The sequence below is a fragment of the Abramis brama genome (genome assembly GCF_963993115.1).
Source record: "Abramis brama genome assembly, chromosome: 14".
Classification (NCBI taxonomy): domain Eukaryota; kingdom Metazoa; phylum Chordata; class Actinopteri; order Cypriniformes; family Leuciscidae; genus Abramis; species Abramis brama.
This window is the reverse complement of record NC_139976.1, coordinates 12375682-12504427: the sequence shown is the minus strand read 5'-3', so window position 1 is coordinate 12504427 and position 128746 is coordinate 12375682. Positions and strand designations below refer to the sequence as shown.

The following is a 128746-nucleotide window of genomic DNA, read 5'->3' as shown; positions in this document are numbered from 1 at the left end:
AATAATCAAGCCGTTTGGATTTTCTGGGCAATATGATGTCATATTGCTCATGCTCCGCCCACGACCGCTGATGGACTGTCCTGTATTAGCATATTTCCGCCCTCAGCCATTTGTATACTGTCTGCCAAGGCAGCACTTTACATGTCTTGTGTCGACACATGCCCCATGGAAGAGAGGGGTGGGGTGAGCAGTTGCTCATTATTATTTAAAGAGACATGCACCGAAACGGGTCGCTGTGAACAGAGCTGTTTTTGAGGAGGTAAAAAGGGTGTTGTTTTACACAACCATTGAAGAATTTTAACCAAAGTATGTTACAAACTTTACATGAAGACCCTAAAGAATCATACCAACTTGTGGAAAATGGGCATCCGATGACCCCTTTAAAAACCATTTCAAGCCATCTCTTTGACTCATCTTACTACTGACAGTGCAGCGGCGATGCTCATTCAAGCTTCATACATGTCTTAAAACGTTAAAGTAATGTCCATTTTCAGAGGTTGTTTGCTTATGTGTCAGAGTGTATTGTGTGTCATTGCATCTTTCAACAGACATATTCTCATACACTATTAATGACATTTTAAATCGCTGAGATGGGCTGCTGTACAGTAAAAACCCTTCATCACACACTGTCTCTTTGACTGTTTGGGAAGTGTTGTCATGGCAGTTGTTTTCACCATCTGATCTGACACGAAACCTTAACGTATCACTTTTGAACTTTGTTGACCCCTGACCTTACTTGACCTTGTTTCCATAGTAACAAAGATGTGTGCTGATCCATAGAAAATGAACTGTGATTCACTCTCCCAGGTGACATTGCCTGTCACTTAGCCATATCATCACCTCTCAGTCATCCTGTTGCCTTGCTGTTTTACTTTGACAGGACATGCTTTAGTAGAAAAAAATATGTACTATGGAAGTCAATGGCGCTCCGCAACTGTTTGGTTACCAACATTCTTTAAAATATCTTCTTTTGTGTTCAACAGAAGAAAGAAACTTTTGGAAGGTTTGGAACAACAGGAGGGTGTATAAATGATGATAGAATTTTCAGTTTTGGGTAAACTAACCCTTTAAGTCCTGACTTTGGTTCTGTACTTAGTCTGGTACTGCCTTGTTTATTTATACAAGCTGCCTTTGTTTACTCCTTTGATTCCTGGATAAGTTTCATTTGATTAAAGCACTATAGCGAATCCCTTCTTCTGCTCATCCTTGCCGAAGACGTTGCAATGATATTAAGAATCAATGTTTGGCACCTATAGAAGTTTAACAAAAACCACATACATTAAATACACTACCTATAACACTACTATTTTTTTGAAGATTGCATTATTTGATCAAAAATACAATAAAACAGCAATACTGTGATGTGATATAATATTATTACAATTTATAATAACTGTTGGCTGGTTTAATATATTTTACGCATGTAATTTAGTCCTGTGATGGAAAAGCTGAATTTTCAGCAGTCTTCAGTGTCAAATGATCTTTCAGATATCATCCTAATATGCTGATTTTGTGCTCAAAAACACATTTATATTATTATGTTATATTATATTATATATTATATTATCAATGTTGAAAACTGTTGTGCTGCTTAATATTTTTTGTGGAAACCTATTTTTTCAGGATTATTTGATGAATAGGAAATTCTCTCCCATACACTCATGGTGCTGCCACCGGGTAGTTATTGTACATTCATTACTTTGGCTTACTGCCCAACATTTAGCACTTTCTCCAGCCAAAATCCTAAAATAACAACGCATCTACAATACTGCTATGATACTAATAATGATGAACAAAACACCAACTATCTCTCATGCTTAACATATAGGCCTAATGGCATTTTCATTATTAGGCGAGTCAGTTTGCATTTGGGTTTTGTTGGTGCGTTTACTTTCAACTTGCACCCCTTTGTTGAAGCTTGCACAGTGATCCATATCCACAGAATGATTTCATTCTGGGAGGCGACACCCACAGAGCTATGCTGAGTGGTTGATGCCCCATCCAGCCTGTCATCTCAGCAGTCACCAGCTTATTGTATTTTAACAGAAGCACAATGCATGTTTCTAGACAATAGGGATGGGTTCAGGCAGACTCTCCAAAATATTTAGCCTGCCTGTAAATCACATGTGACAGTTGACAGGCACTTCCTGTCCGAGACAATGCTGTCACTGATTCACAGCCTCATCTGGAGGAGCCGGGCCACAGAATATCAAATTTATATTTTTTGACTTTTATGCATTTCCTACAGTCAAGACCATCAGTATGAGCCAAGTTAAGCCAAGGAAATTAGTTCTTAAAACATGCATCAACAAAGTCAACAAATGATTTATAAAATGTGCTTGGTATGTGCAGACATTGGCATTTCAGTTTTACTGACATGCATGCATCAAGACCTGACCCAAGTCGAACATTTTGTTTTTAGTGTCTGGCATAAAGATTGTTTAGTCAGTGTATTTAATATCTATTCACACAATCCAATACATTGGAATTGCCAAGATTTTTCCTAGAAGCAATTATTTCATCTAGTCTTAAATTGAAAACAGTCAAGGGGGATGTAGTCTTGTTGGCATAGAAACCAAGTTACATGGTTTAATTACGCTTTGGCTAGTTATGCTTTTAACACAACAACAACTGGATCAGGGACCTTTCAGCATTCTCTAGGGCAATTGCTTTATACATTTCCATTAGCATGCTAATATAACCTTATTGAATATTGTAGTGTAACTGCATAATGAGTCCCAGAGAAAACAATAACAACAACAAAATACTAGGAACACTTGTGAAAAAAACATGAGGGCATTGCATGAAAGCTAGCAGCTGTTCCACTGCTGATAAAACAGGTAAGTCTTTAGTTGGGGACTGTTTTCATTTAGCGACGTGGGTGACAGGGTGAAAGTGTGCCCTACGGCATTGCAATACTGAGACCTAACATGGTACAGAACAAGTGGGTGGTCATAGTTTTAAGAGGAATTTAAAAAAAAGATGACAGACTTACCACTTCAGGGGGGAAAAACACATGTGGAGTATATATAGATGTATATCTTTGTAGTAGGCATATCTGTGTTCTGCTTCTAACCTTAAACCAGATATAAAATTTCACTATGGAATGACATAGCCTATCTTCTGGCATCTCTGTTCAACTTCATAAATTTTTTTGAGCAACCAAGTAGCTTATAGATAATTGGAAGATGCGTTTACTCACTTGAATGTAACTATGGACCAGAAAAGGCTACAACTCTGAATTTAAATTCTTTGATAACTTTTCCCCCAAGCATATAAGCTTATTTTTATTGCTGATTTTCTATGACTTTATAGGTGTTAGTTTATATAAAGGTACATTATATATTTAATACTCTGTTTTTTTCATGTTATTGGTGGATTGGTGACATGGGAACTGTGGGTAGCCGTGGGAAATTGGATATTACGGTTGTAATCAAAATTATTCAACCCCCATTGCAAATCAGGTTTATTGGCAAAATGTACAGACAGCTGTTTGCAATGAACAAATCAAACAAAAGTAATTGAAATAGCTCAACACAACAAATGTTTCAAGTGGTTTCCCCAAATTCAACTGAAAGTGCAACTTTTAATGACTTCTGCAGTCTCAAAATTATTCTACCCCTTCATGGCAAGCATATTTAGTACTTATAGAACAACCTTTTGCTGGTATAACCTTCTGCAAACGAGATGTATGACCAGACAATAGCTTCTGGCAGCCCATTCCTCTTAGCCCATTCTTTATGAGCAATGGCCTTCAGTAATATTCTTGGGTTTGCGTGCTGCAACCGCCTTCTTCAAAACCCACCAGAGATTTTCTGTGGGGTTCAACTGATGGCCACTGTAGAATCTTCCAGGACTTATTCTGCAACCAAGCCTTGGTGGAATTTGAGGTATGCTTGGGATCACTGTCCTGTTGGAAGGTCCAATGACACCCAAGCTTCAGCGTCCTCAATGACGGCATGACGTTTTCTCCTAGGATTTTCTGATACTTCAATGAATCCATCTTGCCTTCCACATGCAAAGCAGCCCCAGAGCATCACCGAGCCCCCACCATGCTTAACTGTAGACAGTGTTCTTTTCAGCAAATGCTTCTTTCTTCTTCCTCTAGACATACCGCTGATCCATAGGGCCGGAAAGTTCTGTTTTGCTCCATAGAACAGATTTTTTTTGTGTGTTTTTGGGTCAGTAGTGGTGTCTTGGAGTTCTGGCATGAAAACTGCATGCGTTTAGTATGCGCCGTACTGTGCAAGCTGAAACCTCAGTGCCTGTTGCCACCAAGTCTTGCTGCAGGGTTTTTGCAGTCACTCAAGGGTTTTTCTGAACCTGCCTTCTCAGAAATCTGTTTGCAGCCATTGATAGCTTCTTTTTCTGCCAACAAATGATTTATAAAATGTGCTTGGTATGTGCAGACATTGGCATTTCAGTTTTACTGACATGCATGCATCAAGACCTGACCCAAGTCGAACATTTTGTTTTAAGTGTCTGGCATAAAGATTGTTTAGTCAGTGTATTTAATATCTATTCACACAATCCAATACATTGGAATTGCCAAGATTTTTCCTAATCTTGGCAATTAGGAAAAATCTAGAACAGATTTTTTTTGTGTGTTTTTGGGTCAGTAGTGGTGTCTTGGAGTTCTGGCATGAAAACTGCATGCGTTTAGTATGCGCCGTACTGTGCAAGCTGAAACCTCAGTGCCTGTTGCCACCAAGTCTTGCTGCAGGGTTTTTGCAGTCACTCAAGGGTTTTTCTGAACCTGCCTTCTCAGAAATCTGTTTGCAGCCATTGATAGCTTCTTTTTCTGCCCTGTCAGCAGAATCAACATATTTTAAGTTTATAAAACATGTCTTCAGAAGATATGTCACTGCTGTCACGGTGGGTTGCAGGAAGGCAGATGAAGACGATCATTTCAAATACAAAGTTTTAATTACAATCTAGAAGACAGGAAGACAGGTTGATCCAAACATAACATAACAGTGATTGGACAGAGAATGGATGTGAGGGGCCAACTTATATAGCAAACACAAATGAGGATGATTAATGAAACACAGCTGAACCAAATGAACTCATAATGATGATGACCATGGTAACAAAGGAGTGGTGGGAAAACTGAACAAGGGGAAACATGTGACTAATGAAAACAAACTGTGACATAATGCCCCCTCTGAGTAGGTGCGATCTTGCGCCGTAAGAAGAACATAAACAGATGAAGGGAGGAGGTTTTGGAGGAGGGCGAGGAGCTGGAGAAGGGCAGGCGATGGCAGGGCAACGGTCCCGTGGCGGTGACGGTGGAGATGAGCTCCCCAGTGCCGACAGACCATGGCGGAGTCGAGAGAGAGAGGAGTCCAGATGGTGACGAGGCCGACGGTAACTGGGGGACGACCGACGGAGACAGAGCCGGTGGATCTGCAGGCGCAGACCGAGGGTTGAGGGAGCTGAGCGACATCACTGGTGCAGGAGACCCAGGCGATGTCACGGCAACGAGCGTCGTAGGTGGAGCCAGAGTTCCCGAGGGCTGGGGCGGCGACGGTGTGCGTGAGGACAGAGGCGATGCTGACGGGAAGGAGGAACCTGCTGCAGCTGAAGGGGTGGAAGGATGGACCGCAGTGGATAGCCCGAAAGTCCGTGGTGGAAGTGGTGAGACGACTGACCAAGGGGGAGCCGGTGGGACGAAGAACCCGAAGGAGCCACTCTGGTGGAGCCGACAGGTTGGCGGGCCGAGATGGAGCGAAGAGATCCGAGGCCGGAAGTGGAGCCGAAGGATCCTCCTGGATAGGCACTGCTAGTGGTTGCTCGACCTGTGGCTCAACGTCAATGCAGGGACTCCCCAGAGACGGCGCAGGGCTGCAAGCAACCAGAAGCGATGGGACTGGAGAACTGGCTGAACTCTGTAGTGGTGGTGATGAAATGAGACTTGAGATGACAAAGATGGTAATCATGACACGGTTCACACAGGATTGAACAAAAAAAAGTTCCCAGTTCTCAACGCTCTCTTTGAGTAAATATAGATGATTCAGATAGCGGGTGGGATAGGGTGGGACTTGACAATACCCCATCAAAGTCTATCTAGCTTGGTGTCTCGGGCACTACTTCCGGGGCGATGGCAAGCTCTGTCCTCTTATCCTCAGGCTCTGGCTCGTTCGTCGCGGCGGGTGGTGCCGCTCGGTCTGCGGGGGGCTCACGTGACTTCTCCATGGTCGATGGTGGTGAAACGAGCTCTGGGTCTGGCAGTGGGTGGGGCGCAACGCTCTCCAGACACCTCATGACAGCTTCCCTCCAACTCAGTCCAGTGGTGTCTGGAAGGTTGATGGTGTTGTGGAAGTTCACCCCGATCCAGAACAGGTTCTTTAGGGTCTCGTCATCCAGGGAGCTGGTGACGGCCAAACAAACAAAATCTTTGAAAAAAGAAAAGAAATTATGGCTCTCCTGACTCAATAGACTTTGCCCGTTCGTCCATATTGGGCGGTCCGATCATCTGTTACGGTGGGTTGCAGGAAGGCAGACGAATATATATATATAAATATATATATATATATAATTTTTTTTTTTTTTTTTTTTTTTATAATAATCATGTGCATGGATAAATAATTTATTATAAATACTGCAATAATCCATAAAAAAATTATTTTGATTTCATGGTGACATTAACTCATGGTGTCATTTGCATGGCACAGCTGGTGATGTCAACATGGCAGCACCCGCTCCTTGTAGAAAAAAAAGTTTTTTGTGACTTTTGTGTCATAAGTATTTATCTCATGTGAGTGAGATTTTAATCTCAGTTGTTTTGAGAAATATCATAAAGTGTTGTTAATTTATTTATGTAGGCTAAACTTTTTTAATTAGCCAAAAATTACTACGAGTACATCTTTAACACCTTCGAGTACACCTTTAACAATTTTTACTGAAAACCTCTCTCTCACACATGTTTTATAGGGTCTTTCCATAGACATAATTATTTTATACTGTACAAACTGTATATTCTATCCCCCTAACCCTACCCCTAAACCTACCCATCACAGAAAATGTAATGCATTTTTTACATTTTCAAAGCTGTTTTCCTCATGTGGACCAAAAAATGGGCCATTCTACTAGAAAGACTTCACTGCCACGTCATTAATTCATAATTCCGCGTTACCAATCACAGCTTGACATCAAATATAAAAGACTGATCTTACCATCCCATTTTGTTACCCGTAAGTGTCGTAGCAAAGTTTTCCCCCATCCTCCCCACCACCACCAGGATGGCTCCCGTCCACTCGTCGGGGGGGTAGACTCCGCCCCTGCCTCTATCATCAGGCAGAACCTACCAGCTAACTTTCAGACCCGGACGGAAGACGGGGCCTACGCCAAAGAACTCTGAGACGGAGCTTGTCGAGCATCTACTTTTATTTTCATCTGTAAAATCCTTTCACAAAATAAAATCTATTTCTTTCGAGAATCCTCCTGAGTCTTTTTGGTAGAACTGGTGCAAACTGATGTCCCACAAACAAAAAACACATTTAAAAATAATTTAAGTATTCAAATTTTAGATTTTTACAAATATCCTTCTATTATCTATTGAATCCCACAATAATATTTTAAATATCAGTAAGCTTAATATATAAAATCATGATTTATTGGGTACTTTCAATTGGGAGGGGGCTGTCCCAAACCCTAACCCCTAAATTTCAACTTGTGAAAATGATATTGAAATGTTTTTTTTTTTTTTTTTTTCATTGTTGTTTTTAAAAAATATCTTGTTTTTTTTAAAAAAAAGTGAAGTACAAACAACAACATTTATTTTATATTTTATTTTTAAATCATGAAACTATGTAAAAAAATGTTTCCTGCATTTTCATGTCAATACCGAAACAGTGTGTGTTTTAGTCCATTGGCTGAGACTGATTTTAACCACACCCCTAGATTTTTGATCAAGAAATATTCCTGTGTCCCTATCTCCCATAGTCTCTTTTTCATTGTAGATAGGTACCATCATGTTGAGGGAAATGTTTTCAAAAGTTTGAAAATCTGTGTGTAACTTTAAGGAACGTCACTACCAAACACCTTTTTTTTTCTGCAATTAAGCAAAATTTTTGGGTGTTATTCCATAAAATTTTGTTTTTATGTGTGTACAACTGTTCAGAACTGTGCTAGTTAATCATGTGCTGATTAGCATCTTTGAGTTAGGCTCAAAAGTATCTAAAATTGTCACTACCAAAACATGTCATCATTGTTTTAGTATAGTGACAAAAGGGAACACATAATCATTTATTTGGGGGAAATAAACAAAATTTTAGTACAGTTTTAGTATCTTAGTATGTTTTAGTAATGTTTTAGTATACGAGTTAAAATTCTGTAATGTGATGAGGTTGCTACCAAAACATTACTGTCACTATAGCAAATATGTGCCGTCACGACCGAAACATGCATGTTTTGTCTAAAATAAAGCATATTGAATTATCAACTAAGATGTTATTGTAGTGTTTGGTTCAATGTATATTCAAACTAATGAATCCTTAACTTTGAAATCAGTATGATTAACTTAATGCTTTTTACAAAGAAAGATTGGATTCAAAACAACAAATATGATAAATTACATTTAAAATATTGTTAAAATTGTCATTGTTATTGATTTACCTGTGAAAACTTTTTTTTAAAATAGCAAAAAATATATTTACAAGGTAGATGTAAACAAAATATGAATAGTCCAATATAAGCCTTATTAAATGATTTATTATTGTGTTTTGGTAGTGACAAATTTGAGGAGAGGAAAAATATTCCAAAATTTTCTGAAAATACAATATGATAATTAACTGCACAATTACAAGAAATGTGTACCTTGGATATTATACAATTTGCATGTATACAAAATTTGTGAAAAAATAAAAAAATTTAAGACGTTTCCATCTCTGACTTTGAACCAGTTCTGTAGAATGGCCCATACAAATAGGCTTGGCTACGCAGACAAACACAAATAGAAATCTTAAGGATGATTAAGAAACGCTTTTAAGAAATAACAGGGTGAAACCTCCCGATGTGATTCTCCAAAACGCGCTACATGCGAAGGGTAAAACCTGGTAGGTTGTCTCTTTAAATCAGCGCTGCAGCGCTGATGTGCCCGCGAGCTCAGATGGTTACAACCATTTCCACCTCTGCAGTGGGTAACTGTAATCGCGCGCTCAACAGCGCCGCTCACGCGACCGACGACATTGCATTGTTTCCACACGAATTCTCTCTCTCCTTCAGATTGGTATCCCACGCTAAAGTGAAAACTTATCAGACGCCTTTTTGGAGGTGGGAAGAATAAATTTTACCTAGGCTAGAATTCATCCCAAGATATTTCTGAGAGAAACTTTTATTTTTCTCCCCCTCATTATTATTACTAATAGTCCATCATCTCACGTGTTTCCGTTAACGGTGGTGAGAAAAGAACTCTGACCACCTACTGACCATCACTTTTGAGGAGTAAAGTTAAGTTGGGCCTGTTGCTAATGATGGGATCTTTTCAGATTTCAACAGAACAGATCGCTTAACAAATCAGACTAAATCCAAAAGGTCTGTTTACGACTTCAAACGCCTTCTTCAAAATTAGTACATTTCACAGGCTTATAGAGGTGACAAATTAAGACTAAATAGGCTATATAATATTTTGTCACGTGTTCATTTTATTATTATTATTATTATTATTATTATTTTTTTTTTTGTAAAATAGGCCTATAGGCTCCTGATTACAACAAAATACATCATGTGAACAAGTCACCACTGGTTTAATTTCCACGAGACTTAAGTTATAGCCAAACATTTCTTGGTTCATTTCGAGTCGGACATGAGGAAAGCATTACCTTGGGGTTCAGTAGCCTAAGTGAGTCGCAAATTTCAGTAACAGCTCTCCCAATGAGCAAAAGTGTATTGATTAAATATAAAGAACCGGCTCATAAGAGTCATTTGTTCGAGAATCGGACGAGCTTGTTGTGGTAGCCTATATATTTTTGAATCACTAAAAGAACCGGCTCATAAGAGGCTCATTAAACATTGTTCGCGCTGTATCATGTCTCCTACTGATTCAGTGGCGGTGTTGCAGTGGATGGTAGTACGGGAAACACTCAAGAGTATTTCACCACGGTGTTCCTTTTGCATCGGCGGAACAATGCAGATTCGAGAATCGTTACCGGAACCGAACGTCATGAAAATAATTTGGTTCTGCAATTTTTTTTGAAAAATGGAACCGGTTGATCGGTTCTCGGTTCGCAACCCAAGATCTGATATTTGTCTTCCTTAGAGATGCATGGAGTAGCCTATATTACGCGCTCACGCTCGTCAAGCCTTTCAGATAACGGGACGTAAAGATGGGGTACGACACCAGTTGCTCTCTTTAAAATAGGTAAGGATATTTGCAGTAGGCTAAACGTTACGTTTTAGATAGTAGCCGCTTGGCAATCTCGTTCTGATACTGCAAGTGATATTCACAAAATAGGGTAGCTCATGAATTCACGCACCTACGTTCATTTAAAAAACATTTTTCTGATGAAAGTCTTGAGTGTGCCATTTTGGGAAGGTAAGGTAAGGGGTGTTGGCTATGTTTTCTCGTCATAAGGTTACGATTTTGGAGACACTAGAGAGTGTTACGTTCCTAGGGCTTTGAAATAGCAGCAAGGCTATTTTAAAACCTTTATTACACTGCATACGCTGTGAAGTGGTCGTCTTGCTCTTTTTCTCGGATGCTTGTGCTTTAACATTTGCACGAGTGATATTTACAAAGACTTACGTCACGGCGAATGCGCACGTGCCCAACGGAAATCGCCGCAAATGACTTAAGTTCAATAATTCTGAGCCGACTTTTAACAAGGATTGGTTAGTGTTGATGTTCGCTTTGTTTTTTTTTTGCTTATTTTATCGGATGTTCTGCAGCCTCTCCTGTCGGAGAATGACCCTCCCTCAGCGCCTGTCGGAATGCCGTTTCTCTCCGCGTGCACAAGGGCCACGCGCCAGATGGCCACATCATAACCGACTGTGATACTTGATACTATTGCATTAAAGCTGGACCTTAACTTTGCGGATCTGATGGTGAGTGATTCCAAGTACCTAATTTATATTTTTAGTTTAGTTTAAGGCTGTTCATGTTACGAGATAAAACTTTGCTGTCTCTTCATCTCTTAACCACACACAAAACAACTTTAGATGATGACCTACTGTTTCTCTTTTTAGCTAGGCTACTAATGGCAGTGAATTGAGAGGGGTTTTTTTCACCAAACAAACGGGCGTTTGCGGTGGGCAGCAGCATTGATCTCCGATGTGATGTACGAAATTAAAGCGATGCCTCACAATGGCATCGCATCATAGATTAACGTTGCATTTTCTCAGGGGCAGAGAAAGAGGATCCATTTGTTACTAGTGCCAGACGCTTGCTCAATATCGCCGCACTGTTAAATTAACTTTATTCAATTACGTATAGTCGATGCACTGTCTTTGAATCTCTGAAAATGGTAGAGATTGTGTAGAAGGGATTTAGTCAGAGGGTAACCGCACTGGTGGCTCTGGAAGCTGGAGTGCGCGTGTGATGAATATCAATTGTCATTGTCAGCTAATCATCACAAGGGGCTGTGGCGTGTCTGTGGCATTGGTTATCCCTGAGGCAAAGGCGATTTTACTTTGTTTTTTTTTATCTGTGCCAGCACCAAAGTATAGAGGCTACTCGCGGTTGTATGACGTGAATAGGTTTTAATTGTGTGCGTTATGACGTCTAAATTGGCTGTTTGACGTCGGCTGTCGCCGCTTCCTCTTTTCAGACATCTAGCCAATCAGGTCACTGGTATCAGCCAACGTTTTCTTTTTCACCGTACAGAAAGCACAGCAGATCACGGCAGCACCACGGAGAGTGCCTTTAGCGCTTTATCGGGTTTAAGCACCAAGGACAGAGACCCGAACTAACTAGGCCTACAGTCAATGACAAGACGTGTTAAAAATGGCCTTGATCTAATAATTTAACAACCTCGATCTCAGCAAGGGCGTAGGTTTGGTTTGGAAATAGGGTCATATTGCAGGGAGGCAGGGTAAAAGATTAGATTATAATCTTTTTAAACAAACCACAGTTTAAAACAGCGAGTCACACAGGAACCTGATTAGAGTGTTGATGTTGAGAAATGCCACTGCGTGGGTGTACTTCATGTTAAAAATAATATTTATTCTATCATATCACAAGGCTCATTTGTATACTTTTCTCAAGCCTCACAATTTTATATATTACAGCTGACCTATTCTGTCAGTTTTATTTATTTATTATTATTATTATTATTATTTTAAATGAACCAGTCATTACATTACATTACATTAAGCATTATCCTTCTGTCTGGTCAGTGGTGAACCTGATCTTAGGCAATAGAGGGTGCATGTTTGGCACACAGTATACTGACCAATTTTTTTTGAAACAAAGTAGTTTGGGCCCAAATATCAGGGCATTTTCCTACTATCCCTATCTAAATGTATGTCTATAGATCTCAAAATGCATTTGTAAATAAATGTAGTCAGCAGCAGGTTTCCCAGTGCTGCTTTTATTTATTCAGTCTTCTATGTAGTGTTCAGTGTGCTATGTAGTGCCTTATGAGTATGATATTTTATTGTAATTAATATCCCATCTTCTACTGTTTTCTAGATATTAGGTGATCAGGATCACCCTGAATATATTTAAATGATATTAATAGATATAAATAAATAAATTAACATTAAATATTGATTATTTCATTAGCATTCTTGTAGAGGCAGTGGTGAGACAGAACACAGGTTAAATAGGAAACCAATATCCTGGATGAGCGGTCAGTTGTACAGCATTGTCCGTATCCAAAAATATCTGATTGCTGAATGCTGCGATTTGACCAATCAGAAACGAGTTTTTCAGAGAGCTGTGTAAAAATGTGAAGTATGTTCTCCCGAGCACCACATTATCCATTAGACCTTGCAAAAGAGCTTTTTCAGATTACAGAGGACATGAAAGTGCAAGGGATGTGCAGAGCAGCTCTCTTAAACAGCACACTCGTGCATACTTTCCACAAGGATTACAGTGAAGATCATAACTCCCTACCACCAACATTGCAGATGAAAATTGAATTGCATACTAAAGTTAGTTTAATTATAGATCATATGGTAATTAATTTTAGTTGTTTATACGGTAGGGAAATCTGGAATATTAAACAGTATTTGTAGAAAGAATACAAAGACGGTTGTTATATAATGGGTGTTTTACTGCTTTTTGTTTTGTGCTGTGTGTGAGAGAGAGAGAGAAGGAGAGAGAGCGTGTGTGTGTGCGTGCATGCAAGCCTATGGGCCTTGTGGATGCATCTGCATGTGACTTTTATATGTTAAGCCATGCATGTTTGCAACATTTGTACTCATGTGTACATATGAGTGTGCACAGTTGGTATATGTTTATGAATATATCTGTAAACGCCTGCAACAAGCCCAAACCGTCATATTCTGTTGGAAAGATGAGTCTGTGCACTGGAGCAGACTGATTGACCAAGTTTTGTCTCTAAGATAAGCATGCTCACTGAGGCACACAGAAGGAGAGGCCAAGAACACTCTTAATGCTCAATATGCATCAGAGACCTAAATATGGAGGAGTCACACCAATGTTTATAACATCATATTAGTATGAACATATTAGTATGAACAGCTTTGTAGCATGCTGTAAAGACGCTGTATTGATCAATCAATTTCAGTGCCTCATTAAATATCACTTTACTCATACATCTGTGAGAAAAGTGTCAATCACTTTGGCCCCTGAACGTACAATATACCCTAATCAATTTAAGAGCTATAGGCTGAAGCTATTCCGCTAATCATATTGAATCCAAGCACAGTCTGTCTGAGTGAGAAAGCATGGTGTCTTAGTGACAGCAGCCGGTCCTTTCCCATTGTTTCACTGCCTCCATTTGCTTTAGAATTGGATCTGTCAGTTTTCATATGATCGCCCTCTCAAAACTCCCGACAATTTGTCTCTCAATGGCACATATTTTAAAACTGATTTTAGATGTCATGTTTTATCAGTTCTTGCATCCACATAGTATATTTAGTTTTCTTTTTCCAGGTCTGTGATACTGTGATTGCATTTACACTTCTGCCACCAAATGTGCTATCGACAGGTCTGGAATGTCACTGCTTGAAGAAAGAGGGTCAGTTCACAGAAAGTTAGCAGTTCTACTGAGTCCTCTTTTAAAGGGTCATAAAACCCCAAAACACATTTTTTGAGATGTTAACAGATACGTACAGGTTGCACGTCAATAGCAACAATAGCACTCATTATGTTTATTAAGAGAAAGATGGTTATTTTTTCGTTTTTCTGAGCCATTTGGCTCTTCTGGTTTAAAATGCAAAGAGTGGTGATTGGCTGCCGTGGCATCACTGCGCTGTATTACGCATGCGATCGCATTACAGCTGAGAATTAAAATGTGACAAGACCGGCTTGACCGGCCTCTGCCTGTTCAGCATTGCGTTCGGTCACAAATTTCAGAAGTGTATGTTTCCTCAGTACAGTAGCTCAAAAGTGTTGTTTGCATTTTCTCCGTGATGAGGTCAGAACTGGAGTTTGACTACCAACATACAGAAAATATGTCTCTAACAATATTTAATCTTTAACAATAAGTTACCGAACCGGAGCAAGTGTGTTTCAAGTTTTTACGTTCATAATACACATACTCTCCAACTTTTCCACAGCTTTACACACCCATTTTTTTGTCTATTTCAAAGCTGAGGTGTGAATGACCAGGCTAAAACAGGGGGGGTGGGGGTGGGGGGGGTGGGGGGGGGGGGTCAGTATAGAGAGATATCAAATAAATATCCTAAAGGAGTGTTCTGTGAAATTCCTAGAATTTCCTGTAGTGAGGTGACCCTGATTAGATCTTTATTTAGAGCAAACTCGGACTGTAGCGTACCCCAAAGCCTTGATAAACGTTTTATGGGCAAACTGTTTGAAATGACTTTCTCTCAAATGCTTTGGGGCACTAAAGGAGTTGATATTAATCAGCATTAACTTTCTGTGCAACAGTGGTTTGATGTCTTAGGGCATTAAAGGTACGGTATCTTTGCTGAAGAACGCTCCGGTTACGACTGTAACCTCGGTTCCCTGAAGAGGGAACGAGCGTTGCGTCGAGTTTGACGCTATGGGAACGCTTTGCGTGATGACGTCTTGAAGCACATGTAAAATCAGTCCAATGGTGTAGCGGGACGTCAGAGGCGGGTGACGTCACGTACCAGGAAGCTATAAAAGCCGGCCTGAAGCAGGAAACAACAGCTTAGTAAAGTCTGAAGTCGTGCTGACAGGCATGAAGGAGATATGGCAAGGTGACGCAACGCTCGTTCCCTCTTCAGGGAACCGAGGTTACAGTCGTAACCGGAGCGTTCCCTTTCAAGGGAACTCGCGTTGCGTCGAGTTTGACGCTATGGGAACGTCTATACCAACGCCTCCATAGCTACAAATGTCTGTCCTGTGTGAAATCATAAAGAGCAGCACTAGGATGACAAAACATGAGACCCTGGAGCAGAGTCTAGATCCAGAGAGTAGAACCTGACGAAAGTGTGCGGTGAGGACCAGCCTGCCGCATCACAACCGTCCTGTAACGAAACTCCTGATATAAGGGCCTTAGAGGCCGCCATACTCCTCGTAGAGTGCGACCGGACAGCCAAAGGAGAAGGCTGTCCAGCCGCCTCATAAGCAAGTGAGATAGTCTCAACCACCCACTGCTCATCCTTTGCTTAGACACTGGACCTCCCTTGTTAGGGGAGCAAAAGTAACTTTTACGCCACAGGGCAGCTCTGTGGACATACGCGTCTAACACCCGAACAGGGCAAAGCAAATTATTAGCCTCCTGGTCCGATTTCGAAAGGGAGGAGGACCTCCAAGTGCCACGAGGGAAACGAGATACCAAAGGGGTCTTTCCCCACAGACATTCCACCCAAAGGAATGTGGTAAGCACCTATGGCCGCCACATAAACCTTTAAGGTGGACGGGGTCAGACCTGCAGTGAACCGGTCCTGCAGGAACTCCAGAACTGTACCAATTGGGCAGTTGACTGGATCCAACCGACGGTCACTACACAAAGAGGTGAATACTCTCCAGTTCAGGGCATAAAGTTTCCTCGTGGAGGGAGCTCTGGACTGTAGAATGGTCTCAACAACCTCAGTTGAGAGACCTGACTCTATGAGCTGGGCCCCCTCAGAGGCCAAGCCCACAGGTTCCACAGTTCTGGGCGGGGGTGAAATATCGAGCCCTCCGCCTGGGACAGAAGGTCCCTCCTGACGGGTAGCTCCAGAGGAGGCCCGTCGAGGAGTGACACAAAATCGGGAAACCATACTCTGCCCGGCCAGCGCGGGGCTATAAGAAGCAGGCAAACCCGGTCCCTGCGAACTCTCTCCAGAACTCCCGGGAGCAGAGCAACTAGGGGAAAAGCGTACAGACGTAGCCTCGGCCACGTCTGCACCATAGCATCCAGTCCAAAGGAGCTGGATGCGTGAGGGAGAACCAAAGTGGACAGTGAGACGTCTCTCGAGACGCAAACAGACCCACTTATAAATTCCATATCAGCTCCACCACCTCGGGGGTGGAGCCACCATTCCCCGGGCCTCGGCCCCTGTCTCGACAGAGTGTCTGCTCCTAAATTCTGGACCCCGGGGATGTAGGCTGCCTGAGTGACAGCAACTTCCCCTGGGACCACAAGAGGATATGGCGTGCCAGCGCAAACCCCCTTGATATAGGCGACTACCGACGTGTTGTCCGTATGTACTACACATGGTGTCCCCTGAGACCTGTGATAAAGCTCCTCAGAGCCCGGAAGACAGCTAACATCTCTAGGCGATTGATAGCCAGGAACGATGATGGTCTTCCCACAGACCTTGAGATGAGCGACCCTCAGGATCGCTCCCCAACCCGTGAGGGAAGCATCCGTCGTTAGCAGTTTGCGACGACAAGGAGCTCCCCGCACTGGGCCCTGGGACAGGAACCAAGGTTTCTTCCACATAACCAAGGCACGTAGGCATCACCGCGTGACCTTGATTGTGCGAAAATGGGTTGCCCCTCGGGGAAAAACCCTCTGGTCCTGAGCCACCACTGCAGGGGCCTCATGTGCAGCAGTCCAAAAGGTATCCCGTTGGAAGCTGCTGCCATGAGACCCAACAGTCTCTGGAACTGTTTGACAGTGAGTAGCTGGCCTAGCTTTACACTTCTCACGGCTGCCAGGATCGAAGCGTGGCGATGACAGGCGCGCCTGCATCGACACTGAATCCCAAACCACGCCTAAAAAAGTGGTCCTCTGGAGTGGAGAAAGCACACTCTTCTTGGCGTTCAGCCGTAACCCCAACTCTTTCATATGGGCGAGAACAACATCTCGATGTTGAACCGCCATCTAATGCGACTGAGCTAAAACCAACCAATCGTCGATGTAGTTCGTGATGCGAATACCCCGGAGGCGCAGAGGCGCCAGAGCTGCATCCACGCATTTGGTGAAAGTGCGGGGTGATAAAGCCAGGCCGAATGGAAGAACTCGATATTGGTATGCTTTGCCCCCGAAAGCAAACCTCAGGAACTTCCAATGTCACGGACGGATGGAAATATGCGTCCTTGAGGTCTATCGTGACAAACCAGTCCTCGGACTAATCTGTGGCACGACTGTCTCAATGTTAACATTTTGAACTTGAGCTGCATGACAACTCGAAGACCTAAAATGGGACGCAATCCCCCGTCCTACTTTGGAACTATGAAGTACCGGCTGTAAAACCCGGTTTCCCTGTTGGAGGGAGGTACATATTCTATGGCCCCTTTCTCTAACAGAGTGTTTACTTCCTGTTCCATAACCAGAACCTGCTCGGGGCCCACCACTGTGGGCAGGACCCCCATAAACCGCGGTGGGCGTTACTAGAATTGTATCTAATACCCTTTTTCCACGGTCTGCAGGACCCAACGAGAAACATTTGACAGTAGCTTCCACGCTGTCAAAGATTCTACTAGAGGTACCAGTCTCTCGAGACTGGTTTCTGGATTTTGTTGCTGTTGAGTAGTCGGTTCGTCGCCCTGTAACGGCGCACCGGCAGGGAACGACCAAACAGACTGCTCTAGCACCCTCCTCAGAGGGGGCGGGCATCCCGAGGCCACTACGTTTCCGGGTGGACCTTGAGATATGTGCTCGCCGGAGACCGCTGCGCCCTGTAACGCCGGAGGCGGCAGGGTTGGCAGAACGGTCCCCTGAGGGCACCGAAGAGAGACGGCACCGTATTTTTCTCCTGCTGTTGAGCAGTCGGTTCGTCGCCCTGTAACGGCGCACCGGCAGGGAACGACCAAACAGACTGCTCTAGCACCCTCCTCAGAGGGGGCGGGCATCCCGAGGCCACTACGTTTCCGGGTGGACCTTGAGATATGTGCTCGCCGGAGACCGCTGCGCCCTGTAACGCCGGAGGCGGCAGGGTTGGCAGAACGGTCCCCTGAGGGCACCGAAGAGAGACGGGCACCGTATTATTCTCCTGCTGTTGAGCAGTCGGTTCGTCGCCCTGTAACGGCGCACCGGCAGGGAACGACCAAACAGACTGCTCTAGCACCCTCCTCAGAGGGGGCGGGCATCCCGAGGCCACTACGTTTCCGGGTGGACCTTGAGATATGTGCTCGCCGGAGACCACTGCGCCCTGTAACGCCGGAGGCGGCAGGGTTGGCAGAACGGTCCCCTGAGGGCACCGAAGAGAGACGGGCACCGTGAAAAGAGGTGTTAACCGCTCTGCTTCGGGGGGACTACCCTCATTTGTCCTGAGCCCTCAGACATCAGGACTTTTTCCCCAGCAGCCTTCTTGGCGGTAATAACGGTCCGCAGATCCGTTTTACCCCTCGAGGACTGCTGGGTTTGAGAGCGCCCTCCGTGTCCCCGAGATTTTTGTGGGGGAGCACGGGAGGAAACGCTCTGTATCTGAGTGGCGCGGTGCTCAGCGCTCTTTTTAGAGGAGTGAGGCTGCTCCCGCTCAGCAGCCTCATAGAAAGAACGGCGGGGGAGAAGTTTCTGAAGTGCAGCTGCCTGTTTTGAAGCTTCTTGTGACTTCGCTACAGCACTATTAACTGCGTCTCCAAATAACCCTTGCGTGGATACTGGTGCATCTAAAAGAACATGTTTTTCTTTGTCCTTTATGCGCAGTTCAGATACCGTATCAGCACTAATACCCCCGCCCTCCTAAAAACCCAATAACTCAGCCTGGTAAGCCTGCATTATGGACATTGTATGTAAACACGCTGCAGCTTAACCGGCGGCGGCATAAGCTTTATGGAAGTGCAGGAGCCTTCAGAGAAGATGCCGTTGCTGGAGAGAGATAGCTCGCGAGCGTCTCTTCCACCTTCGGCATCTCCCCATAACCATGCTCTTTATAATTGTGAATGGATGAATAGTGTGATGTTTGTGCAGTATACACTCAATATGACACTGGTTTCGCCCACGATCTCGACACCTCGGTGTGGAGATCGGGGAAAAACGGCAGGCTCCTGCGCTGGGGCTGCGCACGAGATGGCAGGAAGCGTTCGTCGAGCTCACTTTTCGAACGAACGTCCTGCCTATCTACTGGCCACTCAATAGACAGTCTGTCAACAGCTCTAGTAATGACATCGAGCAGTTCCTCAAACGCATGAGACTGAGGTGGCGAATCCTCAGACTCAGCTACAATACTCACAACATCCAACTCCTCAGAGCTGGATAGTTGCAGTACTGGTACCTCTATCGGGGGGGAAGGAACCGCAGCGCGTGCTTCCACACCCTGATAAGAGGCACTGGATCTATCAGACGGATGCTGAGATAAGGCAGAGCCCGTCTCAACATCCACTGATAAATCCATCTGTGAACCCCAGGTCTGAGATCGACGCCGTGCCTCGGCAGCGGCGGGACCCGAGCCCTGGGGAGCGTAGTCGGGATTGAACCGAGCCAAGCGGGATCGGAGCGTACGCAATGGAAGCGCACAGCAATGCACACAGTCACCACCCTCGAGTGTTGACTCGGCGTGCTCCTCTCCCAAACAAACAACACAAAGAGTGTGTGTGTCACCTCCCGTTAAATAACGCGGGCAGGGATGGACACACACTCTAAACTGCTGCTCGCTCGCCATACTGAATATATATATATATGATATAGACAGACAACACCAAATATACAGACAGATTTCACACAGAGCGCAACTGAAGACTCAGAAAGCTGTTGTTTCCTGCTTCAGGCCGGCTTTTATAGCTTCCTGGTACGTGACGTCACCCGCCTCTGACGTCCCGCTACACCATTGGACTGATTTTACATGTGCTTCAAGACGTCATCACGCAAAGCGTTCCCATAGCGTCAAACTCGACGCAACGCGAGTTCCCTTGAAAGGGAACTGAGGTCAAAGGATCAATAATGTGACGCTGAGTGATGCTTTATGGGAAACTGATTAATGGGCAGCAATTGTGCTGATCTCACCTTGGATTAAAGCAGACATGCACTCTGGAAGACAGGGACACAAGTGCAAAAAATACTATGAAGCTAAATCATATACAATGCAGGACATATTTTAGGGTTAAATTTATTTTTTATTTTTTTTTGACGATGATTTCAATATGCATGTTGCTCTTTTCATAGCTAATACCTTCATGGACCAAATTTATATGTCCTAGTTAAAGGCTGTCTTTTATTTTTGAAATGGGCAATCTTGTAGATAATAACATTCTGATTATTTCTTTTTACCTAAATATAACTTGCTGAAGACTGAGGGAAGTGTTGAATGACGTCTGCATGTTATTCTCTCGTTTAAAGATGGAGACTAAAGGAAAGTGGCTGTTTTAATGTGGAGCGTACACTCTTTATCGCATCGATGCAATAGACCTAATTCAGAGCAGTGCCATGACAGGTATGAAAGTGAGGCTGTGAGGGATAGTATTACCATGTTTTCTATGGCATCCACTGTAAAAAGCAGTATAAAGCTCCTAGATCACCTAGCATTTTCCACGGCTCATGCAGTCTGAAGTTTTTTGTCTACTGAAATTTCTTGGAAAGATATTTTTGCAGTGTTTCGTCAGCAGAACAATCCAAAGCACATAAAATAACAGTTCAACCCACAGAAGAGATGTAAGTCTATCTCTCACAGCCTCGCTTTCATTCCCGTTAAAAATCAAAGATGGTGCTGCTGTAAATGTCTATAAAATTTAAAAAAATTGGTTCCCCAAAGAGCCTTTCGGTGAACAGTTCTTAAAAAGAACCATTTTTATTCTTAGTGTGAAGAACATTTTAATAATCCAAAGAACCTTTTTCCACTATAAAGAACCTTTAGTGCAATAGAAAGGTTCTATGGATGTTAAAGGTTCTTCGTGAAACCATTGATACCAATAAAGAACCTTTATTTTTAAGAGTGTATTTTGTCTGTTGGAGTGTAAATAAATGCATGTACATCTGTGGTGCTGCTTTCCAGAGGGGAAGGAGCCCTTCAGGCACACAACAAAGGAAATCTTCGGGCTGGGTGATAAAATAGACATGCTGAAAGAGATTGATGCGTATGGGGGTGTAGTCTTTGACTCAAAGGGACGAAGCTCTCCTCTCCTGTTGTTTTTCTTTCTTCTGGTCTCCCCCTCCCACTCACCCCTTTTTGTTCTTCCTCTTATTTCACATTAAAATAGATATAACTGTTTTACTGGTCAGCTTCTTAAATCCAACAACTTTTATTCATGTTGTGCATCTGTACCATAACACATACTTCATCACCAATAGACTGACTTTTTCAAGCACTACATGAACAAAGTGGTATGAAGAGTCAGTTAAAAGTCTGCAACCAAAGATGGACTTAGGGGAAATTAGGGGAATGTGCATGTACAATATAAAGACTATTGCATTTTTATCATCTGACATGTTCTTTTAAAAAAAGTCATCTCATATTCTGATTTTATTGACAGGATTTAAAGAGGGTGCTGTCCTTTCCTCCATATCCAGGGGATTATCTGCACCCAGTGGTGTACGCCTGCACTGCAGTGATGTTGCTCTGCCTGCTGATTTCTATCATGACATACATTGTACACCACAGGTATGTACTATAATTAAGCTGCACCAGTGACATAAATGATTAAATACAGCATAGATCTGAAAAAAATAACTGTTAGTTCATTAGAGTTGAGCATGCACTGATATTGACATTCTGACTGATATTATATCATATACACGACAGTTCAAAAGTATGGGGTCAGTAAGATTTTTTTAATGGTTTTTGAAAGAAGTCTCTTATGCTCACCAAATACAAACTGTAAGTTACCTTACTGTGACCCTGGATCACAAAACCAGTCACAAGCAGCACGGGTATATTTGTGGCAATAGGCAACAATACATTGTATGGGTCAAAATTATTGATTTTTCTTTTATGCCAAAAATCATTAGGCTATTAAGTAAAGATCATGTTCCATGAAGATATTTTTGTAAATTTCCTACCATAAATATATAAAACATTTATTTTTGTGAGTGAATGCAGCACAATCGCGAACATAAATGGACAACTTTTAAGGCGATTTTTTCAATGTTTTGATTTTTTTGCACCCTCACAAAAAAGTATATATATTAACGCAACTCTGACTTCCTTTTTAAAAAATTTATTAAAAAAGTTAATTAATTTTATCTTCCTCAAACTCACGCAATTGTTTCATTTTCAGAAGATGTCTACAAAATAATCCGTTCACACAGAAACCATGGTCTCCTTAGTATTCACTAGGTTTATAGAGCAGCAAAGCAAACCATTCCACAATGTGCATGTTTTGAAAACATTTTCTATGCTACAAGTTTCAAGTATATATGAAGAGTTCAGATGCAAAAGCCTCTAAGTGCCATCTGAAATTTTCTTCTAAAATTAGCATTTTTTTTCAAGTTCAGTAATTTAACTTAAATGACAATTAATAGGTAATTTTCATTGCCAGTAATGTGAAATAAGTGAACATAAACATACAAGCTTGATAAAAATGATCATTATAAGGAAATTTCAGATGGCACTTAGAGGCTTTTTCATCTGAACTCTTCATATTTAGAATAACCTAAATAACTGCATCAAGCAGAGGGGCGTGTTTTACTAATAATTTGTTTATTTTTGCACAAGGCACTACATCGTTTTAATTATTTTGGAATACATAACACTTTAAAATTAAACTTCCCAAAATAATTGAGTAAAAATTCAATAAAAGCCAATGTCAATTATGTATTTGTGGTTGTATGGAATACTATTTTATAAAGGTTTAGAGGAAATAAAAAAAGTTAAATTACTCATAAATAAAAAGTTAATTTATAAATATTGTTATTTTGAATGTTTAATGTTTACTTATTTCTACTCAGTTTTATTTATTAATGTACCAGATGCAGTTACTCAGATTTACTACATTTTTTAGAGTGTATCCTCCATCTGTTTGCATCTGTAGATTTCTTCTAAATTCACCAATTTAGATTTCTAAATTTCAGGGGGAAAGACTCTTGATGTAAGTCATTAACTGGGGACGTTCTGTATGCAAATTAGGCGTCAACTAGTTAAAATGCGCACATTTGCATCTAATTAACAGGGCAATGCAGGTAAATAGGATAAACAAAATAACTAAAGCATATCACCTGGTGGTGATATATGCTTATTTTATTAGCTTATTTTATTACATGGCTTGGTTGAATTCCAATGTAGAATGCGGTCTGTTATTTCTTGATAACAGACCGCTGTGCGGAGTATAACAGACCGTTGCCATGAAAAACAGAGCGTTGCTATGGACTCACAGGATTCTAACCGTAGAGACGGAGCATACTATTTTCTTTAGCGGAAGCAATACAATCGGGTTTAACAATCGGGGGAGAGGGAGAGGGAGCGCTTCAGAACTCCTGACCTGATATTTAGATATACTATTCTTCAAAAAATATATTTGTTTGACAGGGAAGCTGTGCGCAAACAGAAATATATATTATTTTTCAAAAAAAAAAGCACCCCAGAAAAAAGGGCACTTTCTCTCCAGGAATAAAAAGGGCAGGTGCTCAAGCCCCCTTTGATGTCTATGTGTGCACGTGCCTGTTCAGCTTTTTAGATGATGTACAAATCTCAATTTAAAAAAAAAAAAGTCACAGGTGAAAACTGTAAAAGGTTTAATTGATTCTTCTTATTTTTGTTATCAGTAATATACATTAGTGTGTTTTGTTACATTTTATGTTATTTAGTTAATGTTTATTGCATTATTTTAGTAAAAGTAGAGACAAGTGAGATGAGAAATAATATAAAATGAAAATGAAACATAGACCATCTCTTTATTGTCTTGCTGTAATCTCTTCCAAGAGTCCATTCTAAAAAATGTTTTATTGCTCAGAGGTTGCTCTTTCTTTTTCTTTCTTTTTATTACATTGGGGGTTTTCACTTTTAATGGACAGGACAGTAGGCAGGAAACAATGGGAGAGGCAAGAAGGGAACAGGAGCAGGAAAGTCCCTTTAGCTGGGACTTGAAATCATGCTGTCTGATGTGTAGTTGTGTCTCGATGTCGATGTGCTGCCCACAAGGCTATGGCTCTGACAGAGGTTTCTCTAAGCTCAGAATACTAAGGGCTGATTATTCTCTTAAGTCTCATTTAGGTATCAGCTTTGTCTTCAGATGTCTTCAATTTTATTTTAGGAGAAACATGTAAAATATATATATATATTTTCAGTAATGTAAATACTGAAACTATAATTTAAATAGCATTATACATTTCAGAATATCAAGGGTTACTAGTTTAAATTGAACTTCAATGACAATGCATGTATATTGTGTTTGATTTGAATGGTGTGGATTAAGTTTGAGACTACCCGGAAGGAAAAAAAAGATCAAAAATAAGATCTCTAACATCCCAAATGTTTCTCCTAGACAGAAATTAGGTTACATAAACATCAAATGGCGACTTTTGATTGAGTCTCCTATTCTGCTTCTCAAACTTGTCTCCTGAAACATTTTTTTATCACTCTCACAATGGTCTCCATTAAAGTTTTAGAAGAGATCTCAACATCACACACTGTGCTCAGATTTTTTCTCCTTAGCTAGAGACTCTGACTTTCTCATACTTTAGTCTCCTCTAAGGTTGAGAGATCTCAGCAACTTTCCAAAGTGTGCACCAAGTCAAGTACTTGAAAGGCACTAAATGAAGTAAAAAAAACCCCATAAATTCAGAGCCTTTATTAAGAGTAAAATGGTTTAGATTAGAATTAATCTTAATTGTTCAACATAAAATAGACCAGTACAGTTTATGTGCACAGGGCACATCATTTGTTCTTGGAAACAGGAATGTACCTGGTGCTTTTATCAGAACTGATTTTCAGAAGTCGTTCTACAGGAACAGTCCCCCTGGAGCTTTCTTTGCTGAAAGGTACATTGAATCCCTTATGACTCAATCCTTAACTAATATGATTAATAATGCATATGGTAGAAATGCTCATATTGAGTTCATATTGAGATCTCTTCTAAACTTTAGAGACAAATGTGTGGGCTTCCGAGTCTCTAGCTAAGGAGGAAAATCAGAGCACAGTGTGTGATGTTGTAGAGATCTCTTCTGAACTTAGGAGGAGATGAATGTGAGAGCTTTGGAGTCGCTAGCTAAGGAACAAAATCTGAACACAGTGTGTGATGTTGTAGAAATCTCTTCTGAACTTAGGAGGAGATGAATGTGAGAGCTTTAGAGTCTCTAGCTAAGGAGAAAAATCTGAGCTCAGTGTGTGATGTTGTTAAGATCTCTTCTAAACTTTAGAGGAGACAGAAATGAGACCTCCAGAGTCTGTAGCTTAGTAGAAAAACCTTAGCATAGTGTGTGATGTTTTCGAAATCTCATCTGAAACTGAAACTAAAAGGAGATCAAAATGAGACCACCGAAGTCTTTAATTTAGGGGGAAATCTGAGCACAGTGTCTAATTTTATTGAGGTCTCTTCTACCTTTTTAAATGAGACACATTTTAGAGTCTCTAGCTAAGAAGGCAATTATTAGCACAGTGTGTGATGTTGTTGAGCTTTTGTCTCATGAGACAAGTGTCAGAAGCAGGAGACTCAAGCAAAAGTCTTCATTTAATGTTAAAGTAACCTCATTTATGTCTAGGAGAAACATTTGAGATGTTAAAGAGATCTCATTTTTGATTTTTCTTTCCACTGGGTTGGTATAATGGATAAATTAACAAGGAAATTAGTTTGAAATGAATCCACATTTAAATAAACACTGGCCAATAAGAGTTTGGTTCCAAAACGCGATAAATCCATTTTGATTAATTTGAGTAAAAATGTGTTTTCTTTACCAAGAAAGTGGCAAGATGAAAACCACTATTTTCTGTTTCAAACTTTCACATAGCATCTGTAGGTTATAATAACATTAAAAATTCAAATCCAGATTTTGATTTTCAAAGATTTATTATAAAAACGGGTAATCTTTCCCCCAAAATGCAATAAATTCATGACACTTTTTTTCTCCAAAATGCAATTAATCCATTGAATCAATATGAAAGTTATTTTTCATATTGAAACTGTTGAAAATACACAACAAAGTAAGTTGATCCACATATGACAGCCTCTGAACTCGGTCAATATCTTATAATACAGGCACTAAAAATACATTCAATCAGCCATGGCTAGGATCTACCTCCTGAACTTTTTTGACGGCGATCAGCTGTAAAATGTCCTGCTCGGATTTCGTTGACTTTGAGTAAAACAATTGAAAGTTTTTTAAAAGATCCCCTGGGGTCAACGTGTCAGCGTGACAGAAGTTTGATGCTGTCGTGTGAGAACAAGCAACAGTCGGCATTTCTCTTCCTCCCGCGTGCCTCATCTTCTTAATCTCCTCACGTAAATGATTAGATTTCGATGGCTTACGTTTCTTCCCTACCGCAGAAACCACCACAGGTTCATCAATGCCGTCAAAATTATTAATTTTTTTGTTTGTTTGTTGATCAAAAAGTACAAAGTAGATCAGGAAAACTAGGATGCCGGGTGTATTCAAAGCGCCGCCGTTACTGTTTACATTGCGTGGAATGGTGCGCTGTGATTGGTTGAGAGCGGATCTATCGCATTCTGCAGAGAAAGGAGACTGGCGTTTGTCGCGGTTTGGAAAGAAAGGGAGAAAACATGACACAATAACACGGCGGATATCGCATTTTACGTAAAATTTAAAATGGACTTTTCAATACCGACCCTATACAATACAGATTTTTGCAGGAACTCAATTTTTTTAAAAATGGCGTTTATCGCGTTTTGGAACCAAACTCTTCAAATATCAACAGGACTGCTGGTACTGATAAATAAAGATGACTAATATTAGTCAAATACCAATACATTAATAATATACTTCTGGTCTAGTGTCTTTCTGCAGCCAGAATTCAGTGATGTTTACTAGTGAAATGTTACATTTTACATGGTGCCTTTTTGTATTGTCTTTCCTCCACTGAAAACATACAGCAGCTATTTGGAGCACCAGTACTAACACTGGAAGGTCACAGTAGGGATTGTTTTTGGGACAGACTGCCACGATATTGCTGTGATCCTGAGTCAGACCGCCAATATTTATAGTATCATCACCCCTGACTGTCACAGTTATTTCCAGTGAGTAATGTTTGCTCTGTGGAGAGGGGGCCACTTCTAACCTTAGAGGGTCGGTGCCAAATTTAGTGAGCCACTCTACTTTGAGACACTTTGCAGACGGGGTCAAAAAGATTTTTTAGTCATAGCATTGTGCTTCAAAGGCAGTTACTTGTCCCCTTCAGTGGTAAGCTGTTGATGTATTACTCATGGCGCAACTGTCTCTTCATCTGACATGAGTGTGTGTGTCTCTGCAGCATAATCCGAATCAGCAGGAAAGGATGGCACATGCTCCTCAACTTCCTCTTCCACACTGCCGTGACGTTTGGGGTGTTTGCAGGGGGCATCAACCAGATCAAGTACCCTGTGATCTGTCAAGTGGTAAGTCTCCCAGTTCTCTACCCTGTTTCTTTGGCCTGAGCGAACCACATTATTCATGCCCTGTGTCTGTGGCTCTCAGCTCAGAGTCACTGTAGCATATGGCCTCTTTGACTCCTGAATTAGCATGGTCGCCATTTACTAAGGCACAGAGGGCTTTGTTTGGCAGGGCTGCTCAGTGGTGAGAGGCTAATGCACTGGGGCTCTAGGATTGCCATAGCCTTTCAAAGTGTAGCATTTATTCCTTCATCAGAGACATTTTCCAGCCTGGATCAGTGAGTTAGATTAATTTGATTATGTTTATAGCTGGATGCTTATTAAACATATTTTACTTAATGACAGCAGTTGATTCACTGTCAGTAAAGCTCTAGGTTTAAAAGCATCAGATTTATGACTGGACGCATAATGAACATGCATTAGACATGCGGCATGTACACAGTATATCTACAGCAGGGCAGTGATGACTGTCAAATTCTTCCTCTTTCATATTAATCAAGAATTAAAAGAAACATGTAATTTGTAAAATATTTCAAATGAAAACATGACAGTATCAGGGTTGTGAATTGAATTTAAATTGGAATGACAGGAAGAGAAATGTATTGAATTGCAGGGAAGTGTTTTGCTGCTTACCCGCTATTTCAAGCTGTATGATGAAAAAGACAACTGTTTAAGAGTTTGGAAGACGTGTTCTTCGTATTGAGTACACCTGTCTGGGTTCTGGAAGCATTCATGCTAGATCATCTCATTCACATTGCTTAGGAATCATTTGCATAATCTAAATATTTAGTTTAATATTAAATAGTTAATGTATTAATGTGACTAACATTTGTTCTAACATTTATTTACATTTTCCTAGATGTAAACAAAAAAGTGAATATCACAATATATTTTATTTTGAATATATGAATATATTTATTTTTTATACATTTACACAATTTATTGAAAAAACACGACTGATACTCACAGCACATAATCATTTACAGCCAGTACCCCATATAAACGTCATGTTTGTATCTTATATGAACGGATGGGTAGGAAGATTTATTTTATGCAGTAAGTGCATTGGACCAAAGAGGACAACAGCATGACCTCACTGTCTGAGGAGGATTACCTCAAACTCCCCCTCAGTGCATCCTTCCTCACACACCAAGGCGTTTACACACACACTTCTGCTTCAGTTTTCTGTGCCAGTCTGCCCTCAATGAGTGAGCTTTCAGTGTTTAATATTTCATCTTGTTCGTTGACAGGTTGGCATTATCTTGCACTACTCCTCCCTCTCTAGCATGCTATGGCTGCTCTTCACTGCCAGAAATATTTGCAAGGAGGTGTCCAAGGCTCCGCCCATACCTCAGGACAGGGACCCTCCCACACAAGCACGCCCTAAAGCCACCATTTTCAGGTACACAGCATGAATGTCCATAAATTCACTAAAGATTGAGAATTCTGATTCAGAACTGGGTTTATTTTTCAAACAATTCAGGAGTACTTAGGATTTCTCAGGATCTCTCATGTTTTCCAAGGGTGCATTTAAAAAAAAAACACACATTAAAAACAGTAATACTGTGATACATTATTACACTTGTAATATATTGTAATATATATTAAGATGTAATGTATTCCTGTGATGGCGAACAAACTCAAAAGACTAATTCCTGTGACTCAAAAGAACAGCATTTATTTGAACTAATTAGAAATATTTTGCAACATTAAAAATGTATTTACTGTCACTTTTGATTTTATTCCTTTCTGCATAAAAGTATTAATTTCTTTTAAAAAATCTTACCGACCCCAATATTTTGAACAGTAGTGTATATATTTTTTTCTTTTAAGAATTGAATGCAATTTTTCTGTGATTTGATAATGTTCAGTCAAAATAAAACTAAAAATGATTTCATAATTAATAATGATCTTAAACTAGATGAGTACATTTTGTGAACAAAACTTTGATGTTGGCTCGAGGAAGCCTGAATAGAAAGTTAGTAGTATAGTTCTAAAAGCTTGAAGTTTGAATGTTTTACAGATTTAGAATCTATTAGATAGATAGATAGATAGATAGATAGTTAATTAGATACTTTACAACTGCCATCACAAGTATAATTTTGATCAGATAATGATTATAGTAATTATAGTACAGATAATAATTTTTCTGTCTTTTTTTAACCCCATTTTCTCCTCTTTGACCTCTTTGTAAGGTTTTATCTGGTCAGTGGTGGGGTACCCCTAATCATAGTGGGCGTTACGGCTGCTGTTAGCTTGGAAAACTATGGTAGCAGAGATGACGCCCCTTAGTAAGTATCACATTTACTGGCAGTGCCTAATTAGCTGTCAATTGTAATATGTTTACTCCATTTTTACCAAGCCAGTAAAAAATCACCAAATGTCACTGATTCCGGGAGATGTGTTTTAATTAATGCTATAAATTAGCATGAGGTCTGTTATTAGATGTAGAGTGGTACCAACAATGTCAGTTGAATTATTGTCTCTATCTGTGCTGCAGCTGTTGGATGGCCTGGAAGCCCAGTCTGGGCGGCTTCTACGGACCCACTGCCTTCTTGGTCTTGGTAATGTGCATTTACTTTCTGATCACATTCGTGCAGCTAAAGCGGCACCCGGAGCGCAAGTACGAGCTCAAGGCCATGACCGAAGAACAGCAGCGTCTAGCCGTGGCTGAAATCGGACACTGCCACGCCGTCAGTGGAGAGCCAGGTGAGCACGGTGAGCACACAGGCTGCACAGCCATCACAGCGTCTATGTTGGCCAACGAGCACTCTTTCAAAGCTCAGCTGAGAGCCACCGCCTTTACGCTCTTCCTCTTCCTGGCCACCTGGGCTTTTGGCGCGCTGGCTGTATCACAGGGTCATTTTCTAGACATGATCTTCAGCTGCCTGTACGGAGCATTTTCAGTCACATTGGGGCTTTTTCTGCTGATTCAGCACTGTGCCAAACGTGACGACGTGTGGCACCGGTGGTGGGCCTGTTGCCCCAACAAACCAAAGGTGGAGGTCAATGGGGAAGCGGCAGGGAACGCCGTCTCCGCCACCCAAAGTCACAGCCATACCCCGTCCCACGGGCAGAATCAAATCCACTGCCAGGTCGACTCGTCCTGCCTGGGTAAACCTCTACTCTCCCCTCACCTCCACTCCCCATCGCCACACTGTAAGTTGGGTACTCTGCCTTCCACTCAGAACCATATGAGCACCTGCTGTGCCACGCTTCACAGTCCCTCTTCGATCGGGAATGCAACCCTTTCACAGTCCCTCACTGATGAACTTCCCCGGCCAACCCTTCCCCTGCAAAGCTGCCTAAAGGACAGGTCTAAGACTCGATCCTTCAACCGACCTCGGCCCTGCCTCAGGGACTATTCTTACCACATGACCTCCACCAGCATGGATAGCAGCGTGCACAGCTCCCATTTGGACAGCCCCCACAATGCGCACCTGGACAACCCTCTAACCTGCCACACGTCACACTTGGATACTCAACTCTCTTGTCACAGCCCCCATCCGGACAACCAGCTACACTGCCCCAGTCCTAGTCCTCACCTCGAGAGTCTGGCTTCACACGGCCTTCACGATAGCCTCTCCTGCCATAGCGGGCACTTGGACAGTCAGCTGTCCTGCCACAGACACATGTGCTGTGCCAAAGCAGACCCGTTCTCGAGCATATGCTGCCCTAAAGCTGAACCGTTTGTCAGCTCTTGCCAGGCGGAGGATCCTGACATGGGGCCGCTGATGTACAGTTGCGCAAAAATGGCAGATAAACAGGACGACGCCATGCTGCACTTGGATATAACACCTCCGCGGGCATCTCTGTCATGCTCCCAGGCCACGCTTGGCAGGAAAGGCACCCTCAGCCGGCGAGGGACGCTGAGCCGGAACAGTAGTCAGCAGGAGGACTACCTACTTACCTCGGATTCCACGGGTAACATTAGGACTGGACCTTGGAAAAACGAGACAACCGTGTAGGCTTGTGAATTACGTGCTAACCTGTTTCTCTCGCCTGAGCTAAACTACTGTGTAGTCCCAGGGCTGTTACCCAAAGGCCCTCTCTTCTCTGAGCTAAGCTACTGTGTAGTCCCTCTGCTGTGACTTCCCTCTCTCACCCGCCCCATATACCTTATATTCCCCTTTAAAGAGGTTTGAACCTCTGCTTACCTCTTCTCAGACTTCATTTCATGTCTCATCCCAGCTCCATTTGGTTTGTTCTCTTGACATTTTGATATGGCAGCAAAGATCACATGCCATACATTTTAATTTGGATGGTCTTTTATAATCAAACTGATTTTTGTACATGTGTTTTTGGGTATGGTAACATAATGTGCAATTATGTTGTTGTGGATGTGTGTGTGTGTGTGTGTGTGTGTGTTTAGTAGGTAAGAAAGAAGTGAATGCATGTGTATATGTCTATTTGCATGTGACAACATGCTTGTGTGTGTATATACCAGATAGCAAGATGAGTCCTCTCTTTTAGAGCCAAAATCTCCCACATTTCCGTTTTGCATTTTAGTAAAAAAATTAAAATAAATGAAAAAAAAAAAACTCTAAATGATCGCCAAGTGTGAAAACACCAGCATTTAATTAGATTTTCACTTTGAAAGAAAACTGTGAATTATCACTGCGGAAATTAAGATGAATCAATGAACATATGTGAGTTATATGTGCCAAATAGTACAATAATGAAAATGCAACTTTTTAAAACTGAGATCTAGCCCAAAGTACTAAGTAGTCTGTGATATGTTGGTAATGGTGTGTGGTTGTCAAAACGAAGCTGTCATTTTTTTCTTTTTCTTTTTTTCTTCTACAGACATAAAAACAACAAACAAATAGTCTCCCTGTGTTTCCATGGTGACAAATCATGAAGGGAGGTACCCAGTCAGAATGCATTTTGAACTGCACATGTGATGTATGCACATACAGTATTTAGTTACTGGCAATGAGGTGCAGATCAGTTCAAGTCAATGGCCTTACAGAACCCATCAGTTTTGCGTTGATCAAAAGTCTTATCTTGCACTATAAAGCATGTTCACTGTAATCTAGGAAGCAATCATTTACATGTCTAATGGGCTACACACATTAATGTGTTTGACAGTAAAGCATCTAAGCTTACTGGAAACACTCATGGTATTTATTCTGAGGCAAAAAATGGAGGGCTTCACTTTCTACATTAGAAGAAAGGAGACTTATTAACAGTTTATATCACTGTGCCAACTCACCTTGCTCATAAAAATTGTCTGATTTTAACAGTTTACCCACTGATCGTTTGACAACTGAGCTTCCAAAAAAATTCTGTATCTGCATCAACTCATATTGTAAGTAATAATTGGTAAATCATTTAGTAAGTTCATTGAAACATTAGACATGCAATATTTAAATTTTTTTACTGAATTTTGATTCAAGAAATGAATCAATTTTACATAATGCCACTAAAAAGTAAATCACTAAAGAGTGTCACTATGTAAATTAGATTTTTTTATATTATTTTTTTAGTAAAACTGTTGATATTAGTTTTGGCCTTGGTTTAATGGAACTTGATATGTGATTTGGTTATTGAATGTTACAGTATTTATTCTTGATTTATTTATTTTTTCATTTGAATCAACACACCTGATTTATAAAATATAAGTGGGTGCAGATGCAACTTTGTCTTTTCATTAAACTTAATATGTGATTTTGTGAGCATATTCTATTTTTTCTTGATTTAAATTAAGACAAACACATTATCACAGAAATCTGCAAATAGCTACTTGATTCTGTGCACATTTAAGGAGTAACATATATATATACTATGTGCCATTATTTAATCATAATAAAATTAATAATATTTAATGTCAACCGAAGCATCGTGGAACATCTGGAAAATTCTTTATGTTGCGAGCTCAGGGATCATGTTGCATTTTTCACAAGTACAACCACAACCACACAAGATATAAATTTGCATGGAATTAATATTGGCTATTGGCCCCCAGACTGTCACCAAATTATAATAATAAAAAAACTATTTTTTAAAAAGAAATGCCCCTCACCCAACCCATGCTTTCTGCAGGTGTGTAACACATGGATACTATTAAGCCCTCCCTTGAATCCTTGGAGGAAATGAAATTTGTCTAGCTGCCTGATTTGCCAGGTGTTGTGCATATCTTCACCTACATAACCCACCTGTCATTAATAGCATATGAAAGAACTACAGTTTTTTTTTTTTTTTTTTTTTTTTTGGTGAGTACATGTGATTTGTGCTCTGACCTGACCCAAAGCCAGTTGTTTTGTTTTTTACATTTGTCACAATTTCCAATAAATGTATTTTATCACCTGATGCTGTGGTCCTGTTCTCTCTCTCTTTCTAGAGGCTTCAAAATATTGTGCGAAAATGCAATGCATAATGCTCAAAGTTGCCTGAGTGCTTCCCTAACTAGATCTATTTCTCATTCCGCCCATTCGCAGTGTTGTGTGAAGGCCAGTGCGCTTTGTCAAAATCATCCCTGAACTCAGCAGGAAGAAAAGGGATCGCCTTCGCCTTGAGTCGGGCGTGTGCTTATCATGGCTGCGTCTCAGCTCTTGCTGACAGCCTTCAGAGCTGCAGGGCCTGGACCATTGTTTATTCATCAGTCCTCCCCGTTCTGCAGCTGATCCCTGCTCACACATTCTGTTGTCAAGGACTCTGACATCGGCTCGGAACTGTAGGAACCAAGAGATGATGAACAACTGCCAGCCTCTAAAGGAGTTTTTAGCCTCCAGCTCAACAGCTGTGAGAGGTTACCACTGGTACATGCTTGGGAACTTTTCAATGTTTTATACTGAACATTTGCCCACACTTAGTTGCCCACAAGGCTTCTTGAGGTCCTGACTAATAGACTTCTTGACACACAGACAAAAAAAAAAAAAATCCTTTGTTTAATTGAAGAGGCCTTATATGTAAGAATCCAAATCAAGAAGAAAAGCAGAAGAATGCAGGGGTGAATAGGTCATTTGTTGAAGTGGAAGACAATCAGCAAAATGCATTCAAGCCAAACTAGTGTACACGGCTAAATGAGAATAAGCAATGTGGAGTTCACTGAGTAACCCATTGGGTTAAAATGTTCTGTGGAGACGAGCGCCTTCGCTTCTAATCGCGTCAGAACTGCAGGGGAGCTGCTCCTCACTTCCATCTGCTGGTGGACTTTAACACTGTCCAGCAGAATGCACACTTGACAGGCTCAGGTCAGGGAGCTTATTTGGGCTTGTGTCATAGGACCAAATGCAGATTCATCAAGCTATCATCTCAGACAAATCATCCTAAGACTGTGGCACTGTTAATAACAAAATGACTAACAAATTGTTCGTTATTAAAATTTGTTTTGATTTTGTAAACGATAGTGAGGGCGAAAAATGTGCACTGTGACAATAATTCATTCCTGATTAACAAAATCAACTCCTGCCCTACTTTCTTTTCTTTTTTTTTTAAAGCCATTTTACAATTTCCAACTTGTGCTGACTTTAACACTTGCGTAGTGGTTATACAACAGTCCACAGCCCTCTGAATCAGATAGTATCTGAGTACCACTAAAAAAATGACAATTACTTCGCCCTTTGACATTATTTATTTAGAGTTTCATGGGACTGTGACCTATTTATTTTGTGCCTTATATAGATGTGGGCATGTGGTTACTCTCTGATGTTCTGGTTTTGGTTTGAATGGTAATGGACAGAACGCAGTTCTGACAAGCTATCAGAGAGAGAGAGAGAGAGAGTGGGAGGGGGAGGGAGCAGTGAAAATGATGTACTGAAGAGGAAGGAGGATAAATAGATCCATAGGCGGGGGATGGCAAAGGATAGGAATAGAACAGTGTGGTGAGCTGGAGAAGTGGACAGGTATCTTATAAATAGCCTCCTTTGAATAAAATGTAAGGATGGATCTTTTTCTTTTTTTACGTTTTGGAATTATTGATTATATAATGTCAAATGTAGGGTAAGATGGGCCAAGGTGCCCCCACCATCACTAGTATTTCTTTCTGTTAACAATACATCTGAACATTTATTGAGTAGCTGGGTTCTCATTCATCTTGACTTCAGCTGATCTGCAATATTTGTGATATTTTTTCCATCTCAATAGTTTTGAAGTTAAATGATCCAATGTTTTGTTATTGGATAACATCTTTTGAATTTATTTTGATTTGTATGGCATATGCACATATATATGGTATGGTGTAGTATATATATATTATGTACACACACACACACACACACACACACACATTTAGTTAACAAATTGAATAAGCTTTATGTTTTTGATAATTACATTTCAAACATTTATCATATTGTAGCATATTAATGTATATATTAAAAACATTGAAAATGACAAATTAGGTATTACTTCTGCAGTTACTAAATATATAGTTCATTTAAGTTTAAATACAGCAGAATTTGTCTTTATCTGCTTATTGAACTGTGAAACAAAATGGTGACTGCATAACAATAGTTTAATCATGAAGTCTATTCTCTTTTTCCTTCCATTTCTAATCTTTGTGTGTTAATGCTTCATTTCTCACGGAATGGGCTGCCATCCTTCCTTCCCGCAGGCCACTCCATGGCCTGAACCACTTCAATGGCAGGAAGTCAGAGGCGGTCTGCAGACAGCTTTGGTACAAGCCTGACCTATTTAAATCCTGTCAAAGCAGGCGGACCTGTCTCTCACTGTCCTGCTCAGTGAGGGTCCACAGGTTTTCTGAAGCCCAGCACTGAATACCAGCACATACAATCAATCAGTCGATCCCAGATTAAAAAGTCAGTCTTAGATCTGCGATCCTGTGATCTGCTCATGAGGCCATAAGTCTCCCCTGATACAACGCCCCATTTATGCATTTCAAATATCCTCATCGCGACATAGGATAATGACTCACGGCAAATCGTAGCCTGGGTAGAGATTTTGCCCTCATTATCATGACAGAGCCTTCATGAAAATGAAGGCCGAACCAGGGCCTAGTAAATTAGAGCGTATACTGGACAGCAACTTAAATAGTATAATAAATACATTCATTTGGAGTGTCATGTACGGTTGAACTACATACATAGCCTATATTCTCGTTTAATTTTATATATAACATCCACTAGCATGACTCTTTATATACATGATCCACAAAGATTGCACAAAATAGGCAGTTGTGTTCATTTCAGAACAATCTTAGAACTCATTTTAATTTTAATTTCGATTTCTTTTTTGTTCAAGAGAACCGAAAAACACTGGCATACAATCAGGAAAGTGACAAATATATATTGAGGGCAAAATTTGACATATTTTTAGTTTAGGGATAAGTTACTAATACTGTATGTAGTTGATAAGAGAATATCAAAATGAATTTATAACACTAAATAACACAATAATTCAGTTAATTGTGAATTGAATTGTATTACCGTAGCTTGCAGATCAGCATAAAGTTCTCTGAAACATCTACAACTTTGTTAAATATTTGAAAATTAAACTATTTATACAATTAGTTTAATATTATTAGACCTCACAGCAAATAATGCATTGGTAAACATACATTTTTCTGAATTATGAAAGTGAAGGGAAAAGAATAAATATAGTTGACCACATAAAAATGTGTAGAATGTTTCTACCAGAATAAAGATATATCTAAAGAAACCTATGTGTTGGCATCATATATGTGAATACCAATGAAGTCAATATTGTGCCAATGTGCTAGGAAAACATCCTATTAATGACATTATACAGTCAGTACTAAATTACTAACCTAATACAATACTGCCACCTAGAGGTGATTGCTTCCTCGCAACATCTCCATCTTCAAGATTAAGTCACATAAATACCAAAATATAAATAGGCAACCCCAGAGGCAATAAAAGTGTCAAACATTTTTAGTCATAAAAAAAAAAAAAAAAAAAACATTCTTCAAAGATATTTACATTTATTAAAGAAGGAACTGCAAGGAGGTAAATACAGTACAATATAGTGTCAACCTGGTGCATCACATTTCAGGCACTTAGCATAAAAAAATAAACTTGTCTCTCAGATCCTAATAAAAACATTTGTGACATGGGCATTACAAGGAAGGAAGGAAGGAAGGAAGGACATTTTTGCCTCATGACAAACATTATTTGGTTGACAGATGTCTGAGTGAGGACTATATTTTTGCTCATTCATGGCGTGACATTACTTGTTTCAAGCTGGGCGATTTGAGCTGAATATTAGGTGGCTGTTAGGGTTTGCATAAACAATTCCACTACTTCACATGTATAACAGTGATTGTCATGTCACAAAGAGGGTGACATACATACTGAGTGAATATTGAAAATAAAACTTGATATGCCAACAACAAAGTTCTCATGTGTTAGAAACAGTTAACGGACCAAACACGGGAAAGTAAAGCTTCAGAGAAATCACTGATTTATGACAACTATAATACACTGAACACTCGCTACTTAAATCATGGATGGATTATTACCTTTCTGCCATCAAAGCTTCATTCAAGCACAATGGACAAAGAAAGATTAATGGACAGAGACAAATTAAAACATCTGTCCTAACAATTACAGAGATCTCTCAGTGAGACTTCAGCGTGGCAGATCACAGCACTTGTGAGGCGTTTATCTACATTTAAAGAGAAATTCTATTAGAGAAACTAAAAAATTAGCAGATTGACAGATCAATTCAAAAGCACCATTGAGTCCACTGTATCTGGACAGTGTTAACTGGGTTGAACAGTATATAAAACAACAGTTTCATCAAATGTCTAGTAAAGCATGCTTTAAATGTAAAGGATATACTGAATATTATAACAAAAACAACTGTTCATATGGGACAGAAACCCATATTTTAAAAAGGCTTGATATTGGAGCTATCAATGAGAAAATAGTGTCTCAAAAATAGTTTAAAGGAAGTCTTAACTTCTGCTTTAAAGTTAAATCAGTTGAAAGCAAAAAATCAATGTAGTCTAGCACAAATGAATGGTCAATCTTAATCTTTGAACTCTGCTAAGCACACACAAATCTTACAAATGTGGACTTTACCATGAAATGAAACGGACCTTGTTAAAACTTTGAGGCAGAATGAGGCACTCAAGTATCACAAAAAATGAAAATACAGTTAGTGTTTAGTTGGCTTTTTGAGGTTTGTTGGCTTGCATCTCAATACGTCATGTTTTATATAATTTTTTTTTTTAGTAAAGCATAATAGTACATTTACAGGTGCATTTCTTCATTTCAAATAAGTAAAAGGACAACAAAAAGCACCAAAGCCATAACTAACAGATGTAGGTTCAGAATATATTTTCAGAAAAAAACATTCAAACTATTATAAAGTCCATTATTGCTACTGAAGGGACACCGGGTCTGATTTGATGTAATGAAGGTAGATACAAAACTGACCCTAAGAAACAACATGAGAACAAATACAGCGTATTAATGGCAAACCACCTCACAGGACACATAATTTCAAAAGGATGGCTTCCACAGGAACCAGTTGGGCTTGTTTTTAGGCAATATTCTAAAATAATACTTAATGGAAGAGTTCATCCCAAAATGAAAATGTCCATTTACTCACCCTCATGTCATTTCAAAGCTGTATGACTTTTTCTTCTATGGAACACACACACAAAACTTTCTGAAGAATGTTTTTCCAGGCTTTGCCCGTGCAATGAAAATCAATAGGCTCCAAAACAACATTAAACTACACCGACTTCATTGTATGAAAAAAATAAACAACAACATATTTTGTGTTCCACAGAACAAAGTCATAAAGGTTTGGAAAGAAATGAGGGTGAACTAAATGACAAAATTTCATTTTCTGGGGAACTATCCCTTTAAAATTTGCAGATGCATTTTGAACTTTTCACAACATCTAAGCCCCAAAGGACATAAATGGGAAAACAATATGGTTCAATGACGTAGGAAGTAGGACATTTGTAGCCAACTAAAACTGTACTTAAAATGGTACATAACGTTTAAATCTACAATTGTACACAGCTTCAGAATGAAAGATATTTACTTCTTTATAAACTGGACCATTCACTTATTCAAAGACTATGGAATTACCTGAGAAATTGGTTCAATTGTCTGCATTAAAAAAGGTATATAAGAGACAGCACCATCTTATACCAGTGATCTTCCTGCTTGCACCATAAACATACAGTGTGTCCAGTTTTCACAGTAACATTCTATACATACTCAAGGGTTTCGCTTTAAATATACAAGGGTGAAAATTATTTACATACAAACTTGTTTCAGGTACCAAACGCTTCTCTATTACACTATACCCTTTAAAAGCTTCTGGAGAAAAATCTATGGAAAAATAATATAGACAGATTAACTGTATCTTACTGTACTATTAAAAAAAAAGAAGAAAAGATTACAAAACAAATCTGTTTTCTACAACGTAGGATGGCATTTGGCCCAATCCAGGGGCTCTGCAGTTGCATTAGAACAGCTTATTCCAGTCTCTTGTCGCCTCCATTAGATGCCGTTGACCATGGCCGATCCAGTCCTCTTGGTTGTTGAAAACTCGGCCACAAAACCAGCAACAAAATGTTGACTGCTGCTCTGAACCAGCAGATGAGGACCTCACCACCTCATACTTATTTCTGCTAGTCTTTTTTAACTTGAGTTTTAGTATGAATCTCTCTTGAACAGTGCCTCCTACTGGCCTTGATCTTTTGCTCCCATTGCCATTGGAAGCATTCTGCTTTGAAAGTGTATTTGGAGATTCAGAGAGGGCTTTAACTGTACTTTGGGACAGTGCCACCTTGAGAACTTCACCTTTGTATTTGTTCACTGACCTCATGATGCTAGAAACTTCAGGAATATCTGCATCTGGGTGGTTCAGAACAACCACAGGCTGGTTTCGACGGGGACATTTGATTTCTTGAAGTGGACTAAAGGGACAGAGCCTTAGCATTCTCATGACATCTTTCGCAACAGGCTCCCAAATTGAGGTAGCATCTTTCTCAGACGACTTGCTTGAGATTCTCCTCATTTTGGAGGAGCCCTCCAGCATTTCCTCAAACAAAGCCCTTCGCCTCCGTTTCCTTTGGCTTCGTGGACGGATGGGACAGGGAACAAGTGGAAACTTCTGTAATGCTACATCATGTTCAGCCCTGCTTTTGTTTTGAACATTGGATTGGGGTAAAATGTGTTTAAGCTGGGATGCTGGGATGAGTTTATGAGTGAGACCCTGGGAATTAGTAGAGGTTTTCAGACCTGCCGACACATTGGTTAAAGATTTATTTGAGGACATTAACAAGCAAGGGGGCTGTAAAGAGCTTGTGGCAAGGTATACCGACTTTTTGGCTGTGGTGTATGGAGCAGTGGAGAGAAATCTGGTGCCGTTGGGACCTCGAACTATCTTAAGGAATACCCTGTTTTTGCCCGCCTCATTTCCTTGGTTGCCCTGGTTCAAAGCTTTCCCATCTGAATTGTTCAAAAGTATACCCGACTTAGCTGGAGAAATGTATCTAACTAAGTAAGCTTGCCTCCCAGACTGCAAGGGACTGGTTTTATCTGCTGAATTCACAGGCATGGCCAATACAGGACGAGTTGCAAGCACAGTCTTAGAACTTGGACCATTTGACTCACTACTAACTGGGGTAACAGGGAGTGATCTCTGAACTAAATAACAAGTCTGTGGCACATTGGTCGCCTGTTCTCCAGATGAGGACTTGACAGCACCTGAAAAAAGAAGAGATGCTTTAAGAGCTGCAGCATTGACGAAATAGCGGTTTCCACTGCCGCTCGGTGCCATTTGGATAGGCGCTTGACCTTTAGTTTCCAGACTTGAACTTTGTGTAGACATGCCAATTCTGCCTCCATTTAAAGTCAGAGCTATTCCCTTAGTCTTGCTGGCTGTCTCAATCCCAGGTTTCACATAGGACACATTAATTTTGGGAGAACTGGACTTAGTAATCAGCTTGAACCCAGCTCCACTTTTCAGCTGAACTGGCACAGCATATGGAGTGTCAGTAGTTTGAAGGAACATCTGCTGTTTTCCTTCAGGTGTTTGCAAAATCCGAAGTGTGGTTTTGGTCGGCCTAACAGTTTCTTGTCCTGTACCTGAAGACATCATTCTTTCTTTCTCAAGCTGCTGGCTGATAATAGCGTCCGAGTGCTTTTCAAGTATCTTTCCCAAAACAGCTGCGCTAGTCAAGCTTGCCGCTGTATTCTCACTTGCAAATGTGATGCCTTCCGGTTTCTTCTCTGATGAGGATGAACAAGTCGTTTCTACTTCTTTTTCTGGAAGCACAGGAATGAGTGAATCATCAACAGTAGCTATGCACTCATCAACCTCAATATCACTATCTGACACTCGCTCTAATGCTGGATTACTCTCATTAGCCACTCCCTTGCTATCTTCTTCCACTGGAGGAGGAGGCGATGCCGGCAGAGTTAAGCTCCAGTCACCAAAATCCTCCTCGCACTCTTCTTCCTCTAGCCCCAGCGGTGAGTCTTCCTCAGGCTGCAATGAATCGGGAGAGCTCCCGAAGGAATCTTTAGAATAATTGTGGAAACTAAAGACCTCTTGACTTGGGGAATTAAGAAAGTTATTTTCAACCTCTGTGTTACAATCTTTGGCATCAGGTGACGCACCTTTACTAGTTTCATTTTGTGAGATTGCCACAGTGGTTTTGTTTTTAGTTACTTCAGAGAACTTTCCAACTACACTGTCTGAAGCTTTGGTCTCACTTGAGTCAGAAGGAGAATTTGGGTAAAACTGAGAGGTCTCTCCAACTTCTGTGTTAAAAGTCTTAATGTCAGTCATCTCACAAAATGTGGTCACAACTTTGTGAGAATTAGAATCTTGCCCTTCTGCAGCCACTGAATCAATGATGTTTTTTTCCACAGAACGTTTAATAGGGCAGCTCGGGTCATTGTTATTCTTACATGGTTTACCACCTTTTGAACTGAATTGAGGTTCCTGGATAAGAGATTCTTCCAAAAGCACAGCAAATGTTGCATCTGTTGTTTTTATATTAGGAAGTTTAGATTTCAGGATATCAACGTGTGTGAACTTGTCATCTACAGACATTTCAGGATCAGATATTGAATTGGAAGAGTCACAGGAAGGATGTGTGGTTTCATCAGCAGGTGCCTGTGAACCTGAGGGTTGATCCATAACTGAAGCGAAAGCTGTAGCCTCATATTCAGATGGGTTTACTTGAGCAATTTGCAAATCAGAAAGTGTAGTCTCAGAACCAGCAGAGGAAAACTCTGATTTTGAAACAGGAGGTGTGGCGGCTGGATTTGCTGTCTGGATATCATCAATGTAGCTTTTTTCACTTGAACAGAGGAAAGATACCTCATGAAGATGCGGCGATGAACTCCCACTCGATTGGCGGCATTGACACAGAGAAAGTGCAGCATCTTTTGACGCTGTAGACAGTACACCATGTGAGACTTCAGTACCATGTGAGACTTCAGTATCCTCATTATTAACCTGCCATGCCTTACTTGCAATCTTAAAGCTAACTTTGTGCTCCTCTGTCAGGGGGAGATGGTTGCCAATGTGATTTTCAACTTCCGGCGACTCTTCTTTTATGGAAGATGGCTCATTTGATTCTCCAGACTCTAAACTGAGGAGAGATCCAATGCTTGGTGAGGATGAAGAGCAAGGGCTGCTGGTTGTTTTATCTTCATCATCACCGATGTGTGAATCAGAAACCTCATTTTCAGTGGAGTCTTCTGGTTTTGTCGGTATGACTTTTAGAACTAAATGCTTTTTACCATCTACTATCTTAAAGCCCATTACTTTAGTGGTACAGTTTGGTGGAATAGATATTTTATTCTTCACCATAAGAACAGTCAGTCCATTGTTGTTGGTTGAATTCAGAAGTCCTGGACTAATCTCATGCTCTTGTAACTTTGGTTGTGGCATTGTTGATGGAATAAGGTGCAAAGTTTGTGGCTCACTTTGTACGGTAGACTTTGTCCATTTATTATTCTCTTTTTTAACCCCAACAGCTCTTTCAAGAAACTGCTGGGTTTCCTCCAAGGTTTTTTCAGGATTAAACAACCTGCCATTATGATCGAGCAGACCTACACCAGGGAGTGAGTTAAGTTTTGACATCCACTGCGATTCTCTGGATCCTCCACCTGGAGGAGACTTCTTAAGCAACAGTTTTAGTCCAGAATTAACACCAGAATTGTCCTCATTTGCTCTCCTCTTGTTCATCTCCTCACCGTGTGCCACTGTAAGATGTTTGTTCAGGTACTCTCTGCGAGCTGCACTATAGCCACACATCTGACAAGAGAAAGGAAAAGTCCCTGAAAACACCAAGTTATGCTTCTGAAGCTCTCCTTGTGTGGGGCTACCATGCGGACATTTCACACATTTGTGATTGCGTTCGTTGTGACGATGGATGTGCTGAACAAAGGTTCCTGCATCTCTGGTGGAGAACTCACACTTTTTACAGCGAAACTGTCCATTACGGCTGTGGCAGTTGGTAAAGTGCCTGGTGAGCAAAAGAAGTGAATACTGCACCCCATCGTTGCAAATCTCGCACGTGACCAAAGTGTTTCGATGTCCAATGCGATGTCGCTGAAGAGATGAGAATTCATTGGTGACAAACGAGCACAGATCACAAGGATAAGTTGGAAGGGTTCCTTTGTGTGATCCTTGAAAATGCTTCAGCAAGTCGTTAGGGCTGTAAGTGGTGTCGTCTTTGCATTCAGAACAACAAAAACTCAGTATTTTTCCAGAGAAGATTGCACCCTGCTGCATCTTACATGGAGTCTTTCCAGAAGCTTTGCCATCTATGTGAAGATTATCAGTGGCTGACTCCTCAGGGTGCGTTTCATCTTGGTCACACTGCTCGTTACAAGAGGCTGTCTCTGGAAGCTGATGTGCCAACTCGAGTGGCAAAGTGTGGTTCAGTAAGGTGTCATCATCCTGGCTCTGGTCATGGCTTTCAGGGGGATCATCTGATGCGGTCAGGTCAACCTCCATGCTTTATAATATAGGCTCCTGCAATATTTGGAAAACAAAACAAAAACATTATTATATTGTAATAAGTGAATAATACTACTGTACAGTTAATGTTTTACAGCATTTAAGAAAAATTACCTCTATTAAATACATCTTGTAAGAGCTACTATGCTTTAATTTACACTTAAATCAAACATATATGCAATATGTTGAGTATAAAAGTATTACAGAAACGTCAACATTTAAAGTGGATCAAAAAAGTTAAACAAAGTTGTCCTAAGACAAGAACAGGTATTGTTTAAAATTCATGTATAACTTTGATGACAGGTTTTGATCCACTTTAAATGTTGACTACTGTAATTTAACTAGAATAACTAAATTTCTTTTTCCACAAAATGACTTACTATAGACTACATATTCTCTCTAGTGCAGTCTATAATACTAGTATTTGTTTAAAAATGACAGACAACATCTTCTTGCCTTTCATGCTTGTCTTAGTTTGTGTCAAGAAAGCAGAACAGAAAATATTTCAATGCCATTCATCTCAATTCCTTGCATCTGGAAAAACTGGTTGTCACATTTTATAGCCTTTAACAGCCAAGTTATACTGCAGAGTGAGAAGTATGAAAAACTTTTATTCATGAATGTTGCAAAAATGTAATCATTAGGAGCCCAGATGGAGTTACTTTTCATTTTCTGTGCCAATTTTGCAGAATATTATCCAGAATTCTTTTTTTATACGCACCACTTAGAAGTTTATAATCAACAAAATATCATCAAATAGGCTATGCCAAACAATATCTGATAAATAAACAGATAAGGGGCATGGGATGCGAAGAATTTTTAGAATATTGGTTGTTCAAAGTCTGTGAAAATCTGCAGAGCATTTTGCAAATTTCCATATGGACCTACCCATCACAACTTTTACCTGTGTTTAAGAGATGATCACAACAGCATACTATCATACTACACTAATTACTACAACAGTTTATAGCATGTCTAATTTTCTGCATGCATAAATACATGGATGATCCACTATGTTTTCCAAAATGAGCAGTACTCTGTTTACTGTGCAGAATATAGCACTTCCCATTAATTTGTGGTTCATCAGTGAAGAATGAACTGACATAAGTAATTCAAACTGCAGAATTTAAACATTTGTCTTGACTCATGATTGAGCTGCCAAATGTTAAGATATTTGACACAAAATTACATTATATTTTCAAAATATCCATTTTTATTTCCAAGATAATAAATGGATACCACTTGCTAAATGAAATGTGCAATGACGTCATGTGATGTAGTGTAGGTCACGTAACAACAACTGCTGTCATACTGTTTAATAATATTATTTGAAATGTTTACTGTGGAGAATAACTAGAGTCTAACCCTGAGAAATGCTAACTCTGTCTGTATGGTAACCTGTTGAAATGTAATAATTTAGAAATATGTCAATATCTATCAAATCAAATCTATAATATTTTTTAAGATTGAATGTTGTGATTCAACAATTATACAGCAATCAAACTTTGCCATTAACCAATTTAATCCCACTGGTCACATCTTGACAAAAGTGACTTTTGAGTCAATTATCTAAAAAGAGTTGTTGATGTATTTTACACATAGTTGTCAAATATTAAAATGCAGACTGTCTTGATTTCATGTGATTATGTTTTACATGACTGGTGTAAATTGTTTTATGACAACAGTTTAATTCTAGTTTGCACCTCTGAAAAATGAGAGTCTGTGTCAGTTACATAAAAGCAAGCATGTAAAACACGTCATGATACATGCGAGACACATATTTAAACAATCTTAAATTAAATGAATTTTTAAGATTGTTCTGGCACATATAAAAAAGGATCACAATACATGCCAGTGGTCACATTTGTGAACAGTGGGAAAACCCTCAGACAAATTTTTAAAACAATTCAATAACATTCAATATTTAAAAACAATAATAAATAACAAATAATTTTAGATGTTACATCAAATGAAAAGTAAAAATGAATTTATTCTTTGATTATTTTTCCCATTCTCCATACAATTGCTTGATAGTTAAAAAAAGAAAGAAAAAAAATTCATCTAGGCTATTGGGTCATTAACAAACTGAGCAATCAGACTCCCAATGGCTATAATTGTGACCAGCATTACTAACTTGTACAAAACTTCAGAAAATGCAAGAAATGGAGGAAAATGTTCATTTCACTGGGCTATCTAACGAGCTGGGAGAACGCTGGAATTAAATGGATTAATGTTTGAATGATAAACTCCAAACTAATTTACAACCAAGATGTGAAGTGATGGATGGAACATCATTTCATATGCAAGTTAAACTCTCTTGTTAAGTGTAAACTTCATCAGCATGATCGTATCTCATACCTATATCCGTGCACATCTTTGTAACAGACAGCGTTGATTATCTTTTCTCATTTTCCACAATTGCTATTAGCCAAACTTTTCATCAGAATCTCATTACTTCACAATCTTTCTACAGATGCGCAAACAAACTTTTTAAAAACATGATACAAAACCAGCAACACCTAACAACAAAGTCCTGCATCTGCGAAGAAATAAAGTTATTTAAATTAAGTTGACATTCACCAACTTTGTGCAACGCGGACACGCACAATGCACAGCCAACTAAAGGAAGTGCCATGTCAATCGACTCAACACGACAATTATGGCTGTGCATTTCTGGATGCACACCGATTATCCCGCTACTCTCTAAGCGAACAAACCTACAAATGTCAAAGTCATTCACTCATAAGCCATGTTATTTATCCACATCAACAAAAATAAAGCAACTCGCCCCCACCCACGCTGGATGTAATCATACGATTAAAAACACAAAGAAGTCAACGTAAGAGCGCACTACTCAAAAAAAGTCACAGTTATATTGGAGTTGAATGCCACTGTGTCTTAATTAAAACCGCTGTTTCAAATAAGCGCAGTTTAGAGAAATTTACCTCTCTTTTCTCTTTAGACTGGCAGGTCGGTGACGGCAGCCATGACAGTTCCATCCGGGTTCCGCTGCCTTCAATGCGCGTGAGGCAGGAACTCAGAGCGGATGAATATGGATTACCTGAAACACTCATTAGGTCGTCTTTACAAACATATATTTCTTTTTAAACCTCAAAGCAAATTCTCTAAATGGAATACAAATTTCCTTTGTTTAATTGATGAATTAAACGTGTTGTTTTAATTAAAATCCACGTAGTTTTCGGTCTGTTTCAGACGCAGTTTTGTCCATCTATAAAAGTGGCCGTGCATACTGCTGTTTTGTAGACTCAAGGGACGCCATGACTCACTCTAAATCATGGAGCGCCATCTTGACCTACAATATCATTACTCTGATAGATAGTTAAATAGTGTTTACTAGGTTACAAATACTGGCGCACTGAAATGCGCAAATAGATGTAAGAATCATATTGTGCTACTGCGATGATAATAAAGATGATGATGCTTTTCCTGGGTAGGCCTATCTAACATTTATGTAACAAGTGATCCTAGATTATATCAGGGTAACCATAATTTCAAATATAAATAAAAGAATATAGACATATTACTGCAATGAATGTTAATTAAATTAAATTGATAAGGCTTTTACACATATAATGTTTACACTAAACATGAATTTTCAAACTGTTTTTTTATTGCAAGTTGTTTCTGGCAAACAAATTCTCATATTGCAACTTCAGGCTTTACACTTCACATTTTAGGAATTAGATACATTTACATTTATTTACTAAATAAATGACATGATTGTTAATGCAGTTTTATTTAGAAGGCTTTTACATTTTGTTCTACAATATATGACTACCACTATGATGTGAAATTACAAATCAGACATGGTCCTTTTCAGAAAAAATATTGCAAACTGAGTCTCCAAAAAGAAGAATAACTGTAGGTCTATGTAATTTATGCTGTTTGTCATAAGAAGCCATGTAGGTAGGATACGATTTAGAGTAAATGATTTTCATTGGGCCGAAAGGCCACCAAAAGGGACAAAAATGACTTAAATATTTGAAATGTTAGTCTGAGATATTTCAGATATTTGATAATACTCTGCTCTAGGCATATTAGAAATGCATTAAATTAAATGTCTACTTATAATATTTGAAATTCAATAAATGGATCATAAACTATTTGAAAGCTGTATGTATAATAACAGTGTTTCATTTACTAAAAAATAACATTAAAATGTATGTAATACTGACATAATATGGTAATGTGCAAATATTGTAATTTTAAAGTAGTAGCCTAAGCAGAGTAATACATGTAGTAATAAACAGCCTTACAAATTGTCTTGACATGATTGCAAATTGATCAAGTGTAAAACAAAAGATGATGGATGAATGAAGTGTAAATTAAGGTGTGGCATATGAAGGTGTGACTTGCCCATTAGAGATCATAGAGCCCACTTACTTCAAAATTCAGATTTGTGGAATTACTGTATGTAATTGTTTGTCATTGTGGGCCATGAGCTAAAAGATCCAGAATGAGAAATTATGATGACCAGGTCAGAAATTTACCAGGCCCTGGTACAATATTTAATAGCACTTCAATGGAAAAGAAGAAAAAGAAGAGCTTTGTCCTGAAATCAAGGTTTTGAAACACTTTGAAATGAACAAATATAGGATATATAGATAGAATATGATATATATACGTTTTGTTATTGTATTCATTGTTTCAGTAAGAACATCCCAGTGCTTTTTAAAGTGATTTCTATATCCCAAGTATATATTGGGATATATAGTGTAATCAATCACACTTTTATTATTGTCAGAAAAAAAATCATATAGACCTATAGGCATCTATGACTGGGGTCTTTTCATATCAATAAAGGTATATTCACAGCTGTTAAAGGGTATGAATTAGCTATATAGGAGCCATTGTATAGATTGATTGGGACATATCAATCAAAGAGGCGTAAACACATTCATCAAACCTATTCACACCTATGACAGAGGTCATAATCTTTTCAAATCTGATTATCACAAAATGTTGAAATTTGAGAGCAGATTAAAATCTATTTCTTGTATGATACAAAAATCCACTATTTATGTTTATTTGTTAATCTAAAATAAATACAGTATATATGTAACTTATTTATGATTGAGAGAATGTTTCAACACAGAACAATGTTTTAGTTCTACTATACTTTTTTAGACAAGATTTACGCATTTCAATTAATAGTAAAATACCATCAAATTGAAATAAACAATCCTTACATATTATTATTATTTAAGAATTTTAAATGAGTGAAAAAAACTATTGCATTTTGTATAAATCATAAACTTAAATTTAAACATTTTAAATTTTTTTATGAATAAGAATCAAATATAATAAATGGTCATAAAATTTAATTTAAAATTTAATTTAATTTTTAGTAAAAACATCACTGTGTTAATGATCATAAATAGTTAATGATCATATACTGCATTTTGAATGTAAAATCTTATAAATATAATCATATGCTAATGCTTAAAAAAAACGAAACACAGGAGCATTTACTTGTATATTATTTTAATGTATAATAGTACATGTTATACAAATAATAAAATGGATACATAAAGTAAAATGTCTGCTATTGCAAAAATCTTAATACATTTTAATGGAACAAGGGAATGGACCATTTAGTTTATGTGATTCGTATTCATAAACTTAAACATATTTTCATTTTTTTTTTAATTTATGAATACGAATCACATAAAGTGAAATGGTCCATTCCCTTGTTCCATTAAAATTTATACAAAATGTTTTATTAAGCTCTTAGTTTTTTTTTAATCATTTAAAATTCTTAATCCATAAAGTGAATAATCTAAGGATTATTTAATTTAATTTGAATGAATTTTACTATACAATTGATATTCGTAAATCTTAAAAAGAAGGCTCAACATTTTTTGAGTGTACTTACACGTTTTTTGTTGTTTAAATGTAAATTTGCATATACATATTTTTAACATTTTAAAGTAAAATGTATATGCAAGCTGGATGTATAATTACATTATTTATTTACAAAAAATAAAATTAAAATGTATGTAAAATCATAAAAAAAATATGGTAATGTACCTGCAAATATAAAAAAATTTTAGGTAGTAAAAAAAATAGGTAGTAAGCAGTAATATTTCAATACTTCAACAGTCTTACAAAATGTCTTGAGATACTTGATGAATAACAAAAGATGATGGATGAATGAAGTGTAAATTAAGGTGTGGCATGAAGGTGTGACTTGCCCATTAGAGATCATAGAGCCCACTTAACCTTTAAAGTGTACAGGTGTTAGGACGGCCCCCTCTGGACCAAGGTGGGCAGGTATAAATAGTGGTTACTCTCAGTTCTTGGTCAGTAGCACAAGGAGCAGTAAAACAACATCCAGCTTGACCTACTCAGTCCTAACAGAATTACATTCTACAAGTGACAATCAAAAGATCCTTGAAAGACATGTGGATGGACTGCATTGGTAAGCATTATTGTTTTTAATAATTTATTTTTTAGATTTTAATTTCCTGGAGTAATTATTTATCTTGTGCTTTAATAAAAACATTTATTTTTACTCTTACAGCTCAAGATGGAAACTCACAGGCCAGTAAGATTGCAGGCCGCAGGAAGAGAACAAGTTTCTCCAAAGAGCACTTGGAACTACTTAAAATGGCTTTCAGAGTGGACCCCTACCCTGGTATTAGTGTCAGGGAAAGTCTATCTCAAGCCACTGGCCTACCCGAGTCACGGATTCAGGTATGTAAAGAACAATACAGATAACAAACAGTTTTTAAAAAAGTATAAAAATGTTTGTATAATATATCAACATTCTAACATAATTGTTTTGTTTTGTTTCCAGGTGTGGTTCCAGAACAAGAGAGCCAGAACCCAAAAGAACAGAGCCACTTGGACCTCACCACAGCTAGACAGTACCTCTCCTCTGCCCAGCCCTTTCCTACCCCCTCACATGGCTAGTGTTGGGGTCAGTGGCCAACAGAGAGGCAATCAAGAGTCGTCCTTCAACATTCAGATGTCTCAAACGTCTCCTCAGCACTTTACTTTTCCTCCAAGTGACTACAGCACACCTGCCATTAAGCCACGACAAAACAGGTTGATGGGAACCAGCTCTTGTTCTCCCTCTGATCTGCAAGCTATGGCAGACAGCTGGAGCTCTGGAGGAAGCACACAGAGCTCTCCTGAGTCTACATGGAGTCTCCCAGTACAGAGTTTTGGGAATTCCTTCGATGACGAGAGTCATTTCTTCCTCTACCCACCACCTCCTTATCCTCATGGAAGTACCAGAGTTGGGTGTGTTAGTGGCTTGGAGTCACTTCCAACTTCTCCTGCCTCTACTGATTCTGCATTTTGGGACATGGGACTGGAAAATTGCTCTCCATCTGTGCCAGACACCGACTGTGGAAGCCCATGGAACTGCATCGCTGAGGAGCAGCCTGTGGCCCCACTTCCAGATCTGTCCTCTCAGAATCTGGAGGATGTCCTTGGGGAAATGGAGCCAGCCTGGTGGAACTTCAATGGCCAGATGGATCTAAAGTAATCTAGTAAACATCCATAACCTAAAGGAGACAAACACTGTTTTAACATGGGGTTTAACTTGAGGGATAGGATTCTTTCTTTTTGAACTGTATTATATGGAAAGCATGGTATTGTGCAAGTGCCGGTTACAGAGCAATATCAGATATCCACATTGGACATTTAATTACATTGGTTATTTAATGGACTTTATTTATTTAAATTTTCTACCAAGGAGTAGATTGTAAACAGTAGCCCACGGTTGCACCAAAAAGTAACTTATTGTAAACAGTAGCCTACGGTTGCACCAACTTATTTATTTTTTAAGCTCTTTTTAAGGTATTACAGTGCAGTTGGGATATTTATTTACATTTAATGAAGCTCACACCACCTATACTGTCACTTTGTAAAATAACTGATATTTATTTGAAATAAAATGTTAAAATGTATGATTTTTGTTGTTGTTAAATTCTTTGATTCACGAGGCGAAATGAGTGGAAGGGCCTTCCGGACATGTCTGGACATATTACATTGATAACATACAGGGTGACATTCTTCCCTACTATAGTAGGCAAAAAACAGTACAAAAGAAGTATGTCCGAATTCAAGGTAGGCTACTCATAAAAGAGTAGGCAAGAAGTATCCAAATGACCTACTTTTCAGTCGAGATTCTGAAGTGTGCATACGATAGACACTTTTTCCCACGAGGCCACGGAAGTGGATTTGTGAATGGCAGTGAAGCAATATAACAGATGCTTGTAGGTCACATGACAACATGGCAAATGTAGTACGTCCGGATTGCTTTCGTACTACACACACTCTATAAAACATACTTTTTTTAGCGGCCGTGAATTAGGCTATACTTTAAAATAAGTAGGCTACCTCAAGAGAGTAAGTGATTTCAGACACAGCCTCAGTAGTGGAGATTTGGATTCAGTTCAGTGTTTTTTGATTCTCTTCATCAAAAAGAGTCGTTTTATCTGAGTAAATTTGTTCACTGATTGAGTCGATAAGTTTCTCTGTAGGTTAAGTTACACAATTACGCCAGTTGGGGGTGAGTCTTTTATTCGCCCAAAATATCTATTAATTAAAAAAAATCAGATTCACTCAAAAGATTAATTGAGAAATCAATAGTAATATCTCGACTCCATTTACGGCATTTCCCAACTCTGTTCGACATTTCCATTTTATATCAAAGACCGCATGCATATTTCACGAGTTTATGGTTTTCTGTTGCTGAACAACTTGTTCTAACATTCGGTTTTTACAAGCATCATAAAATCAACATCTAACGTTAGGCATAATAATCAAGGAAAAGTCTTTTGTATGCGGAACGTGTGACACGGATCGTTCTTTCCAGGGTCCTTTTTGACAAGACAGACTCTGTCGAATGTAACCACTTCCGCCTCTCACCGGAAGCGCATAGCGCTACACACGTGTAAACAGTGGAGAGAGAATCACGTTGTGCGCCTGATGTGATACCATGATTTAACATCTTGAATTCTGCGATTATATGTACAGCGGATTGAAATAAACAGCAACCGCACAAAGGTGAGCCTTTATTTTCCATGCCTAAAAGTGACTGCTTTGATGACGATTTAAAGAAAAACGTGTTTATTCCTCAATTGTTCCAACGTAAAATACCTGCAATTAAATTACAATAGATAACCATTTTGTCCAAATCGACCAATTCTGTACGTTGTTCATGCATGTTTTATTCTAATTGCTAGTTGTTTGGAGGTTACCAGTGGGTTTGACTGTAGCATGATTCGATGTGTGTAGTTTGTAGGGGTGTAACAATATATCGCAATACAAATATACAACAATATGTATCGTGGATAGTGACACTATGTATTGTGTATAGTTCACCCAAAATGAAAATTACTGTGTGAGAAAAAAATCAAGTTTTCAGAGTTTTAGTGTCAGCACTACATTAAACTACTGTTTATAATGTTGAATATAATGTATAATAATGCAATGGGTGAATATTTGTGGGTCCTGATAATGCCAAATGTCTTATGTTACCAGTAAAAAGGGGCCTACATTATTTTAAACATATCTAGTCAGTGACATAGTGCAAGCATATTCATCTAAAATAATTCTATATTTTCAGCTTCAGAATCATGCGTATTTTTATCCTTGTCACCATTGTCCGGTGCATTAGGTTACTGGCACCAAGTCCAAGCCTATTCATTTACACCCACAATGTAATATCAAATTTACCATTTTAATCAACAGTACATTTTTTTGTTAAATTTTGCCCTATGTCAATAATGTCATATCATGAGTTCAGTATCTTGATGTGTATCGAATCATGACATGAGGGTATCGTTACACCCCTGGTAGTTTATTCTGTCTTTAAATCCAGTGTATTATTCACAACCATTGTGTTATAGATATGTGTAGGAAGTAAAGTCTTACTGATTCTGGATGTTCAGTAGGTATGGTTTGACTTTATGACTTGTCAGACTTTAAATTACCAGAGAATATCAATATGCAATGTAAAAACTGCAGCTGTCACCCGGCAGCTCTTGCCTGGCTTTCCACTGAGGCTAAGCAGGGTTTAGGTAGTCAATACCTGGATGGGAGACATCTATATAATTCTGTGAAGTCAAATAAAGATCATTGCTGATAATCTGTCTTATCTCCTGAAGAGCAAAGATGGAGAAGAAAGAACAGAAGCGGCACCAGCATAAGCACAGTGGGCCCAAAGCACAGAAGAAGAACAGAAAGAAGGAGCATGGCACTGAACCAGAGCAGGATGAGCGCAAGAGGAACCCACGAGCGTTTAGTGTTAAGTCAGCTGTGCGCATGGCAAAAACCTTCCATAGGTCAGTGCTCAGAAAGCTTCATTCAACATTACCCATCTTCCACTGATTTTTCCACTTACCTTATCCTATTAATGAGTGAAACATTTTCATATTATTCCTTTGCCATTCCCATTGTTCTAATAACTTTCACTTTTTATATTTTAAGTAAAATTATTTGTCCCTTCTTTGCTTTTAATCTCTTTTAACATTATTTTGTAGGGCTCAGGATATCAAAACAAAGAAACATCACATTCCCCTGGTAGACCGGACCCCTCTGGAACCCCCGCCTATTGTTATAGTGGTGATGGGACCTCCAAAAGTGGGCAAAAGCACCCTTATTCGATGCTTGATCAAAAACTTCACACGGCAGAAGCTTTCTGACATCTGTGGACCCGTGACTATAGTATCTGGTCAGTTTTGTAATGCATAATAAAAAATGTATGTAAAATAGCTTCCATTTACACTTTATTAATTATTAACATCCACCTTGCGTGTCACATGTCAAAAATCAAATGTTGCGGTAAGATTAAAACTGATGTATACTTCAGAGCAAAAGCGTACTGACTTTTTCAGACAGAATCAATAAGCTGTGATGTGACTTTTTTCTTGTAAATGTTTATAGGAAAGAAACGCCGCCTGACCTTCATTGAGTGCAACAATGACATCAACACCATGATTGATTTGGCGAAGGTTGCTGACTTGGTGAGTGCAAGCCTGCATCATTTCAATTTCAATATATTTTTAAATAAAATGTATTCATGTTATGGTAAAGCTGAATTTTCAGCAGTCATTACTCCAGTCTTCAGTGTCACATGATCCTTCAGAAATCATTCTAATATGGTGATTTGGTGATGTTAAAAACAGGTGTGATGTTTAATATTTTTGTGGATACATGATCACTTTTTTTCAGGATTCTTTGGTGAATAGAAAGTTTAAAAGAACAACATTTAATTTGTAACATAAATGCTTTTTTTGTTACTTTTGACCAATTTAATGCATCTTCGTTGAAATATTAATTTCTTTAAAAAAAAAAAACATTTGAAAGGTAGTGTACATGTTGACTCAGTACTAATCTAGATAACTAGTAGCCTCGAAAGTCTGGTTTTATTTGAATATTAGACTGTATTATTACTTAATTGTCATGTTTTCCAGTAATGCAGCACTGATATTTTGACTTTATTAGGTTCTGATGCTGATTGATGCAAGTTTTGGCTTTGAAATGGAGACCTTTGAGTTCCTGAATATTTGCCAAGTTCATGGCTTCCCCCGGATCATGGGGGTCCTCACACATTTGGACACCTTCAAGGACAACAAGAGACTTCGAAAAACAAAAAAACGCCTCAAACACAGATTCTGGACCGAAGTTTTCCAGGTACGTCAACAACCCAGCATATAACTGACATATCTTTTAAAGAGAACTGTCTTGTCTCTGAACATATAAGTCTTGCAGGGTGCCAAGCTCTTTTACCTGTCTGGAATGGTGTATGGAGAGTACCAGATACAAGAAGTTAAGAACCTTGGGCGGTTCATCTCCGTCATGAAGTTCAGGCCTCTTGTCTGGCAGACTTCTCACCCCTATGTTTTGGCTGACCGGTGAGTGACCTGAAGAAAATGTTTCTTTTATTCATTATCTTTCTAAGCATATGCTGCATTAACAGCCAATGATTTGTTTGTTTGTTTTTCCGAATAGTATGGAGGATCTTACTGATCCTGAGGCTATCAGGTTAAATCCCAAATGTGACAGAACCGTCTCTCTGTACGGCTACCTGCGCGGGACATTTTTGAAGAATAAATGTCAGGTCCACATTCCTGGTGAGCTGTCATTAATGTTTGCAAAATTCTTTACAGATATTCAGATTTTTTTTTTTTTCGCTTCAGGAACCAGATTTTACATTGTACGTGTGGCAACCCAATATTTAATTTTTTACAAAATTGAATTGGGACTATTTCATGCTCTTGTCAGCCAATTATTTTCTGCACAAACCACACTGTGGTCAGTGAAACTGTTTGCTGTAAGTGAACCTGCATTTAATGTCATTTGGGTCATATTTCTTTTTACTTCTTCACATAGTTTTGTTCATGGTTTTTAAGGAAGAGAGCAAGTTCACAACCTGTCCATTTGGCATCTGGTTCCTTTGACTAACTTTAAACAATTGACAGATGAATTTGCACTAAATGTTTGATTGGACACACAGCCTTTGATGTCAGCAGCAAAATATAGACTCTGGAAAGCATTTTTGTCTACTCTCGTTTAAAAGTTAATACACTTAACCTACCGGTTAATTACCGTGGGGTAATTAATACTTTTTTAAATTTGAAATAAATAAATAAATACTTTTATTCAGCAAGGACACATTAAATTGAGTGACAGTGACAGTAGACTTTTACATTGTTACAAAAGATTTAGAATTTTAAATGTACTTTTGATCTTTTCATCAAAAAAATCCTGAAAATATTAAGGAATTCTTATTATACACATATATTTCCTCAAAGATATTTAGCAGCACTGTTTTCAACATTGATGATGATAATAAATGTTTCTTGAGCACCAAATCAGCATATTATAATGATCTCTGAAGTATCATTAGACACTAAAGACTGGAGTAATAGCTGCTGAAAATTACATATACAAATATACATTTGTAATAATATTTTACAATATTTATGTTTTTACTGTATTTTTGATCAAATAAATGCAGACTTTCTGCTGAGCATAAGAAACTTATTTTATAAACATTAAAAAAAATCTTGCCGACCCCCAAACATTAGTGTATTCATTTAGTTATGCTAACTATGCAATATTCTATGGTTGAAAACTACTGATAAATGTTGCAGGTGTGGGGGACTTCTCTGTGGCTGATGTTAGCTTCCTGCCGGACCCTTGCCCTCTTCCTGAAGCGATTAAGAAGAGAGCACTGAACGTAAAGGAACGTTTATTGTATGCCCCCATGGCTGGCGTAGGGGGATTGGTGTATGATAAGGATGCCGTCTACATCGATATGCCTTGTGGACATGCCAACAAGCAGCAGGTCAGATTTCAGTCTCATCACGTCCCCCGTGACAGCATTACCTACAGTTGATTTAATACCAGATGCAATAATGTCTGCAGTTTACAGGGCAGTCACAGCTTATTACACCAAGTGGCACTTTTTACGCTCAATTTTGTTCCATCAGTGAATGTGACCTTGACGTTTGAAGACGATTTGTGATCTGATGGATATTAAGTGTTTTAATGGTGTGAGAAATGTGTTTCCCAGGAGGAGGTGCGGCCCACCACTGAACTCGTTCAGTCTCTTATTGGAACGCAAGCCACTTTGGATGTAAAAATGGCTGCCAGCAAAGTGTCACTTTTCACAGGAACTGCTGCACTAACACCGGAGGAGGTGCAGGAAAATGGGTAAGATTTGCTAATTAAAATGATTGTATTGCAAACAGGGATTGTAATGTACCCGGAAATGACAGCAAAGTTCAATAATAATAAAAACGTATTTTTTTTGTATGCATTCATTGAACTAATCAACAGGAAGCAGAACCCTATGGAAAGCCTTGAATGGGATGAAAAAGCACAGAGAGAGAGGAGGAGAGCTGTCTTTGCTGATCAAGATGAGGAAGATGATGATGATGATGATGATGAGGAGGAGGAGGAGGAGGAGGAAATGAGTGATGAAGAAGAGGAGGATGAAGAAGAAGAGGGTGAGGAAAATGAAGAGGGGGTGGCAACACTGAAAAAGCAAGATAAGACCGCAATGGAGGCGGCAGCTCCTCCTGTGAAGAAACAGAAAGTTGAGGAGCGTGCAGAGATGCCTGTGTTTGCTGATAGTGACGATGAACTGGAAAAGAGTGAAGGAGAGGAAACCGAAGATGATGAAAGTGATGATGAGGAGATGGAAGAAGGGGAGCCTGCAAAAAAAAGCTCAGGTCCAGACTCTGGTCTCTGCTCAGAGGAAGATGATGATGATGATGTGGAAGATGATGAGGAAGATGGAGATGAGATTGTAAAATCAAAGATGTCCTCCAAGCATCTAGAGGAAGAAGAGAAAGACATGGAGGATGCAGAGATGGGTTATGAAACTGCAGGTACTTTGTTATTAAATAAATGTCCCAAATAATCCAAACATTAGATTTTATTATTTGTTTTCAAGTGATCTTAATTTAATTTATTCAGATTTAGGAATTCTAAATTAAATCATTCTGTGTTCACTTTGTCATACCCTAAGCTGCCTTTACTAATTTCCCCTTATACTCCCCTTTTTGCCTGTTTTAATTATTATTATTATTATTATTATTATTATTATTATTATTATTGAATTTTACTGCTCTGAAATCCCCTTTTGAACATGTTGAATGTATTTTGTTTATGTTGAAGGAGCACTACGATGGAAGGAAGGTTTGGCCGAAAAAGCAACAGAGGCATATTTAAGACAACAGCGTGCAGCTCCAAACCTGCGCAAGCTAGTGTACGGCACAGGTGAGTTATGAGTACTGACATTTAATTCACTCCCTGAAAAAAGGCACAACATGAGGATCAGCATTAATTTTCATAAAGTACATGAACCGCTATTGCAAACCTACAATGTATCTGATAATTGTATGTTTCTCAGTGGTGGAGGAGGGAGAAGAGGATTCTAATGATGAAGAAGAGCTGGGCGGTTTATTTAAAGTCAGCCGTCCAGAGAAGAGTAAGAAAGTACGAGCGGATGCGATGGACTGCTCTCGCTTTCAGCCAGACAGCAGTCATGACTGGGATCAGGAGGAGGTGAGAGGCAGCATAAAAACACATGTGCATATGCATTTAAATGTATTTGCATAATGAATTTAAATATGCCGTTTGTTGTCCATGTCTTGTTTTCTTAAGATTTGTGTCTTTTCAGATGCTTGCATCTATCAGGGACTGTTTTGTGACTGGAAAATGGGAGGAGGATAAAGATGCTTCAACGCTGCTTAAGGAAGATGGTAAGAAAAGCAGCTGATGATTCTGAGCAGTTCTCTGCCATAAGGGTGTTATAAGTACCGGTACTTTGGCACTTGGTCAATACTAATGCAAAACATTTTACGATACAGAATTTACTACAGTATGTATTAATTTATGTCTTAGGTGAACCAGGACAAAATATCAGATTTATGAGATTTAAAAAATAAATAAATAGGCCTTGCAGTGTAAATGCAGATTATTTGACCTGCCACTGTTTAGTATTTAATTAATATTAATAAAAATAGTATTGATTGAACTCAATGATTGCTTTTAAAGGTAGTTTAAACTAATAGAAACTAATAGACATAGTATTATTTATATTAATGCAAAATTAAGTAATATTGGCCTGGTTTTTACAAACAGGGCTTAGATTAAGTAGTTCAATTTAAGGACATTTAAAGACCCCCTGTGGTGAAAATAAAGTATTTAATGTTGTTTATATGTCTATGGTGTTTTTAATATGCTCTAAGACAAACCCTGTGCAAAGTCATAAGTCAACACCATTGCTGAGTATTTTCTCCTTAACTGCAGTGAACTCAAAAAACGCTGGTGTTTCTGACGTCACAAACTACCTTGTAACCAATCTCATCAACATGCGGGAGGGCTTTAGCATATCATTAACAGCGAACTAGCAGGGGAGTCTCGAGAAAAGCCAGGTTATCCCGGTATATTTTTCTGCTGATATGAAATATCGTGTACAGTTAGCCATATAGCAGGTGAATTATGTACATGATGTATATTACAATGTTATAATGAATTATATGCCTTTCTCCACTGACATTCTAAGTTGTTCAAAGCACTCTTTTACTCGTTTTGGTGATCAAAATGAGTTTTAAGGAATAAAATTGAGTAACAGTAGCATTTATAAATGTGCCTTTCAAAAAACATTACTGGTGTGCATCTTGAGACAAAACAATGGCACTGACATATTTTATGATATGCTAAAGCCCGCCCGCAAATTGATGTGATTGGTTCCAAGGTAGTTTGTGACGTCAGAAACACTAATGTTTTTGAGACTGTCTTTGGTTCACTGCAGTTTTAAGGAGAAAATACTCAGCAATATTTTAAGATATGTCAGTGCAAGTTGCTTTTAGTTAAAACAGCCAAAACATGCATTTTAGTCCGGGACCAGCTTAAGCCTTGTCTGTGAAACCGGGGGTGAGTGTATTCGAAACGTGAAATTTTACTGGTTTTGATATTGACTACTGAGATTTTGGTACTGTGACATCCATATTATATAATTAATTTCATCCCTCTTGTCTTTCTAGATGAACTCTATGGAGATTTCGAAGATTTGGAAACGGGAGAAGTTCACAAATCAAAAGCTGGGAATAAAGACCAAGCTGAGGTATTAAAATCAAACTAGTTTTAAAGCATTATCTTCTGATTGCATCTGACATGTTTTTGTGGTGCCTATTTATTTATTGCACTTTTTAATTTAAACACAGGGAGCAAATGATGATGAAAAGAATGATGGTGGTGATGATGATGATGAAGAGGAGGAGGCTCCCCAAGTGAAACTTGATGATGCTGAAATTCAAAAGAACAAGCGTTTGGAGAAGAAGAGGCGGATGAAGGAGAGGTTCAATACACAATATGATGATGGCGACGCCACATACTTTGATGACCTGAAGGAGGAGATGCAGAAACAGGCTGAGGTCAGAGGTCAAAGTTGAGTCAGTCACAGTCAGCCTCCTTGTAGAGGAGAGCAAGAATAAGTGTAACATTCAATTTTTTGTTCCAGTGATACAAACCTGTATGCATTTCTTTGTTTCTGTGAAACAAAAGAGGATATTTTGTAAAATGCCCCAGTGTTTTTTTTTTTATATATATATTTTTTTATATACAATAAAAGTTAGTAGGGTCCAGTGATGTTTTTTATCTGGTTGACTTTCACTGTATGAGCAAAAACATTCTTCAAAATATCTTTTGTGCTCCACGGAGGAAAGCCATACAGATTATGTAGGTTATGTATGTATGTATATAAAAGTGAATGATTAAAATTTTTGGGTGAACTACTCTTTTAATTGAGAATTTCTATCATACTGACTCTCCCCTTCGTGTTGTAGCTGAACAAGCAAGAGTTCGAAGACATGGATGATGAAGTTCGAGTTCAGTACGAGGGCTTCAGGCCAGGCATGTACGTTCGTGTGGAGATCCCTGCTTTACCTTGTGAATTCGTCACCAACTTTGACCCCCACTATCCCATCATCCTTGGCGGTTTGGGAGCGAGTGAGGGCAATGTAGGCTACTTGCAGGTAAGTCTATTTGTAGGAGACAATTGGATATTTTACAACTTCTAGTGTAGTCAATAACCTTGTGAATAAAGTGAAGGACACCTGATGCAACTCCAAGCCAAATGTCATTACAAGGCAGGACTTGGTAAAAGATTCCAGTTCTTTCTTTATCTCCTCCACACAGATGCGTCTGAAGAAACACCGCTGGCACCATCGTATCTTGAAAACACGTGACCCTCTTATCCTATCTTTGGGCTGGAGGCGCTTTCAGACCATTCCCCTCTACTACATCGAGGACCACAACGGACGTCACCGCCTGCTCAAATACACACCTGAACACATGCACTGCGGTGCCACCATCTGGGGTGAGAGACAAACCATACACATACCTCTCCGATATTGGAAATGTAACTGTGCATGCTCATTCTCATTCTCCCTATGTTTACTCGTGCTGCTTCAGCTCTGCTTGAGCGGCCAGTGTAATACAGAACACGTAGTGCATCTATGTTTGTCATGTTTTCACCACAAGTTATAAGCGGAGAACAGAGGATACTATGATATAGTGCATTTGCAAACAATTCCTTCTCTGCACTTTGATCGTTAGAACGGCAAACAATATGCCTGCACAAAACTCTGCATTTGAACAGTCAATAGCAAATACTTTAACAAATAATAACACATACATACAGGCAAATAAAGTGCATAGTATATAATGTTATTATTGTGTATTTATGGATTATTAACCATCAAATTATTGGCTGATGTGAATTTTAATAATGCTGCATCTGTAATATTTTATTTAAAATAATTTAATAATATATGTAATATAATAATTAATACATTTAAAAACAAATAATTTATAAATAAATAAATTATTTAATTTTGCCTAGGGCAACTCTATGCCCATACATTTTCAGTTTGATTATAAATTGTAGAGAGTTTTAATATTGTCCATTTTATGGATTATTGGCCATGAAGATGCCATGTTCTTTATGTAGGCCTCACATCTAAAACAAAATGTGAATCATTTTAGTAGCATCAAAAACTCCGAAACAAGCAATGCTGCGACTGTTTGAGCAGTTCTGCACAAGCTTGCTGACAGTTTGATTATTCGATTAGTTGTGAAGCTCTACTCTGTCTCTCACTTCTCTTTCTTGTCATCTCATGCACATTCCACTCTTTCATTCTACTCTTCTCTAGGACCTATAACACCCCAGGGTACAGGCTTCCTGGCCGTGCAGACGGTCGGAGGTATTAAGGTAAGACACCAGCATATGATGACAGCACAGGAGCAGCCTGGGTCACAGCTTCAGGCCAACAAAGGCTTCCCTTTTCTCTTGGACTCATCCCATCTTATTTCCCCTCAGGCCAGTTTCCGCATTGCTGCCACAGGAGTGGTTCTGGACCTGGACAAATCTGTTACTATTGTGAAGAAGCTCAAACTGATTGGATACCCTTATAAAATCTTTAAGAACACCTGCTTTATCCAGGTAGGGAGTCCTGCAGTGTCAGGAGTTTCTCCGCAATGTAGCGGCACAGCACACCAGGGAGCTGTAATAAAATACTCCTCATCCTCTCTCAGAATAATTGGACCCTCTTATTTTTGGTCTTTTTTCCGACTCTAAGGGAATGTTTAACACCGTCCTGGAGGTTGCGAAGTTTGAGGGTGCGTCCGTCCGCACAGTCAGTGGCATTAAAGGACAGATAAAGAAAGCCTTGCGCACCCCACCCGGCGCCTTAAGAGCCACGTTTGAGGACAGACTACTGATGAGTGGTGAGTCAGACTTATTTCTCTGTTTATAAATATTTTTGTTGCCTCAGTCAGTTTTTTACCAGTATTTATTCATTTGAATTTGTATATAATGAGCTGTGCTTTGGGAGTTTTATCAATGTGCTTTATTTATCAGAAAAGTCTATGATTGTAATGACTCCCAAGAAGCTCTGTTGTACATAAACAACCACCTTGTTAAAATGGAGGGTATTATTGCTGATTATTATGCTCCTCTCTGGAGAGACGGGCATGTGGAAAATCTTCCAGTGAGGCAGTTTGCGGATTCGAGGCTTATTAGGTCTACTGCATCTTTTATTAGATGATGATTTGTTTATATTAGGGCTGCGAAATTAATCAGAATAAAAAATCTGAATCCCTTTATGGCCGTGTGATTATTAAACCGCAAAAGCCTGTGATTTAATTAAAATATGAAAAAACACTGTGTTTCAAAGTGAAGGTGCATTATTCTGCGCTGCTACACACAGTTTACTCCAAGCAAAGGCAAAACACTCACGTTTCGCATAATTCCAAACGTTTTGGCTGCTACTAAGTATTATACAAATCTAATAACATGACACCAGGTCACAGAAAAGGAGCACAGTAGAAAATCTTCAGCTATACATAGAAATGTCTTTCTACACTATTGTAAATGTTTTTGAAAGAAATGTTTATTTGATCAAAAATACAGTAAAACAGTAAATTGTGAAATATTATTACATTTAAAAAGAATAACTGTTCTATTTTTATTTATTCTAAAATGTAATTCCTATGATGACAAAGCTGAAGTTTTTGCATCATTACTCCAGTCTTCAGGGTCACATGATCCTTCAGAAATCATGCTGATATGCTGATTTGGTGCTCAAGAAACATTTCTAATTATTATTAATGTTGAAAACAGTGGTGCTGCTTAATACTTTTCTAGAAACCGTAATACATTTTTCTCTCAGGGTTCTTTGATGAATGGCAAATTCAAAAGAACAGCATTTATTCGAAATAGTCACCTTTGAACAAATGAATGCATGCTTGCTGAATAAAAGCATTAATTTCTTTACTATTTTCCTTTCTTCCTCACTATTAAAATCTTACTGACCCACATCTTTAGAATGACAGTGTATATAATATAACAACTTAGATAAAAAAAATAATAAGGGAAAATGGAAATAAGAGAAAGTGGAGCAGAAATCCACTTTGGTGGTTAGTTCAATGACTTGTTGACATGTTTATCATATTTGCACTTCAAAACATATAATTTGTAACATTTTAAGTAATATTAATAAAATATATACAATATTGCAACATAATAGTTTTCAACAAATAGTGCAGTCCTCAAATTTTTATGAATGCGTGTCTTTAGATATTGTGTTTCTGCGCTCCTGGTATCCGGTCTCGGTTCCTCAGCTGTATAATCCAGTGACATCTCTACTAATGCCGGTTGGACAAAAGGACACATGGGGAGGTATGAGGACCCTCGGACAGCTTAAATACGACCTGGGCATCCGCAATAAACCCAACCAGGACTCACTGTACAAGGTACGCCTTCTTCCAGAAATGTTAAGTCACCAGTTAGTTGTTGTTATTATTTTTTGCTGTTGCACTCTTCATCTTCAACCCTGTCCTTGAATCCCACAGCCGGTTGTGAGGCAAGTTCGACACTTCAACCCCCTCCACATTCCCAAAGAGCTGCATAAGGCCCTCCCCTTCAAAAGCAAATCCAAACAGATGCAGGCCAAAGGCAAGACGCCACGGGACCTGCAGAGACCGGCTGTCATACGAGAGCCCCATGAGAAAAAGGTGAGAGCCGCCTGACTCGTCCATCTCTGTTTTACATATGTCATGCCTTTGTGAGCTTTTTTACTGTCATTATACTAAGACGGTTTTAATATCCACTATTAGTCTAAAGTTAATCCACCAAAGAAACCTCCAGAGTGCTGGCTGCGAAATATCATATTTCTTTAATCCGTGTCCCTGGCAAATACCAAGACAGCTTGCTGGCCAATTTCTTTACCAATCCCCTTTGAAATCCTCTCGTCTGAAAGATGACACGGGGGGTTACATTTTTAATCAATTTCTTTTTCTACCCCTGGTTCCAAGATATGGAAGGCATTGATGTGAGAAAGTAATAAAGAGTTTTTAATCATTGTCATCTTTTAATCTGCTAGACTTTTTTTTAATCATTCCATTAGAGGTTGGTGTATTAATTCTTACAACTAAAAGGTTTTATTCAGTTACAAAACTGTAATTACTAGGACAAGACGCTCAAAGGAATACAAGGTTAAGAGCCCATAACTTTCCAATTCTTTTATCACTCTCAATGCAACCTGCTGTCTTTTTGTGAGGTTTCTGCTCCATTAACCATTCAAGGAATACAAATAAATACTAAAAATAAAAAAAGCACACTTATTTTTATTGTGAGGTTCATGGCTTTTGTAATGGTGATCACGTCAGTAAATACTTTATAATTATGGTTCATTGTTAATTAATATTTGCTATTGAATTCACTAATGTTAATAAATTGAATCTTTTTTTAAAATGCTACCAAAAAGATCCATAATGCATCAAAAAAAGTAAATGGCAAGTTGTGACATTGTAGGAAATCAACTTGAAGCCATTAAAGCACACTTATTTTTAATTATTTTATATATATATTTTTTTTTTTTGCTTGTTTTTTATTGTGCGGTTCAGGGCTTCTGTAATAGTGATCATGTCTGTGGTTAAAGAGTGAAGGTAGTTGAGATAAAAGGTCTAACATCATGTTTACTTGGTTTGATATTTTGTTTTCTAATGCAGTGAAGTTCATGTTTTGTTAAGAGTGACTTATTTTTAAGTGCTTATGATCTTTTGGGGACCATGGTATGTTGTCATGTTTTACCCTTAAGAGCTCATGTCTCAGTTTATTAATAAAACCTCTAAACCTTTTCCACCAGGTGGCAGCGTTGATTCAGGCTCTGAGCTCAGTCTACGCATACAAGAATAAGAAGGCGAAAGCAGAACAGAACACCAAGCACAAAGAATTCCTGAAACAGAAAGAGAAAGAGGATGCAGAGAGGCAGAAAAGGCTGAAAGAGGAGAGAAAGAAGACCTACCGTGCAATGGGACAAAAAGAGAAGAAGAAACTCAAATCCAGCCTGAAGGGAGCATCCAAGGACAATTGAGTCTACCTCAACTCGCACCTGATTCTGTTAGACTGTGACTCCAGGCCCATCGGATCACGCTCTTATTTAGACACTTCTTATTTAGAGACAAATTGATTCTCACACCAGCTGCTGTTTCTAAGCTGGCTCAAGAGTTAACACCGTGTGAGACCGGAATATGGGTATTGTTGAAGTCTAAAAGATACAATCTCACCATAAACGAGAACAATAGAACTGCCTGTTGAATCTGAAAGGATTTTCTATAAAAAAAGAAAAAAAGATGGTAACTCTTTACAATAAGGTTCAATTAACATAAGTTAATGCATTAGGTATAATAAACTAACAGTGAACATTTTTACAGCATTCATTAATCTAGTTTTTTTTTTATTGTTAATTCATGTTTGTTCATAATACATTAACAGAAGTTGATTTGTACAACTTGTTAATGTATTAGTGGATTTATAAATGAACCTACATCAGTAAATATTAAAAAATTATGGTTCATTGTTAATTCACATTTGCTATTGCATTCACTGATGTTAATAAATGTAATCTTTTTTTAAACGCTACCAAAAAGATCCATAATGCATCAAAAAAGGTAAATTGCAATTTCTTCCTGATATCTACCACAGTCACGTGAAACCGCTTATACTTGTGGTGTTATATTTTTTTTCAATAAAAATCCAATGGAAAACGGGTAAGGAAATTATGTTTGTTTCATATAAAAGAGTGGGATGCTTGTCAACATTCAGTGTAATCAGCTTGTAATGAATTATTTAGCAGGGGATGGAGGTGCCTACTCGTTGGCCCTTAAATTTTATCCTGTGAGGTCTGGTTTTAACAACCTTGTTTTTTTTTAGCCATTAGTGAGTTGGTGTGATTTTGTGCTTTTTTGTTGTTGTCAGACATAATCATCTGCCTGCTGCTGAGCAGTTTCTTGTTTTTTTCACAAAGCAAAACGGCAGGTTGATGAAAAGCCTATGAATAGCAACTGTACTGCAATTTGTCAGCATCAGGGATTGTATGGACAGATGTTCAATAGTGCGGGGAGTGTCTCCATATGTGCGATTGAGATTTATTGACGGTGGTAATTAAGCATGTGAGGTGTTTCGGTGTCATTAGAGGAAGAGAATATCAATGAGATGGTCCTGTAAAACTGAGTCTCTCAGAACTAATACATGTCTGTCCTGAACCTGTCTCCAGTCGGTAGCAATTAACTGCATGGTTTTGTTCTTCAAATGTCTTATGCTTGAATTAGCTGGTGAGTGCTAGTCGCACGCACCAGCCAGACCTTTGACATATTGAGTTGTATGCTGTTTAGGGCTGGTTTATATAAAATAGATTATACAGTAATAATAGACTATCATGGAGGAATTAATTGAAGTAATGGCGGTTTCTGTGAACAGCTGCACAGAAAACACTGGGAAAAATACTGGAAAATATGTCTCAAATCAGAATCTCTGTCTAATTATAAGAACACACTATTTCACAGATAGCTCAGAAAATGAAGCGTACTATACATATAATAGTAAATCAATACTAAAATAACACCAGACCGTAGAAAATCAAATCATTAGTTCCTCTTTATATAAACCTAATACCTTAAACATGATTGCTTTCACACAAACTGGTCTATTTGAGCAAACTAAATATCTTTCTGTTAGACAAGTACCAAAAATGTATAGCTCTTACTGTGTTTTGTTTGTTTTTGTTGGTTTCTCGTGGTTGCTTTTCAGTTGTTTCTGGCTGAGATTGTGTGGTAGCCCATTCTGTTGAAGCAAAGCTGATTGGAGAGGGTCTGAAAACACTTCAGGCTAATCAAACTGTAACAGCCTAAGATATGTCTGCAAGTAAGTCTTTTTTTATTGTTTGTCTCATGTCAAGTCTAGATATACTAAAATTTCTCAAGGTCGTCCATTTTATCTCACCATTATTTTGAATTATAATGCTGAAAACTTGTGTTTTTACAGCGTATCTATCAATATCAAGCTTTTGACATGTTCTGAAGGTAACGGAGTAGTTTGGGGACACACCAATGCTTCAAGTTGATTTTCAAATCATGGATGGAAAAAAAAGGTGTTTTTTTTTTCTCCCCAAAACAATATGGCTGTAGTAGCAACAGATATTTTTGTTCGTGTTCTCTTTAGCAAGTCAAGTTGCAGTGTGGTTTGGTAGCTACAGATCTATGCTAGTGAGCAAAATGTTGTTTCGAGCCCTCATGAAATATCCCAGTTTTGCAATGCAAATTTATATTTTGTGTTTTTTGGCCACAAGCTCTACAATTGTTGTAATTGCAGAAGTTATTCTTTAGGTAAAGCAGGCGGTGTGAAGATCATTGGGTCAGTTTAAAGGCACAATATGTAACTTTTTTGCTTTAAAAATAGCAAAAATCACTATATCTATGTTATATATATATTTTAGTTGTGTACTTACATCATCTCGACTGTTTCCAACAACTTTTAAAACAGGAGAAATTTGTAATTTAATTCGAGAAACGTCCCGTTTCTTTATTTCCGTTGTGTCGCCGCCAATGCCGTCATATCCGCATTGTCCCTGGTTTCCGCTCGTGCTGCCATGGCAACCAGAGCCGTCTGATAGTAACCAAAGCGACTGACGCGGACAACTGTGTAGTTTGCAATGTCTATTTGCACGCTGTTGTTGTTTCGTTCAAACATTATGGACCATGACAAGCAGACTTTGGATAAAAAAAGGAGAACTAAAACGAGAATCAATATCAGCGCGGTGTTTTCGAGATGCCTAGAGCTCCCATTGACAGTATATAAACGAGAGCTCCACGTCCGAGACTTCGACCGCTCCTACATGTACTTTATTAAACAGGTGAGCACATTTACAATTAATGATAAACAATGATAAAATGTCAGAATATGATCTGTATGTTATTCTAATGTTGATCTAGTTTACTGCTAGTCTCATACAGACAGACTAACACATACATTTCAACACATTCAAATGCAGTTTAGTGTGCTAGTGTAATGTTAGACCAAGTGAAACAACGCTGCGTTACCTCACAAGTTTAATTTGTCTAATAAACTGACCTGTGAGTAGTAATTCTGCGTGTAGTTCGGTAGAATGAAATGTCCATATTCCTTTTATATCCGCGGGACTCGCGTCGCGTTTGGAGCTGACAGCAGTCTCTTAGCAATCCCGAACTGCTTCATATCACAGTCATGATAAAAACATCGATGTATTCAGTCATCCATAAACATTATTAGATCGGTCGGCTTGACGTTGACGACAAGATCCATAATTCTTAGCAAATGTTGCGTCATCAATCTACGCCTTTGTTATTGTAAATAGGTTAGCGACCCCTAGTAGCGAAAAATGCCATACTGTGCCTTTAATGCATGTCAGCATCATATTACATTGGCTGGTGCTTGACAGGAGACTTTTGTGTCCAGTGTAATGGGTTTGTTACCATTTTCTGACTGTCATCGGCTCCCTGGTATATCAAGTATATCATTTTCCATTCCCCCCCCAAGATACACACATAAACACACAACAGTCTTATGAATTGCTGATGGCCATCGGAAAAACACTTGCTTGACTGGAAATATATGGGTAAACTGAAACTGCCTTTCCCATGATTTTTTTCCGATGTCTTTCATCGTGGTTTGTCACCCTGCACCTCTACTTCACTGCTCAATGTGTTCGTCGGGTCTTTGCCGGTACTGCTAGCTGAAATAGCTCCTTCCCCTTGAACAATGTGCAGACTAGCAAGGCCAGTCATGCAGTTCTCAGAAACCTGATCTCCTTTATTCCTCTGTGTGACTGTTCGGGAAGTCAGACTGTAGTCAGTAACTGTTGGTGCTCAGGGACATGCAGGATCATAGAGGGACACTTGCGTAGGCTGGAAAATTGGTGGGAAGACTAGCACTTGAAACATTACGGGGGTGAGGTGGTCACACTACACTTTGCATATGGATAGGCTGTTCATCTTTTGTTGCGTACCAATGTTTCCATTTGGTCAACCTATATTTTGACCAATATTTAACCATTAGAACACCTGTCCAGCTGAAAATAAATCGCTGTTTATTTTATTTTATATTTATTCAATTCCCTAAAGCTTAAGAAGGTTTAATATGGTCTCCCAGTCTGACCTTCTAAAAATACCCCAAACCTCTCTACCAGCCTGAACTGGCTGGGAGACTAGCTAAGACTAGTAAACCAGCTTAGGCTGGTATCTGGGGTTTGAACCTGGTTACTAACTGATCAAAGTTAGTCTCATGGTGGTCCAAGCTGATCATTGGCTGGTCACTATTATTTAACCAAGAAAATGTCAACATTGAGTATGGGAAATGAATTTACATTAAAAACATTAAAAAGCTGAGGACTAGGGCTGCACGTTTTCAAGTTTTTCATTAACCGTTAACCGAGGCCCTTAGCGGTTAATACTCGGTTAACCATAGTGTGCGCGCCGCAACCCCGAGATAGGCGTAATTTGCGGGTGAGTCACATATCCCCACGACCCCACCACTATTTTCTAAGGTCGATATTGTATTGTCCCCACCACTTTTGAAACATCTCGCGGCAGGAATACCAATACAAATAAACAAAACATCTCCAGTTAACTAGCAGAGCATTCATTTCGTTCGTTTTTTTTTTTTTTTTTTTTTTTTTGGCGATCTAGCGCTGAAATGTTTTGTTTTTTAAATCAAGTGATCAAAGTGCTCGTTGCTGCTGCGATCGAGAAGGGTCTTGTAAAACGTGCGGAGGTATTATTAATTCGTGGCCACGAAACAATTCACCTGAATACCCGTTCACACACACACACACACACCAAAAAAAGGAATAAAAAGCTGTACGAGAATAGTCGGCCTTCACTGAAGAGCTATCTTCACAGGTAAGAAAAACAGTTTAATAATTATTATTAATTCGTGGCCACGAAATAATTCACCTGAATATTCACCAATTCACAAAAAATAGGTCTTTAGCATTCACTAATTAATAGTATCAAACTGTTTTTGGCCACGTTGTAATTCGTTAAATCAAAATGAGGGAGGGAATTTGTTCAACGTGTCCACGATTTATTAAAACGAGGGAACAAATAAGTCGTCGTATAATTATTTAGATCAGTGGACAGGGCGCAAGAACAAACAGTGAGAGAGCCCCGGCCGCGCGCGCGCACTCTCACCGCCTTCAAACAACACGAGCGCTGTATTGCTCTCTCTCCCTCGCGCATATCAACACAATAGTAAAAGGTCGGAAGACCGATTGTGTTTTATAGATTAGTAGTTTGTTCAGATAAAGTGTTTGATTAGCAAGTACATGTTTAGGAAATGCATAATACAAATTGTATGGGTTAATGTAACGGTAAACGGACTCTGCGGGTAAAACTGTTGTGATGAAATTGCGCATGCTCGAGGTAAAACTGCTGGGGTAAAGCTGTGGCTCTGCGGCTCTGCAGACAGATATTATTGTGCTGCCATCAGTGGCGCGGATACTATGTTTGTTTCTGGCTCGCGCACGCTCGCGCACAGCCTTCACTCTCGCACAGCCTTCACTCTCGGACGCGCGCTTTCTTTGCCCGCTTCATATTAGAAAACTGGTCTAGCGGTCTCTGGTGGTGCAAAAATGTATTACAACTAAATTCAGTGCACGCCATTGACGCCACTTAACCGAGCAAAATGTTTCACTCGGTTACGCAATTTTTAACGGTTAATCGGTTAATCGGTTAACCATGGACACCCCTACTGAGGACTTTGCCTCCTCATTTCAGAGCACCACTGCATGCCACTGACTCAAACGTACATACTTTATAATACATTTCTAATACATTATGAATTTTCTGTCATTTACTTACGCTTTTGTTCCAAACATGTATGATTTCTTCTTCTGCTGACCACAAAAGAAGATATTTTGAAGAATGTAGGTAATCAAACAGTTGACGGTAGCCATTGACTTTTTTTTTTTCTTCTATGGAAGTCAATGGTTATTGTCAACTGTCTGGTTACCAACATTCTTCAAAATATCTTCTTTAGTTCAACAGACGAAAGAAACTCATACAGGTTTGGAACAACATAAGGGTGAGTAAATGATGACAGAATTTTCATTTTTGGGTGAACTATCCCTTTAATCGAACACACCAGAACCAGTTGATCAAGGTCTTTAGGATTACTAGAAGGCTATAGGCAGGTGAGTTTTATCAGTGTTGAAGCTATACTGCCAGACAGTGGCTGCATCTGAAATCGCATACTTTTCTATTATATAGTATGTAAAAAACTGTAGGCTATGTGACTGTAGTATGTCCAAATTCACTGTACTCATAAAAGAGTAGGCAAAAAGCAGCCGGATGGTGAGATTCTGAAGTGTGCATACGATAAGACACTTTACCATCCCATCAGGCCATGGGAGAGGATTGCCCATCCATGACCTAGAGTGTGACATCATATCCTGTTGCCCATATTTGTGGGAGCAAAAATAATTTTACATGCTTGAAGTCTGATGTGACTGCACCTTTACTATCACCCACATTGAAACCAAATAAGCAAATTAACGCAAGTAAAAAGTGTTTATTTACATTTGACAGAAGAAGCTTGGCAGACAACAAATAGAAGCTGTGCAGTGTATATGTTATGATATATATTACATGCAAAAAATATGGTATAGTCAAATTGAGTTTCACATAAAAAGCCCTCCGTAGTCAGTTGTGGAGCTTTTCGGCCTGCAGGGGTCCTGGAGTAGTTCTCCTCCAGATGTGGTGATTGCTTCCTCCTGGAGGAAAAGCAGACCATCAGCCAACGAAATCAACATCAGTTCTGGGACAGCTAAGCATTAGCAACACTATCAATTCTCTGCATCAAACGCACAGATGGAAGGACAGGTGTGCTCGCCACGTTTATGTTCCTCATGCCCCATGGGTTCTGCGATCGCCCCATGAGCTTGTTTGTCAGTCGTGCTACGACAGTTGTAGTATTCAGAATACAGAAAAAGTTCAGAAACAGCATCAATACTCCAGTCTTCAGTGTCACATGATCCTTCAAAAATCATCTAATATGCTGATTTGATGCTCACGAAACATTTCTTTTTATTATCAATGCTTATTGAAAACAGTTGTGCTGCTTAATATTTTTGTGGAAACTGTCATACATTTTCTTTGATGAATAGAAAGTTTTGAAATAAGTCTTTACTGTTACGTTTGATTAATTGAATGAGTCCTTACTAGGGGTGTAACAATATCGTGGATAGTGACAATATGTATTGTGTATAGTTCACCCAAAATGAAAATTACTGTGAGAAAAAAAAATCAAGTGTTCAAGTTTTAGTGTTAGTACTACATTAAACTACTATTTATAATGTTGAATATAATGTAGTATAATGTAATGGGTGAATATTTGTGGGTCATGATAATCCCAAATGTCTTATATTTAAAATAATGTAGGCCACTTTTTACTGGTAACATATCTAATCAGTGACATAGTGCAAGCATATTCATCTAAAATAATTCTGTATTTTCAGCTTCAGAATCATGAATATTTTTATTCAGGGGTCACCATTGTCCGGTGCATTGGGTTACCAGCATCAAGTCCAAGCCTATTCATTTAGACCCACAATGTAATATCAAATTTACCATTTTAATCAACAGTAAATTTACTCATGAAAATGTAAATGTAAATTTAATGTCTTGGAGTATCGTAATAATATCGTATCGTGAGTTCGGTATCGTTATATGTATCGAATCGTGACATGAGGGTCTCGTTACACCCCTAGTCCTTACTGAATAAAATTATTAATTTCTCACTCAAACATTTCTTTACTGAGCCCAAAGTTCTAAATGACAGTATATACAATAGTGTGTACATTTTATATATTTATTTTTTATTATTTTTATCCAATGTTGTTATCGTGTTTGTTTATCTTTGTTTGATAAAATGTCTCATCACGTTTAAAAAAAATCATTTAATTAGGAGACTGTCAAACAGTAACATTTTGTTAACATACATATTATGAGTCCTTTACTTTAATAGACATATCGTGTTCGATTTCTTGCTAGCTAGCAATCTCTTAAATCACCTTCCAAGACTTTTCCAGGAAAGAGGGCTTACCTTATGGAAGTCAATGAGGTCAGCTAAGGTGGCGTGACGGTTCTGGTCAACGCCTAGGAAGCTGTAATAATCACCCGAGGCGTCAATGAGGAAGTGCTTAAAGCCAAAGGTGGTGCGGCAGGACAACGTGTAGCCCCAGATCCGCTCACTCACTCTGACCAAGAAACAGCCTTCTGCGGCATTGGTCAGCAAAGCCTCTGACTCCTGTCGTGATATTATTCCTGCAGGGGTTAGAGATGGGTGACAGTGAGAAAGACAGATGGAGAGCCAGAGACTGGAGGAGGCAGAGTGACAGACAGGAGGCAGATATGGAGAGATATTGAGTGAGAGTGCAGCTGGAAGTGCAGGTGTTGTGCTCTGATCTTGGAGTGACGCTGGCAGCGTTCTCGTGTTTCCTGGTCGAATAGCGTCACTCAGATGGTCGTTAATCTTATCATTGTCCAATCAGAGGCCACACTGTGGCTCCACTCATCCTGACACAAGCTTTGTATTATTGAGTCTTTCTGTCTGCCTATTTCCTCCTCTCTCTGTCTCTTTCATTATTATTTTCTCGATTTAATCGATGTTTAGTTCAGTGCAGCCACTGAACTACTGCTCATTCCCACTAAACTGTGACTGAACTGTGAGTCCATTTCTAAAAGACTCCTGTCAACATTGCCCCAATGCATTTGAACACTGGAGTGCAGCGTCAGCGTTACCCTAGCGCCGGTCAAGCGTTGTAATGTGCCACTTAAAGTTCAAACAATTTCAACTCTAACTTCAAATGACCCCGTTTGCCACTGACCTTTTGAAGTGCAGTCAATGGTCAACAGACAGTTCTCACAATGTGTCTATTTTCGCAAGCTTTTGCTAGCTTTGCACATTCGCTAGCTTTGCTCGTTCGCTTGTAATTTCTTATAGGCCTACATGATTTTGTGTCTTGTGCTTTTTCATCTATCTATCCATTACTGGTCAAAAGTTTGGGGTCGGTTTTTGTATATTTTTGAAAAAGGTCTCTTATGCTGACCAAGACTGCATTTATTTGATAAAAAATACAGTAGGCTATTTCTTCCCTCCTTTTACTAAATCACGAACACGTTGTAATAATTCGTTCCCTTTGTTTAAGTTCAGTCAAAATGAGGGAACTAATTAGTTCAACGTTTACTAAAACGAGGGAATGCGAAGTCGTGAGAACAAATTCTAGTTAACCGTCTCGTGAAATCGCCCTTCCTTTACATGTCGTGTGGAGGCCAAAGTACTGGATGATTCTTTTGCTGAAGCCCTGACGGAAGATGTGAAAGGTCCTTAAGAGCGTTTTAGCTGTCTTTACCATGGAACCAGGGGGCGATGGTGTTGCTGCTTCGCTCATATCCCGCTCGTCTCGGTCTCTGCTCCTCTTTAAACCAGCGAATGATGGATTCTCGAGAGTTTGGCCTAGGTGGACGAATCCAAACTGGGCTGAAAGGTATTGGAAAACAGTTTTCTGATGTGTGGTTAGCCTTCAATAGTTTGTTTCACTTAATTGTGGCATACAGACTAGAGTACGAGAGTGGTGTGTTTTGTCTGGAATGCAAGTTATGCTACTCAACTTAAAAAAAATAAAAAATAATATCACACTCAACACAAATGCATAAGGTATGGTTGGGATCAATTATCATTGATTTGATTATTGATTTTACCATTCAGTGAGTGACTGTGTGACTGGATTGCTGTAACGACGGTGTTGTCGGTGCCTGTAATGGCCTGAAGTGAGTTGGCCAGTACTTGTTACGGGTGAATGGCTGGCCTCAACTGGAGGGGTCGGATGTTCAATGACCGCGCCATGCCGTCGGTTGTGACCCGATCCGTTCGGGTGCGTCTTATGGAACAGGCCGCTGAGTCCAGCCACCAGGCCCTTCTCGATAGCCCGCAGAGACTGCCGCTTGTATTCATCTCTAGCCCATCGTGCCTTGCACTTCATCTCCTCATCCGCCGCCTTGGAGCGTCGTACTGTGGGAATTGGAGAGAAATTTGAATAGAAATAAGCTACTTTATATTAGAGCAGCCAAAGTTCCCATTCCGTTTGTTCTCTCACATTGTTCCTGCCATTCTTTATCATCTCTCTCACTCCTCTTTTCCTCCTGCTTCAGAGAGATGTACAGCTCCTTTGCTCTCCTCTCCTCAGTTTGGCGGATTTCTTCCTCGCCTCGTTGTCTCTCTTCCTCCTCATATTTCTGTGAGAAAAGGAGAAAGAATCAGCCTTTGCTAACACAAAGGCACAGAAGTTTCTCCGCAGCTTGCTTTAGTTTTTTCATTTTCGGTGCCATTAAGCTGGGAATATAAATGATTATTTCGGTGGACAATGTCATTAACCCAAACATCAGTGCTTTCAACTCTATTATAAGTCAGGCGTACAAATGTTGGCCTTGTGTCTCAGAGATCACTATCTACATTCAGAGAGGTTGCCAACTTTTAAATAATTCATTCCCAGAACATGGAACACATAGCAATTAAGCCTAATTAACCTCAGTCTCTATTGTAAGGCCATTATTAAAGGCCTGGTTGAAGAATAAATGCAAGGACCCTTAACTACTGGATTGGGGGGGTTGTAAATGTATTATAAAGTATGTATGTATGAGTCAGTGGCGTGCTGTGGTGTTCTTAAATGAGGCGGCAAAAAAATGGAACAAAAAAAAAAATTAAATTCACATCTTAGTTATATTCTTATCTATGTCGATATTTTCCAGGTTAAATAAACATTATTTACACTATATAAAAAAAAAAAAATACAATTATATTTTGTATTTTTACATTAACAATGTAATTAATGTTCTGTTTATTAAAACCATAAATCTCATTAAGTTAGTGTTTTAAGCATTTTCACATTTATTCCAAACTAAGGATGCAATGCAGTAACGAATTTAGTTTATTTCATTATTTTCATTCAGGGGAGGCAGGAGAGACTCGGGTTTTGCTGTGGGACAGTGTTACTTTAGATGATTCATACACTTTAATGTCTTATTTTCTAATATTTGTATTGTTTTTTCATCCAGTTGTTTTGAGGAGGCATTTTCTCCCTTGTTTCCTCGGAGGAAACGCCTCTGGTGTGTGTGTGTGTTTGTTTTTTTGTCTTTAAAACCTGAGGACACGAGGCATAAAGCTTTATTCAATGGGTTGATTAGAACTGTGTCCCCCTTTCAAAAGTTGCATAAAATATTCTGTGGTTTTGTCATATCTATTCGAAGGAACATGTTCCAGCCAAACCCACCTTCAGTTCCTCTCTAATGCGATCTTCCTCTTCTTCCTGCTTGGCTGCCTTTCTGTCATCTGTCTCCTCCTTCCATTTTTCTGCCATGAAGCGAGCCTTCTCCTTTGCCATGGCATCTCGAAACTTCTTTTCAATCTCTGCCTCCTTCACACGCCTCAGGAAATTCAGCAGAGCTTGAGTGATGCACTTTCTATCCCCCTGTACTTCTATCATTATCACCACCCCCTGCTCTCAATTTTTAGATGAATCACATCTGTCAATCTTCACCCACCCTCAGTGTCCCACTGCACCCGTCCCTTGACCCTGTCCCATGGTTTTCTCACCGGAGTTCCTGTGCCTCTCGCTGGGCCTGCTTCCTGGCTCTCTCCTCCATCAGCTCTTCCACGATGTCTTCAAAGGGCTTGTCCCCCGGGGCCTCCCCCATAACCCATACCCATACCTCTCCATCTGATCCCAGAAGCCACTGAATGCCTCTGCGGTCGCCTGGGAAAAGACACCACACGGCAAACAGTGAAATGAAAGCTTGAGGAAACACACTTTCCAGACCCATCAGACCGAATTCAGATAAGATAAAGACAAAATAACACAGACGGCGCGACAAAGCTGGAAGAGATTATCCTACTGGGATCCTTTGTATGCTGCGGGAACATGACAACTGAACAAGATAATGGAGGAACTTTTGAAAACAAGCGGACATTAGCTGTCAGTGCACAGACACAAGCTTTGGTGTCCTTTGGTGCAATGCACTTGCTGCATGATGTAATCCTAATCCAGCTCATTTGCACCACTTCCTTAAAGTTTATTTTTTTAAGATGTACTTCCTAAAGTACTTTCTCCAATCCCCTTCAATATGTAGAGATACAAGTAAGCCATTTGTAGACTGATGTTTACACTATACGGCTCTGTTATGATTTCAACACAGTGCTGTCTTTCAGCATCCCAACCAGCAGCAACATTAGAATTAGTAGAATTAGTTCTTGCGGAGTTTGAGGCAGGGCTGTCTGTTTGTCAGAACAAGGGAAGATGGATAAGTGTTAAAACCTGTTTTAAAACAATCATTATCTTTGCAATTTCATTTGGTAATGTTAATGGAGCAAAACATTTTTACAATCTATAAAGAAATAGTTTTATATTTCTTTGTAAAACAGTTATTAACTAAACTTTAAAGGGTAAAGAAATAACAATTACGATAACTTATTTCTTATTTCTTTAATGGAAAGAAATTAATTACTTTTATTCAGCAAGGAGGCATTAAACTGGCCACAAAAGACAATATAATGCAATAGCTATATATAAATCCTGTAATAAAATAGAAAAATATTATTATATTTCACAATATTACTGTATTTTTTATAGAATAAATGCAGCCTTGCCATGGTGAGCATAAATATTAACCCTATGTGAAAGCAATTAAAGTAACCGACATAACATTGCAGGGGAATTTTTTGTTTATGTGGTCATGTCTGATTCTAGCATTGAATGATATTTTAAATGGAATTAATTCAGAATTTTGCATTACAAATGATAACAGATAACAAATGATCAAAATACCAAATAGTTCAAGAGCTTTTTTCAGAACTAATTTTCTTTTCTAATATTTGGTTTGAAAAGTATACTTGTGTTATCTTTCCCTAATTAATGCCACTTGGTTTGATAATTTATGTAGGCTAATCATTAGATGCAAAGACATACATCATACATTTTTAGATGTGGCTTAAATGTCAAAATACCATTAAAAAACATGTAGACATGATCAAATAAAGGTACAAATTCTCACTCTCACACTCTGGACTCACTCTTCTTGTTTAGAGCTTGGCTGGTGTCTCTTCCCTCCCTCTTGTTCCAGCGCAGGACCTGCTCCTCCCGAATCTTATAGAAGAGGATCTGCTTCTGCTCTTCATTGAGTTCAGCCAACAGGTCAGGCTCTATATACATATCCTGAAGAATCTGCTGCATCATCCTGACGGATTGCCAAGTATATGTCCTTCTCGGAATCGTTTGACCTTTGTCTAGTCACTGCAGACTGTAAGTCCAAGTGTCTGTCTGTCTCTCAGCATCAGTCTTCAATGGCTGAGGAAGGCCTAGGGTTTGTCCAGTGTAATGCACAGCTGATCTAAGTCTCTTTTTGAGTGCGGCATTACTACTGTAAGACTTTCTTTCCTTTCACCCTCCTTTTTATATACCTCTCTGTTCGACAACTGTTGATCACAAATGCATCCCTTCCTTTAATCTTGACCCGAGTATGGTCTCTGTCTCTCAGCTACTCTCATCCTGCAATGGTGTTTTGTTCTTGCGTTTAGATCCTTTATGGGGTTTCATTTCACCCTCTCCGCCCTCTATCTGTCTCCTGCTGTGATCCTACATGCCAGGTGTGTCTGACACAACTACCTGTGCTTGACAGTTCTACATGTTTTTGTTTTTTTCTCAGTTCATTTTCAGGTTAAGATATATCTGCTGATGTGATTTTAGATTAATTGCCTCATTCAAAAATAGTTTTCTCTTAGGCTACACCTCTGTCACAATAATTACTTCAAATGTCAGATTGATATCAGCTATTTGCAAGCAATTACTCAGCGAGGTTAAATTCTGAAACAGACATTCTATTACGAGAGAAACATTTGTAAGTAATTATGATTGCAACACGAAAATTTGAGATTAATTGATATACACAGTAGTATTTATGTGCTTGTGTGGCATGTTATCTGACCTGTCCCTTTCTTCCTACCTTTTCATGGTGTAATCTTACATCTGCGACTCATATTGCAATAACCCTGCACTAGCAGATGGTGTTGACCCACCCACGCCCCCTCTTTTCACCCTGGACATTAGTTAGTCCTTGAGAAGACAATAATGTTCTGACTTGTCTTAAAGGGACGTTGGTTCAACAAGTACAATTTGCATGGCCTCGGTTTTCAGTTTTATTGGTTAGATTTATCTGTTCACATGCTGTTTAAATGCCATCCGTCTAATTGGCACCTTTATTACTTTTGTGCCTGATAAATACTGCTCTGATTGCATCTGAATATTATGTCAATTATTTTGTTTATAGTGATATCTCCCACATCGAGAACAGAAATCAAGTAGGTGGATCTTGGATCCTTGTGGATAGGGTGGACTTTTATTCTTTACCTCTATCAAATTATTATTTTTAATTAAATGAATGGGTTTTTAAACAACCTCTTAGGCGTTTTGGCTAGACTTTAACTAAAACTGTTTTCAAAGTGCAAGTTTTTGAAAATGGTCTCCACGTAAACAACAAAAAATGCGAATCTGTGAAAACGATGACGTCAGGCACATGAGCATTACGTGTTCATTATCGCCCTTTAATGACCTGGCAGCAGAATACAGCGTTTTTAGTCCTTTTCGCGGATCCGTGTGAATGGGGATCGTTTTGACAATAGTGTCGTCTCTACACAGAAAAATCAGTTTTAAGCATCGTCATGTAAACGTACCCTAAGACAGGGGTGTCCAGTTCTGCTCCTGGAGAGCCACTGTTCAGCAGAGTTAAGCTCCAACCCCAATTAAACACACCTGAACCAGCTAATCAAGGTATTACTAGGCATTCTAAAAACTTCATAATTATTAACACAAAGTCATAATTATGAGTGGGATAAATGTATTTCTGAATGCTGACAGTACAATGTAGTTTGTATGCATTATGTGTACCGCTAATGAAGAAGAGAGATACATTTATGAGCTGATAGGCTTGAGTGACTAAACTACATTTCCCATCATTCTCTGTGGCAGCATAATACAAACATTAATAGACACATAATGCACATTCATTGAGCTTATTAGTTATTTCAATTTAAACATGTTAAAAAGTGATATTTATATTACCAATCGGTGGCATTGTGTCCCATGTGGCTTTGCTTTTTGAAAGGACTGCTCCAACCCCAAACAAAAGGGGTGGTGAGAGGTCCAAAAAGGTAGATTGTTGCTTGAGGGCAACACCATGCCATTGAGGGTTCTGCAGGACAGTGGCCCTCAAGGACTGATTTTGGACACCCCTAGTTTAAGACAAACCTATTAACTAGAATTAATTGAACCTAAATGTGCTACATAAGAGAATGCGCTCCATCACCCTGTTGTCGTGCATTTTGAAGTATCGCATCAGAAACGAGTGATGGAAATGACAAAAAAAAAAGAAAAGCTTGAGGTGGTTTTTGACTTGTGCGAAAAAGAGTTAATGCGAATGATGGGAGATGGAAACGCATTTGCCAAATAAATTCTGACGTAGCGAACATTAAACCCACATGACTAATTTGCTGTTTACGCTGATGTTGTCTCATTTACTGTTGGTTACCAATACCACTGTTATCCTCTCAAATAACTTGATGGAAATTGTTTTTTGTTTTTTTTCAAACTTTGAAAATATTCGCTTCATGTTTGGATGGAAGGACGGAGTCCAAAATCACACTCTTTTGAGTATGAGTATTTGAGTATTTTGTGACCATTGCCCACTCTTTTATGAGTACTGTGAATTTAAACATACTACTCTTATCACATACCGTTTCTCGCCTACTATATAGTAGGAAAGTATGCGATTTCGGATGCAGCCAGGGTACCCAGGAGCAGGGTTGAAGACCCTCGGCAGAAAGGGTTTGACATTAACTTGACATTAAAAACACTCTCAAGAGTCAAGCGCAGTCTCAAAATAAAATTATGATATATATTTGTAAAAACACTAATTAAAAATGATATATAGAAAACATATTTTTGCAGGTTTGTTTTATTTCTACAACATATAGGCTACCAACCTAATCTCACGAGGAAAAGGTAACAGTGTTACGAGGTGGCAATTTTGTATGAATTCGTATGTTAATTTCACCTGACATTTATTGGCTTGAACATATAAGAAGAGCTTTCCCAACACTGGTTCTGTGTAATTGTCTTTCTGACGTCAGTATTTTCATCTCCGTGCCTCTCTTCACCTCTCGTCCCCTGCCGCCCTTTGGACCTGATTTCTACAAGGGGCTTTTCATGTTCTGCATAAAACCCCCATGACCTCATAATTACTCTTCTCTCTCCTGACTATTATTCTAGTGTCACTTATTCATCCTAGTCACTATTAGCCAAAGGGAACAGGGAACGAGAGCAAGAGAAACAGAATAAAGAATGAGAAGAGGAATAGAGAAAGAAAGAGAATGAACATAAATGTGAGAGCAGAAGTAAATTAATGCATTTGGCAGTTAAACTGAAACGTTTAACATTCAAAATTATTGAAGCGATAATATTTTCACATCTACTGAAACCTGTCAAAGAGGCTCCTGCGTTCATAGCAGAACTCTAACACGAATGCTAATTGCGCCATTGATGTAATAATCATGTCTAACAGTGAGACTCGTTATCAAATGCTATTAATCAAAAACAAAACCCTGTCATGCCTGTCCAAAGCTCAGTGTTTACGCAGCTAATTTGTGGTGGGCGAATTTGGGCAAAAGATCGAGACTAATTGTGTCATTTAGCCTTTCGCAATATGCAGCCAGCACTCTGCGTATGTTTACTTTCCTTTCAAACCCACCGCGGCTTTCCACTCATCCCCATAGACTTGCGACCTGAGAGGGCCTCGCTTCCATTATGCGGTAAGCAGTGGCTTTTAAAAATTCTACTGCAGTACATAACATTATCAAAGATGTGCACTGGATGTTCATGTCAGAGCTGTTAAATAAAACAGTAGCACTTTTCATCTTCATCTGATGATCTGTCAAGCCAAAATGGCCCTTATAGACCGTAGAGGACTGGGAGGAGCGAGGCCAATAAATAACGATTATTTACTCCATCTGATCACTGCGCATCTCACATCCAGATTGATACTTGGTATGTGTTTATTAATGCGGTGCAGTCACATTAGCTGCACTTGTTTGATCTTTGCTGTCATAGAGTGTTTGAATGCAGGCTTGAGCGTAAAAAATAGTCACTTGTTATAAAATGAAAGATGGAGCGGAGGAGATATGAATTGACAGCTGTCTACCACCGCTAGGAACTATGGGGTTACTGTTTCCAGTAGTGTCCACTAGAGGCCGCTGTTTTTCAGTGCAACCACAGTGAGGTGCTGTAACACATCCTTAGTAGTAAGTCTGTGACCTTGCCTTCCTCTCAAAACATAATTACTGCAGCCAGAATTGGTCCAACCGGCCCGAGCCCCATCCGGTAGACTCTTCCTGTGAGTGCTAATGAGAACAGCTCAGACGGCGCAGGAAATGAAAGTGGAGGAAAATGAGAGACAATAGTGACATAGACTGGTTGACATGGCATGTCAATTTGACCTGGGGATGAAACAGACAGAGAGAAGACAGGGAGGTAATAACCTACACATACGCAGCAGTCACACTGTGCTTGGCTTGATGCCTCTAATTCCGTATTCAGATCTCATTTACTCTGCAAAGGTCACACATACGTCCTTTTCTACATAATATGATGGAGGCAGCAGCCTAAGTGTCTGAAACTAAACCTTCTTTTCACAGTGTGTGAATCAGTTTTTTGGCGTCGCAGAAGAACCCTGCTGCTTTTCTCCTCGCTACCTCAAAGGACACGTCCCCTTTCGCCTCCTGCAGGTCATTCTCCAGAGGAAGCCTCTGTCAGAGTCTGTCATTGGCGGCGCCAGCTGTGCCTTAGTGGAACCAGCATTTTTATTTGCGGTTTGTCAATCTATCTTTGGGGAAAGATGAAAAAAGTAGCAATTTAACAAATTATTTTGTTAGTTATTGTTTAAAAATGTGATAAAAAAAGAATGTAATTGATCTGTGTAAAAGTATACACTGGACAGAATTGTTAATTGCTGTAGCCTAGATGTTCAGTGATATTAAAGGACCATGCCGACTTTTTGGGATTAACAAGGTCACGTGAGACACAGCCATCTTCTAACTGTATACATACTGGGAACTATATTTTCAGAAGGCGAAGCACTGCTACTTGGGCGGAGTGATTTGCTCGCAGCACCTGAGAAGCCCCGTGGTGAGGAGCAGAGAGTTCGCTCAGAGTTGGAGTAAATCACTCCGCCCAAGTAGCAGTGCTTCGCCTTCTGAGAATATAGTTCCCTGTATGTATACGGTTAGAAGATGGCTGTGTCTCATGTGACCTTGTTATTTGTACACGCTGTGACTATACAAATCACAACATGTAAATAGGAAAATGTTGGCGTTATTTTGTCACTTATTGGGAGCAGTATGCTAGCTGGAGCTGTTTACCTCCAGTCTTTGTGCTAAGCTAGGCTAGCGGTGGGTGCGTCAGATAGAGTTACGGCACGCACAGAGATGAGAAGGGTATGTATGGACTTATCTAACTCTGGGGATACGGTGAATAAGCTAAAGTCCCAAAAAGTCGGCGTGTTCCTTTAAGTAATAAATTTACTTTCTAAAGCCTATTTTAGTAATGTCTATTTAATGCTTAACTCTTAGGCCAATTTCTTTGAGTTGCCTTCATTTGGGTGAATTTCTCTGCAATTATTGGGATATGCAATTAATTAGATTAACTAATCTCCATATGATCTCATTAATTCAATTAAAACTTTCAATCGATTGACAGCGCCAGAAAAAAAAACATCCCTTGTGCTGTCAACACAAATGTAACAGGAGATGCTGTCATCCTGACCAAAGCAGCCAGACAAAGAAGCAGAAAAACAAAGAGATCAACTGTGACACTGAGAAATGTTTTTATGTGACTGCTAGGAAGTTTGTGAGAGTGCCCTTCATGTTTATGGTGTGAGTTGTATTTTATTATTTATTGATTTTCCCGATTTTGATTGTGACCCATGAGATGGAGGTAGAGAAGACAGTTCTTTAGCATCCCTTTGTCTCAGTAGTCGAGGTCATACACATATGCTCACTTATTTCTCTATGGATTTTGCTTATGTGGCATTGATTATGATTTTGTTCCTATGTTGTTAACAATAGTAAAATGTTTTTTTGATGTATATTAGTAGGCGTGTATATATGTATATATATATATATACAGTATATATATATATATATATATATATATATATATATATATATATATATATATATATATATATATATATATATATGTATATATATGGGTAGTATTGTTTTGTAGAGTATTAAACATATGAAAATACTATTCTGGCAACATGTTTTAGTGGCATTAACCAACTTTTTTTTTTTTTTTTTTTTTTTGCTAATTTGTATTTCCTTACATTGATTTAAGTTTAAGTAACCTAATGTTCAAAATAAAACATTATTGAGATCCTGATCCATGTCAAAGTAATGATTTTAAGTTCAGTGAGTTAGTAGTCAGATGTTCAGTAACCATCATTATTTTGCTTGCAACTTGTTTGTTGCATGCTAGCGTGGAAAATGCAATAGAGTTTAGCTGTGTCTGAATTCCCTTACCTTCAGAGTATGATTTGAATTCAATGATGACCATTGTGATGACCAATTTCAAGACCATTGATGGAGTGTGTTCTATATAGGAATGCAGGTGAGTTAAATAGATTCGCAAACATCGGCTACTACGTCAACCATGTTCATATTGTAATTTGACTTCTATCTTTAACCTATGATGAACTAACTGCGAAACAACTGCGATTATTTTTTTAATTTTTTTTGGCATAATTATTTAACAATGTCCAAGAACTCTTAAAGGTGCATTGTGTAATATTTAGGAGGATCTGTTGACAGAAATGCAATATCATATACATAACTATGTTTTCAGTGGTGTATAAAGAGCTTACATAACCGTTATGTTTTTATTACCTTAGAATGAGGCATTTCTATCTACATACAGCGCGGGTCCCCTTACATTGAAATAGCCATTTTGTGCTGACATGTTTCTACAGTAGCCCTAAACGGACAAACGCATTTCATCACTTTGTTGTTCAAAGAAGCTAGCTAAAGTCAGCGATGATGAACAAGTAACAATAATATTAGCAATAACATATCGATTTACTGAATTAAGTAAACATCATTTCTTCATTTATCTTTGTAAAGAAACCTCATTGCTTAACTGGCTACTCTCTGCTGTCTCAGACGACGACATCTTTTCCTGTCGGCCACCGTTACTTCTGTTGGTTGCAATTCGCAACCTCACCACTAGATACCGCTAAAATGTACACACTGCACCTTTAATAGAACGTCATGAACCGAATTTGATTGTTGATGGGTTTTTTTTTTTTTTTAAATGGAGCAAAACAATTTGCCAGCCCTACTCAGTCAAGTCTACCCCATTCCTTTTACTCGTTTGTCACAGACCAGTATTGACGGATGTTCACTGAGCGAATACAGAATCCCCCAGATTGAAACAGCAAAAACTGAGAAGAAACAGTCGAGATGAAACTCTTCTTGAACAAAGGCACTAAGATGTGACAAGCTCCTGCTCTTCTTCTGTCATTCACACCGCTTTTTGATTTATGGTGTTACCTTTCTTTTGATGAGCTTCTGCCATCTATAGCTCCTATGGATGACCCTGTGTCCTCTGCCAGCATCACCTCGACTGGACTCACGGAATGTGTGTGTGACTGTGTGTGTGTATGTCTGTTATTGTGTGGCAATGCCAACATGACCCTAGCAATGACCTCTCCTGGGATGTCTCTCAGCGCGCTTCACCCCACACTGCTGAGAAGGCAAACGGGTCTCATCAGTGTGGACAGGCCAAGAGAGCATCGCACAGCACCCTTTTACTGCTGTCACTCAAACGCCACTCATTTCCCCTCTCCCTCACAATCCAGCTCTCAATTTCCAAACCTTTGATTTATAGTCATGCAGAGCTCCCTTAAGAGAGAGAGAGCTAAGAAAGCTTTGATCTTGTGTTGTATTTGTTCTGTGGATTGAATGCAATGCTGATGATGTTTAGGCTGCTTTTCACATTCTTTCACATCTGCATGCATCCATGCTGAAATAAGGCTGATTTTCATTGTTCCCCCTAAGGCCCATAAAGAACTGATAAAACATTTATGACTCTGACTAGATGAATATTGTTGTCTATTTGTCTGATTCTGAGCCGCACCTTTGTTCTGCTGTTAGTTAGGACCGTCAATTTAACATGTTAATTAAGTATGGCTAATTATAACAAGAGTAATAAATTATGCCTACTGATCTGTATACTCTAGCTGTTTTATTGCGTTTAAAAATGCTGGACCCAGTGCAATAGAGTGGAATGGAAGGGATAGTTCCAGAAAACAGTTACAATATTTTTCACAATATTACTGTTTTAGCTGTGCTTTCGAGCAAATAAATGCAACCTTGGTGAGCATGAGACGTCTTTCAAAGACATTAAAAAAATATTTTTCGTTTTTCTAACTGCCATTAAAAAGCCAGAAGAATAAGAATAGCGCATTGATTGGAGTGTGAAGCACAGAACAATAATGGCCTTTGCCACAGTTTTACTGTAGCGTTGCATAAAAATTGAATGACTGCTAAATGAATAAATGTAGATATTGAGTTGTTTTTCACCAAAACTGATCAAAACATTTGAAATATGATCAGAGAGCTGCATATACTTTTTCATATACTGAAACCTCTGGGTGTTTTATTGTATTGTTTTAATGCAATTGTATTGAATTAACCAACCTGGATGGATATTCATTGTTATCTTCTTTTGTGTTTCGCAGAAGAAAGACAGTCAAATGGGATGGGAAGTAAATAACAGAATTTACATTTTTAGGTAAACAATGCCTTTAAGGCTCTTGAGATATGAGTAATACTTTCTTTTCAAAGTGTTAATACTATAAAGGTGTTAACTTATTCTTTATTGTTCTATTCTTGATTTTCTGTTGGGTTTGTGATTTATTCAGTATATCATGTCATTTTTTCTTGATCAACAAGCCATTTCTATCTGTGCCCATGTATCCGCTTGTGTTTTACATGATACCATAAATCTTATACCAAAGTGTGTTTTCCTAAAAAAAATATCTCTGATGTAAGACTGATGGTTGTGTGCTCTGGTAGACTGCTAATTGAAGCAGTTCTAAAGTCTGATTTGCTTAAACCGCTCTCTGTTGTCTCAGCACGGTTATGGTTTGGACAAGGATGCTTTGTTGTTGTTTTTGCATTGACGTTAATTCGAATAAATTAAGCAAGTGTCTTGATGAGCGTGCAAATGAGAGAGAGCGAAGCTGGCTGCTGATTGAAGTGAAAACGGCAGTATCTGACAACTGGCTCATCGCCAGAGCGAGTGAACGAGAGTTTGGGCCACGGAAGGGTCAGAGTCGCAGACCACAGAGTCATTTGTACGCTCGTCTTGGGGCCAGGCAGCCATCTTAGTGCTGTCTAAACTGCAAGAGAAGATCCAAAGCCTGCTGGGGACACACAAACTGCCATTCATGACAAATTACTGTTGTATTAAACCTAGGACTACAGAGGCACAGAGCTCGCTCTCCACAGTATGGATTCCTGGCTATATTTTGAAAAGGTTTGGGAGGGAAAACTAACCGTAAACAAACAACTTCCACCTGGGAATTTTTCTGTGTTGAAACAAAATGTTCAGTCTTATGTTTTTTTTTGTTTGTTTTTTAAACACTGGGAGATATTGAATTGTTGCATTCGTAAAGACTTTATCAGAGCTTGCATAGTGCACATTATTTCATTGTGAGAATGGAGCTGGTTGGAATAACAGTCATGTGGATATTTATCAAGCATGCCAGCATTGCCAGGCAATAAAGCACTAGTGGGGGTGGAATCCTCTTTTCGGTATCAGAGGTTACTAATGGTGATGTAGTACAAGCTCTCTGTCCTATAATAAGCAGCTGCGTATAACGCACACTCGAGCACTGATAACAGTACTCCACCCTACACAACACTGTTTTATATGACTCTTTAATACATTACACATTTATTCATCATGCTAGTATGGATGGCGTGAATGAGTGGGTATGATTAAAGGGTCATTCATCCTGATTTGCAGTATACATTACCTTTTGAGCCTTGTCAATGAGAAAAATGAATATGACTGTGTTGTATTTTAAATGATTTAGTTCACCCAAAAATGAAATGCATTTACTCACCTCATGTGATTCCAAACCTATGAAAGCCTGTTTCCTCAGAGTAAAAAATAAGGTACTTGCAATTTTTTATTTATTTTGTACAATTGTGATTTTATATGTTGCAATTTTAATTGCGAGTTTATATCTTACAATGTGACAAAATTTTGCAGTTTCAGATTTATTTTTCTAATTTTGCGACATCTCTGATCTGAATTAGGCTATATGCGTTCACGGCCACGTCAAACCACGACTGGCTTGACTCCATGTTCAAGGCTTATGTTAAAGTTTGTTGCTATCCAAAGACTGAACATTTCACTGCACCAATCTTTGTTATGGATCCTAAAATTTTTGATTTTTAAAAATGTTCAAACCAATGGGCTATGTCACATAAAGGCAGTTACAATCCTGTCAGACAAGCTTCTCTGCTTTGCCTTCGTCTTCTAATATTTCCAATATTTCCTAATTCAATAATATTGTTTGTAAAAATAGTAAGCCGTAAACTAGCAAATTTCAATTGTCTCATTACTCTCTACGATTTACAAATATGTGAGATGCGAAATATACGATAGGCCTATCATTTGCTTTATATGCACAATTATTTATAGAAATGGCTCAAGAGAGCAGCTTTTTTTTTTATGGAATGGAAAATTGAATGGAAACAAGCTGGAAACAGCAAATTTCGCAAACTTTTTTATAAGTTTATAAATCTATAACAAAACAGCACAAAAACTGGATGGAAACTTGGCTAGTGTATCTTCATATCTCACAATTAATTGGGAATTTGTTTTGTAATTGTGATTTATGGTAATGTTTCAGATTGTGACTTTACATCTTACAATTGCAAATTTGTTTCTCCTAGCTGAGTTTTTTATGTTGCAGTTTTAAATTTTCGATTGAGTTTAAATCTCATGGCAGTTTCATATTTTTTCCCCTCATAATTCAGAATATCCGACTTTATCTCACAATGTGGCCTCATAATTGTCATTTGTCAAATGTATTATATATGTACTGTATTTCCCAAATCAAAGTAATAAAATCATTTAAAATTCATCCTATTTTCATTAATGTCTTATAATACACTGGTCCAAATAGACTGAAGATATGAAAATGGACTCTTAAAACACTGTTGTAATCTGTAAATCTATAGCTTTATTCCTCACAGTGAATAGGGAATGATGGATTATCTCCAGCCAAAGAAACAATTTTTCAAGGCGAGGATGGAACACGTCCAAATAAAACAATGACCTCCAGGCCAGGGAACCTAAACAAACACTTCCATGGTCAGGAGACCAAGAGGTCAACAGATTTAAGCTGTGTTGATCCCGTGACCCCACAATGGGAAATCTTCCAAATGGCTGACTCACACCGAAGCGCTCTTCTATCTTATTCCATTCATTGTTTCTTACAGTCTCTTTCTTTCTCATTCTCTTTTTCCTCAACCTTTGTCTCTCATCTCCCCAGCCTCTTCCATGTGTCATTGTCGTTTTCTCTCTCTGTCCTCTGCTTGCTTGCTTGTTTAGCAGCATGAGAATAAAAGAACCATACAAAAACACAACAGAAAAGAAATATGCACAGGAGATATCTCAATTCGGCTAATTTGAATATCTCTCCTTGTTAATGAGATTTACTGAACACTGGATCATTCTAAAGAAGAAAAAAGACAAAATGTAGAAAAAAAAGAAAAAAACACCAAAAAAGCACAGTTTGATTAATCAGCACTATATGTGTATTTAAGTGGCTTAACTAAATTTAAGAGTAAAGAACCTCTTTGCGATTGGAATTGACGGTAACACTTTAGTTTGGGGTCTAATTCTCACTATGAACTAGTTGCTTATTAGCATGCATATTACTAGGATATTGGCTGTTTATTAGTACTTATAAAGCACATATTAATGCCTTATTCTGCATGACCATATTCCACATCCCTTAATCCTACTCAATACCTAAACTTAACTACTACCTTACCAACTATTAATAAGCAGTAATTAGGACTTTATTGAGGCAAAGCCGTAGATAATAGTTAGTTAATAATGAGTATTGGACCCTAATCTAAAGTGTGACCAAAATGCCTGTGTGGTACAATGAAGGGCATCATTTTGTTGAATTATATTTTGTCTCTTTATTTCTCCTGTGCCTGATATTCTTGTTCTCTGTCTCTTCCTTCTGTTCGCTTTTTTTTTCTTATTCACACACACCAAAAATAGCTTACAGTGTGTTTATTTTCCAGAGATCATGCAGAGCTCCTTTAACAAGCTGCATCCTCTTTTCTTGTCCTCTTTGCAAATATCTGCTTTCTCGTCCACTGAAGTGGATGAATCGGCTAGACCAGTGAACAAGAAAACTGGGATTATTTTTATTTGAGTAATTCTTTAGGGAACGTGCATGTGCATGGAGCCCAAGATCAAATTAATTTAATTGTGATGATTAGTCATTCCATATGAAAGTTTCATGAGGCAATTTAAAAGATGCAAAGTCATTGTGGTTGAGCCAAAGGTGTTGCCTCTGTTTGCTTTCAAAGTTCTTTGGTGAAACCATGAGTTTATCTGCAGAGCTGCAGCAGAACGGTGCCTGGTGGACCAAAGCTTTCGGCGTGGGGTGATCACTGAAGAGTTCATGCCTTGTTTCAATCTCTAGTTGCAAAACCTTGCTGTGCTTGTTCAAACAGCCAGTCATTGTGGTGTCCATTTTGTGCTTTTATATGAATACTTTATTAACAAGGTACACTTGTAATTTTTATGTTCAATACTTAAATAATGCATTAATACATATTCATATCAATCCTTTTTCCAAAACTTTTTTTTGCCTTACCCTGATTCACGATGGTAAGCCCATTTTAAGTCTTTAAATTTTAGACCTGAAGTGATGTTTTTGTGGGGAATTGCGTACATACGTCACTCGCCCGTGCGTGTCTCGTCATGTCAGTAAATAGAGGAAAGTTGCTCCTGCTACTTTGATGTGTGTATGGTGTTGGAGTTGCAGAGGTTAGCTGTCACAGCAAACAAGAAAGGTTGCAGCTAAATCTCAAACCTCTGGGGAATTAACTGTTAAAAACAAACGCTGAACAGAGGAAAGTCTGCTGGCAAAAAGAAAACGCGACAGAGATCGTAATAAAACAAGAATCAACATTAGCTTGTTTTGTTTTTTTGGAGATGGCTAGAACTGAGAGATTTAAAATGTTGTAAAAGTGAAGCGGAGATGGCGTTTTTCTTACTCCACATGAGTACATTATTATTTATTAATCAGATAAATTGTCATATGTAGCTCTTTAACAAAGTTCATTGTAAAGCATTATCTATTGTGAAGGGTCATTTCATTATGGTTGTTGTAGCGCTGTGCTGGAATTTATTTTCAGGGAAGTATACCGTGTCTATTAATAGGAAAAGCTACAGTAACATCTTCAGCTAGTCAGCTTGACATCCTTTCCATCTAAACTGGTTATATATCTTAAGCCTAGTAGTGAATGTTTTATGAGCAGTAGGATAACTACACTCACCTAAAGGATTATTAGGAACACCATACTAATACTGTGTTTGACCCCCTTTCGCCTTCAGAACTGCCTTAATTCTACGTGGCATTGATTCAACAAGGTGCTGAAAGCATTCTTTAGAAATGTTGGCCCATATTGATAGGATAGCATCTTGCAGTTGATGGAGATTTGTGGGATGCACATCCAGGGCACGAAGCTTCCGTTCCACCACATCCCAAAGATGCTCTATTGGGTTGAGATCTGTGACTGTGGGGGCCATTTTAGTACAGTGAACTCATTCTCATGTTCAAGAAACCAATTTGAAATGATTCGAGCTTTGTGACATGGTGCATTATCCTGCTGGAAGTAGCCATCAGAGGATGGGTACATGGTGGTCATAAAGGGATGGACATGGTCAGAAACAATGCTCAGGTAGGCTGTGGCATTTAAACGATGGCCAATTGGCACTAAGGAGCCTAAAGTGTGCCAAGAAAACATCCCCCACACCATTACACCACCACCACCAGCCTGCACAGTGGTAACAAGGCATGATGGATCCATGTTCTCATTTTGTTTACGCCAAATTCTGACTCTACCATCTGAATGTCTCAACAGAAATCGAGACTCATCAGACCAGGCAACATTTTTCCAGTCTTCAACTGTCCAATTTTGGTGAGCTTGTGCAAATTGTAGCCTCTTTTTCCTATTTGTAGTGGAGATGAGTGGTACCCGGTGGGGTCTTCTGCTGTTGTAGCCCATCCGCCTCAAGGTTGTGCGTGTTGTGGCTTCACAAATGCTTCGCTGCATACCTTGTTGTAACGAGTGGTTATTTCAGTCAAAGTTGCTCTTCTATCAGCTTGAATCAGTCGGCCCATTCTCCTCTGACCTCTAGCATCAACAAGGCATTTTCGCCCACAGGACTGCCGCATACTGGATGTTTTTCCCTTTTCACACCATTCTTTGTAAACCCTAGAAATGGTTGTGCGTGAAAATCCCAGTAACTGAGCAGATTGTGAAATACTCAGACTGACCCGTCTGGCACCAACAACCATGCCACGCTCAAAATTGCTTAAATCACCTTTCTTTCCCATTCTGACATTCATTTTGGAGTTCAGGAGATTGTATTGACCAGGACCACACCCCTAAATGCATTGAAGCAACTGCCATGTGATTGGTTAATTAGATAATTGCATTAATGAGAAATTGAACAGGTGTTCCTAATAATCCTTTAGGTGAGTGTATATTCATCCGCACAGTCACGCAGAATCGAAGCACAACCAAAATAATGTTCTTCTGCAAAATCGATGCTGTTTTTATTTTTAACCGCTGGGCCAAAAGTTACATAGTGTACCTTTTAAACAGCCCAATAAACAATCAAATGATACAATAATTTAATTTAATTTTTTATACATTCTAAAAAATCTACATTCAATTTCCAATTTGAAGTGCCTTGGCAAAGTACTCCAACTTTATTTTGTGATTTGAGATTGATCATATGGTGACCAGTATTCTCACATCCAAAGTCTTGGCAAATAATCACATCTATTAATTTAGAAATAATTGTGCATTTCTGCCTCTAATTTCTTGGAGACACCCACTGAAACTCGGTACATATGTTATTTAGCCTCTCGGCACTCATGCATAGAGCCCTTTCTCTCCTCAGCACATGATTTCCTGTAATGGTATTTGCATGAGAAATTAGATATCATCTTTCTAATTAAGCTCATAAGCATAATCTCATTGCTCTTATCAATTCTGCTATACACGAGTTCAAAAAGCACACCAACATCAGTGGGGAGAGGCATCACATATCCAAAACCCATAATGCTTATCTTTCATCAGATAATGTGGATATGTGCCTGAGAAATGGAAAATGTGTGTGGTTACTAACAAAGCAGTTGCTACTTGAGTCTACTTTTTTTTTTTCATGCCGCTTTTCACTTTACGGAAAATTGTGTCTCAATCCCCCCCCCCCCCAGTGAGCAAGACTGCAAAAAATCTGTAAGATACTTAGGGGTATGAGGAAGAAACCTTGGGAGGAACTCACCAGCTCAGCAGGTGGATTTCACCTCCTCAGGCTCAGATTTAAAGTGCCCCTATTATGCTTTTTCAGATAATACCTTTCATGTAGAGTGTAATAGCTGTTTGTGAATGTGAAAGACCTGCAAAGTTTCAAAGACCAAAGTGCACAACAAATGGAGTCTCCCAAAAGAAAGAACCGATTCTGAACTGCTTGAAACAAGTCGTCAGTAATTCCAACCTTACTTCCTGCTCAAACCTACAACATATTGACATAATGCCCGCCTATGGTTTTCGTTGCACAACAAACTAAATAAAAACTTACCACTTAGAAACTTCCTGCTCAAGTTGTGCTTCACTTCTTCTAATGTTTCAGCATTAGACTCTGGCTTGAAATGATATGGTAAAACTGACACCATTCTTACTCTTCACATCACTGTATACAAGCCCTGAGGAAGCCTCTGGAGCTGAAATTCAGATAATGGGCGTTTCGTTTCTGACACACACTGCAAGCGGTAGGCCAATCACAACAGACTGGGCCATCTGACCAATCAGAGTAGGCTCGCGGAAAGGAGAGAGACCGGGTCCTTTATCTAACTTTTTCAGACACCGTGAGAAAAGAGGTGATGCCGCAATGTATATTGAGAAAATTAAGTGAAGTTCACAACGTAATTTCGGGAGGAGTGAACCCATCTAATCTTTCAATTAACTGCTGGAGCATATAATCAGCCACTCATCTTGCTCTGGCATCAGCTGTTTTGGCATCCCCAACTCCACCAACTTAATTTAGGCATCTTGCTACCATACTCATCATCCAAGCATTAGTGGTCCCACTGGGGGGTATATCTAAGCTCGAGTTGAAGCTGCTTTCCTTGAGCCCCTCCATTGCAGACAGCAATCCAAATACGCTTAACCTAATTAAGGATTATATGGGCAAAGGAGCTTGGATGCATGTAAACATGTTCTAGGAAACCTCAAAAAAAAATAAAAAAATTAAGAACTTTTAAAATACCATAAGAGGGTGCATATCGTCACCTTACTAAAATAATTGTAAAACGCCCTCGTCATTTTTTCAGGTGCATGATATGTTCAACTGAGGATGTGGGCGATTTCACCAGAGGTGGCCAGCATCATGAGAAAAAAAATGATTTAGGAAGTTCTTTTAGGAAGGTGACGATATGCAAAGCTAGTTACATTTGCAGTAATGGATTATTTAATAAATGAGTTAATGTGTTAGTAATTGTATATTTGTCAGCTGGAGTGATGCAGGCAGTGGTCAGTGAAGCATCTATCACTGTCTGGGTGTAGCTGGCACTAGGTGTGGCACAATGTCAGTTTGGAATGGAGAGTAACACAGATGCAACACATTAGTTGCATCTGTTGTTTATTAATGTGTTGCCAGAGGAGAGGCTTAGAGAATACCATTTTCAAATCATATGTATCTCATTATGATATTGACAGCCTAAGCTTTATGTCACGTCACTAATCCTGGTTTATTGAAAACAGTCTATTCAGTGTGAATTTCATTGTGAAAATCCAATTTGATGGGTTTTATTTACCATGAAATGTGATTTTTTTTTTTTAAATGTTATCTGTCACATACTTACTTTGTATACTCACCGGAACAATTTTTAATCAACTCCGTGATATGAAGTGATTTCACTGATTTTATTGAGAATTTGTTTTGCATTGTTATGGTTCGCGACGATTGCATTGTTATGTAATCGTCGCGAAATGTGTGTTTGTCAGTTTGTGAGTGTTAGTCAGATATAAATCAAGTCTTAAATAATTTACTTCTACATGTTCCTTTAACACTAACAACAAATATAAAATTAGCATTTTCTTGTGAACAGTTATGATCAAGTATATTAAAGTAGTCACATTTCCATAATCATTGAGAATCATAAGTTCCCTCTGTGCGTAATCAACCTTACTGTCAACTTCACATCATAAAGCTCTGTCTCACCTGGGAGAAATTCAGAGTCAGTCTGTTGTGCGTATACACCTTTCATCTGCTGTATGAAGAGCTCTATGAGATATTACGTCCCTTAAGGAAATGCTGAATGTTAACCATGCATAGTTTCACTTCACTACCTAATTAAATGTGCATTCAGTACTTTGGTGCTCATTTTAAATTTTACACAAGAGAGATCTTCTGTGAGCTACAAGGTTGTCAATCAATGGAATCAATGGCATCAATGTCTGAAGCCATGAGCTAACCACTATTTTAACATACTTTTTTAAATAATCATGTTTAACAGCGGAATTCATTACCCATGATTCAACAATAAAAATCTACACCAATTGGAAAATTGCAACAAGCAAATCCTACAAAAAGAGCCGCTTAGTGCCTGTCCACTCTCATGAAGCACAAAGGACATAATCAAGTCGATCTCCTTACAATCTCAGACTTGAATATTTGTAAATATTAGTTTTTATTTTAGTATCATTGAGATGGTATTACAGTTTTATTAACTCTTTTCCTGCCATTGACAAGATTTTCCATCATTTATAACAACGCTTCCCTGCCATTGATGGGTTTTATGGTAGGGGGCGCTGTTGCGAACATTCTTCGTACATCTTCTGAAATAGTGCAGTATGTCCGGATCCAAAAACAAGCGAAGAAGATTTGTATAAACCAGGAGTTAATATTTTCAATTCATATTTTTTTCTGTTTTCATTTTAATTTTATTCAAAGTTTTGTTGTGTTTTTTTAATTTTATTTTGTATGTGTAATATGTCTATATCGTTTTTAGTATTTTTTTTTATTTCCGTTTTAGTTTTAGTTATTTTAGTATATCAACTTGAAAATGAAAATGAGAAATGTTGCCTCTGCAATTACACTGTAAACATTTTTTGTTGGGTTAACTTAAAAAAGTAAAGTTTATTTTATTGCAAGTGATGAAGGTTCTTATGGTTTTAGTTTTAGTTAACTATAATAACCCATGTAAATACATGGATATTTTGCAATGAATGTAAAATATATTGGGCCCTATCTTGCACCCAGCACAATTGACTTTGTACAACGACGCATGTATCATTCCTATTTTGCACCTGACGCACAGCGGACTTTTCCCTCGACATACGCACGTCGGTAAAATAGGGAATGAACTTGTGCTCTCGGGGGCGGTTCAGCGAAAAGAGGCGGCGTGTTCCGGCACAAACGTTCCCTGGTGCTATTTTGCAGTTCCAGAAAACAATTCCGCCACAGACCAGGAAAAACCTACTGCTCTTAAAGGGAATGTGAGATGATGCTCTGATTGGTTTATTTCACGTTATTCCCAAACCACACCTATGAGTAATGTAGCTACTTCAGACCAACCCATTTTAGATTTGAGTCGGGCGCAAGTGTAATTTATCCTGCCGGTATAATAGCAACAGCGCCCAAGATCCGCCCACAAAGTTACTTGCGTTTCGCGTTTGATACTTGCGTTTCAGATCGTTAAAATAGGGCCCATGGTGTCTTTATATAATCAACATCTTTAAATCACAGTTTTATATTTATCCATGTTTAATTCAATTGTCATTCACAATGCTTCATGGGATTGTTGTTCTTCTCCTCATTAAAGTTAATAAGTACACAGTACCTTTCTCTTTTTGATGAGAAAATTATTTCTGCACTATTTTCCAAAAAAGTTTCTTTTTTCAAAAGCTTTTTTTTGTTTTGTTTTGTTGGACAGGTAAGGTAATTAATGAGACAGGGATAGCTGCAGGTTGCAATGGGCGTGCTGAAATATATACAATGCTACAACAGAAATGAACCCCTAACCCAGGGGTGTCCAGACTCGGTCCTGGAGGGCCACTGTCCAACAGAACTCGCCTCAACACACCTGCCTGGAAGTTTCTAGAATGCCTAGTAAGACCTTGACCTAGACCTCTAAATGGGTTTGGAGATGAACTCTGCAGGAGCAGGACTGGACACCCCTGCCCTAACCCAAACCCATCCTTACAGGCAGCTTTCGACACTTTTCGCAATTGTAAAGACCTTTTGGCACACCCACTACCTTTCACATCAATATATGACAGCACAGCATCTAACACCATTATGGTATCGATACTTAAAGAACAGCGCTAGCTAAATAACTACTGATTGAGCCTTTAATATAAATGATGCCTTAGTTATTAACATGGTTAGCAATAACATTTTATGACACATTTATCATATGATAAAATACAGTGCAAATGACTTCCATTTCACTGCTCTGATTTGCAAGTGATATTGCGTAAGCATCCCATTTGTAATATAAAATGTGTTTGTTTCTAAACGAGAAGTTCTTCACATCCTTCACATCCAACAAAGCTATTTAAAATAAGCAATCTGTTATTTAACATATCACTGAATGCACTCATTATTCATTATCTTTTATCTATTGAATAATGAAAAAACTAGTCATCCATCAGAAAGCGTCTTTTGTTTTGGGCTGTGAGTAGAATTGCAAAAGTGCTTCAGTTATTAGAAAATTATACATTTTATTCTGGGCCAGTGCGAACAGTCTAGAGAGAGTGAATTCTTCAGACAAATAAAAAAAAATGTAACCAGACAAGCCAAAGATATATTGCTGCGAAAAGAGTAATTTATAAGTTACTGCAACTCATTCCAGGTGACAGATACGTTTCACTTCTTGCCACTGCCCTCATTGCGTCTACATTCTCTGCGCCTTGTGTACAGCTCTGCACTCATTTCTCACCAGCATCTGTTGGTCTACCACTGTTGAACTGTGCTGTTGTACTCTCTTTAATGTTAGCAGCCTGCCTGAAGAAACATCCTGCCTTTATTAATATATCAGCATAGAGGAGAAATAGGCCTGCTCATCAGAAACTCAAACAGATGCAATAGCACAGGTCTGCGGTGTTCTACCAAAAAAACAACAACACATGCACACAGGACTCCGGCGCTTTGAACATTACATAAGTGTTTTCGTGGCTTTCTCCCACCGGAGCAAAGACTGACTTGAGATTGAATATTAAGCTGTTGTATGATTATGTGTAATGTTCTCACAAAATGAAATGATCACTCATTATGAGTTTCCAAGCCAATGGCTCACACAAGATCTGCGGAGAGACACGGTGCATTAAAACAAAACAAATATGTTTGTCTGCGAATTAATAATAAATAAAAAAACCTGCCAAATGTTGCTTTGTTGGGCTCTAGTGGAAGAAATTGTTGGCGCAGACAGCCAGTGGTTGCGTTTTTTCTTCTTGTTCTTGTTTGGATTATAATGTCAACTCACGCTGTGGCTCACGCTCAGAAAATTAGCCCGATAATTCATAAAGCGTTCGGGGTGCGACTCGCCCGTGTCGCCCTCGTTTGAGGTAAACACGACGAGAGACATCAATGACACCGTGCTTTAATCTTTCTGCTGATTAATTCCACCCTCACCTGAAAAAAAAAAAAAAAAAAAAAAACGAGCTAGTTAAGGAAACTTTTTTAGCCCTCCTTTTGCGGTTTCAAAATAGCTGAGACAAAATAATGAGTCTGGGCTTAATTAGCAAGAGCTACTTCACAGGAGATAAACAAGTAAATGATTAAATCCGTTGATGGTCTTGTTGGATAGAGAGTCTGCCGCATCCGATCTCTGTTGCCATGGAGACAGACGGTGACTCTGCCGGTTTCTCTCCGTTCAGCACGTTCGTTGGATCGTTTCAGGCGATAGTTGCAGATACCTGGTTGCGGCGCTCAGCGAGCTCTCTGCTGAAAACAGAAGGTGTGAGACACACAACATTGATCGTACCGGTACGGGCAGATACTCTCTGATCAAATGACAGGGTGACATTCAGATTTTATTCAGAAACTGCCGTTTTCTTCTCAAGACCTCAAGCAAAACAGACAAAAAAGACAGAGCTGGGCTGAGATTATAGAACAGCAGTTATTGGAAAAAAGCTTCTGCATTACCATGTTTTGCATCTTTATTTTTGTCACTCGGTATGCCATATACATGGAATATATGACATACATATAGTTTTGACATCTATTATATTTTTTCTTCTTTACAGTAGAGAAACAACATTGAGATGACACACTATTTGGTTTCTAAATTGAAGCTTTTTGTTAAATAGTGGCATATAAATCCTTTTCGGTACCTCTTAAGATCAACATCCCACCAAGTCTTCATTCTCTCGCATCTTTTCACATTGTGTCGTCAGTAATGCAGTGTTTTAAGTTCAGTTGTCAGTAGTTATAGTACTTCACAATGCAGTAAAATAGTTCCAAAAGTAAGTGTCTTGCACAAGCGGGGACGCTGCAGTCCCATCCACATCAATATGGAGTTTCCAAAGCAATCTTTCATTTATCCAATCAGCTCTTGGGATATGTGAGGCAGGCCACACCTCTAACCCCATTGGAAAAGCAGCTGTCTTTTTCATCCCCCACAAATGGGATTTGTAAACCGTCCCCCTGCTCTGCTTCCCCGAAAGCGGACCGATCCTCTTCTCCTCCGGCCTTGGATAGCAGTTTGGCGGCGGACTGCGTGGTTTTCGCCCCTGATCCCAGTACGGTCATAGAATTTACAGTCTTTGCTCTCCTAGAGCTTGTGCCTGATCCCAAGGCCGTTGTGTAGGTAACAAGGCTTTTGTGTTTGATTTGGCCCCTTGACATCAGTGCAGACTCGGAGCAGGTGAGTGTCTGTGGATCCTGCACCATCGTAGAGGAGCTGGCAAGTGATCGGCTGGGATTTGCCACAGCCTCAGGATTGATTAAGTTGTAGCTGGAAGCTCCCCTACCCCTGTCATTCCCGCCTCCATCCCCAAAATCAGGTCCCTGAACCGAGGGGATAATGGGTACGGAGTGGGCTCGGAAAGAAGGGGGAGGAAAGGTGGTTCCCTGGTCAAGACGAGTGCACGGAACATCGGTGTAGCCCATCTTTCCTTTAGAATGGGCGGAAAGCATTATTTGCATATTCAAATTGCAACGGCTTTGTTGATTGCTGTCCGAGTGGGACTGGCACCTAGAGAGCGAGAAACCGAGGGAATTAGTACTTACATCTCTTCAACATTACACTGCTTCTGTCCGTTACACATGAAAGAAAGTGCTCGACCACTTGTAGTGAAAATTATTTTATAGCCTAAACAAAACAATCACAGGAGAGATCAAATTATTTCAAGGTGGTGGGAATTTTGAATCTCAGTGTAATTATGTATAATCTGCAGCTTGTGCTTGTGCAGGGTATCTGCAGGGGTTTTTAAATCAAATTTAAGGCTTTTTAAGACATTTTCTTCAAAGGTCTGTGCAAATTATATCATTTGGCCGGGGTAGAGGAAGATCTATGGTACCATGCAAACCATAAAATGACAGTAAAAATCACAAATTAAACAACTTTATAGTTAAAATAATAGGTTCTGACAAAAACAAAAATATTTATAAAATGATAAACCACATTAAACATGTTTTTTTAAGAAAAAGGATTAGCCAAAATTATAAATTATTGTATTTTAAAATATTAAATATAAATTAAATATTTAAAATGACACACACACACACACACAGACACACACACACACACACACACACACACACACACTTATATATATATACACACACATATACACATATATACATATACACATACATACATATACACACACACACACATATATATATATACACACTACTGGTCAAAAGTTTTAGATCGGTAAGATTTTTTATGTTTTTAAAAGAAGTCTCTTCTGCTCACCAAGGCTGCATTTATTTGATAAAAACAATTAAAAAAACAGTATTATTGTGAAATATTATGACAATTTAAAATGACTGTTTTCTATTTTAATATATTTTAAACTGTAATTTATATCCTGTGATCAAAGCTGAATTTTCAGCATCATTACTCCAGTCTTCAGTATCACATGATCCTTCAGAAATCATTCTAATATGATGATTTGATGCTCAAAAAAACATTCATTATTATTTTCAATGTTGAAAACAGTTGTGTACAATTTTTTTTTTTAAATTCTTTGATGATTAGAAAGTTCAAAAGAACAGCATTTATTTAAAATAGAATATTTTCTAACATTATAAATGTCTTTACTGTAACTTTTGATCAGTTTAACTCATCCTTGATGAATAAAAGTATTGATTTATTTTATTTCTTTCCCCCAAAAATAAAATTAAAATTCTTACTGACCCCAAACTTTTGAACGGTAGTGTTTAAAGGACAATTCCGGTGAAAAATGAACCTAGGGGTAATTAACACATGGTTACCGAGTCGATCGTTCCTTGGGATGCGTTTTCATGAAAATCGAATGTAAAGAGTTTTATCTCTAAAAACAGATTAGCTCATAACACTAGTATATGGGGCACAGAGTAAGTAAAAGTAAATCGCTAGTTAATACCACTAACAAGGCTCAAAATAGCCTCACACTAACACGGTAGCATAATGAGGGTCCCTACATGCAAACCAAAGCATTGAGAACTTTGTAAGTATACAGACAGTTTAATAAGAAGATACTTTATAAAGACAGTACATTACGCGTTTACAGGCATCATCTAGGAAAACAGTCTCGACTAATCGAGTCACGAACGCCACGCTACGTTAGATTTCACAAACGTAATTCCTATCGACCAGCTCACTTAGCACGGCGTTCGTGACTCGATTAGTCGAGACTGTTTTCCAAGATGACGCCTGCCTGTAAACTCGTAATGTACTGTCTTTATAAAGTCTCTTCTTATTAAACTGTCTGTACACTTACAAAGTTCTCAATGCTTCGGTTTGCATGTAGGGACCCTCATTATGCTACCGTGTTAGTGTGAGGCTATTTTGAGCCTTGTTAGTGGTATTAACTAGCGATTTACTTTTACTTACTCTGTGCCCCATATACTAGTGTTATGAGCTAATCTGTTTTTAGAGATAAAACTCTTTACATTCGATTTTCATGAAAACGCATCCCAAGGAACGATCGACTCGGTAACCATGTGTTAATTAACCCTAGGTTCATTTTTCACCGGAATTGTCCTTTAATGTTACAAAAGCTTTCCATTTCAGATAAATGCTGTTCTTTTGAACTTTCTATTCATCATAGCATCATGAAATAAAAATGTAAAAAACTTTTTTCAACATTGATAATAATCAGAAATGTTTCTTGAGCATCAAATCATCATATTAGAATGATTTCTGAAGGATCATGTTGACACTGAAGACTGGAGCAATGATGCTGAAAATTCAGCTTTGATCACAGGAATAAATTACACTTTACTATATATTCACATAGAAAACAGCTGTTTTAAATTGTAATAATATGTCACAGTATGTCTGTTTTTGTTTGTATTTTTAATCAAATAAATGCAGCCTTGGTGAGCAGAAGAGACTTCTTTTAAAAATATAAAAAATCTTACCGATCTAAAACTTTTGACCGGTAGTGTATATGTATATATATATATATATCGCTAATCTTATCCAATTTGTTTGATAATCAAGACCTTTCTTGTATCATTTAAAATATTAAGACTTCTTATGAATTATGAAATTTGATACAACTGAATTGAAGACTTTTTAAGGACCCTGCTGCATAAGTCACAATGAAATGAAAGTAGCAACAGATCTGACATACATCTGAGTGTAAGGAATTATTGAAAAAGAAAAAAATGTAGGACAGGAACTTGGTTCTATGCGTTGAATGGATTTTAAAATGTCAGCGTGGCACGCAAAAGTGGAGACTGCAGATGAATTCAAGCTTCCGGGATTAAATGACTGGACAAGTCCTGCATACGTCACCAGAGATAACTCTGTCATTTTCAACGAAAGATCCGAATAAAGAAAAAAATATCTATAACATGCATTTAGAAAATGGATAGACTTTTCATTTAATGCAGACTTTAACACTGAGCACTTTCTCTCTTCCGATGGCTTTATCATAGATTTAAGCCATTCTAATCAAAGCCTGTGTATTCCTCACCCAGACCTATGATTTTATGAAGACGACGCTACTTGATTTAGCTGTGGTTTTGATCTGCAAGAGGAGACTTCTTATCAAATCCAGCACACCTTGTGGTGAAAAAGCAAAACATATTTATTTATTTTTGCTGAGAAACTGTTGTGGAGTAACACTCAGATCTTGCGACGTGACCGACCCGAGTTTATCTAGGGTTTTGTCAGATGTAAAATCATAGGAAATATTGTGGCTTTCTCAGTGTTAAGGATTCAAACTAGCACAGTTATCACCCTCTCATCTAAACCTTGACAAGATGACATTTGAATACAGTTTTACATAACACCAAATCAGACACATAAAAAATGGTATGCTTTGTCACTTCCCAGAAACCCCAGCTCATCTAACCACTGAGTTATTGTCTGACATCAAAGACTGTTAAATAACAGGGCTTAAATAATTGAGCCCTATAACACAATGCACGGGTATTAAAAGTGTATTCTAGCTGCAGGTTAATCCGGCAGATCTCAGCAAATCAAAACAATATCTAAATATAACTGCACCGATGGCACACACAGTTTCAATCCATATTTCATCTCTGACAGGTAAATATGTGTCTTTGCAGAATTTTTTTAAAAATATAACACTGACAACATTTCTGCTGTCATAGTGAGGGGAATAAGCGAGCTGTGCGTGCCCATCTTCCCCCCTCTCCTCACTTTTTTTTTTTTTTTTTACCATTAGACTAGAGGGTGTCTCCATGGCAACAAGAGAAAGATTCGGGGATGGTGTTGGTGTTTTAAAGCAGTTAAGTCTAGAAATAGGTCAGTTCAGCCCCAGCCTGTCTCTCTCTGGGCCGGCCAAGACTGGACTAAGAAAGGTTCAGAAAGGCTTATCAATATTTAATTAATCAAGAACAATAATAACAATAGCTGAATACTGTGGACCCCTATAGAGGGGTAACCCACTGGTTGTGCTTTCAGACACATACTTAAATTAATTAAGCAAAAGTCGAGGTAACCCAGCAGACTTAAAAAAAAAAAGGAAAGAAAAGAAAAAAAGATCCCGAGATCCCTGCTGCTGACACACTGGGAAAAAGAAAACCCCATTCTGTAAGTGTGTTAGTGCATATGTGCTTGATCACATCCCTTAAATGAGTCTCCAAGCTCAAAGCGGCACTATTTAAGAATGTAAATTATGGAAATAGGTCAAATAGAGAGAGTTTGGCAGTGAGCAGAGTTTACAAGTCGCTGTGAAGCTGGATCAAGTTGGCATGGTAATGAGAACATTGCTCGGAAATTCAAGAGTAAAGGCCCGTTCACACCAAGGACGATAACTACGTATAACGATAATGATAAAGACGTTGTTCTAACAATCGTCCTAAGAATAAAGAATAGTTAGAATCACTTTCAGAACCATGTTTTCTAGCTGATGAACTATAAAAACAATAACAGCTAACCAGAATCCATCTTGCTTTAAAGAGCTCAAGCTTTTAAAGCGACAGACGACAGAACTGCAGCGCACGCATAACATAAACAGTGTGGACGCTAATATAGTTATTGTTTTAGTTATAATCATCACTAATCATTTACAAAACATTCATAAATGATTAGCAAGTGATATATATTAATATTTTATGTATGTTTTGTAAATTCCATTACAAGTCATTTACAAGTGATTAGTAAATGATTAACTAATCATTTAGAAACATGACTATGCATTCATAAATGATTAATAAGTGATCTGTTCATTATTTTATGTATGTTTTGTAGATTCAGTTATAAGTCATTTACATTTGATTAGTTAATGATTAACTAATCATTTACAAAACATGACTATGCGTTTCATAAATGTTTAATACATTTTTAATTTTTTTTGTATGTTTTGCTCACATCAGGTTGCTCACATCAGCACTTACACTGCAGCACACACTACAGTGTTCAACACCTGTTATAGATGTGTAAACGCATGAATAAATCATTTACACTTTCTGCATCCCCAAATCTAAAGTGTAAACTATTCTTCACTTGTAAATGTGTTACACATCATTCGTGTTGAACACTGTTACTTACCTGTTACAAATGATCTGTACGTGTATACAAGGCATTTACAACACTTTCATTAAATTAAACATTTATGAACCGCATATTCATGTTTTGTAAATGATTAATCATTAACTAATCAATTGTAAATGACAACTGAATATACAAAACATACATACAATAATGAACATATCACTTATTAATAATTTATGAACACATAGTCATGTTTCGTAAATAATTAGTTAATCATTTACTAATCACTTGTAACTTGTTTACTTGTAACGGAATTTACAAAACATACATAAAATGTTAGTATATCACTTGCTAATCATTTATGAATGTTTTTTAAATGATTAGTTCATCATTAACTAACCACTTATAAATGACTTACAACTGAACGTTATTATAAAGTGTTACCCTGCTCGGTAAATATGCTGCTTAATATTTTTGTGGAAACCAGGATACATTTTTTTTTTAGGATTCTTTGAAGAATAGAAAGTCAAAACAGCATAAATTAGAAATATTTTTACTGTCTTTTTTTTTTTTTTAATCAATTTAATGCACATTAACTGAATAATAAAAAATAATAATAATAATTGTACTGACCCCAAACTTTTGAATTTTACATGCATTACATGAGAATTTTGTCATTTTCTCCAAAACCCTTTTTCTGACCCAAGAAATGTAATTTCCATCACATTTCAAATGATGATGAAAATGATGGTGATGGAAATCATATTTTATTTTATAACTAACCTTTTATGTATTATTAATGCACACAATTATTTTCTTTGCATAATTTGACAATAGCACACCCTGATTGGTTTATTTCTGTCAGGACCACTACTGTCAAATACGATTGACAATTAGCATACAGTTTGGATTGGTGGTATGGTTCCGTTCTAGGCGAGAACTCCCTGCGCATCCATGCAGCCTAGCATGGATAAGAGCAGCAATAACCCCCCTTGGGGTAAACAGAACAGAACCAACATGAAAGTTTGCAAATATATTTCATTCAAGATTTTAAAGTACAACATAATTAGAGAATTTATTCTGATTCAAGGGGAATCAGAATGCCAAATCCTGACTGGGCGAGAGGAGGAGCTGGATATGGAGGAGGGTAATGAGAATAATGAGAGCTCCTGAGAAACGCGATAGCTGCTGATAATACTGAAGGAGCTCATATATGTATACGGTGATAGGCGTCGTATTCCTATAGGTAGATGTGGATCAGCTGAGGGTCAGCTGACGCGAGCTTGACTAACGTGACCTGCCAGAACTAACGCTACGCTTGATTTCATTCGTTGTTTAGATAATCTAAGTTTTAACAATGTAATTAATATTTGGGGGGATTGGGTATCCGGGGGGGTTGCTCTTGTAAGTGTGCCAGATTGGTGCCAATTATTGTCATGTCTGCATTGTAATGCACAACTTTGCTTCTTGTCATAAAACAACGTGCATTCAAACAACTTTAGCCATTGCAAATTCTTATGTCAGTGTTGCTTTACGAATACTATATCGTATTATCAAAAATTGTTAAGTGTGTGTGTTGTCATGTAGGCTATAGACTGATTGTCTTGGCTTGCATCCATGAAATATTGTAATGTTATAGGCCTACTGCATATTGAGAAATTTTTATCGGTATTGCGCAACAATCGGGTGGCAACAACCCCATATAAGTGGCAGTAGTTAAAAACACACACATGAACCCTTAAGAATCTGATGAAAAAAATCTACACTGTGCTAAAAAGTATTGCAGTAAGCTAAAAAAAAATCATTGTAAGTGTGTTTGTCATTTTGTTGCATTTTATTACTCACCTTCTCAAAGATTGTGGCATCACCTCATTGACCTCCACCTCCTGGAGATGTTTATAGGAATGAAGAGAATCTCGAGATCCTCCAATGAGATGATGGCCCGCTCTAGAGATGGGCGGAGTCCACTTTGAGACAACTCGATAATTGGTTACCTTGTGTTTTAGGGCGGGGCTTGAGGAGAAGGAGCAGCTTCTGTAGAAACATATAAAAGCTTCCAAAGTGAGAAGACAAAGATCACAGATTATTTCAAAGATTTTATACAAGACAGCCTTAGGTTACCACCTGGCTCAAATGCTAGAATTCAAGATAAATAAATGCTTGTAAATTACTTATGTGGAAAAAAATTATTCCACCATAATTCAGAAAATTATCTAATCATCATGGTTTTTTACCAATTACAATTATTATAATTCTTTGAAGAGGTTCATTTTTGACAATAACATATGGTGCCATATTGAGAGCTGATTAAATTTCTTCCTCCATTGCTTTCACTTCTGTGGAGAAGGACGGAGTGTCAGAAGTTTTACAATAGATGTGAAGCACTGGGAAAGTACCTGCAGCGCTTCCCCATGGAGAGACTGCGATTATGATTTGGTAGGGAGACTTTAGAGCTGTTGAGAATTATGCTGGCCGCCTGTGGAGAGGAGAAACCATGGGCTCTTCTGCTCTGTAGAGACGAACAGGAAATAAAAGATATTATTAATTGCAAGCGAACAGAACTATATAATAGATGACCTCAGTGATTATCATTCCTATGCATGGGTCTTTCTATCCGTGTGTGAATGTTTCATGGGTGTCAACACAGTGAGAGTTAGAAAGTGAGAAAGTTGGATGAGTGGATGCACTGTGATGTCGTGAAATGTTAAAGGCTCACTTCATGAATATTAACTAGGTTATGCAAAAATAATTTTGAATGATCTTTTATGGTTTTGATTAGACGGATCAGGTCTGTAGTAGAGCATTTGGTCATACCCTAGTCAAATTTGAAATGTAAACGTGACATTGCGCTTAGAAATGTCCATAGAATTATTTAAAAACAATTTCAATAGCACACTGACTTGCTAAGTTATCATTACACAATGAATTGAGAGAGCAAACACTCTTTCTAACCAAGTTCACATGCCTGAATAATGTTGTAACATTTAATTTGACAACTTCATTCTTGTATCTACCACTATCTACCAATGAATGCATGGATCAGCGACTGGGGCTTGAATATGATTTGTTGGTCCAGCAGTAAGATTTTTTTACATTTGATTTGGGGTCCATCCTAATATCAATTATTTTAATAAGTCCAAATTGCAGCTGAACTGCAGTGTACATTCACTACGTTCGGGGTCAGTACAATTTTTAAGTATGTTATGCTCATCAAGGTGGAATGATCAAAATGCAGTAAAAAGGGTAATGTGAAATATTATTAAAACATTTTTTTTTTTTAAATGTCATTTATTTGATGGCAAGCCATTAGTCTAGTTAGTCTAGTGTCACATTATCCTTCAGAAATCATTCTAATATACTGATTTTGTGCTCAAGAAACATTTCTTATTATTATCAATGTTGATACAGTTGTGCTGCTGTGTAAATATGTTTTGTTTTTTTTCTGAAACGCATTTATTTGAAATAGAAATCTGTGACAGTATAAAAGTCTTTACTGTTATTTTCGATCAATTTAATGGGTCCTAGCTGAATAAAAGCATCCATTTCTTTCTTTCACTTTTGCATGGTAGTGATATGAGAAATGGGCACATAGTAGTTTGCATTTTATTTCATGACTTAACTAGAACGGACTGGCTTTCCACCAACGATGACAACTGCAACAACCACTCAGCAAAACATTAAAATCTAATTCCAGCGCCGGATTGCCACTCGTTATAACACGCACTAACAAAATGAAAATTCCTGCTCAGAAGCTTCCTCTGTATTATACACATCCCTGCCGCAAGCTATTTCATGAAGTGGTGTGGACACGACCCGCCGCAAATGACATGTATGATTACTCTTGTGCTGTAAAGCATCTCATCTCACTTCCCCTCACTTGTACAGGCAGATAAAAGTAGGAACACACATGTACAGGCCAAAGACGAAATAAAGGGATCATGAACTCTGAAAAGAGGCTGCATATATGCTCACTCTGCGATATACAGGCCCCTCAGTGAGAGAAAGTCACTTTAATTAGACTTTACATGTAAACTGCAGATTAAGCGAGACACACTGATTATTCACCCTTTTCGACTACCCCAGTCAGGAATTAATCCCAGACAAGATTACATTAATGAATTCCTGAAGTATTTTTTTCTGTTCCCCCTCTTAAAATTAAAGCCATTATCTTACTACAACCCAGCACTCTGAGAGTCCACAATAAGTATCCCACACCCCCCAATGTCGCCCGAGCTGAAAAAGACAGTCGATAATGCAGTTATTCCAGTTAGTGAAATCTCCCTCCCTCTGCCTGTCCTGTGGAACATCATTAAAACGATTGAGTTTGACTTTAAACTAGTTTGGGGCCTTACAGCTGGAAAAGCATGTCCTTTTAACACTCCTGCTTCCTTGGGGACCTGTTAGCATTGTTCTTCTCTCCAACAAGAAAATTGGATGATTTCTGACCACCCCTTCATCGCCTCAGCAGGGCGAGAAAACTCAGAGGAGGAGAAGCAGAACAGCAGTACTGGCTGCTGTAAATGTAAAATAAAAAAATAAATAAAAACCCTGTAGGGTGCGGGTATGAAACATGCAGAATTCAAGTGAAGTCTGAAGAAAAGATTGGAGCTCACCCTCTCAGCCTCTTTTTAAATTAATTTTATAGTCGTCTGCTGCTGGCTCAGCAGATTTTTGTGACGATTATATAAGCGGTCCAATTAAAGGTTTTCCCTGCATGCTTGGATTAGCAAGAGTGACACTGATCTGATACGCTACACCCTGTGTTATTTATGCAGTGTATGCACTTTCGTACAAATTACTTTGGTATAAAAGCATCTGCAAGGAAATGTTAAGGTAAACCATTGGGAATGATTGAGGCTTGATTCTTTACCCTTATTGGACCTGACAGTGCACATGGGAACGTGAGCCCATCAACATTTATGTACGGGATGAGAATGAACCCCAAGTGGCACCAGAGAGAGACTAATATTCCAGTTTGGATAATGCAACTCTATTCATCCAGTTCTTCATCAGCTAGGTGGCCGGCTACCTTTGACTGTTGCATCAGATGGATGCAGTGTTTACTCCCCGAGCTGCATGCAATGTTATTTCTGTCAGCTTGAGGGATCTTCGGAGCAGGTGGGAAAGCAGTAAAGCCTTGGAGGGCATCATTCCTTCAGCTGCCTGCTGGCCAATTGTATTCATTACTGACTGTTATGCACAGGGGACTTTAGTTGAATCTCCATAACAGCACACGTGGGTGGCTTGATTTCTGACCGTACACATATATATTTGGTATACGCATGGGTGCGGGGATGTAGGCTTTTTTTCGGATAAGTGATCATTATGCGGACGGTCAGCACAAATGTGGACATCATGCAAATATGCTCTGAAACATAAACAAACGGCAGCTGCGAGGCGTCACCTTTTGAAGCTGGAGGGTGCTCTCGAGTCTGGGGCTGGATTTAGACATGAGACCAGAGGCGTTGACAGTACAGTCTCTCAAGTTGCGAATTTCGGTCAGATGGGCTCGATGCTTCTCTCTTTGTCTCCTGCAAAGGGTTAATACATTTTTAAACCACACAATTTTCTTTTGTGCAATGAGAAATGTCAATGACAGAAAAGAGAAAAGCAATAATCTTTTATTAAAGGTTGTATCAGCGATTTTAGGCCCAAACATAAATGATCACATTCATCTAATCTTTCCTAACGATCCGCTAGCTGCCTGCCCCATAAGCATGCTGTCAAAAAACGCATCTCTGCCCTAGGCTCTGAGATCTGCACACAAAAACAGTTGGTTTCACCAACACTCAAAACCAAAATAAATAGTGTTCCAACCAATCACCGACAGGGGTGGGTGTTGTGAGGTTTTGCGCTCGTGCACGGCTGCCTATGACGGCTGCACGCGAAAACCTCACAACAAAAAAAGATGTGGGGGGGGGGGGGTCCATTATATGACATTTTACAACCTGAACTAACCTTGCCATGAAAAGGCCAAATTAGTATTACTATAATAATAATAATTATTATTATTATTTTGTGAATTTACTAATTAAATTTGTTAAAATATGTTTTTTTAAGAAATTATGATAAAAGATTATGCTAAACTACTTATTAATACTGATGATACTGTTTTCTTCTCAAGAATTACATTTTCAAACTGGAAGAGGTCTAAGTCGTTATGAATTGTATTTTTAATGTATCATATTTTTGAATACCAGACAGGATGAAAACATTACCATCATTGATCCATCACTGATCCACAACATCTCTTCAAAAACACTCAAACTTGTTTTTGTGTTGAAACAATGTTTTTCTAGCTTCCAAGGATGGTTTGGACTTTGGACTCACTTGTTTTTGCAGTAAAGAGCCATGCAAGCCACTCCCAGCAGGCTGATCCCCATGGCTATGCTGAAGATGGACATAATCTGTCTCTGATAGGTTTCTGCACTCTCTGAAAAGACAGACAAGGACAGCACACACTCATCTTCAGGCTTTATTCACAGTCATCATCACTGTGCCAGTTTAGATTGAACAAAATAACCTAATGTAGCTAATTGGCTCTTGTAGGTTGTAAGGAAAATTCACTGACCCAATAATGGAAACATTCCCAGTGCAAGAGAATCTGAATTTTTAGAGATGATTGGAAAGGGACTGTTTCAAAACTAATTGGCTAGTTATACCATTTTGGCATGTTTAACTAGCACACAAACATGTGCACACACTCATATTTGATTTGATGATGGGGGATAGACAGCAGAGAAACATGCAGGGAGCTGTCAGCTAAACACTCATGTGTCAGTGGTCAGACAGGCTTAAAATGCGCTTGCCGTAAGAATCTGCCTAATGATTGGTTTATAAGAATCCAGCACTATTGAACTGGATATACCTGATATTACATTACACAAAATGGAATTTACTGATTTAATAATAATAAAAATAAGTTAATAGCATGCTGGGAAATGTATTCTTTCTCCTTGGTCCATAAAATTAAAATGAATGGTTTTCTGTAGGGCTGGGCGATATAGCCAAATATGAATCTCTTATTTAAATCGAGTTTACACTTTGTTGGTTATAAGACAATAGCCGCTTTCACACATACAGTCTTTACTGGTAAATTACCAGTAACAGATCATATGTGAACAGGACCTTTTCAAATGTACTGGTAAATTGGTATCGGCTATTTACTAGTAAGGGAAGTTGTAACATTACCAGTAAATTACTGGTATAAACCTTATGTAGCCCCGCCCCTTTTCAGCGCTGCGCTCCTTGTCTTTTGTCTTCTGGCCTGTATTTTCACAGCGATCTTGCATTTATGAATGAACGGCTCGTTTTAAAATCTTCCCGGTCTACTGACAATGTTAACTTTACATTAAGTAAATCTACTTCACCAGCTAGTAACTCCTGGACAGCGATGCCATACAAATATACAGAGCGACCGCAAAACGGAAGTTCAAAGACAATATTCTAAAGATGGCTGCGCCCTTGTTTCTCTGGCGCAATGAAGATTACTGGTATTTTGCACGTACAAGGTCAGAACGCGCTGACGTAAGAAGTGATTTGGGCCAATCAGAAGCCATTGAAAGAGCAACGGCTCTGGGCCATTCATAAAATTATGACTCAGATGGCACGTTTACTCAGCACTGTTTACAAATGTCTTCAAATTGGAGTTATACCGAAACTAAAACTCTTCTCCTTGTCTGGGCGGATGAAGAGATTTGTCAACAACTTTAGAGGTCAATTCCGGGTTAATGACATCATCACAGAGTTTATCGGTATTTTGGAACTGATGCGTGAATGGGCTGATTACTGGTAAAAAGCCAGAACGCTGTTGCTTGTGTGAACAGCACATTTGTGAATTTACCGGTAAAGTCGTTCTGGCAATTTTACGGTAATTTACCTGGACTGCTGTGTGAAAGTGGTTAATGATTCACAAGTGTCTAGAACACAGTAAGTGAATGATAACTCCAGAATTTGGAGTGGATGCGCCACTGACTACCTTAAACACTTCTGTGTGGCCATTTTGTTCACACACTTAACATACATGTTTATGATTGGTTGCAATGCTTAACACTGCAAAAACATGTTGTAAAAAGAAACCTTTGACTCTCTTCATAGAGCGCTCAGACAAATATGTACGGGAGCGTCTGAAAACAGCACCTATCAGCTGTCATAGTTCTGAGATGAAAATGGGCTTAGATATTTCGATAACATCCCTTATATTCTATGTATCACCTAGCCCTACTTGTCTTTCTCAACGACCTATAAAATACAAAAAAAGGCTTTATCAAGCCATCATTCAAAGTTTGTCTTGAACAATCAAACTCATGTGGTGGATTTTAAGAAGCATTCTCAATTTAAATCGAATTGATGATAACCCTGATTAAAAGGGAGCTGATCCTCGCTAACAACTATCAAGTCTTCTGAGAGAAGTTCCACTAGATGTCAGAACATTGATGGTGAGATTTGTTGTGTGACTTATATCCAATGCACCGTAAACGCGTTAAAAGGGGTTCAGGTCTGAGCTTAAGGTAGTTCTACTGCATCAGACCCAGTGAATAATCTATATGGATTAATCTTGGGCAAAAACAAGCCACCCAAAACTGTCAAAAATACATCTGTGGAAAACAAAGAACGGGCAGTGGGATAACAGGGACTGAAAGACTGGTCCTCACAGGATATTGAGCCGTAGTTTGATGGAGTCTCTGCAAACAGATGGCTAGACTCCCTCACAAACATACACCCATGTGAAATGTTCTCTCATGCCACAAATGCACAGAGCTGACCATTCATGCACACGTGCACTCAACCCCCCCACCCCCCCAACGCCTCTCTCTCTCTCTCTCACGGAAAACATGCTCCATAATAGCCAACAACTGGACTCGCTCACCACCCAGATTAAAATCACTGAGGCAGTCATTTCCGAGAAGCAGAAATGCATATCAGTTCCACTTAAGCTATCTCTCCTTCTCTGACAGTTTTTGAGGAAATCTTGAGGCGAGCGTGTGAAGCACGACTAATGGAAAACTTCACAAGATTCACTCGTTCACTTAAAGAAATGCTTTCAGTTGTCAGGCACATGAGAGAGGACGGTAGGGCAGGGTGTGTGGATGCAGAAGAGGGAAAAGCTTGCGGAAAATCCATTTTCACAGCAGTTTTTTGGGCTCCTGATTGTTGACACTGCTTTAAGTCTGTGGATGCTGTGGTTTGTTAGGGTAAAGGCATGTATTTAGCCCTTGGCTGTGTGATATTTCTTATCCCCAGAGACTTGCTATGCAACATGCCACCTCAGCAAGGTGCACACCTCGAGGCTTCGCAGTAATTAACAGCCACATACACAGGCGAGCACACACATGTATGCGCATAAGCCACACAGACTGCATCGCCCATACAGATGCTGCCCTGTGCCTTTACAATACATTTCTTTTGCTCTGTTTCCATGGAAACTCAAGAACATTAGGCTTCTATGAGGAACAGAGCATCATGTGTGTTTGTACACATTAATGTTGATCAAGAATGGGAGAGGCTTGTGTGTGCTTTTCTTTCTAACATCATGAAGATGCCAATTTACAACTTATATGAATGTATATAGGAAAAAGCCTTAGATTATTTTTAGTCATTTATAATAACAGTTTGTAACCTAGTTAAATGGTTCTGTGGTGTGATGAATGCATTTTTAAAAGTACAAATATTCCATGTAGTCTCTCAAATAAAATGGGGTCATAAAATATCAATATTAATAATATAAATATAAAATTAAACCATTATTTAATGGATTTTTTTTAAATTAAAAATAAAGAAAAATAGAAATCATAATATAATTTCATATACATTTCCTTACCCATAAACTCAATTCCCAGCTCATCTGCTGCTTCAGGGAGAGATAACAAAAAAGAGACAAGTGGTTAAACAGACGGAGAGAAAGATAGAAACAGGGAGAAAGATGTTATCATACAGATTTCCACAAACAAAGACATATTAAATCACCCAGATAATAACCGTGAATAAAAAGCAAGTGAGATTTGTCAACTAAAACTGCTCATTGTTCTGAAAGAGAAAGGATTCTGTAGCGGCATCGTTTCGACAACAAAAATAGCTTTCTCTTGATTACCCAAGATACGAGCAGTCACAATAGTGAAGAGGTTGAAGCAGTTTATAATATAAAGCACATAAAGGCCTGTTAGTTGCCTGTAGAATAGCTACGCTTCCATAGAGAAGCCAGATTTAGTCAGGGATGGGCTTTAGAAATGCCTCTGTCAACTCTAATGCCCAGGAGATGCTTATTTTTCAACTAGAAAAGAAAATTGTGTTATTAATTCATCTGAAGGCTTCGAACTAATATGCCTCCTCTTTAAGGGAGTCTTCACCAGCAGAGCAATGGACAAGCAATTCACCTCTCTAAATACCGCCAGTCTCTCTCTCTCTCTTCTCTATCCCACTGAAGCCTTAGAACTGCTGTTCCTGATAAAGAGAAGAACACTCATGCTCTTTTCATTTGAATAGTCCCCTTTTTCAAGCCACTGTAATATAATCTCATTTAAATTAAAATGAAACCCTCACACTTAATTGCTTTTCTGACAGAGGTGGTCTAAGGTTTTTAAATAGACTGCGGCTTGCCCGAGAAAGATTATTTTAGTGGACATACTTAGAGGGGAAAAAACAGAAATCAAACCCAGTGACAGAAAACCCTCTGTCAAATGATAAATTGCCACATAGCAGCCTCAATTTTTCAACGCCACATGTTTTTGCATATATTCATGCTGCAATTTAAAAATGATCTGTGGGAAAATAATGAGCTGAAATGTATTCTTTTTTTTCTCTCAAAGAGGTCTAGCTGCAGTTCTTAATGAGAATGCAAGGAATGGTAGTTTTAGCCTAAACAATTCTGCTTATGATTTAAATTCATGGTGAATAAGGACAGAGCCCTTGTTTATTGGCAGCCGCAGCACAGTGCAGGCTGTGGAATCGCTTAAAGGTTGTTTTAAATGCTAATGTAAGCAGAATAGCTGGTAATACTCCTACCCGAGATTTTTGCACAGTGTCTCTCCTCTGGGCCTATTGAATTCACTGTGTGTTGTGGGATCGGGTGAGATTTTTAAAAAACACAACACAGCTCTGTGAGACAAAAGGCCCAGGCGATGATCCAGCGGTTCTGTCGTATCCATACTGCCAGCATTGCTTGGCCCATTCATGCTGAGGCTGCCTCTGATTGCCCACAATAACTGCCACATTCATCCTGTCATAATCGCTGTGCTGTCATGAGCCACACACACAAAGTCATTAAGCACGGATATGCATGCATTCCTCGAATCCTGGCAGCAAGCTCCTGATGTACTGCTCCCATAAACCACAGGCTCCCATCCGTTGTCCCGTCACCCTTGGGAGACATTTACGCCGTCTAAGAGGAATGGCATCCAGTGCACTGAATCAACGTCAGTCGCTCAGAGACTGAGTAGAAGAAGTACAAAAATGAATCAAATCCTTAATCCTTCCGTTAGTTGGAGCAATAGGCGAAAGCTCCTTTGTGCGGCTTACTTACATAGCCTAATGCTCAAGAGATAAATACCTAAATGAGAGGGGCCGCTGTCCCCTGAGCAAGTCAGTCGTGAAATCCGTCTCCCTCGAGTCACCGGCTGAACCCCAGATTTTTTCCCAAAGCTCTGAAAATGGCTCCACTAAACAAACTCCTTGTTCATACGGGGAATAGTCCAAAATATTTCAGGTACTCACCTTCGTGTTTCTTGTCACTCGTGTTTGTACAGTTGTATGAAAGGAGCCGGTGCTTCAAACCATCTTCATAAAAGTGGGCCATACGACATATGCACTATATCTTCTGAAAGTCTTCTGAAGATGTACAATAGCTTTTCGCAAAAAAACATAGCTTTTGAAAATTGTCCCCTCCAGTGAGCTTTTAACCACTACCACCAGAACTTGATAACCAAATAGAGTGAGATTCATGGACAAATAATTTAGATAATTTTTGTGAACTAAATAAAAAACTCAATTAAACTCATTAAAAAGATTACATTCAAAAGAGTAATTAGTTCATGAATCGGACAACATTGCTTTTCACATGAACTTAAATTTAGGTCTGTTATTTTGCAAAAAGCTATGTTTGGCTTTAAAAAGATATGGAATATAGGCCATATTTAATTTTGACGGGAATGAAAACGAGATTGTGAGGGATACAGTAAGTTCAATGGATTTTACATGCCAATGCCAATTGATCCTTTGCAAACTCACAGGCTTGTTTTCCTCCATGTAAAATTCAATATGGCATCTTCTCTGACTGAGGTCTAGTGCATGATTTATATGGACCATTTGATACTTTTTATAGCTTGAAAACATCAGTCACTAAAAAAGCATAAGAACACATTTTCTCCTTTTGTGTTCTGTGGAAGAACGAAAGTTGTACAGCTTTCAAAAAACGAGGGTGAGAAAATGGTTTCATTTTTGGATGAACTACCCTCTAACACCATCGCTCATACAATGCAGGCTAAAAAGTTGAAAGAAAGTCAACAGCATTCCTCATATTAAGCAGCGGGGTTTCTGCAGTCGCTGACCCGCAGTGTTATCCTTTGCCAGGAAGCTGGGGGGAGATATGGGGCCAAGCAGAAGCGAGGCTCTTTTCACATCTTACTTGTGTGGTAGTCGATATGGAGACAAAAAAGACAGTCGACGGATGATTTGTGCTAGTGTGTTGAGCAGAGATAGATTGTGAAAAAGCTCCGGGGACAAAAGACTAGGTGGCAGATAAAGCGAAGCCACCCCCAGGGGGTGATTTGTGGCTCATTTGGTGGGTTAAGTGAATAAAGATGCACTGGACCAAACACATCAGGCTCAAACCAGGAACGGGGAAAAACAAACACTGGCCTCAACAGGGTGGAATAAAGATACACCGAAAACATAATGGGCTATGAAAAAATTGTAAAGGCTGTAATTTTACATAAGATATTGAGCACTGTGATTGCTCCTCATGCGGGCCGCTCCAAAGCCTGTTGTATTCGTTTCCATGGTAGGATTGTAACTCAAGCACATAATCTGGATTAACTGGCTCATTTCTATCAATGTTGAATATGTGGATACAACAAAATAAAAATAAAAACTATAGATGCCGAAAGCTTCAGCCATTTAGCAGATTTGCAACAGCAGTGGCCTAAAATTGCTTCAATGCTAAACGGTGTCAACAGAAGGGTGGAGGAGGCAATACCAGCAGGATTGTGTAGGTGTATCCGTGAAGGAGATGATGGCACTGCTAGAGATGAGAGCTCCATCTCGGGGATTGATGGATAGCAGGAATATGAATGCTCTCATTGAGAAAATCAGACAGGAAAGAGAAGTATCAGGGACACAAAGGCTACAGAAAGATCCCATTACTAGCCACTCAGAAGGGTCAGCAACTCAAAGTGCACTAAATGTGAGTTTAGGTTGCCGTATCACTCGCTGTAAAAGATCACCCCCCAAAAGCTAGACAATTCATACGACGCTAGGCACTCAGAAACAGCTGTGTTGCAGATTCATCTCGCGCTGGACATCTCTTTTCTCCGCTTTCTCCCTCCAAGGCTTGTACACTTCCTTTCATATCGGTATAATAGCTCTCGGAAAGTTGAGTCACAGGAAGAAGGGTTTATGAGTCAAGGCTTTGTGAGGTTTCACAAATCTTTCCATTACCAACCTGTAAGAAGGCAAAAATCTTTCTTTGACAGCTTTTTCAGTGACTATGAACTTCCCCTTGACTACTTGTACTCCACTGTCCTTTTTTAACCTGTGAGACACTCTCCTAGCTCATTGAGCACAGAAATGGCTAATGACTTTAGCATCAACCTAAAATTAGCAAAGCAATTGCTTTCATTCAGGGACTTTCCTAATGACAGGGGAAATGTACTCTTCATGAAAAATAGTCACTTGATCACATTTCGTTGCCACTCTGAGCCTTGTTAGAATCAGACAACAAATGTAAACGGGTTACGCAATATATTTGTCACGCTAAAAAAATTCTGCTCCTGCAGAGTTAGAGATCAGCTTTCCTATAGAGAAAATAGCATATGCAAATGCTTTCTGATTTTCATGAGTGTGGCATTGTAGGGTGATGGCAATTTCAGCACTTAGAGAGAGAGGTATAATTAACTACTTAAGCAATACACGGTTCTGAGAAATCGGTGGAGAACTCTCAGCCCTGGAGGCTAAGAGACTCACCTGATGCTAGAGAGGCTGGAACTTCTAAAACTAAGACTGGAAAGCAAGTAAACAACAAGTAAATGATGTTCTATCATCTTTGGTTTGCTGTATCATGAAGCATATTGTCGCCAAAGGGTTTTGTGTTGTTCATGCTAGTAGGAATGGAAATAACTCAATAACCTTGTTTTTATCCAAACCAGATTCATTTTTCCTGTATCCCTGTATGAAGCAAACAAAATAAAAGATTCCATCATATTATCCCTCAAAGAAAACACACTGTGACAAAAGTACATACTTGGGTCAGATAAGATGGAGTCCGTCTTCGGCACAAACTGGTCACAACGAAGTCCACGGTAACCCTCTTTACACCTGCAAAAGAAGAAGAATGTTCAACATTTCATTACAGAAATATAAATTAACTGTGTGTCTACACTTTTTTTATCAATATTAGGGGTTGGGGGATGTAATTGTAAAAGCCAAAAAGTTGGAACATCAGAATGAAAATACACACACACACACACACACACACACACACACACACACACACACACACACACACACACACACACACACACACACACACACACACACACACACACACACACACACACACACACACACACACACACAGAGAGAAACATAAAAAATCTTACTGACCCCAACATTTTGGAAGGTAGAGTATATTTCGGGGATAGTTTGTATTTTTGTCTTTTAGTCACCATTTCATTTTTAATCACCTTCTGTTTCTGCAGCTCACTTGAAGGCATAGTTTACCCAAAACATTATCATTTACACAAACAAAAGAAGATATTTTGGAAGAATTAATCAACTGTTTTTGTCAGTGGACCCCATTTACTTTAATTGCATGGAGAACAAATATTTCAAAGTATCTCAAAGTATCTTCTTTTATGTAGTGTTAGTGAGTAAATGATGACAGATTTTTCATTTTGGGGTGTGCAACCCATTTAAATAGTCCTGTAGTGTGACAAATATATTTTAAGAGTACAAATATTCAATGCAATCTAACTAATATCTAAGCTAATATCAAGTCATAAAAAGTGCATTCATCTAATTATGCGAGAAGCATAAAAATGTTTTAAAATAGTTCTAGATGGAGCATGTGACACTGCACATCCATTTGGAGTACAGATCTGCATCCACGTGTCCATCCACCATCCATCATTATGCCATTTTCACAGAGAGATTGACTCAACATTAGAAATCAGAATACCCAGAAATGTTATAAATTAGCCAAATGCAGAAAAAGATGAGGATGTAAAGGAGGGAGTGGTGATATGGAGAAGAAAAAAAAAGAAGAAAAATAGGGATAACAGGGCGGGTCTGTCCAGAGCTCAGTGGTGCCTGCACTCGCACAGATAACACAGTCTTGACATTTATGTCACATCCCCACTGAGCTATGGGACCGTAAGGCATTTGACTAGACTCTTACTGTGAGATCTATGTGAAACAGGGGACTTCTTCCAAAAGTAGCAATGTGCTCTGAATCTGTGTGTAGAAGAACCACAGAGAACACCAGCTGCCCTCCAGCAAAAGCATTTCAGACATATTCTAATCTCTCTCTCCATCTCTTTCGTCCTTTCTTTGCGTTTTTTAACGCCTTAACCCAACAACTGTTGTCCTCCCATGTGAAAATACAAATAAAACACAATTTCAATGCTGCAAACAGACTCATCTCAATTTTCCAGCAACACTGCGCCTTTTATTCACGTTTACCTGAAAATTACCCAATTCTGAGATCTGCCTCTGTGATCACTTCTCTTTCCTGTGCAATGCTAACATAATTTTGACAAGGTATAACATGATAATGACGGTTCACAAATGGAAACAAGCATACAGGCCGAGAATAATAAAAAAAAAAAAACCTTAACAGGATGATCTTGATGTTGTTTCATCTGGCTTTGTTTGCAGTGTGCACCGGATCCGGTGCGACAGCTGCCTAGACTCAATCTTGTCAATGTGTCTGGCTTGAGGAAGCATGACTGAGCTTTGCTGCATGAAACAGAAATGAGACTGAAAACTGACTGAAAAGAGGGGATAACATGGTTAGACTGTAATTACAGTCAAGGAAGCAGGTGAGGAGCATGTTGTGCGGTCTCATCTCTCTCTGCCTCGCGCTCTGTTAGCTCACCGCCTGGTTAACACTGACTCACGTGTTGACAGCAGAATGATGGTCGTGACTGTTGGCAGCCTATTTGTTTTTCCCCTTTCACCCCTTTTCTGGTAGACAGTACAGTAGAGCTTTTAGCAGTATGCCAAGAAAACAAACCAACAAATCATTTCATGCATCGTTTACTTGGTATTGGAGGAAAGGAAAATCAATGCACGCACATCTACTTATGACATTCGAGGTGCCTACAGAGTAAACAACATTGTAAACTAGAATTTCTGCATCTGCTTCATGGCTTTTCATTATCATTCAAGGACATGTTGCTTGGCATCAATGATTGTTCCCCTGTTGGTTAAATTACAGCTAGATAGAAAAGGAGATAAATTATGTATTTCCCTCGAAGGAGGCAGAGGCAATAAGCAGGACTCGCATTTGACTACCACAGTTAACGCAGTTTGTTAATAAAAGCTGAAGTGTTAAATTACTCCCGTTAAAAGTGTTAAAATACTCTGATGTTAAAATACTCCTGTACCATCTTAATATGCAGAGACGACTAAAAGTAAACCATTAGTGGGATGAACACTGTCTCCGTGACCCTATCAAATCGTAGCTCTGTTTGTTTGAGAATTCCGACCTGTCTCGCACGGCAACAGCAGCTCAGCCAATGGCGTGAGTTCTGGGGTGGGGCACTCTGCTTGCCTGACCATTGGCAGATGGGCAGAGTGTTCGTAGGGAAACCTGTTTGCAAACAATCAGTCATTATTTTTGCAATAGCATTCGGTGATTGTGGTTGAGCAGAAACTACACTTCAGCTTTCAAGGTATGTGGATGTAAGTTGGAATAAACAGGAAAGCTTGTTTGTGCAAGAAAGCGTGTCTGTGAGTGGGTTGTGCGTGGTGGTATTCTTTTCCTCCCTGTCAAACAGCTCCCACATAACAGACTGAGCTCGTGTCTTGCATGTGGGTGCTACATATACTACCCACATTCACACACCCACATACTGTACAATACACACCTTTACACAAAGACACTGTCAAGCCATCTCAAGATCCTGTGACAACTTTCCTCCATAAATAAGGCCCTATCTGATCCTGACATCCTTTACTATTATTGATGTATTTGGAGGGTGAGATAAGGCCAATATTTGAAACAATCTCTGTTCAATTGTTCCTTACCCATCATCCCTGTCAAAAAAGTGCTGTTTAAGAAACCTGGCTTCGCTATTATCATATGGCCAATACATATTCATAAGTATCTGTCTGGGTTTGCGGATGGGGAGAGGAGAGTGAGCATTGCAACAGAATGATTTTATTTGTTGAATGACATTGACTGATTTCCACTTCAACATTCAAGATGTTTCAGCACACAAACAAGGAATGGATCCCCACCAATTCAACAAGTGTTTTTTTTCTCCAGTTTTTCAGTTCTGGGCATATAAATCACCCAGGTTTTTTATTGTGGGAATCTAGGTTGACTTCTATTCAAATGAACAGATTTCAACCCTTTTTTATATGAATTTTACATAAAAATGTTTTTAGAAGCATAATTTCATTATTTAACTAGCTACTCCTCAAATGCCATTTAAGTATAATTTTAATGTTTTACCCTTGTCCCAGACCCAGACTTTCAATATTACATTATGACTCTATCTATCATAAAAATATGAATGATTTTGTATGAAAGAATATTTAAAAAAAACACAGCTGTGGCACCATTTCCACCACCTGAACAATTCTATGCTTAATAGAATAATAGTTAGTGTACTTGAAATATGAGAAATGTTACTATTATAATGTTATATACATTATATATGCACAATAAAACTTTCAAAAATATAATATTAAACATATTATATATATTCTATTTAATTGTGCATAAATAATATATAATTTTATAATAAAAGTATTAAAATATATACTATTATATATGTATTATTGTTACTATTTTACTGTACTTCAATAGTGAAAAAAAACATCCATTATTGTGTGAAAATTAATCATTCTAATATTTCAAATAGCTTTTCAAATAAGGGAATACAATAAATAAATGGGGGGGGGGGATAAGAAGAAACAAAAAGGGAAAATTACTACAGAGAGTGTAAAAAGCGTTTTCGAAGACTTTATATTCTAACATTTTACTTCGGCAAAAGTTCCTACAGTTGAATAAATACCCTCATATGAAATACTGTACGTACAGAATCAAGCAAGGCAGCAAAGAATAAATGCATCTTCATTTAGGAGCCATACATTTACCCTGAGCTTTGTCAAACTACGAGTTTTCTACTTTTCACATGCTTTTTAACACCACAAAAGCCTGACTTGAAAATAAACCTATTAAAATGGTAATCACGCATGAGTAGATAAGTCCCCCTAAGCTTATACTAGCGGAAGCGCAAACACTCAACCGGGAGTTCTCCTGACGACGGCATTGTCATGGCAGAGCACTGGTTTTAGATAAGAGGAAGCACAGCACTGTCACAAAACAGTTTGTGTGAAGTCTATCCACCAGCGTGAGGATCAGCGACTGTCTGAAGGGCACATGGAAGGAGGCAGAGAAGTGAATTAGAGACATTGATGGCCATCTTCACATATGACGAGGTTTCACAGCTCTGACACAGACACAAGTGCTTCCTTGGGGCTCTGATCATAGTTATTACCATTGCTCACACAACACTAAACTGTTGTCAGACTAAAGATCAATGGGAAATAAATGTTTTTTTTGTCACATATCCTGCGATTGTTTTTAGGTCAATAACAATAGAAGGTGTCGGTGTGATCTGGTGTGAAAGTGCGCACATGTTCACAAAGATCATCTCACTTACACGTCACATCACAACGCAAGCCGACACACGCATAAACTCTGAAACCGAACCGACAATGCATGTCTTTCACAATGAAAGCATGAATATCTCATTTTTCATCAGATATGGCGCGATAATCCAATGAAGCTGTGAGAGCGGCAGTCTGTCTCAGAGGTGTTTAAAAGCTTATCCTCCTTAATATCATTTACATGGCCCTTCTTCAGTCAGGGCAATAAGTGTAATTCCGTTAAATTGCGATATTGTCTTTCCCATCATTCTTCAGTCTTTATATATAGACTCTGGTTAATCCTTTCCTTTTTAATCAAACCGCTTTGATGTATTCATCATGCAATTTTATTTAATTTGCTATTCCCCTGCAGGGAAGGAAAGAGGTGGACACTAATGGAATCAACGTGCCAATGAGGTGTGCATAGGTTCTGCATCTCTGTGGTAACATTCACCATGGTAACTCGGCTTGTTTGTGGGCTTAGTGCCCACTGGATTTGATGCAACCACGGAAACGCATATGAAAATAAGAGAGATGGGCATTGTTGCCAACGAGATTTGTGAATGTTTCTAAGTATCTCTGAAGCCTCAGAGTCTATTAACACCCTGCATTGGGAAAATCGTTCCATGAAATCAAAGATTTTAGGTGGATCTCTTAAAAAATCTATGCATTTGATTGACAACTCATTACAGGTTAGCTTGCTCCTGAATGGACGTTTTTATTTTTTCCATGGGAACAGAGTGAAATTTCTATTAATTCAATCTTGTTATTAAAGCTGTTATCGGAGAACTCTAATCAAGATTTTATAGACATTTTTGAGCCGGAGGCTGAATTGACCATATTGAGGTCCTAATTAAATGCACTTCTTATCTTTTTTTCTTCAAGACAAACACAAATGCTTTATCAGCAGCCGCCTTATCAGTGTGATGGACGTCTCTTGGAGTTTTACTTGAAACTGGAATTATAGAATCACATTTCTTATAGAGTCAATATGGTTTTTCACTGTTTTCTCTCATTACACAAGGACGAAACAATATCTTCAAGCATGCCATGCATCACTAACGAAGCTTTCAATGAAATTACAGGTTTTATAGAGTATATGCTTACATTATGCTAACCACTTGTAGGCATCACAGAGTGCCAACAAGGCCAGATATTCCCAGGTGGCTGCTAATTCATAGTGTCAGGCTGTTTCTAGCGTTGATGACACAAACCGAGTTGTTATTTAATCATATTTAGATTAAGCTAAAGGGCTCAAACATGCCACAACCATCATTTAATCTTCAAGTGCACAGCATATGTTTACTGTGTCAACAAGAACCCTGCCATTTTGGGTCTCTGTCTCTTCCTGAAGTATCCTCAGAAAGTTTGCCTTCGTTTAGTGACAGCTCTCCACTTCACAAGGCACAATTGTGTGTCTTCACATGCCTGCGAGTGATGTTCACAGGAGCAAACCGCTGCTACGGCACATGAACAAAAGTGACAGGTTCTAACTCGGGGTGGCAAAGAGCTAAAGGTTCGGGGGAGATGTTTCAACTTAAACATCCCTGCCATTACACAGCTTGTGGTGTTGCAGAATATGCAGAAGGTTGGGAAATGTCCTGGGGCTGGGTTAGACGGATCTCGGTTCAGCCAAGAACATTAACAGAATGGAAATGCTTGTATTCTTTTATGCGGCTGCAGCTGATAATGATTGTACAGTAAGGCAAGCAGATGTAAGATCACTCAGGGGAAACAAGTCTATCTGAGCTGAGTTTCAAGCTGTTTTTTGTACTTTTCCTGGAGATTTACTATAGGTTGCCTGGCTGGGAAAATACGTTAGCCAATTAG

General features: G+C 38.7%; 6 protein-coding genes across 8 annotated transcripts in view; 3 read left to right on the top strand and 3 right to left on the bottom strand.

Annotated features, from left to right (window-relative positions):
* The first annotated feature begins 10036 nt into the window (after positions 1-10036).
* adgra1a (adhesion G protein-coupled receptor A1a) lies at positions 10037-32439 on the top strand. The gene is made up of 7 exons (XM_084135774.1): positions 10037-10360; positions 10888-11043; positions 21896-22023; positions 27781-27904; positions 29149-29300; positions 30094-30189; positions 30399-32439. Exons 2-7 carry the CDS (start codon positions 11041-11043, stop codon positions 31864-31866), a joined length of 1971 nt encoding a protein of 656 aa, XP_083991900.1. The 5' UTR covers positions 10037-10360; positions 10888-11040; the 3' UTR covers positions 31867-32439.
* A 5340-nt stretch (positions 32440-37779) lies between these two features.
* Positions 37780-47853, bottom strand: LOC311095918 (zinc finger protein 518A). The gene is made up of 2 exons (XM_084134806.1): positions 47773-47853; positions 37780-44842 (listed from the first exon to the last, which is right to left on the bottom strand). The coding sequence occupies exon 2, from the start codon at positions 44822-44824 to the stop codon at positions 40307-40309; it is 4518 nt and encodes a 1505-aa protein (XP_083990932.1). The 5' UTR covers positions 44825-44842; positions 47773-47853; the 3' UTR covers positions 37780-40306.
* Positions 47854-51025: 3172 nt separating this feature from the next.
* On the top strand, positions 51026-52347 carry mxtx2 (mix-type homeobox gene 2; the record flags this gene model as incomplete). Its single annotated transcript, XM_084135371.1, has 4 exons — positions 51026-51031; positions 51209-51269; positions 51372-51544; positions 51648-52347. 4 exons carry the CDS (start codon positions 51026-51028, stop codon positions 52341-52343), a joined length of 936 nt encoding a protein of 311 aa, XP_083991497.1. The 3' UTR covers positions 52344-52347.
* Positions 52348-53722: 1375 nt separating this feature from the next.
* Positions 53723-67936, top strand: bms1 (BMS1 ribosome biogenesis factor). The gene is made up of 23 exons (XM_084134499.1): positions 53723-53869; positions 54973-55149; positions 55348-55538; positions 55751-55830; positions 56312-56500; positions 56579-56721; positions 56819-56940; positions 57964-58157; positions 58386-58525; positions 58652-59205; positions 59495-59596; positions 59730-59884; positions 60000-60081; positions 61369-61448; positions 61549-61758; positions 62170-62358; positions 62522-62702; positions 63538-63596; positions 63705-63827; positions 63964-64111; positions 65463-65638; positions 65738-65899; positions 67033-67936. Exons 2-23 carry the CDS (start codon positions 54980-54982, stop codon positions 67258-67260), a joined length of 3678 nt encoding a protein of 1225 aa, XP_083990625.1. The 5' UTR covers positions 53723-53869; positions 54973-54979; the 3' UTR covers positions 67261-67936.
* A 5880-nt stretch (positions 67937-73816) lies between these two features.
* Positions 73817-80487, bottom strand: sh2d4bb (SH2 domain containing 4Bb; the record flags this gene model as incomplete). The annotated part of the gene is made up of 8 exons (XM_084135370.1): positions 73817-73971; positions 75303-75523; positions 76612-76739; positions 76961-77270; positions 77356-77494; positions 78529-78682; positions 78852-79050; positions 80325-80487. The coding sequence occupies 8 exons, from the start codon at positions 80485-80487 to the stop codon at positions 73879-73881; spliced, it is 1407 nt and encodes a 468-aa protein (XP_083991496.1). The 3' UTR covers positions 73817-73878.
* Positions 80488-101714: 21227 nt separating this feature from the next.
* The window catches only part of nrg3b (neuregulin 3b), a 143657-nt gene continuing 116625 nt past the window's right edge, over positions 101715-128746 (bottom strand). Inside the window, exons 3-9 of one of the 3 annotated variants that reach the window (XM_084135773.1) lie at positions 122277-122350; positions 117645-117671; positions 114155-114257; positions 113229-113355; positions 110221-110333; positions 109670-109858; positions 101715-102898 (exon numbers count right to left, since the gene is read on the bottom strand). In XM_084135773.1, the coding sequence (XP_083991899.1) occupies positions 102250-102898; positions 109670-109858; positions 110221-110333; positions 113229-113355; positions 114155-114257; positions 117645-117671; positions 122277-122350 (1282 nt within the window). In that variant the 3' untranslated portion in view covers positions 101715-102249. Of the gene's footprint in view, positions 102899-109669; positions 109859-110220; positions 110334-113228; positions 113356-114154; positions 114258-117644; positions 117675-122276; positions 122351-128746 lie in introns of all 3 variants that reach the window. The other 2 variants (XM_084135771.1, XM_084135772.1) reach the window with 2 other exon arrangements.

Bases quoted from the DNA above. Each gene is read 5' to 3' on its own strand.
- LOC311095918 (XM_084134806.1), bottom strand. From the start codon at position 44,824: ATGGAGGTTGACCTGACCGCATCAGATGATCCCCCTGAAAGCCATGAC.
- bms1 (XM_084134499.1), top strand. From the start codon at position 54,980: ATGGAGAAGAAAGAACAGAAGCGGCACCAGCATAAGCACAGTGGGCCC. The intron at 64,112-65,462 runs GTGAGTCAGACT...GCGTGTCTTTAG, and splicing joins GGACAGACTACTGATGAGTG to ATATTGTGTTTCTGCGCTCC. The intron at 65,900-67,032 runs GTGAGAGCCGCC...CTTTTCCACCAG, and splicing joins GAGAGCCCCATGAGAAAAAG to GTGGCAGCGTTGATTCAGGC.
- adgra1a (XM_084135774.1), top strand. The intron at 27,905-29,148 runs GTAAGTCTCCCA...GTTCGTTGACAG, and splicing joins ACCCTGTGATCTGTCAAGTG to GTTGGCATTATCTTGCACTA. The intron at 30,190-30,398 runs GTAAGTATCACA...TCTGTGCTGCAG, and splicing joins AGCAGAGATGACGCCCCTTA to CTGTTGGATGGCCTGGAAGC.